Source organism: Melospiza melodia, chromosome 2, assembly GCF_035770615.1.
Source record: "Melospiza melodia melodia isolate bMelMel2 chromosome 2, bMelMel2.pri, whole genome shotgun sequence".
Classification (NCBI taxonomy): domain Eukaryota; kingdom Metazoa; phylum Chordata; class Aves; order Passeriformes; family Passerellidae; genus Melospiza; species Melospiza melodia.
In genome coordinates this window covers 73,082,906-73,227,084 of record NC_086195.1, presented here as the reverse complement: position 1 = coordinate 73,227,084, position 144,179 = coordinate 73,082,906, and the positions used below count along the sequence as shown (strand labels likewise).

Sequence of the window (144,179 nt, the reverse complement as noted above, 5' to 3'; positions counted from 1 at the left end):
GCTATCTCCAGGTAAAAAGAGTAAATATATGTAACTACATAATTTTTCTAGTGGATTAAAAAAGAAGTTGCAATTGACAGAAGTTAATTTATAATTTCAGTGGTTGGCGTAATGAGCCCTTTACGTCAAACTCTTGCTATATGTGATTGAGTGAATATAATAGATCTTAATGTCTTAAAAGGGACAGGATTAGTGTGGTTCAAGAAAAGAATGATTAATTTTTGTTAATTGGATGGGAATGATGGGACAATTCTTCTAGCATATGGAGAATCCTGCATTATTATAATTATAATTATTAATTCATTATGATAAAATGTACTCTTGAAGGGTACAGAAAAAGCATCTGTAAGTCACTTCTGAATTTCTACTCTTCAGCCTTCTTGGTCTTTTTTCTTTCCATAGTTTAAAGAACCTAGGAAGCTACTCATATTTAAAATTGAATGCTGTATTTTTTTCTGTTACCAGTAATATAAGGAATATCCTCTCTATGTCAGCTTTTTCCCTAACACATGTTCAGTGATAGGGTTTGTGAGGGACACGTTAAAGGACTATTGTAAAACCATGGCAAATTACATTTACTAAATATCTAACCTAAGTGAGCCTTCTTGCAGCTTAATCCTGTGACTCATGCTGTCCATCAGAGGAATGCAGAATGACTTAGTCTTTTCTGCTTTTTGGCAATATTTTATATAAGAGCACACAAACACGATGTCCTTTCTTTCATTTAGTCTAAACAATACCGATTCTTTCAACTTCCCCCAGCAGGTCATATTTTCTGAACCCAAGTATTAACACTTGCTGCTGCTCTCTCTTTGACTGATTCTGCTCAAATTACTCCTTTGGGGGCACTGCCAGGGATTCCAGTCTTCTTTTCAGACAAGTATACATCTCAGGAGAAAAATAAAGGGACGGCCAGTAACATAAGAAAAATTGGCTCACCAACAAAATCCTACACCCAGCCCCAAATTACATTGATTAACAAAGCCTGAATGAGGATATAATCACATAATGAGAATGTAACACCCCAAATTATGCAAGATTAGAATTTTTTTGTATTCTTAACAGTAGTTCCTAACAGCTGCTAAATCCTAGTAGTTCTAAAAAGTATGATTTGGGATAAAACCCCCCTGTAGATTTAATTGATCCTTTTGTTAGTTATTTGGTTTTTTGCCTTGGCATGCTGCTTTCTCTTTAGCTCTAGGGATTTGAAACTTCATTTAGCTTCTCATGAAGCCCAGAATTACTATATTATTACAGTATTCAAAGAATCTAGAACTATTAGAATAGCACTAAATATAAAAAAATTATGAAAATTTAGAAAATTTGTGACATTAGTAATTTCCTTCAATAATATAAATCTGACAACCATTGATTTCTTAAATGAGTCCATTTGTATATAATTGTTGGTAATCTACAGAAACATTTTAAACTCAACAAAGCTTTCTCTCAGAATTTCTGACATACAATTTCTTTGCCTTTTCTATTTTATTCAGCATTTTAACCAACTATACACCTTTCTTCAGGCTGCTGAGTTTCAGGTTGAAATAGACTATGTATACAATGCAGAAAACAAAAGATAAAACATGAAGAATGTTTATTTCTGTGTGCAGGTTTCTCTGCACATGTAATTTCATAAATCAGAAATATGTTTACAACTCTATAGGTAGTTCCATTCTATGGGTAGTTTTCCAAAAGCAGGCATTCTAAAATAATGAACAATCATTGAGATTGCTTTCTGTAGTATTTTCTATTTACTATTAATCTGTTTATGATTCTGTAAGGCTTTTTCCAAAGTCTATTAAAATACATGGCAGGCTTCCACAGGTTTTGGATCCATCCTTAAATAACTAATAACATTGAGAATGTATTTTCACTTGAAAGCATAAGGTTGGCATAGTATTTTGTTTCTCATATGGGTAAAGCTGTTGACTGAGAATTGTGGTTTGTCTGTGCCAGCTCAATTTTAATAGAAAAATTAACTTATATCTCCTCCAAGACTGGTACTTTTCCATTGCTCAGTACAGGTGAAAATCTGTCTTGATTTGCAATCTATTCATTGTCAGGAAAACACAGAGAATTTACTGTGTTTCTGTCAAGGCAGTATTTGTCTGGCTGCCCTAAAGTTTATTTATGTTATATTAAAGACCAGTTTCCATTCAGAAATAGAAATCCATACATGCAATTTTTATAAAACAGTGCTAATTTGCTCAAAGTTTGACAATAATTTTGTGTTTTGAATACCTTCTGGGCTCTAAAGCCCAATGGTAGAACATCAGTAATTCTTGTAATATAGAGAGAAATTTCTACTTTGCAGAACATGGTCTCCTGTTGCAGAGGATTTGCCACAGAGGCAATAATGATAACTTCAGAAATGTTTGTTTTCATTACACAGAATGCAAAAGCACATTTGAAATCAGTGGAATGAGATGTCTATAGGCCGTCCTGTAAAGCCTTCAAAGTACTTTAGCTGAAAATTTGCATATGTAAAAACCTTGAAAATCTTGCAGCATGGCATCAAACAAATATGAAAACTCTAGTGAGCTGTGAGATGTCTACTGAGATGTTCAGTAACATCTGTTAGTGCATGGTGTCTAGTTCATAGCTTGCTGAAAAAGCAAAGTCTGCATCTTAAAAATTAGTTTTGAGAACAGGGATTTCTCCAGTGTGGACAAATATTTTTAAGTGAACTTCATGTCAAAAATGATGAGTTAAACCAGATATTAAGCACATTTCCAGTTACCAAATAATCATGGAAATGTTGGTGAGTAACCAGTTTCAAGGTGTGTTTCCCAAAAGAAAAGAGCGCTTTGATATTATCAGGAAATGTCTGAAGTTTATGACCCTGCTGCACTTCCATCCATCCCCAAACTGATGGTGGCACGTGCATCCATCCATCTGCCACTTCATAACACCCTGAAGCTGAGAACCATAAATCATCCTATTGCTGCAGGAGTGACAGGTGCAGGATAACAGATGCAGTCTCCAATATATTAAGAGAATGCCATGATTTATTTGAATTAAGGCAGTCTGGGGTTACCAATCTGCTTGAAACTAGATAACCATATGGTGCATGGCTGCTAGATGAGAATATTTGCTGGTAATAATGTACTGTATTAAAATGCAAGCTCCAATATTTAGCCTTGGAAATTGTCTCTTGACACCTGTGTCAGCTCCTTGAGATGCCTGAAGACTGCATTATGTGAGCTAAAGTGCAGAATGTCACTAATCTTGTGACAGCAACCTTGGCAACTGGGTGCAGGTTTCCAGTAGATTGAAGTGTTTAAACATTCAAATTTTCTCAATGGCTTCTAAGTTTGGCATTTACCTAACAAGCTGACTGAGGGAGGGTCTACACAAAGTTTTCTGATGAAGCATTAACTGTTGTTGTTTACTAACAACTTCTCACTTGTTAGTAAAGATAGATGATCATGCTCAACATATGGGCAAAGGCAGGATAGCTCTGTGATTAAGAATGTAGAAGTAAAAATTACCAGAACTGAGGCACATGCAAAAATCTCAGTGAAATTGGTGAGTTCGGGTCAGGGACAGAGTGTGATCTTTACAGATTCCTCTACAAAGAAACCTGAGAATACACAAAGCTGTTGGTCTAATAGCAGCGCATCCACACAGACCTCAAGTCAGGGAAAGCATGAAAACCCAGTGATGTTATTTAGGAATGGTTCTTTGTGTAGCTCAGGCCCATTATTCTGATCCCAAAGGAATGAGAAGTTTAAGAAAATACTGTCAGGGAACAAGCAGGGCTGGCAGCTTCGGAGGAGCTGGCAGGGGTGGGTGGAGGCCTCAGGCAAGGCTGATCAGGCAATTAACTACTATGAGTGCCCTCAGGGCCCTGACACATATTTCCATGGAAAAAGGAGCCAAAGACAATGAAAAAATGGAGAATGAGATAAATTGCAGCTTGAGTTTACTGAATGTGAATTGCATTTGAATAGCCTGACATCCTTCTTTGCCAACTTATTTTCTAGACAAAAGAAATGGCATCAATGTCATCTGTCTGGCCCACCAGCCGCATGGGAAATTGGAAAAGATGCAAATTACTGGAAGAAATTTCAGGTGAATAGGAATTAGATGGAGGAGAGACAGCAATAAGTCCCCTTTGAAGGGGAATGCACTATGCAGAGGAAAGTCAGGAGTGGAGTTCTTTAAGGAGTAGTCCAGAGACGTCTTAGCTATTTTCACTCTTTTAGGATTAAATGAAAACATGCTGACAAAAATTGCTTATGACACTGTGTTATGGGACATGATTAATAAAGAAGAATTTCAGGCTATCACACAAACAATAAATAGATGATTTTCAGTTTCAAAGTACTTGAAATGGGAAAAAATCCACATATGTGGAAAAAAAAGTCAAATCATGGATTTAATTAATAGTAAAAAGAATTTCTGGAGTCACTGAACAAGACATGTCTTGAAAAACAAACTGAGAAGGGAGATTTCAGCAGACTGCTTTTTCACAAAAAGATTATGGGCAACCAAAGAAATGCAAAACTACAAAATTATACAAATAATGCCAGGGCATTGCAGTTACAGTAGGTTTATTAGAAAAACAGATGCCAGATTATGATGGCATTGTGGAGGGTAGTATCCTCACAGCTGGATGGACTGCTCATCCAGGAGTGTCTCCCTCTCAACTGTAGCAGAAAATTAGATGTCTGAATCAGATTCCTACTTTCTGTATGGATAAATCAGGTGAAATAAGTCACACTTCTAATAATTAGCTGTGAATGAGGGATTTTTCATTTGAACAGATTGTATAAAAGAACAGAAGAGGAACCTCACCAGGCACCTCTCCATGCATTTTCCAGGAGCTTCCTTTCTCCTTTTTCACCAAGTTCATAGATTTGGTGAAATGAAATAAGCTCCTCACAATGGTCTAATTTTACGACCTATTTGTTCATAAAGATTAAATTGCCAACAATCTCAAGCTAGCAAAAACACCCATACTTATCTAAGTCCCTTCTCATTTTTAGAGTCAAGGTACTTTGCAGATGACTGTCAGAACCTTGCATCAATACTCTGTTTACCACAGATAATGAATCTAAGGCCCAAAGGTGGCATAGCTTGCCAAGAAACACAGAAAAGGGAGTCATGCACAGGAGCAGACCCCAGCAGACTGAGTCTCTGTATACTGCCTTGTCTACTGCCTGTCTACTGTGCCTGCTGCCTCCCACAAATGAGCAACAAAACAGTGTTCAGAGATGACCTGCAGTACTCCTGAGACAGTAACTATCCAGCAGGAATTCTTCCAGGCTGTTAGAGGAAAGCGAGAGAGGCAGAGAGCGCAGTTCTTTGAAAGAAGTGTTTGGCTGAGAGACAAAGATACAGAACTTTGTCAACAAGAGTTTTTATATGCAGAAAGAACAGACAAGAAGAATCAAGATCTTTTAGGCTTGTTAGCTATTAATTTGCATTAATTCATAGGAAATCATTACAAAACTTCTAAATGGAAACCCTATGCACCCCAGGCAGCAGCAATAAATCACTGAAGTGATTCATTACCCAGCTGTTTAATCCAACAACATCCACATAGATGTTTTACAGAGAGTGTGTTTGTATATGACTGATGATATAAAAAAGCTGAGGGACATCAGCTCTGGCAGGAATGGCCATTTTCAAGGAAAGATTAAAAGATTCACAAAATTAAGAAAGCGAAAAGGAAATGGGAAAGAAAAAAAAAGAAAGGAGAAATGGAATATGAGAAAGAAAAAAGGGCATGGGATACAGAAAAGGGAATCTTCCATGGCAGCTAGCTGGGAGGTGAAGTGATAGTTGTGGTACTGGTGGTAGTGTGGGCACTCCCTGTGAGTTGTCTCTGGTGCTCTGTCTGGTTTTCTCTCCCAGATATTCCTTCTACAGTAACTACATGGTTTCACCCTGATGCACTCCACCTTTTTATCAATAATTCTTATTTCTTGTGCTAATCATACTGCTCAGAACATGGTTTGATTACACACACATTGCCCATGCCAATGGTCTCCTCAGTTTTTCCGAATGTATCACTGGATAATACTGGTTGGCTACCTAAATCACTGCTATCTCCTATTGGCAGCTACTAGGCAATTCATGTTCCCTAACATAATGTTATACATCAAAAGCTACAAAACAAGGGGTGAAGAGGAAGAGATGGACAAAAAGAGTGTTTCACACAGTGGCAGCAATTGCTTCTCATAAGAAATCCAATGCAACGGCCATGGCTGTGGTCCAGAGTACGGAGTGCAAAGCTGGGGGGATGACAGCATGTTGGTTAGAGGGGTACAAAACTCTGCCCCAGCACCCTTGAGTTATGAGGGTGCACAGTTGGACAGGAAGATGACTGTCAGATTGCACTGGAAAAAATGAGGGAAAAGCAGCAGAGGTGAAAACAGAAAACTCATGGCATTTCACAAGGTGCAGACTGACTCCTCTGATTGGGCTGTGGCACAGGGTGACAAAATCTCCCCTGATCTTCCAGGGAAGCAGCTGATTGCTGCAGCCAGGGAGAGACATGCAGTGCTTTCCATAAAACCAAAGCTTGAGCACCAAGAGAGGATTCCCAAGAGAGGATTACCCGCTCTGCCTGTCAACCTTCCTGATCCATCTGACTTTTGGAAAAACATTCATTCTCCCTAAGTCTCCCTAAGTCCCTAAGAGGCACTTTTATTTTCTTCCCTGGATCATGGAAGATCTTTTCAAAACTTTATGGCTCAAGAATTGTTCCACTCAAAGATGCCCTTGTCTCCTTCTGTGTCTTGTAGTGGGACTAAACCAGGGGTCACAATCTGAAGTCACTGTTGCCATTTATGTCCTGGCAGTGTTGTGAGAGCTATGAGATTTATGGGAAATCCATAGTTTGGAATGAAGAATTTGGTAAAAATAAAAGAACCAGAGACTAGTCGTATTCTCACTTTTATCACGTGCTGGTGGCAGCACAGCTGTGATTCTGTGCAGGTATCCCAAGTTCACAGCTTCCAAGCAGGTCGCACAGAGGACACCAACAAGTCAGTCTCTGGTATATGATTACAAACTCTTTTAAGATGTGCAATCAGGCAGACAGAGAAGAAGAACATTGTCCTTTTAATACTTGAGGAAACAAAGCAGATCATGGTGTGAATGATAAGCAGTTGGCTTTGCACAGGTGTCATCTGATATTCATAGATTCATGGAATTTCAGGCCAGAAAGCAGTCTTAAATCATTTTTATTGACTCACTGCCTTTTAGAGGTTAATACATTTCACCCAGTGAAGTGAGCAATTTCTTCTTTCAGGCTACAATGAATGCCATTGAAATTCCTCTGCCCACTGTAGTTTCAGGTGCTGCTGTAGCTATTTTTCTTGCTTAAGTTTCTCAAAGATCCTTCTGTTTATAATTCCTGCAGGAAACTACAAACAATAGTGAAATGTGTTTGACCTTTTGATTCTTCAGCCAGCTGGGCTTTTTTTCAGCTCTCACAAGTGTTCAATCTTCTCATGTTAGAACAATGTTTTACACTAACACAGTGTTCATTACCTTTCTGTAATTGTTTTGAATTAGACCACAGAAATATGGCTCTTCACATACCATGGGATTCTATATAACATTTGAATCTCAGTGGCATCCCATTAGCCATCAACATTTTGGCTCAGCTTAATTGTGGTCAGCTTCGGAGACAGAATATAAAAGTGATCATCAAATGTTCTCCTGTCTTCAGTCAAGCTGAGTAATGAGGCACTCCTTTGCTGTCCATTCATTTTACAGTTACTGCTGACCCCAAATGGCTCTTTCATTGTTGCACAGCAATGCACAAAGTGCCTGACTTTGGAGAGAGCCCAGTTTCCCTGAAATAATGACAAGCAGCAGAGAATTAGCATTCAGTGCCTTTTTCCTAAGGCATCTTCTTTTTTTCAACGTCTCTACTAATGACTGTTGTCTTCTTGTGTTCCTGCAGCATGTGAACCTGGATTTTTGTCTGTCTTGCAGCATTTTCACAATCATTGCATTAATAAGACTGCTTAGTGTTATTGTAAGGATGTTTATTAGGATGCAACTTCCTTTGTCTCCCAGGAGAACACAAATTCCTTTATGCCCCTTATCAACGTTCGTACCACCAGGGGATGTGGACAGGACAAAAAAAAAGCATTATTCAAGTTAGGACACTGTGAGCTGCAGGGGGGTAAAACAAAATCAGAAAACCTGATGGCATGATTTGGCTTAAAGGGTCACATTTAATGGGTCACACTCTACCTTGGAGGCCATTAACCCCTGGGACACTGCATGGGCCTGTCCTGGGACCTGTCCCATTTAGCATCTTTACCAACAGACTGGAGAATGTGCCCTCTTGTCAGATTTGCAGAGGCCACCAAACCAGGAGGAAATGACAAACATTGGAGAACATTTTTGAACAAAAATACAGGGCAGGAGAACAAAACTGAGGTTGTTTTGAAACTCTAAAATGCCCTCAGTGAGAGAGACTCAGACAAAGGGAAAGTTACAATGACAGAGGCAGGGGTGTGCATGTGTGTGTCTATTTGTAGATGTATGACTGCATATCAGAAAATTTTATATGGATTCATCAACCCTACCACTGTGTCTGTGAGCAAGCTTATGCACAAAGCTACAATGAAGCAAATAGTAATTTCAATTCCTTATGTGTTTTCTGAGATTCTAATCTCTGAAGTATTTGATAGCACCTTAGAAAAAGGATACTTTCAAAAAAGCGCATCTTACTACATGCAAAGACCTACTGGATATTTTAGAGCAATTAAGGAATGAATGCTCTGTCATTTGGTGGTCTGAGATATCTCTGATGTGATGTGATGTGCTACCCAGTCAGGAGTAAATAAATGTTATTAAAATTGCAAGGTTGGCACTGCACAATTCTACATCAGACTTCTTGTCCAGCTGCATTATTGCATGGTTTTTAATTATCACATGCATTATCAAATACTTTTTCTTTATCTGCAGGCTGTCTTTTACTATCAACTTTTCCCTCATTCAGTGAATGACCAATATTCTTTATTGCTTTAAAACTTTAAAGCCTACTCTGAAAACAAAGAGATATTAATTTCCTTTTGCAACTTTCCGTGGGTTTTTTTTATAACCAGAATATCCAGGCATCTAACAAAATCCTTTAGGGTGGAGGGGAGATAATCTCATTTTGCAGAATGAGAATTGAGAAACAGAAATGAACCTTTCCCTGGTGAAATAAGGAACCCAGGTGGGACTTCCTGAACACCCACCTAGCAGCCAGTGCTGCATCAGTACAACACTCTGCTTCAGAGAAAACCCTCAGGATCAGCCTCCCAGTTGCAAGTCCAACAGCTGAGTTAGTTTAGAACTTTTCTTCAGGCTGAGAGCAAGTCCCAGCTTCACTGGGAGATGTCCAGTCTGAGTGGCTGGCACTGTATTGGGAGCACTGGGGAAGAGGCAAGGGTAGACTACTGCAGTGCAGGGCTTCCTTCATCCTGAGCCCACCGTTTCTCTTGGCACCTTCCCTAATAACACTGGCCTCCTCTCCTTTCTCCACACCTACCTGCCTCTCATTATTCCTCCTTCAGCAGCATCTCTCTGTGGTACAAATGCTTATGGATGCACTGTTTTTCTCCACCCTCATTTTTCTTCCTCATATTCTTTCCCTTTGTGCAATTGCATGGAGAACTTGAAGAGCTGTGTCCAAGTACTTCAGCAGTGTTTTGTGTCTCACTGGGCTTATTTCCAACTGTTTGTAGCTGTAACTGGGGTCACAAATTGAAGTGAGCTCTCAATGTGACACTTCAGGTCCTGACTAATATTTAATTAACACAGTCCTTAAGCAGTGAGTCATTGCATAATGTTTCTTTTGCAACCTTACCCTGATTTTTGGTGTGTGATTCATGTAGCCCTTTGTGACATTTGTCACCCCCTTCACCATCATGAATAATAAACTCCCAGTTTCAGAATTACACTATTCCAGTAATGGAATCAGGAGCTATTGACAGACAAAATACTATTTTGACAATATTGAGTATTTGAGTTTTTTAATGTAGCTGTGAATCAGAAGATACTTGACTGAATTTTTTAAATGTGTACAAACTTCTAACATGTGATCCATGAAAGATAGCTTTGAGAACTTATTGAACTTTTAAACATAGTGTGGCATTACCATCTTTTTCTTTGAGAAGACACTTCCTATGTCTCTAAAAGTGGCAAAAACAATTACTCTTTTGAGTTGTAATTAATGGAAAAACTATTGCAGGTGGTACAAAACCAGGAATTTCCTCTCTGTAGACTGACTCTTGCAGTGAACCACACATTGGCTCTTCAACTCCACTGACAGTGATTCCAACATGCTGTTTATGAATCACAGAGCAGATTTTCAAGTAGTTTTTCAAGGCTACATATTCAAGTGAGACCAACAGCTGTCACCGTGATGCTTAAGAATGCAGTTAATGGACTGAGGCTTCAAAAAAAATTTAATCAGTTTAATTTTCTTGCTGCTCATTTCAGAAGAGAAAGCAGAGTAATGCTGACCTTTCTTTAAAGGATGGAATGAAATCTGCATTGAGTGGAGAGAGCTGGGTTTGAGGAGCTGCTTCCCCCTGCTGTGCTGTGCTAAATGTTTATGCAAAGTGAAGGGAACTATAAAGTATTGGTGTTTGATGGGCTTAAAGCTATTGAGTAAATGTCTAAATTAAATTATGTTGGTTTCCCCACTCTCCTTTTCTTGGCAGAAGACATTAGCAGATGCCTTCTGCTTATTTATTGACACTGCTGTTTTCAATATATCTGAATCTCTTCATAAGACAAAAAGAAATAAAGTAGACTGGTATGGCACAGTAAACAGTTTGATAGATCAAGCTATCATAAGCTTACCAATAGGGAAATAAAACAGATAATATCCGGGTTGTTAAAGCTTCCCAGATGGGCAGCTGCTCACTTTTCAGTAGGAACTCAGAAGAGCATTGCAGACATCAAATGTGACATTTTTAATAAGGTTTGTACCATTGAAACACAGCTGTGCTCAACAGGCAGAGCAGCCGAGCTTGGTACTTTCATTAATTCTGTTCCTTTGCGTTATTTGCGCGAAAGCACTTCAGCCCAGATGAGTGGGTCAGATCAAGGGTTTGTCTAGCTCAGTATCCTTCCTCTGAAAATGTCCAGAGGTACATCCACAGGGAACAGAGGAGGCATGCAACAATCATTTGCCAAAATGTTATTCCAGCCTTCAACAGTTTGCAGCTTGGCTTCTTTCTGAGCCTCAGGTGATGTATGTGTTTTCAGCCATCCTCTTAAACTTTCTTTTCCATAAATTCATCCCTCTCCTCCATGTAAACTTCTTAGTCTTCCTAATATTTTGTATGAAGGAACTCTGTGGTAAAAATACTTTTTTTTTTTTTTAACCTGCCATCTGCCACTACATTTGGTGTTTCTTACCTTTTCTATTTGGAGAAGCAGATAATAACTGAAACATGCTCACCCTCTACATTTCACCTGTCATTTTGCTGTTATGACCATAAACCACCTTTTTGAGAGGATGAAGAGTAAGATGAGGCAGATCCAATAGGTAGAGAGGGATCATTTTCTGTTCTGAGGATCATTAACTTTGCCAAAAATTGACATTTTATTAAAGCAAACTGTGAGGTCATATAAAATCTGATAAATAGTTAAGACTGCAGAAGAGGAGGATAAATCGGGGAAATGTCAAAACATTTCATTTTAACATTTTCAGAATGAAATATTTGGTATTGCTAAATTGTTTGTTTTGACATTATGTACCTGAAGCCTATGGAGTTCTTTTCTAGAAAAGAAAGTGGAGTGCAAGGCCTACAAAAAGACCAAATAATTAAAAAGACAACTAAATGAAACACTTAATTTAGGACTGAATAAGAGACTTCCATGTAAACCAAAACTATCTGTCTCAGTTTTCTTTGTAGAACATTTGAATATAAATGCTTTTATATTTCCATTCAGACTAAATCCCTGCTGTGGTTTCTCAGTATGGCTGTAGAACAGACATCTACCACATTCTCACCCCTTTTTACAGGGCTTTGAGTGGCCTACCCTTTTCTCCAGTATTTTTGGTTCTTACTTATAATTGCCATTCCTTTACTTGGTCATACACATTTCTGCAATGGAAGGTAAGTACAAGCCTATTTGATATTACTAATGCAGAAGAATCTGGCAAGACTTCAGCTTGTTTATCCTTCCAAATCAAAGTTATCAAGTAATACTGCTGCTCCATATAAGTATATCAGGATTGACATGTCAGGGAAAGGAGAAAATATTCACTGAGTGAAGACGATTTAAAATGTAACATTGGTGAAAATGCTCAAACAACCTCATGAAAGAATTAAGTTAGGAAAATTTTTAACTCCCTGGAAAGCAAATTTAAGGAGACTAAAGTGAATAGAAGAGCATGTTTGGGATGGAATCTGATCAGTTTATAAAAATATAAGAAGTATATAGAAGTTCTCTCATTAGCTACAAATCCAGCATTAAATGTGTCAAGGGATCACAGCATTGCTGCCCCATACACCACATAAATACTTACATGGATGAATATTTTGCTAAAAATTTCTGTATGATTAACTGAATTCTTGAATTCTTGAATCCTGGGCAAACATGAACCGGAAAAACTAAACTGAAAACAAACTACCTCTCAGTGGGCAACATTGATTCGAAACATTTGGAACTGTAGTTTGGTCTGCAGATATGGTTAAGTTGGCTTAGGGAAAGTGTCTTTGGCTCCAAGGTGAAACCTGCTGTCAGAGACAGGTTATCCTTGGAAATTATAATTGTGAGAGATAACAGCTGAACATAGACGTAACATTTTAGGGTGCTTGGATGGCTACTGTGGTTGGTGATGTGATTTGTGCTGGAGAGTTGTCCACCTTGCTCCTGATGCTGGAAGAGAAATGGGGCTGCTCCTGTGTGAAGAATTAAATGCTTGCTGTTTGCTGCTCTCCTTGCACTCTTCACTCACTGATGCCTAGAAAAGATTTCTGCACCATTTGCAGTATGCAATACATGCTAGCACAAAACCCTACAAGGCAGAAATTATTATGCTATTTTCTTTTTTAGCATATTTCCTTACATCTGTGGGTTGAATATGACTCTAAATGATGTTGTAGCACATAGAAGCCAGCCAGGTAAGTCTGCAGGCGCTGTCAGTGGCACAAACAGAGAAGTCACTCTCTGCACCAAGAGGGTGATTGTGAGGTACATGTATGCCCAGAGGGAGGGGAAGCAAAGGGGATTGTGGTGCTGGTCCAAATGCTTATGCTGCAAAGTGATGGGAAGGTGTCACTGGGACCAGCCCATATTTGTGCTGTTTGCTCAGGCTGGGGGCAGACTTGACAGACTGAGACCTGCCTGTCACCACTGGCTGGGCTACAGCTGACTCCAGTCCCTGTCCCTTTACCTACTGTGCTTTTCTGACTGGGTGCTGTGAGACATGAGAAGTTGTGGATGTCCCATCCCTGGAAGTCTTCAAGGCCAGGCTGGGCACCCTGGTCTAGTGGAAGGCATCCCTGTCCTCAGCAGGGTTTTGGAATGAGGTGATCTTTAAGGTCCATTCAACCCAAACCATTCTGTGGTTCTACGATTCTGTGGTCAGGAATGGCACTGCCCTTGCCCTCACTCTCACTCTGAGACCCCATCTCTCCTGCCCTTGCTGCACTCCTGCCTGACACTCTGAGGGACATCTCAGTCTATGCAAGACTTTGGGTATAGGTCTGTACATTAGAAATTGCCCTGCTGACCCGAACACTTCAATGAGGATGAGGAGGTGCTCCTTTGTCACAGAGCAGACTTGCATGACTACTCACTGGTTACCCTATGGCACAGTCTCCAGCAGAATATTTTGGAGGAGCCAAATTTGCTATCAGCCACCAGCTGTGGGTTATCCATCCATCCATCCATCCATCCATCCATCCATCCATCCATCCATCCATCCATCCATCCATCCATCCATCCATCCATCCATCCATCCATCCATCCATCCATCCATCCATCCATCCATCCATCCATCCATCCATCCATCCATCCATCCTTCCCTGCAGCCTCAGGCTGACTCCTGAGGCATTCATTCACCAGCACCCCCGGTTTTTGAGGTGAGGCCCCTTAGAGTTCATGCTGGTTTCCACTTGATGGCAGCAGAGCCCACAGCAACGGCAGCGGGCAGGTCTGAGAGCAGGTCTGGTTATTACTGATGCCGAATGGCAGGCAATGAGCCCTCACAGCAAAAAGGTGGCTCCTGAAAAGAATATAATATATAGCATATTTGGATAATATGGATTTGGATAATTTGGACATATAGATAATAATATGGATTGCGAATGTAGAGTGGCAGTGAGACCAGCTCTGACAAGAACTGGTGTCCTCCTGCCTATTTTCCAAGCTGGGAGGCACAAATACAGGTCTTTGGCAAGAGGTGAAATCTCCCCCACTGTAACTATGTATGAGACCAGGTGTCATCAAAATTTCTTAGAAAATTCATTGAAAATATTTCATACAGGTCAGTTTTGTCTGCTTTCAGTAGAAAAGGTTTGTTCTGAATTTTGGTGTGCTGTGCAATTAGAAGGCGGCCAGAAGTTTATAATTTATGAGGCTGAGGCATTTTTTGGCATTGAATTTACACTTCTTTTCAGGGAAGTGTCCACAGAAGAAGCAAAATGAGCAGAATTTCAGAGAATAAAAAGAGAAGTGCAACAAGGACACAGATTTACAGATAAAGCATTTTTTGCAAGGTAGGCAGCTGCTCTGTAGGCAAGTCAGGGTTTTAATTAGGTCTACATTTGCAGGTGTTTCCTAAGAGCCTAATCATCTTTGGAGGAAAACATCATTTGGAGTAAACTAGAGGAGCTTGAACTTTTCTGAGCCCTATCTCCCACATGTCACCTGACAGCTGCATAATTTACTGTGGTTTAAAACTCTGTTGGCCTACTGCAAGGTCTGAAACAGAGGCTGCTTTTTTTCATTCTCGTCTTTGTTCCAAGGTTACATTAACAGAAACAGGATATGTATTTTTCAAATCACATCAGATGCCAGTATAAAAATGAATTAAATATTATTCTCATAATCTTGGAAATGTTTTCCGTTGCTATTTAATGGCTCTCCATTTTCCTGCAAGGATAAATAATAGTTTTTAAAAGACGTAGTTTCTCATTATAAAGCTATACACTCTGTAAACTGAAGGAAAGAGCCAAAATGTCAACTCCATTGGACATCTCTTTTCTTGGATTCTGGTGGAAATGAAAGTGCCATATTATTTCTGCTGCTTGGAAAGCAGGGCAGAAAAACGTAATGGAGGAAATCAGAACTTCCCAGAAAGCCCATCTACAGCTTTCCCTGACAAGTCCATTCCTGACAATGTTTGCTCTTTTTGAAACTAAATACAATATACCACCCCACCACCTTGTGTCCCTTCAAAAGAACACAAACCCTAAAAAACCAAAGCCATGATAAAAAGCACTTTGTTGCAAAAATCAAAGAGGTGAACAGGTGGATTTATAATCCCTTGTCTCATCTTACATCTATTTATCTTTCAACTGGAATTCTGGTGTTTCACATACTGCAGGCACCATAGAAGGAGTTAAGAGGAATAGCATTGGTATTCAAGACTAAATTACTTTCAAGTTCTTCCTCAGACTGTGAGAGGTTATGGCATGTGAGGTGGGATGATGATCAAGGGAGTTGCCAGAGACAACAGAGGCACAGAGAATGATGCTCCCTTTCTTATTCTTATTCTGAACCTTTTAAAAATTACTGTTTTCAGATGTGTTTCCCTATTTTATTATTTTTAATTTAATAAAGCATATGTTTGTGGTTTAGTAACTTCTGTACATTACAGGTATCTGTCACACTAGTAGATGTTGACTCTGATTTGCCAGTTCACTACTTTGAGACAGGACTGTGTGAGAAAACGTGTTCATCATCCACATTGATATGCACTGGTTTTTGACCAAAATTAATCTGTGGCTGCAGTACACGACACATTTTTAAAATTCCAAGAATCATGATTTATTATCATCTTTTGGGAATGTGGGAAAAATGTTACAAGCCTCTGACATAACCATCACTGCCAGGAATGTCAACATTTTAAACTGGTTTAGGTCTTTAGATTCTGTTCCTCGAAGGTTTATTAAAGAATTAATACATTATTAACCTTTGCAAATATTCTACAGTTGTAAATCAAGCACAAGCACATCAAAAGAGTTTCTAACCTGCGGTCATGGATAAGCATTCACCCGCTGGAGTCACAACAGAATGCTTCTTGGTGACAATTCCTGTGAAATTTCCCCTGAAGCAATCTCCATTGCTAGCACTAGACCCCAGGATGGAGTGGTCACCCAGAAGCAGCTGCCCTGCTTCTACAGCAGCTGAGCTTTTGAGCAAACACTCCACACTATTGCCAGTGAGACAGGGTCAGATCAAGGGGAAGGCTGGTGACAGATTCCAAACAGTAGCAACTGGAAAAGACTTTTTTTCTTCTTTGCTCTACTGACAGATTAATTTGTTACCTATAAATAATTGCTTAATGTTTTTGGCTATATCTGGCTACATTCCCTCCTGAATAGTTACTGCTTCTTGGTGAATATCAAGCTATTGTTATGCATTTAACTATTCATTAAGGCATTCAGCATTTTCATAGGTACCATTTGATCCCCGTTTAAATCAAAAGAATGATATAATAAAAATTTCTTTTTCCATGTAGTATAATCTGCTTTAAATGTAATTATTGCTCCTTTTATAGCATCATAATACTTAATTTAATTAGACCTACATGTCCATTGATGCATCTATTTGATCTTTGATATTATTTAGAAGGTAACAGTTAGTGGTATGAACAGATTTCAATTGCTTTTATTCACAAAGTTTGAAATTGTGACATGAATTGGAAAGTGATTTGCAAAGGCATTTAGGTTAGATGTCACTTTTTAAATAGATATGGAAATCTAATAATAAAAATCAAAACAAACAGCTTCTTTTCCACAAATGTTCAGGTCTTTTGAACCCTTTATAGTTCTTCATGTTTTTGATATTTGTGAAAATTTGTCAAGAAATTTGGAGAGTTTTCTTTAAAATGCATCACAGAAATAGAGGTTCGGGAACTGTGAAAAGATTTGCTGGATCAGTGGGTTAAGGTTCTCATGGTACAGAAGGCCATCATGCATCATCCTCATTTTTAACCAGAAAATTGAAAAGTAGTTTTAATTCAGGCAGAGTTCAAAGACATTCCTCCAATTAGAAGATTAAAACTTATTCACAATCTGTTATAGCTACGTGTTCTTGCTCTACCTTGCATATGTTTTCTGCTCACTGTTTATCTTCTTAGCCAGCCATGTCTCAGCTCCTGTTTTGTTAGACTGAACAAGCCCATCTCTTAGCCTTCCCCTCAGACTTTCTCCTCCTCTGATTGAAATGACCATCTTTCAAAGCACCTGTTTCTGCTGAATTTATCCTTCTTGGCCTGCAGTACACAGGGGTTTAGGTGACAGTTCACTGTGATTTCTGCTGTGCCGTTACCACTTTTCCTTCCTTGCTGCCTGATTCACCTAATACTCAAGCTGAATGATACTGGAGAACAAAACCTGCCATGCTGCATTTGCCTGTGACAATCAAAGGCAAGGAATCTTGACAGGAGCTTCTTAATGAATCCACGTGAGATGGGTGTGGGTGCCTCCACTGGAGAGAAGACTAATTCTGCTCACAGAGACCCTTCCTACTGTTAAGTCATCTTTTGGAGATAGATTTTTTTCACCTTGTTTTCTGAAGCAGATATTACTGAATGTCATGATTGAGACATTTTACCTGGGAAATGAGTTTCAGATACTAATGGGCAGCTTATTTTGAGGTGTGCTATGGAGACTGGGCCACCTGCATTTTGCTTTAACTCTCTTTTGGTAGGAGATGTTCCAGGTACTCCTCATAGATAGACACAGCCTTGCCTGTGGAGAAGGGTGAGGCTGAGTGGAAGCGGGAAATAAAAGTACTTTGACACAACTTCTCAGCATCTTTTCTTGTCTCCTTGTGCCACATGCAGAAATTAAGACTTTCTGGGTACTTGTTGGTAAGTAAGCAGAGTGGCTCTTACAACTCCGTGCTACCACTCCTACAAACCATGGTATACCCTGATGTTTATTGCTCCACACACTACCTAACATCTGTATGAAACAGAATAAAAATGTGTAATCTAGGGCTTGGTGTGGTTTGGTCATTTAATTACAAAGGGTCTGAAGGTGCTGTGCATGGGGAGTTAGAAGTACTTAATAGTGGATGAAAAGGAGTGGTCTTTGATATCAGTCAGACGTGGGCTCTGAGCTCTGCTGCTGGAACAGCTCTTGAATAAAATGCCAGTAGACTTTCTACCTCCTTGGCTGCTCAGTGTGACCTGGTAAAGACAGTAATAGAAACACCACTGCTTAATGCATAATGGTTTCCAGACTCTGGATCCTTGGTATCTCAGGGGGTGACTGCTGCCGTAGAACAGGGCAAATTGAGGGTTATTCTGAAAAATGGCAACTGCTAGTTCTTACCCAGGGCTTTGTTAGGTCATTTTCTCAGAGATGGGCAGGATCTGGGTCCTGCTGTCTTACAAAATTACATATTTCATACCTTTCAAAACATTACACTTGACAATCAGCCATTCGGATCCACCCAGAAAGGCAAGCCCTATATTTGGAAGCTTTTCTTTGCCAAGTATGTAATTTTCCTGTCAGACTAGAATCTTCCTCATACACATGCATGCAGACATACACAAATAGAAATCCCTTCTTGTAAAGTTTTTCTTTCTGGAAAGAATTACTTTTATTTTCTTTTTAGGAATAGCCTAAATAGCCTAAGCATTTATTTTGTCATTTACTTACTCCTATGTGGGAGGTATTAATTATCACTGATTCCAGTTTTTAGGGGTCAAACGTTTTTGAAGTTGCTGTATAGTGACAGAGATATGAGAAACAGCTAGAAAGTTTTTGAGAATAAAGTTCCTTATTCAGCCATTAATGGACTTTTATGTCCAACACTTTCAATCATTTCTGTGTAGATTAGGTAAGAAAGTTTCAATTAAACAAAACTTATGCTCATGCAAAGTTCTGAATAGAGCAACAGGAGGAATAAAAATTATAGAAGTTATTCTGGTCAGACTGAAAAAAATACTGCAAAGGATCTCTGTATCAGCCTAATTTCCTATGGATTCAGCTGGATTCCTTCAGCTGCAGGTGGGTTATCTCTCCTCATTTAGACATCTATTGATCTCAGCAATTAAACAAAAAACACTTGTTCTTTCAACTTTTAGAAATAAAATGTGTTAGAAGTTTTCATAGTTTTGATAATATTTTATTTCTCCTCTTTTGACATTACATGCAATAGAATGAACAATCCTAACAGTTTTCAGTTTTATTTTTTGCATTTTTTAAATTGAAAAATAACAAAGCAGCTTGACAAGGGAAATGAAACTCCTCTGAATACAGAATTGATAAAGTTAGAGAAGACAAAAAGAAAAAAGGTAGAAAAATGATAAAAACTTCCTATGAAACTTTATTCCACTGAAGGTTTTAGTCAACAAACCAGAAATATGCTCTTTTCTCCCATTCCCATAGAGAACACCGCTAGATGTAAAAGCTGCAAGTCTCAATGTGCATCTCTCAGTCTCCTTTCTACCTGCTTCTTGTTTGTAATGCAGGAGTGATTTAGAGTGCCTCCAACCAATGTGCAACAAACATAACTGAGAAGGAACTTTTTTTACTTTTAGTTAGAGAACAAGAATCCCTCTACTGGTCTCTTCCACTTTCAAGGCTGGAATATCTGTCTGACCTTCAGCTGTACTTGAGTAGAGCAAGACACCCATAGGATAAGATCATTTACCATTAGAATAATAGACCTACACATGTCTAAAGATGCTCTGACAAAATTGTTCTCATGTAATTCCAATCATCTATATTTTTAGACTATTATTAGCTTTTAAGTCTTAATTGATGCCAGATGTGTCCATCATGTTACCTGTTACATCATCTGGCTGACAATTTAAAAGTAATATAATGGGACATAAAAGTTTAAATTAAAGACTGCTTAATTGTACTTAATGTATAGATCTAAAAATAGGAAATCTCGAGGAAAAATTAATACCAGTTGGACTAACTCATAAAAGACCCATACCATCAACCCTGGATATGTCTAAAGAATTGATGTACTTTTACAAAGAAACCAAACCAGCAGCAGCTGGTGTAAGTCAGTACAGGTCTGATTACTTCAGCAGAAAGAATGTAGCATTGGTGCAGAAACTTATCCTTTAAACAAGGTGTCAAAGGTGCTACTAGAAATGGTTTATATTATGTAGTTCTACTTCTGGGCTTACAGCCTGGTAGTGTAGTTGTTTTCCAAACAACTAAAACAACTGTCTTTGCTTCACCATCTAAATGAGGAATAAATTTGTAAATAAAAGTAGTTAAACAGTACAAAACTCCAAAGCTGAAGATGCAACCTTAACTTAGCAGTTTCGTCATGCTTTCTGATTCAACTGCAGGTGGTCTACAAGTTTTGGCAGTAATTGAAAGTACACTTAAATGTGTCCTCAGGCCGTGAAGAGGGCTGCATTTCTGAGAGCTACAGCTCATGAGCATCCAGACTGTGTGCTGAGGGCACAGTCTCACAATTCAATGAGTGTGGCTCTTGGCACCCTTGGCCAAGTCCACCCAGCAGAAGGCAAGTTGTCCATCAGCATCCACATTGCCTTAGACTGGGACATGGGTCTCCTGTGGATGATGTTTGGTGCCCCTGTAGCCCTGCAAAGCGGTTACTCTTCTGCATATTCACATTTTGGGGTGTCTGTAATGGAATAAGAGCTGATTCTGAGCCAACTGGTGCGGTGTCTTCAGCACTTGAAAGTGCAGTTACACGTTGCCAGCTGGACACATGGCTTGAGGGGACTCGGGAGCTGTCAGCTTTTCTCCCCTGAAGGAACAAGGCAAAAACTGGTGCAGTCTCACCCACTCTGTGTTTTGGGAGCTGTGCTGGGGGATCTTTCTCAGATCCACATGAGAATTGCCTGGCAGAGAGCTAGCTGGGATTTTTCCAAATGTCTTTGGCAGACCAGAATTTGGCAGTGCCATAATCAGAACCACACTCTTGCACACTTTAGGCTTCAGGAAAGCTGTGAAAATAAAGCTCCAAAACCACCTCAGTACTTGAAATAGACCAAAAAAATACTTGACTGCGTATTTTTTGGACCTATATGGAAGCTAAGCTATTTTGGAGGTCTGGTCTTGGGTAAGATGACATGCAAGTACAAATCTTCAAGAACATCAGTTGAGTGTATGTACCCAGTGTCACCACTGTGAAAACCTTACACATGCTTTATGGGAATTCTGAACCTCCAGTCCTCAAATCACATCTATTGACTTCCTTTACATTTTTTTATTCCAGACAAAAGTTACTGAAAAACAAAAGTTATTGATCCAGTGAGAGTCGAGTCCCACCATATTTTAAAGGAAAAATTTAAAATTACCATTAATTATGTTAACTTCCTTTAAGATTGAAATTGATATTTCTAATTCTATGGGTTCCAGACTCAAAATGAAGTTCTTTCAACAGTTTCTTAGAACAATAAATTAGGAAAAGAGAACTGTGATAATTTAAAAAGACACAATCACTGTATATCAGATGAGTCTCACCAAGTTAAGCACTAACGAGATAAGATGTTTTCATCTGGAAATATTGCAGCTATCTTTGTTGCATTTATCTTCAACTAATTACTTAGGACAGTGAGTTAAGTCTGGTTCAGGCAAATTTGCACAGAAAAATATTATTTCATCTGTTTCCTTTCACATTGCCAATTCCACAGCTAATCAGATGGGCAGTGCCTTTCCCACATATGTGGAAAGTTTTGTTTCAGAACTAGTATCAGAAGATTTTTAACAGAAATGGAAATATAAACCCCAGACTATTTGCCAGGTTAATTAGGAGAATAAACTGCCTCAACAATTTTAAAGTAAAAATATTTAAAGAATAAAACCTTTCTCCAGTACTGAAGCTCTTCACATTTTAAAACTTGGATGGATAATGTCAGCTTAACTTGTGAATACTCTTTGTTGTTTGTCTTATGCAAACACTGCAAGATTTCAAACTAAGCTGTCAAAATCCAGTGGCTGAGTGAGAAATGTCCTCTCATTACGCACAGTCAAATCGTTCCTGTCAGCTTCTGCCTCTCGACTCCTGGGTGATCTGGTGCTGAAGCAGCAGCAGAAGACTCATCTAGCCTAGTCCCAGTCAAAAAATAAACAATTTCAAAATTTCCTTCACTTTTTATGCCAAGCAGAGCTTCGCAGTTCCAGGTTCAAACAGGCTTCACTTGTTACAAATCTCAAATCTAAAACCATATTTTAAAAGATTCTTACAGGCCTGAAAAGATAAATAACTATTTGGATCTTCATTTGCTCTTAGATGCCTCATGCCTTTTTATTGCCATGATAATTTCAAACAGCAAGCTAAGATACATAAATATAAGGTACACAGTACATATTACATGCTCTATAGCATATATTATATATAATACAGCTGAAGTCCAGTCATGGCAACCAAGAAATGAAAATGTGAGTTGACTAATATCCTGGGTGCACAATCTGGCCAGCCCAGAAACTCCTTCAGGGAGTGGCTACTGCAAAATTGAAAATCTCTACATAGAAAAAATGCCTGCAAATGGTGTGAACCCTTCCTACAGAAGGGGGAATTGGTCACATAGGACCATCCTCTGTTGTCAGTTAGGATAGGGAGGGGATGTTTCCTGTGCAGTGTCAGGAGTGATGGATTTTGTGTGTGCTGTGGTGGTGGTGCAGCAGCACAGGCCAGCTGCATGTGTGAACATTATACATCTTTTACAGTTTGCTTAAAGGCCACTTTTACAGTCCTTTTCTGTGATCAGTTTGTAATTTCCTTTTAGTGGCCATATTACTCTTTCAGAAATTTATACCCCCAAAGCTCCCCCCACAGTAGCAAACTAGTACACATGCATAAATAGAACTTGGACAAACAATTTAGCTTGTGCTTGAAGACACTTTTTGGGCAGCTCACAAGGGATGCTGATTGCTGGCCAGGCTTCTCCAGCCTTTTTCCATTGACCTATGCACACTGCTGTCCCTTCTCACTGCTGTCCCACACTTTCTTTGACTGCTGCAGGCTCAAATAGGCTGTTAAGCAATTTTTGGTGCCTCAACTCCCTTGTTCAGAACTGGCTCAGGCGCCTCTTATGCTGCTGAATTATGTTTTTGAGATCAAACCAGTGAACTCCATGGGACAGGTTTGAGCAATTTTACCTGGCTGTATGTTACTGTTAGGTTGGACATGATATACACACTTGTGATCAGGGTCTAAGCAGAAAAAAAGTTTTTATTCTGTGTGCTTTCCAGCAATTAGCATTAATATAACTGGGAAACGTTTCACAGAAATTTAAAAGGGCATGTATATTTCATTCTAGTACATCCCCTCTAGAGAAGGGCTGCCCTGTTACATCTGTCTCATACTCTCTAAAATGAGGACAAAGAAAGTGACAAAAGAACATGTAAGGGTAAAAAGGTATCTCTGGAAGGCAGAGAGCAAGCAGCTCTTCTTTTTGCTATGCAAAAGCACTTCTCAGTCATCATTGGACTTCTCCTGAAAAGCTCCTCAAATTAAGATCTGACCACCAGGAATCTTCAGAAGGGAACAGTATAAACTGCTACACACTTCTCTGTGTCACAGAGTTATCAGTTCATGCATCTTTTGCTGGCAATCAAATCCTTGACTTGGGTGGGTTACTTGAACTGTAGTTAAGGGTTGTGTAACAAAGCAGTAGGAAGGATGAGAACAGATGATTCTTATGAGCATTGCATACTTGATGTACAGTGAAGCAGGCTGGAGCCCTTCCCTCGCTCCCTTTTGTGGAACACAAAAGACCCATTCACCAATATTCCCTGCCTGGCTCTTTTCACTTTGATTCTAACTTGAAGTATTACTCCCCAAGGCTGTGGGCCATGTGGTATGCTCTGGCACGGAGCACATGCTAACACTACAGATTAACTCCTGGAGGCCTCCAGCAGCCCTGCTCTCACAGATGCAGAACTCATCACTGGGGCTCTCTTCCTGGCTCTGGCTCTACCAGCTCATGCCATATGAAAGCAGCTGTGCCTTCTGGGCATCAGACTTCTCAGCGGTGTTAATTAAACCCTACAGGCTAACCTATGTCAATATCATTTCATTCTGTCCCATTCTAAACATGGTCAATAAATAGTGGGCAGGAAAGGATTTTTTTTTTCTGAAAGGGGTCAATGAGACAAATAATTTGAGCATTGCCCCAAGAACAGCTGAGAAGAAAATGACATTGCCATTATTGGCAGATTTCCACCATTCATCCGTATTAGCCATGTGTTGGCTTTTGTCAATAAGATTTTATTTTTGTCCAGTTCTTCCTTATAAATATTGGAATTCTTTACAGCCTGCTAGGCTACTGTGAGACATATTTAGAAACACAATTAGTGATCCTAAGGTTCCAGTCCTCTGTCCCCAAGGGAACTCCATTGAAAATGTTTCAGGTTTAGGACTGTGCAGCAAAATAACACGGCTTATCACATGGGGGGAAACATTTTGTGCAAATAAACAGAAATTAAAAAGTAGTCAGTGAAAACTGCATTGTCCCCGGGCACAAAGAGATACATGATTCTGTGGCCAATGTTGTAAGAAATGTGCTTTCAGAAAGGAAGCTAGAACCAAACAGAACTAAAATGCAAAAGCTGTATAAGAACTTAATTTTCATTCCATGTTAGCCTGGAAGACTGTATTTTAAAAATTATTTCTGTCCAAATAGCTTCTCACCTATTTTTTAATGGATATTTGGACTATATCTAACTTACAAGGAGTTTTAGAACATAATACAGAGGACTGAATGGCATGGCCACAGCATGACTCCTCTGTCATCAGTGCTCTGCAGCTTGTCCTCTCCGTGCCCTTCAGCTCCAGTCTGTCACAGTAAAGGGGCAAGAGCCCAGGCTGTTGTGACCTATCTACTGCAGACCTTCTGTTGGTGAAAGACCAGTTCACAAAGCATTAAATAACATAATCTGTTGTAAATCCAGGATTGAATTGGCCCACTTAATTTGTAATGACATTTCTCACTGTTTAGAGTAGAACTGGACATTTTGTCATTCATCTCTAGGAAGGGTGTGGTAGATACACCAGGGAAATATTTCTCCATGTTTCAAACTGCATACTAAACACAGTCTTTGTATTTGTAGAGGACCTGTTTTAATTTAAAAGTAGATTCCTCAACCTTTTTTTGTTGTTTATACTCCCCCATTTTTTCTTAATGAAAAACAAGGCATTTTTTCAGCACGCTTGATTGTGAAATTGAAGTGGTGCTGTTCTGTTACTGTGGATAATGTTACTTTGTCTATTTCCACTGGTTTTATTGATTTAAGGGATCAGTTCCTTTCATTGATTACGAGATCATATTTTTGAAAAGATTACTTAAGAGATATGATCCTTGGAAAAAGAGGGGGATCCTCTTCAATTCCCAAAGGAGCAGAGGACGCTTTCATTGTTGTACAATGCTCCCATGCCCTCCCATGGAGAAAGATTATCTTGGTTGATGAAGTTTTTTAAAGCACTTTCTTAAAAATAAGAAGCATGTGTGAATGACCTGAATTGCTGAATGTTACCTACCTGCCTGCTTCTTCCTGAGTTCTGTGTTTCAGGAATGGCCATGCTGACTTACCTGCACTCTGAGTTCAGGAGAATTCTGACCAAAGAAATACAGACTTGCATGTAGATGTAACTCTTCTCACTCAGCAGACTGGGACAATCCTCCAGGAGGAGGCAGCAGGGGAAGAAATCTCACTAGATTATGACTGAGCTCAATAAGTTTGCAAATGGCATTAAATGACAAGTCCATCTCACGACTGTAGGTAGCCCAAATGGCTGGCTGATCCCCTGTCCTTGTAAAAAAAAAAATAAAAGAATAAAGGGAAGAAAAAAACCCAACGTTGTTTATTGACTTGGGAACAGTTTTGTTCACCTGCACCACATTAGTACTTTGAGATAAACTTCCCCTGATGCTTACGATCCCATTGTAATTACACCAGATCACTGATGACAGAGTAGGGCCCTCACTGCTGTCACCAAATGGCACCACAGACCAATATTGCTACCAGCTGTTTTCTTCCACATTAGACATTTGCCATTTTGATGTAATTTTCAGAGTATAATTACTATAATGGGAGCCATGCCAGTATTTCATTAAGACTGTTCCTTAACCAGGAACTCCACAAGGAACACAACCTTAATAAGCAGCCATAGCAGCTAAGAGTGAAGAGTCCCATTTATTGTTTAGTTTGTCTTCATCCAGTAGGGATTAAACTCATTGAAACATTATCAAAGAAACTGGCCTAGCTATGGCTGAACGTTAATACAAGCAATTGAAAACAAAAAAAATCCCACTCTTTAAATAAAGGCAAACATTTATCTAAGCAAATATCACTTATGCAAATGCCATTGGAACTCTAACTAGTTTTCTTCCAGAAAAGTATCCAAATACATGCTTTGGAAGTACTATTGGCTTACATTAAAACATGTTCTGTTACCATCCTGTCCTGCTGTATCTAAATAGCATTTAGACATGTGCTCTCTGTCTAGGAATATTCAGGCTTTTTTCTCCCTGCTTAGAAATTCTCCTCTCTTATGAGACCAACTGGAATAGATAAAGACACTTGTGTTGATTATGAAATGGTAAACCAACCAAGTCTTACAAGCACAAGAATGGATACAGCTATTGGCATATTTATTATTGACAACTCATTGCTGAATGGAAACTAATTTCAAGATCACGCAAGGCCTGAAAAAATTTTATTTTTTTCAGGATTGCTTAAAATTATCAGGATGGTTATGTGTGGGTGTTGCAAAGGGATCTTTTTGATGGTGTAGAATACTTAGAAGGGTTACACTGACTAGTGCTGTTACTTGCCTAGTCATTTCTCCTGCTTCAACTGTCCTGAGTAGGAAAAGCTCAAGACTTAGAGATGTATAGTTCCTGTACAGAGACATTCTTTGCAGAATCTGTGCATACCTGAAGTAGTTATTAACTTTTTCAACCAGAAGAAAGGCATGGAGAAGGGCATGTACACAGCTCTTCACGCACTCCTCATTAACCCTACGTTGGCCACAACACAACTGCAAGCAGCACAGATGAGAACTGTGTTTTGATACTAACAAATAACAGCCCATCTCTAGCGTCTGCTTCCCAAACTACCCTCTGTGGACCTATGAGCATCTCGCTGTTTGCACCAGAAAAATAAAATAGTCTCCTGTGTCAACATGTCCAGGTTTAGAGCAACTTAGGGGAAGAATTCCCCAAAGGAGCTCCAGTGGGAAAAGCAGATCCAATCGGCCCCTCCCCCCCACTGGTCTGGGAGGGAAAAAAATACCTCCTTGGAGAAAGGTGGAAAAAGCCTGTTTATTAAACAATAAAACCAAAACAATATCAAAACAATGAGACCCCTTGCCACTCTAAAAGAGATGACAAACTGATAAAACCCCGGGTTGCAGCTCAGCTCACTCAGTCTCTGATCAGTCCCTCAGTGCTGGAATTGTCTCAGGCCAGGCCCGGCCCGGTGGGCCACAGCTGCAGCTGCCGGTGCTCCCCTGGGTGTTCAGGCCAGAGCAGTTTCAAGAGGTCCAAAGAAAAAGGGAAAAAAAACCGGTCCAGGGAACTTCTTTGCCTCAGCTAGCTAAAAACTAACTAAAAAGCAAAAGAAGAGCTCTCTGCCCCGCTGTCTGTCCGCAGACAACGCAGTCCAGGAGCAGGAATGTGGAGGAGGAGTGCAATGTCTGAAAACAAACTGCGCGCTTCTTCTCTCCCCCCTTCACTCTCTGGAACACTCTTAAAGGTACAAAACTTATTATTCAACATAAACAGAATGAGACGACCAGGGATAAAAGCATCATATAGTCAACCCAGGACACAACACCACCAGTGATTCCCAAGAGTGTGAATTAATTAATTATGTAACCAAGACAAAGACTAAGGTCATAATATCTTCATAGTGATAAAAGGAGTTAAAAAGACAATTGTTTAGAGGCAGCTATAAAGGTTATTAGAATGTAATATAGTGATATATTCCTCTCCTCCGCGGAATTAGCATTGCTTATCTATATTTGCACTACTGTACACATTAACACAAAGCCATGATCATCACTAGAAAGATGGATACCATTTAGACAGGCCTTAAAATGTAGCAAGTTATGTTTTGGATACAAACTCAATGGGCTTGACATGTGCAAAATAGCTTGATAACTGTATGCTATCTGTGCAGACATCACACTCAAGACCTTCATTGGCTGAAGTCTGCAAGTATCTCTTATTTTGCAATTGATCTCAAAACAAAACTACTACCTGAGAAAAGACACAGCTGGGACTTTGTTGCCTGGGAGATTTCAAACTCTATCTCAGGCACAGCACCAGTCACACCACAGCCATCACTGCAGTACGATGTCTAGAAGAATGCTGTTTCTAGAAAAACAGCTTATTTCAGTGGAAAAAGGAAAGTATATTATGATGATTTTTAACATACTTTTATTTTTTTTTTAAGTAACATCTTCTGTGACCTAGCTGTGGCCCTTGCCTGCTACAGATTTACAGATTTATGCATCCATCATTCAGCAGTGGAAACAAGGTTCAAGAACCTTTGGGTTTTAAGGATTTTTTGCATGGGGACTCTGCCTGAAGCATCATTTATTAAACAAATATGGTTAGCATTTATGATCATAGTGTGTTATTTCCCTAATCTTGCTTGATTACACTTCTGCCTTGGATCATCTATGATAATATTTATTCCAGTGGGATATCATTAGTTTCAATGCAAGAAATCATTGCTAAATTAACTGGCTCAAAGTATTATTTCTGCATGTATTTACAAAAATGGGTGTGTTTAAATAAAGATAGGATTCTTTATTAATTGATACATCCATCCATATTAGTAATTCAGGCTTTGAGATCTGCCACTATATAGGGCCTCACACTAAAATTATTTAAGTTATGGGAAGGTTACCATTATCTTTGTCTGACTTTGGATAAGACTGCCTATGGTGAAGCTCCTTTATATGATATTGGATGTAGAAGAGAATAAGGGCTGTAAAAGAGACTGAGAATCAGTCCAATCCATTTGCAAAGCTGCTATTTAACTTGTAAAGCAGAAATAGCTCAAGTGAGATTTCAAAAGTGAAAAAAGGCTGATTTTTGGAATTAAATTTAATTAGGTAATTCCTTGGGGAGTTTTAGAAATTTTAGCACATCATTTTCAGGCAGTACTTTTGTTTCTTTCAGGTTGCTTGTACTTCAGATAGTACTTTTAAAATCAGGGTACCTGGTGCATTTAAGGGCCAGTAGTTAGACAACTCTGCAAATTTCCAACCTTTTATGCATTCACTTATAATCACTCAATATTAATTCTTTACATACCAATGGCACACTGGTAACTCCTATAATTTTCTTGGTAAAACACATTTTTTTTTCTTTCTGCATGGACCTCATGATGTATACAGCCTAATAAGGACTGGTTAAAAATGCTGGACACATTCTCGGAGTTATTAGTTAGAGCTCTTTGGAACTGAAATTAACTAAATTGAGCTTATTAGTTAATATCTGTTAATATTTACTTAAAAATTGTACAAATTAGTTAATTAACTACTTAACTATTTGATTTAATTAATGGCCAGGCTGGATTGGGCTCTGAGCAACCTGGTCTATTGATTGGAAGGTGACCCTGACCATGGGAGGAGGATTTGAACTGCGTGATCTTTAAGGTCCCATTCAACCCAAATAATTCTGTGATTCTATGATTTGTTGACTTTATTGAGGAAATGCTTCCCTATCCCTCTATTTCATAAAAATCCAGAGCACAATTCTTTACTCAAGAATAGACACCACCAGGGAATATTTGTCTTTTATTTAAAGAACAGCAAGATAAGTAAGAAATTAATTCTACATTTAAATTTCAGTATTTCCTTGCATTCTTAGGAGAGCGGAGGATTTTTATAAGCAACTGCTCCAAATACTGGTAGATCTTTTGAACTCTGCAAGCTTCTTCCTGAAAAAAAGAAAAGGAAGGAAGGAAGGAAGGAAGGAAGGAAGGAAAAGAAAGAAAGAAAGAAAGAAAGAAAGAAAGAAAGAAAGAAAGAAAGAAAGAAAGAAAGAAAGAAAGAAAGAAAGAAAGAAAGAAAGAAAGAAAGAAAGAAAGAAAGAAAGAAAGAAAGAAAGAAAGAAAGAAAGAAAGAAAGAAAGAAAGAAAGAAAGAAAGAAAGAGAAAAAACCATCATGCAGCCCATGACGAGGGGAAGCTGTTTATAGAAGCTCCTGAAACTCTAGCGCTTACATATTTAGGGGAACATTGTTTAAACTTTTAGTCTGCTGCTTTTATTTCCTAGCAGCATGGATGCAGCCAAAGGCAGTGCCTCTAGCACCATATTAAATTACTTCTTTTGCACAGCGCCCAACTTTCAAGCCCTTTTCCCCTTCAAAATAGGGAGACAATTTAATTGAGAACGATGCATGGCATATGCCAAATCCTAATTATGCCTGGGAGTTGTTTAGGAAACTTTGAGCATAAAAATACCCCAGGCTCTATCCTAACAATTAAACAGTTTAAACAATCACTTGCTGTGTCTAAAGACTGCCCAGGCTTTGTTTAATTTACTGTTACTGCTAGTAGAAGTACATGCTGGTAATACAAAGTATGTCAGACTTTATCAATTCTGAGCTGTGCTTAGATGCTGAATACAATCCAGAAACAGATAGGCTCTATATTGAAACAAACTCAAAAGGAGAGTTTATTTCCCACTAAAGTACTCTGAATACCTATTGACTAGCAATACATGCCAGCGTATTCTCACTCCGTATCTCATGCCAGGATAATTCCCTGCTTTGTATTCTGCCTGCTACATTCACCAAAAAGATGGATGATTAATATTTATAGATGTCCTATAAAAGTAACAATCCCAAGTGGATGAGTTCATTATTTGCTGTCAGCTGCACCAAGGCTGGTCCTGCCCCCTAGCAACCTCTCTGCTTTTCCCTCCCTTCCCCTCATACAGTACTCTGTGCACTACAGATGCTGAGAGGCATTTTTAGCTGCTGCCTTCCTTGAGGACACACATTTGCTTTTTGGGAGCAGTGAGGAGCCAAGCTCTGCTGTTTGCATCTTTTGTGCCACCTTCTTGCTGCAGCTTCAGTGACTTCAGCTCTGTTCAGCTACAGACTCTGCCTCCTCTGGACATGGCTTGTGCAAAACAGGAGGGGTTTGGCTCATGGTCGGAGGGAGGGAATTCCTTGTTCACCAGAGGTTTTCAAGCCATGACTGGACAGGGTCCTAATCTCATGGAGGCTCAATGTCCCATGAAAGGCTGGACCAGATGATCTTTGAAAGACGCTTCCAAATTCTGTGGTTGTTGCAAAGTCAAGAGTCTGTGCTCACTTTTGGGATATTCTTCGTCTTCTTTCAGTCCCCTCGTTTTTTTTCCTTACAGGCTGCTGTTCTGTAGTTTTCCACACCAGATTTTAACTGTGCTGTTGGAGATGAGAAGTAAGTTTTCTGTTTTAACATAGGCAGGGAAAGGTTTGTGAGCACAGCTTCCTTACAGGGATCAAATTCATGGAGGTAATAGAAGAATTCCATGTTCAGATTTATTTTTTCAATCTCAGCTCTGAAGATCCTGTAGTGACTTTGAAGAAACCAACCATATTTGAGTAGCTGAGTTTACTGAAGTTACTCTGAAAAGTTATGCAAAGTTACTCAGAAAAATTCTGAGAATGTGGGTTAATTTCTTACATTATTCTACTAAGAATCTAAGACAAGATTCTTACTTGTTCAGTACCTTAATAAAAAAAAAAATCTGAATAAACTGTTTGGTGCACGGATGCAGCCACTAGATGGGAGGCAAGAGCTGGTTAGGAACTGGGAGCATCAGCTGGGGCTGCACTTAGGGAGCTCCTATCAGCTGCCACTGCCGGCTGTGACATGCCACCCTGGAGCTGCACACTAACACATCTGGGACCACTTCGACCACTGTACACAGGGACATTATGCACTGAACTGTAATTTTTTTAATTAATCGATAGCGGTGGTGATGAACTGTTGAGGAGTGGGATTAACTGTATTAATTCTTTGCCTCTAAATGGCTTTGCCATAGGAAATTCTCCTCTTTAATCTGCAGTGCTGATGGAAATGAACACTGTCCACATTAACTGACCTACATGAGGTCTGTTACAAATAAAACTGCCAAAGGCTTTTATGGGGCAGGAGTGGTATTAACCTATTTGTTAGGAAGATGGAATTCAAGTCCTTCCAATGTTGCAGAATTTCTGTGTAGCTTTAGGCAAGCTGATTTTTTTTCTCTGTATTTCAGTTCTTCCTCAGCTTCTCTTTTTTTCCCCATTGAAATGGCATATAATGGAATTTCATGTCTTTCCCAGTGGAGATTAATACTGTGTTAATAATAAGACTCTGCCATCATTATACTACACAATACAGAAGTGTCTTCAAGCAATTTGTAGATACATTTTTTAATAAGAAAAAGTCACAATTTTTCAAAGCTTTGTTTGGCTTCTTATATTTAACTTAGCCAGGATAACAGGAATCTGATCCGGCCAGTTACCTAAAACTATTTGTAGAAGCTAAAATATTTTGACAAAGTAAAATATTAAGAAATTGAATAATTTGAAACAAAGAGACATACTAATATTAGCCAAAAAGAGGGTGGTTTGAGTAACCAGAGGCCTAGGCTTGTAAGGTAAGATATTAAGAGCTCAGATGAAGAAAGTAGGAAAAAACTCGGTTTAACCCTAGACCCTTTGCTGAAGCTTTTAATATAGTGACAGAAACAGTAAAATTTGGACCTGTGACAAATGATTTCTGTAACATCCTGGTAGGATGTGGAGTGCAATCCGGTATGAGTGCACTGGCACATCCTATTTTGGGAGTTAGCATAACTTTCCTGAGACAGACAGAGGGAACCAAAAGACGCCTCATCTCCACCTTTACCAGCTTTGGCAGTGTCTTAATGTTAGATCTGGAGCTCCTTTTGCCTCTTCCTCCCTCTCTTATACCTTTTTTGTATCTTTTATTATTTTCTTACTTTTTTTCCTCCTTTAGCCAAAAAAGTGTGTTTAGTAATGCTGCTGACAGAGTTGGCCTGTGCACAGAGCAGCTGACTGAATCATACTAGCATTCTTCAAAGGAAGAACAAATAAGAACACCAAAATGAGAACTATACACCAAGTCCTTGTTGGAGTCTGGCTGCCTGTGCTCAAGGGCAGCTCTGACGTGGCCTCATCATGCTCAGGGCCTTGCCCTTGGCTTTTTGTGGATCCTGCCCTGCTGACTTGCTGGCCCTGCTCAGCTCTTCTAGCTGGGTGCTGTGAGATGGGGCCATGTCAGGGGGACACTGTCCTGTCCCTCAGTGTCACCTGTACCTTATGTCTCACCTGCTCTTGCTGCTCCCTGACACTGTATTTTCCATCCTTGCTGCTTCCCTTGCTACTTCTTTTTTCTTTTGAAAATTTCTTGCTTTATCCTCAAGAAAACAGGACAGCAACACTAACAACTTCAGACCATCTCCCAGTGAAATAGTCTTTCATCTTCTCCCTACAAAGGATGATCTAAATGTTGGCCAAATATGGAAAGTTTCCATTAAAAAAAAAACCTCTCTTTTGCAAACAAGAAAGACATTAACTCATGTTGTTAAAATTAAAACTTAGTCAATATTGTCACTATATCTCCTTGAAGAAGTTTTAATAATGTTTACCATGAGACGAAGCAAGTCTAAATCTCAAATCTTGACTCAGCTCTTCCTACCATTTAATATTCTAATATTAGCCTCAGGCTGAGTCTTACCATTGCTTTTAACTTCTGTGCCAATTTGGTCCACCAAAAATACCATAAAACTGATTATTTATCAAAAAAAGCCCCAAGCACTAAGCACTTTTCCCTGTCTGAGGAGGTACTTTAACTTTTTCACACTGAAAAGATTGGTAATAGATCTTGCATACCTGTTGCTGAAATTGTGCTTTAAATATGCTCCATGGAGAAGGTGGATTTTGCTTTGGAGAAGTAGGAGCATATTCTGGCATACATAAACTTGAGCTTCCAAAGTTTAATCCCCTGACATGTACAGTGTAGTCCTCCACTCCAGATATTTTAACAGTTGCCCAGGTGCAGTCCAGTATTAAGAGTAAGGGTTGGCATCCCTGAGATCACCCCTGCAACCCTGCTGTTCAGTGCCATTCGTTATTTGCTGCTGCCCAAATTCAGACAGGTGTGTCTGCATCCCCAAAAGGAGTAATTGCCTTGTCTGACCCTGGAGCTCCAAATTCAAATAATGCTGTAGAGGTTAGAGCCTGATTATGGATATATGGAGATGTCCCAAAGGAGCTGCTGTCCCCTGTTGTACCTGTGATATCTAGGAAGGATGAGGCAGACACTTCTGTTACATGACCCACTGTGCTGCTAACACAGGAGCATCAGCCTGTGTTAAAAACCCTTCTGTGTCCTCAACACAGAGTTCTTAAATCTTCATGGAGGACTAAATGGCATTTAAAGCCCATGTACCCTTTGATTAAGCATTCAGATATCCTTTCTCTCTCCTTCCAGATTCTTAAACCTGCTTTATTATACAGTGAAGAGAGGATTTGTCCAGGATAGTTTCCTATCCCAGCAATATCTGGTCTCCTCCTCTGCTTCTGCCTCCCCTTTCCTACATTAACAGCCTTTCATTAGCAAAATGTTAGAATCATAGAGTGGTTTGGGCTGAAAGAGACTTTAAAGATCATCCAGTTTCAATCCTACTTCTGGCTAAAATTTGACAAACTACCACATAACATGAATAGACATTGCTCATTTGCTTCTCTCCCCTCTGCTCTGCAAAAAGTGATAGTCTTTCTCCATGGAGTCTCAGGATGTTCCTTGGCCTGGATTATCCCGTAAGAGGAGAAGTGTTGTGCTGAATAGAGGAACAATTTACACAACACTTTAATTTGTGAAATGCAATTGAACTGCTACTAATTATAGTGCTGTAGTGTACAGAGGGGAAGTTGACTCAGACTGAATGAACTGAGCAGAAATCATATCCAAACTTTCCTTCAAGCATCCCACTGCAGTGCCACCAGAACCAGCTGGTAAATGTCAGCAGTTAATATTTCTGTTTTCATACTGTCTTAATTTGTCTGAATAAGCCAAGGAAAAAATAACTATGTCCCATTTTCATTACTGGGTCTGGTGCTCTGGAGCAAGCTGTGACTGAAAAAGGACATTGCAGGCATTTTTACTCAGAGTGGAAGAGAGAACTGGACTCAGAAGATTCTGGCATTCATTTCTGTGCCCATTGACTACACCAGACATGGTTGATTCACAACATTGCTTTACACAGGAAAGAAGCACCTTGCACAGCAAACATCTGCTTTCTCTCTCCCCCTTGCCCATGCTCTGCCCTTGTTCCAGCTACAGACAAGGGAGATTCTGCAACTTCTTGGCTCCAGCAGGAACCACGTGCTTGTTGACCCCCTCTTCAATGCATCTATACCAGAGAATAAATTCTGTACTTGTAACCAAAACAGGGCACGATCCTTTTTTTTTTTGGGCATGAGGTAGGATCCCATATACTTAAGGTTTACCACCCTCCAAAATGAGATTGCCCCATCCAACCTTGTTGGGAATAGTATGTGTGCCAGTTATGCCTGGGAAAGTGCAAGCTCAGCTCTGAATCATACCAGGTTTTGGATTATAATTTAATATAGATTACCACAGAACATTGATTTTACTCACCATCTAACAAGCTTACTGGTATAGTCAGTCTACATGCCTATTTTTTGGGATATGCAGCTTACTCACAAACCAGGACTGGCACACATGCACCAGGATATCACCTATTGAATTTTGAAGTCATGCTTGCCCTTTACTAATCAATAGCAGTCTCCACCAAAATTTTCCTATTTAGAATATGATTTGGTGATGTGAATTGGTGGATTTCCAAATATATATATATATATATATATATATATATATATGAAGCAGCTCTTTGTCCTTTCAGTCCCTCTTTGTAGTCACACCTTTATTCAACTGTTAAATGCTTTGCTATTTTTGCTGCTGACATCATGCTTATCTCAGAGTTTTCAGCTGAGAAAGGAAGAAAAAGGAATAATGAAAAGGGTTAGCAAAAAGGAAAACAGGGATAAAGTTAATGGCGTAATTTCTTTTTATGCTACATACAGAACTGTAGCTGTAAATGGGTACCAGTACCCATTCTATTGTTAGAAGTCCACAACCAAGTATAATACTCAATATTAAATTAATATGAATTATTATTTACCTCAATATAAACGTGCAGCACTTGTAAAAGATGGATATGCTGATTATTTTGAAAATGTCTTTGTGAAATAAAGAGCAGAATGAACTTCTGTATAGAAGGGGAGGTGTTCACTGTATTGATAAATACCATTCAAAGTAGTACTCCAGAAAAAGACAACATTGTCAGTGAATCCTTTAGTTTTGGTAAGTGCTTTATTTATGAGGTTTGGGATGAAGTTTTATGCAACTGACAATTCAAAAGCAAACATGACATTCAACAAAGAGTTAGATCTTTAAGGAGAAAAATGGTTTTTGTCAGGTTGTATTACAATTAGCTTCTAATTACAGCGTAGCAGAACTTCTCCATGAATGGAAGACACCATTCATTGTGTTTAAACAGAAAGATGAAACAATGGCTGATAATTTGTGACACTGACACTCCATGAATGGAAGTAAGCGAATTTTTTACTTCTCTCCTTTACCCTTATCCTGGGAGTTAAGTGCAGGAAGAAAGGAAGGCTGGGAGAGAGGTGGTTTTAGATTTTTTTTTTCTTATTTCTCATTATTCTGCTCTGTTTCATTTGCATAAATAAAATTAATTTCCCCAAGTTGAGTCTCTTTAATATGTGATGGCATAAGTTAAGTGATCTATTCCCATCCTTATCTCAACTCACAGACCTTTCATCATATTTTCCCTCCCCTGTCCAGGTGAGAAGGGTAGTGATAAAGTGGCTTTGGTGGGCCTCTGGTGGACAGCAAAGGTCAACCACCCACAGTGGGCAGAGCATTACGTCCAACACATGAAGTAGAGCAGCTCGGAAGAGGGGCAGAAGCTGCAACCATGCTTATGCAGCTCCAGTGGGCAGGAGGCTGCACGCAGCGGGGGAATGGTGCTGTTCTCAAGCAGCCCAAGGGCAGCTGTCCAGACAGATGATTGCTCACTTGCACATTGAATACATTATACAGACAGAAACAGCCCATCAGTTATTTTCTAAACTACTCACATTGGGTCTGGCTATAAAGAGAGTGTGTGTCATTGATTTTATGCTGCTCTACAGTGTGGCTCTTGTGGATGAAAGGACAGCTTCTAAATGCTTCCTGAATATGAGTGGCTGACCTGAGTTTCTAAGATAAATGCCAAATGGTACATTTTTGTTTTCACAGACATTAAATAAAGCTCAGAGCAGATGAGAAAGAGCTTGATTACCATGTTTACTGAATAAATTATTACCAATGTAGGTACTTGTATGTATACAGCAGTTGCAAATTTCAGAGTAAGAAACTGATCCTAGGAAAACCCTACAGATGTCCTTACTCCTGTGCTCAATTGTCTGAATGATCATAGATTTTCTAACATCTTGTGCTTTCTAACCCTTTCCAGGAGGCTTCTTTTTTTTTATTGGATGTGATTCATCCTCTGAAGTAAATTGAAATTACCTAGGCAGCTATTTTTAAATTCCTATAGTTAATATTACCTGCAGCTATAAAAAGTACTTGCAGTATCACCTTTTAATCACAAACTGGCTATGGATTTATGGTGTTCTACAACTTCTTTTACCTCAGGAAGCTCAAGCAGGCAGATGATCATCCTCCTCTTCACACTCCTCTTTGAACACTGCTTCACTGGAATACAAGGGCTGTACAAGCATGTTGCAATGTGGATTTTCAGTGCTCTGAGCTGTATTTCTCTGGAGGTTTCTCCTGAATTAGAGCAGACTTGGGAGTAATGCTTTGTGCCATGGGCTGTACTAGTTTCCAAAGCAGATGTGAATCATAGGAGTGGGAGGGTGGCTGCCAGCTACCTTAGGGCTCTGCTGGTGGGCCATGACTTTTGTGATATTACAGCTATGGGCACCAAGAGACCTATGCCAATGGATTATATCCAGCTGTGAAAAACTATGAATGGTAGAATTTTTAAAACAGGAATGGTTTGTCTTACACCATCAAAGTTCTTCTCCCCTCTTCTGTCATTTGTTTTCAGTTCTTGGGCTATACTAAATGCCCTAGAAATGTTACATGAGGATACATGAGCTGTTTGAAGGTGTAAAGCCTGCTGGAATACTGTGGGGGGACTGTGGAAATGGAGGAAGACAGATTTTATACATTCTTGTCCACAGTGCTTTCTGGGAGCTGATTGAAGAGGCCTGTTCCCTGACAGTCCTGGGACATAGCCTTGGAGAAATCTGATAAGAAGTCCAGAACAGGGCCATGACTAAGATCTCCCTGATCCTTTCATTTGTGAATACTCCAGGACAAGACACAGCTGACCATAAGCTGGAGCGGGATGTCAAGATTTGACAGCGTTTCTGGTCATGAGCAGAACTACAGACATCTACCTAATTTCACAAGCATCAGGGTAGGTCTATGCAGATGCTTAAGAGCATATGGAAGTTGTATTTCTTGGACACCCTCAGAATTCAAGCACTATTTTTCAGATTGTAGGACTCGTGAAGTTAGGAGGACAATATGGCAAAGTGTTGTGAATCTGAGGCACTGCCCAAAATTATCATATGATCTCCTTTAGTGCAACTTGGTATGTTTACCATGCAGTACATCTGTTTTTTTATTTAAAGATAAATAAGAGCTGACAAAGATTCACAAATATCTGAACATTTGTGACATTTTCACAAGTGACCTACTTATTGAGGGGATGCTGTACTTTGACTTTGAAGTGTACTGTAAGAAAGTTGACACTGGCAGCCCACCAAATTAAACAACAAAAGCAAACCTTGATGTTGGCAATGCTTGAATGATAAGTCCCAGTACATGCAGATCTATATGCAAATAAAGATATTTTATTTTCATTAAGTGACAGATAAAATATTTTACTTTACTGACATGATGATGATTCATGTTGGGAAAAATCCTGGCGGCTTTCTCAAATGTTTCTGGTATTTTAAATGTGCTGATAATTTCTATTTGAAGTATGAACCACCACTAGCACTTTTGACAGCTGCAGTATCTTTTATAATCATATTTATTCTCCATCAAAGCTTAGGGAGAGTCAACACACCCCAAGCTTTTAACATTTTGTTACTAAACAGCTATGTTTTATGGATTCCAGTGGGGGCCATCCAACATTTCTGTTACAGCTGTAGCAATCAAACTTCTGAGCGGCAATTTTGGAGTTTGAAGCATATTTTTTGAACACAAGGGGCCTTTTGTGATCTGTGTTCTTAACTGGTGACATTGACAACATGCCTGCCATCTTCAGCCACACACCTCCTGAAAAACTACAGGCACCAGGGGATGCTGGGGGCCCCCCAGCTGGAAATCAGCTTGGCAAGAGAGGAGTGGGGACCCAAGTGGACACCAGGCTGAATGGGAGCCAGCAGGGAATTCTCGATGCAAAGAAGGCCGGTGGCATCCTGGGCTGTACTGGCAAAGTACTGACACCACGGCAAGGGGGTGACCAGTCTTTCCCTCTGCTCAGCACCGGTGTGGCCTCACCTGCAGTGCTGTGTTCAGTGCTGGGCTCCTCAGAGCAAGAGAGAAGTACAGACTGGAGGGAGTCCAACCAAGGGCCACAAGAATGAGTGAATGGAGCATCTCTTCCATGAGAAAAGACTGAAAGAGCTGGGACTGCTCAGCTGGAAGAAGACTCAGACAGATCCCATCAGTGTCTACAAATAACTGAAGGGAAGTTGCAAAGACAATGGAGCCAGGCCTTCTTAAGTGGCATTCAGTGCCAGGACCAGAGGCAATGGGCACAAACTGAAACACAGGAGATTTTCTCTGAATATCAGGAAACACTTTTCTGTTGTGAGGGTCACCAGGAACTGGCATAGGCTCTCCAGAGGCACCTTTGTGAAAATATTTAAAAGCTGCCTGGATGGATACATGTGGCCATGCTTTGCCGGGGTGGTGGGACCAGATAATTTTCAAAGAACCCTTCCAATCTCAGCCATTCTGTGATTCTAGGAAATACAATGGAAATCAACATCTGGACCTCCTTCCAAAATTTTTTCATGGCAAAAAAAGGCAAACATTGCATGAAACTTCATATCAAAATATTACAAAAGAGTTCCCCAGTTGATATACATCAAACCAAGTCCTTCTAAACGCTTGAGTCTCCTTCTATCAATGGCAATTCTTTAAAACAGCATTACAACACTGAGTTTTTAACCACAGTTTAAGATTTTCAGTGCTTAATTTTTGTACCAAGAAAAAGAACGAAAATAAGAACCCTTGGAAATGGGCTGTTACAGACCAGCATATGGATCATAAGGAACTGCTGTGAAAGGAAGCACACACTTGTAAGTAAGGAAAAGAGATAAAGAAATATATACATGTTTTCAGGTTGCATAATCATAGACTCATAGAATGGTTTGGGTTGGAAGGGACCTCAAAGTTCCAAGCTGGCATGATGCTGAGTCAAGGGAGGTTTAGGTTGGATATCAGGAAAAGGTCCTTCACCCAGAGGATGGTCGGGCACTGAAACAGGTTCCTCAGGGAAGTGGTCACAGCACCAGCCTGACAGAGTTCAAGGAGCATTTGGACAATGCTCTCAGGCACCTGGTGTGACTCTTGGGGTGTCCTGTGCAGAGCCAGGAGCTGCACTTGATGATCCTGACTGGTCCGTTTCATCACAGAATATTCTATGATTCTGTGAATTCCCCTGCCATGTGCAGGAAGGCATTCATTGGACCAGATTACTCAAAAACCACATCCCAACTCTCCCTGAATGCTACCAAGGATGGGGCATCCACAGTTTCTCTGGGCAGTCTGTTCCAGTGCCTTATCACCCTGCCAGTAAAGAATTTCTTCTGTATATCTAGCCTAAACATCCCTCTTTCAGTTTGATCCCATGATGTTCAGTGTGAATTAACAGGAGGAGGTATTGCTTTTTGATACACAGGTGAGCAATTTGCTATCCAGGATCTCATGAAATGTAGATGCCATATTGATATTCAAGGTGATTTTGAAATGTGCTCTTAGATATAAAGCAGTGATACAAATCTTAGAGGAATGTCAATCATTTGCCAATCAGATAGAATCATAGTCTACAGGCAGTTGGATGGCAACATAATTGAGGACTACCAATGGCTCATTAAAATGTCGTGCAGAGTGATCACCTTGCAAGGTAGTACCTGAGAAAAAGTTAAAATACAAATGTTTACAAAAAGCAGGAGTGAAAACCCCTCAGACGTAGGCAGAGGGGTTTTAGTGGCATCCTCAACTGCAGCTGAACATGGGGATCTGGAACTCACAGAAGAAGGGAACAGGAATTAAGGAAAGATGGAATGGCATCTCTATGAAGGGAGATTTAAATAAATTAGGACTCTTCAGCCTGGAAAAGAGACAGGAGAAAGTTTGGCAGTGATCTGTCAAGAATAACATGAGAGGGTAAATGCAATAATTATTTTTATGTTGCAAGACTAGAGATTATCACGTAGCAGGCTCAAAAGGCACATTTTTTTGTACCATGCATGAGCAAATTATGGACTCACTGCCAATGGAGGGTCTGGAAGCCAAACATATAGCATCACAAAAGGAAGATTCCATGAAGAAACGGAATTCCCTCAAGACTTGAGCAGCCCCAAAGCTAAAGCCAGCCAGCATCTGTGTAGATGGATTGTATATTGAAACAGTATTTCTGTATATTTGATTGATTTTGTATTTTTTTTCCCTAAAAAAGTGTGTAAATTTAGCTAGAGTATAATTTGTAGTCAGATAGACCTAGCAGAGCATCTATTCTAACAAGGGGGATTTAAGCAGACCAAAATAAATTTACTGAAAATGGCCCTTAAAGATTTCAGTGTTAGCTTTTAATTAAAAAATTTAAAAATGGAAGAAGCTGGGTGTTGTACCCCATCTGGCCTTGCTCTGAACCAACAGAAACAACATGAGTTGAATTCATGACTTTCATCTAAGAGAGATGCTGTGAATGCTATTCAGAAAAGGAAGCCAATGGTAAACAAGTGTTTGGTGTCTGCAATATTCTCATCATGAAGTCATTTTGCTTTGATGGATGGATGGCTAGAATTTAACCAGATGCACACATTAAAGCAAATCCTTCTATTCTTACCAAAGAGAAACAAAATGCAGATTACAAAATCACTAATTTCTATCACATTACAGTATCTCCCATGTGTTTTTGAATATTCATTGGTCACCACTGGTTACTCACACGCTAGATGTAACTTTTGGAGCATATTAGAAATATCTCTCTAAGCACATAACAAACCTGCTCCCAGAAAAAAGAATTTTTATGGAAGTAGCAGCAAGTAGTTGAAACAAAGTTCTCCATTGGGTAGGATGTGAAATAAACACGTATCATGTCCTTAACATCTCTTCAATGTCTACACAGAATTTAGTCAGTCAAGTCCTGAGATGCAATGACAAGGTAGAAAGAATGAACACTCAACTCAATACAACTTTAAAGATCTGTTAATTTTATATTTTCTCGAACAAAGTTTGGCATTGTTACAAACAAAGTAGAATATTGCATAAATGCTTGACACAAATATTGTAATTAGTGAGTCAGTTCCTTAAATCAATAACTTGCAGTCATGGATAGCCTACTGGGAACCCTTTTCTGAAATAAATTTGATGATAATAGCTCATGCACATGGCTCATTTTTTAAATGAAACTTTGGAGGAGTATTTGGAATACACATAAATTTGATAATTGAAAATGGATGTTTTCCCACTGGAAATTCTTCGTAGTAGATAAATTAATTAATGATGTATGTCTAAAGATGACTGAAGTTTATGAGAGGCTTCAGAAGACTTCATTTCTCTTGTGTAGAAAAAAAAAATCAAATTACTTTATCCAACATTCTCCATGAAAAAAAAAAGAAGTTGTAGGAAAGCAGCAGCTGGAAACGTTATTACTTAAGTCAAGTCAGTCACAGATATAGGTTAGTTCTGCTGAAGAAATACTGGCAGGAAAGAAGAAATACTGGAAAGCAACTAGCACAACAGGTTAAGGTGGGGAGGTTAGTGGTTAATCTCCAAGCGTTCCAGCTGCCCAGCTCTGCTGAACTCTTCACACTCATCCCTGTTTGCCGTCTTTGCCGATTAATTCTGGCTCGAAGCTTGCAGTGCCCATCCAAAGCCGGGCTCCCCAGCCCTGCCAGGGCACCGCTTTGTGGGGCCAGCGCAGCTGGGGCTACAGCAAAGCCAAAGCGCATCCCTAAGGATGGCAATGATGTCACGGTTAGGGAGCGTCTGGACAGCGCTCTTAGTGACACGGCTTGGCTTTAGGTGCTCCTACATGGAGCAGGGCGTTGAAGATCCTGATGGGTCCCTCCCAAGTGGAGAAACTCCACGATTCCATGGGCGGGTGCTGCCGCGGGACAGGAGGCCGAGGCAGGCGGCGGCCCCGCACCGGGAGCGGCACCGCCTCCCTCAGCCCGCGCAGGGCCCGCCGGCCCGCCCGCCGCCCTCCATGGTCCGCTCCCGCCGGGCGCATGCGCCGCGCCGGCCGGCTCCACATCGGCGGAAGGGCGAGCGGAGCCCGGTGGGGCGATGGCCGGCGCGGGCAGGGAGGAGCTGGGTGAGGCGACCCGAGCCGTGCTGCCCGGCGGCGGCGGGAGGGCGGCTGGCTGCGGGGCGGGAAGGAGGGGGCTTGAGCGCCGGGACCGGCCGGCCGGTCCCAACCCCCCTCCGCTTCATGAGAGATGGTTCGGCCCACCGGGGATGCGCTGCGGCGCTCAGCGCACCGAGGCGGGCGGGATGAACCATCCCACCTGGAGCGGGGGTGGGCGCTGCGGTGCGGTGTCTCCGCCTCGCCGGGGCCGCGGCGGCGAGGGCTGAGTTGCCGGGGCCGGACCACCGGCACCGGGACCGGGGCCGGGCGGCCTGAGGGCAGCGCAGCCCTCAGGGGCTCTGCGCGGCGGCAGGGGCCGCTCCCCGGCCCGTCAGTCGCACCTGGCTGGCGCTCGGTTTCTTGGTGAAGTCACGGCCTCCGTAGAAGTTCATGGAAATATGTTCTTTTTGCATCGGTGATGCATTTATCTGCCCTGCAAGGCTGGGTGGGGGTTTCCCGGGGCATATGTGTGTTTATGTGTTAGTGGTATTGTATTTATTGCATTTACAGTGTATTACTCTTACCACCTTTAAATCTAATTGATGGAGGACACCTAGATGTTCATCTCTTGATTTTTCTGCCCATGGCTGGACAAGTTAGCTCGTAGTAGGTTTAAAGTGCCGTTGTGGCTGGACTAGACTCATGGAAGATCGCATCTCAGAGCGGTATTTCCAGAATCACAGAGTGGGTCTGGTTGGAAGGGACCACAGTGGGTTTATGTGGTCTGAGCTCCCTGCTCGAGCAGGGCCATCCTAGAGCTCATGGCACAGGATTGCATCCAAATCGGTTTTGAGTATCTCCAGAGAGGGACAATCCACAGCCTCTCTGGGTTACCTGTTCCAGTGCACAGTCACCCACACTGTAAGAAGTTCTTCCTCGTGTTCAGGGGGATCTTCCTGTGCATCAGTGTCTGCCCGTTGCCTCGTGTCCTAGTGGTTGGCACCACTGAGCAGAGCCTGGCTCCATCCTCCTGGCACCCTTCTTTAAATACTTAAATATATTGGTGAGGTCTCCTCTAAGCTGCTGCTTCTTGAGGCTGATCGAGCCCAGCTCCCTCAGCCTTTCTTCATAAGAGAGATGCTTCATTGCCCCAGTCATCCTTGTTCCCCCAGCTGGGAATCTGAGGATTACAGTTCCACTGTAACCTGCAGATTTTGCCTTGTCCCATGGCAATGATAGGACTTGGAAGACATGCTTCAAATTTTGTTGTCCCCAAGGCTGATCCGTCTTGCATCGAGAGTTTGTCACTTTGGAGGAAAGGTTGCTGAAAGAAACTTTAGAGCTTTTTTCTTTTTTCCCCCCCTGAAGTTCACCCATTGGACAGTTTTTCCTGTCAGAAGCCCTAGAAACTGGATTTTCTATGTTATTAACTATTTATAAATGCAGTTCCATACCTGATAAGAATTCCAAAACCTTTTGCATGGTTCAGTGCTATTGAATACTTAATAAAACTGAAGTCTTGCCAATGCGTTGTCACTTAAGAGCGTGTTAATTGTAGAAATGTGTGGCTTGGTCTAGACAGGATAGTGGATTATTTAAGACTAGTATCTGTCAGAATAAATGATCCATTGTGGGTTGGGGTAAAATTGCTCCTCTGTAAGTGTGCAATAGCTATGCAGACCTGTGTGCACTTTGGTTTAATAACTGCAAGTGTGCCCATTTTATGAGCCGTCTGGATCCAACAGTTATGATGCAAAAGCAAACACTTCCTCCTGCTTATTGTGAGGCGTTACTGACTTTCAACATTTGCTTAGAAATAACCATTCTCTAGATTAATACAGTCTACCACAAAGCTGAATAAATCTACTTTATTAAGTTACAGTCTGTAATGGAGAGAAATAAATGATCCGAGATTTATTTTCCAAAGAGAAATAAAAAGGGATGCAAATAACTGCATGAGGCATAGCTTGGAGTTCTTGACAAACACAACAAAAGCTGATACTCACTTTTACTGTTTTGGAAAATGTAATTACTAGTATTTAATAGTAATTTTTAAACCAGATGAGATTTTCAATATTCAAACTGAATATTTTATTTTGAGCGTTTTGTTTGTTTATTTTTATGTCTCATATTCAACAGGAGTAGCTGTAGTGGAAAATAAAAAGGGACCTGGCTTGTGTGTTGTTTAATGGTGTTGTCTGTTACTTCCCCCTTGAGCTAGGAAAATTTACCAAGGTTGATCCGTCTGGGCCAGCGTGCCTCTGGCAGTACCATTCAGAGTCACTTTGTCTTGCTCTGTAATTTCTTTGGAGGTGGTGGAGGCATGTGACTTAGGTGATCATGTGTGCTTTGTGGACAAAGCTGTACTGTGCAGAGAGATGTCTTCTGGAGAAGTGCTGGGAGGGTTGTTTGTAGGCTAAAGTACCTAAATACCTAAACAGCTATTTCCTTCTGTGGTTGAGGGAGTAACTGAGCATTACCATGAAAAAAATTAGTCACAATGTTTCCTTTGTAATTAAATTTGTCTTGAGAGGCCTGGTTCTCAATGCTGAATTGAAAAGCCTCTCCACAGGACAGAGGTAATACACGGATCATCTGGCAACTGAATGCACTTGCTGGGAACAGTGAGCCTCTCCTGTTGTCACAGGTGTGGCTGCTGCCAGATATAAATGTTTATTCTGCGTTAACACTGCAGTGAAGGCTCCTTGAATGTGTCTGCTTGTTCATAATTCAGTCACTAACTTTGTCCCATTAGAGCAGCCAGCCCTGGTTGGTGACAGAAGCTCTGGGTATGTCCCCAGGATCATGAATATGACTTTTCATAGCCTGTGGGAAAACATTAGCATAAACCTGCATTTTAGGCTAGTGTAAAGATGATGTGGTGCTGATTTTCTCTTTTATGGAACATGCTGGCCCAGTCAAAATAGCTGCTTGCTAAATTGAATCTTTATCCCAATTACAGAGGCACTGGGTCACCCTCTTTTTAATAAACACAGTTCACAGTTTGTGAATCTTGGGCAGTGTTTCTGGCCCTGTGGGCATGTTCTTGTGTAGAAGCTGACTGAGCAGTGAAGTGTGTGCAGGACCTCCTCTGCCTACTGCTTTTTGCTGAGCATTTAATATACTTGTGAAGCGTTGCTCCAACAAGACCTGCGTGTTCCCTCTCCCATAAATGAGTCAAACCAGCTGATGCAAACAATGTTATGCTGTGTCCTGTCCCCCAGATCTTTATATGCTTGTATGTCAAATCCAGTTCATTCACTTTGCTGACACTGACTTCAAAAACCTGAAGGGTAAAAAACCCCAAGCAAATGAAAACCAGACCATATTGCTAGATTGGATTTGGAAAAGGGGTTTTAGACATGAATTTGTCTGGGGCGTGACCTTCTCCAAAGGAACATTAGAGGATCGTACTTGGTTTTTATTTTTAATATCTCCTTTAGCTTGCTATGCCTGCCTGGCAAACTCCTTCATTCTTTTGTCACTGTCTCTTCCACAAAATGAAAATTATGGGGATCAGTTTTATCTCCTGTGGTACTGAGTGGTTCAGTTAAATTTGGAAGTGTTAATTGCTTGAGCAATAGAGAAAAATTACCTAAAGTTCTTGGTGAAAATAATTTATTTGGTGAACTTTTGAACTAGAGGGTTTCTTCAGTGTGCTCAAAAAGCCTCAGAATTAAGTAAAGTTAGTAACAGTTCAAAGGTTTCTTTGGCAGTACATCCATAAGTGTTGGCAAGATGCTGGCAAATTCTAGGGGATAGCAAAGTACACAAAATTGGGAGTAATAGTTGTAACAATTTTAATACTATGGATTTAATCTCTCTGTGTTACTGGGGGCTGATTAATGATTGAAATTTGGGTCTTTGAGGATACAGTGTTGACATTTATGCATGATTATAGTGTGATGTGCAGCTGTAATGAATCAGAGATTTATCTCTCCAGTGGCTTAAGGAATTAGTTTCAAGATTGCTGTGATAAGGCTGGGAGAAGATGAAATTCACTTTGTGTTGCCTTGGTTGATAGCAGTAGATGCAGAGCTTTTTGGCCCCCTGCTTGCATGGGTGTTAACAGAAGAAAGCAGAAACAATGTCAGTTTAATAAACTGTTAAAGACAATCAGAAGACAGCATTTGATCTGAAAAGATTTTTGTGGTGGAACAAGGAGGAAAGAAATTCATATTGGGTGATGGAAGGACAGGTCTGAAAATTGTCTTGTTCTTCGTCTAAGTGAAAACAAAAGGGTGTGCAGAAATTAATTTCCTTATTTTTAGTTATGCTGAATGATGATAATGTAAAATTTTCAGTGGCTTCTGTGGCTGATCACTGGATTGGATTATTCATAGTGTGTTTGAGTGCAGCCAGGACAGTTTGGTGGAGCATGGGTCTAATGTTGGCTGAGGTGTTCTCTGTACCATGTCCTTTGTGAGAGCAGCAAGACAACTTCATCTCTGATTCAGGTCTCACATGCATATGCTGTGCTTGTGCTGCAGTTTGAGATTGTGTTTAAATTGCACATATTGGACCTTTGTAGGAAGGGATCAAAGTAAATGTGGGGGTATTCAGTGCCAGATTTCTGGCAATGACTGCGGATGGTCCAGAATAATTTATTTCAAGCGAGATCCAAGTATGGAAAGCTCAGGCTTTTTTGCCTCATGTGCTTTAGACTACAAGTTTGGACCCATTAAATGTGGATGTTACACAAACCTGGATGTCACTGTGGGTATGGACTGTGGGACACAGCCACACTATTCCAACAGTAGAGATCTGTTATCAAATGAAAACCTGTGCTTAGAAAGTTGCATGATCCACACCTCCCATTAATGTCTCAGTACCATTACTGTCAATGGGTTCACATATTTAGGCCAAAACTGTACAGCAGTCATGGGATGAAGGAGGAGTGATGAAGAAAAGAAGCAATTCAAGAGCATTTTTATGGCTAGGATAGAGACCAGATAGCATTCTTGGAATGTTTTCTATAATGCACTATTTCAGAGGAACATGTACTAAGGCAACCTGTATAGTTATGACAGTGTGAGTTGATGATGTTGCTGTAGCCTGTGTTTTAAAACTTCTGATGGAACTTATTCTCAAATGCATTGTTACATTAGAATAGGAACAGTGAATTCCAAGCCTTAGTGTGCATATTAGAAATGGATATTCTTGGGTCTAATTTAAGCCATTTCTGAGAAGGGGGGTGAATGGGGCAGTGGGACAGTGATAACAATAACCCTGAGATGACTCGATGGCTTTAAGCATGGGGACATGACTTTTCAGAAGAAAAATAGATTGTGTTATGAAAAATTTAATTACTTGAAAGATGAGGGGAGTGCTTGAGTATATCTAAATCTATTCTTAAAGGACTACCTTTGTGATCATAAGATGGGTCAGGAAGTTGGGAGAGAAAGTAAAATGGGATGTCTAAATAAAGTTCAGAGTCTTTTGTGTGTCATCTGGCTGCATGGTAAACAGTGTAGGTGTATGTATATGCCAAACGTTCCAGTCTCAGGTTGCAATGAAAGAAGAAAATTTTACTTTTCTCCCTTGACTGAGCAGTTGCTGATACTCACCAAAGCATGGTCCTGTGGGTCGTGCTGGTCCTGTGCTACTGCTAAATAAGAACCTGACTTGCTGCATCTTGTCATTATTGTTTGGCATTATGAAGAGTATCCTACAAAATGTGATGGAGAAAAAACTGGAAGATTAATTTAAGTATTATTTCTTTTATATGTTGTTGAATTTCATGTGGTCAGAGACTTGCACACTTGTAGTTTGGCTTATTCCTTCAGATTGTTAGTTTAGAATCAATACCTTAAAGAATGAAAATCAGCCTAATCAGTTGCTCACTGGGTGAAACTTCCTGCTCCCTCTGATCCCTGAGGAGGCAAACTTTTATTCCAGAACTAGAGTGTGCAGGTCTTTGTGAGCATCAAATGTGCCCAGCAGGGACTCAGAGCTGAGGGGGAGGATGGTGGTGGCATCCTCAAGAACCAGTCAGCACAATGCTGTGGGAGCAGAGGGAGGGAACTCTGGTGATCCTTCTGTTGATCAATTCAAAGACTGTGTGCCATGTACAGAAATGTGGTGAAGTCCATCCTGATTTGTATAATTAGAATATCTGTGAGTATAAATTTGCTTTACAGTGTACTTTCTGGTTGAGTCTCTGACCTCTGATTTTTGCTCTTGACTGGGCATCTTTGTTTCTGTCAAGTGCTTTCATTACTGCCTTTCAGCTTTTCAGACATGAAATTTTGACAACCTTTTGGTGTTTTCAGGAGAGTTTGAACTATATGATTTAATGTTAATGACTTGGATAAGCTGCTTTCTGCTTTGTGGGGTTTTTGCAGTTGTTCTGCAGTTTTTCTCTAGAAGTTGTTAGCACTGGCTTAAGTGCTCTGCTGGTGGGTTAAATATCTCCAAGACTTCATATAAACCTTAATCATTTGTTTAATGGCTGTGGTGGGTTGACTCTGGCTGGATTCTGGGTTTCCACAAAAGCTACTCTATCACTCCCCTCCTTAGCTGGAGAAAATACAACAAAATGCCTGTGTGTGGGTTGAGAAAAGGACAGGGACAGATCACTTGCCATTTGCAGTCATGGGCAAAACAGACTCGACTTGGGTAAATTAGTTAAACTTCTTATCAGTCAAATCAGAACAGGGTAATGAGAAATAAGAATAAATCTTAAGAAACCTTCTATCCATCTCTCCATTCTTCCCCGGTTCAACTTCGCTCAGAATTTCTCTACTTCCTCCCCTCCAGTGGTGCAGGGAGATGGGGCATGGGGGCTGTGGTCAGTTCACCCACATTGTTTCTTCTGCTTCTTTCTCCTCAGTGGGAGAACTCCTCACACTCTTTCCATGTTCCAGTGCGGAACATGTTTCCATGTTCCTCTCCCATGGGAGAAAGTCTTCTGAAAAATGCACCAGTGTGGGTCTCCATGGGGTCACAAACATGCCAGCAAACCTGCTCCAGACTTAGACTCTTCTCTCCATGGGGCCACAGGTCCTCTGCCAGGAAGTCTGCTCCAGTGTGGGCTTCCCTTGAGGTCACAGCCTCCTTTGGACATCCACCTGCTCCACTGTGGGGTCCTCCGTGGGCTGCAGGTGGATCTCTGCTCCACCATGGACCTCCATGGGCTGCAGGGACACAGCTGCCTCACCATGGGCTGCACCAGGGGCTGCAGGGGCATCTCAGCTCCAGAGCCTGGAGCACCTCCTGCCCCTCCTTCTGCACTGAAGCCACTCCTGTAGCCCCATTACCAGCAAAACCCTGACACACAATGCCTGCTTTGTAACATAAATGTAAATTTTGTTGGTTTGTTTGGTTGTTTTTTTTAAATACAAAATGTTAACATTACGGGGAACTTGAGACTTATTCAACAAATTTTATGAATGGATACTGTGGTAGGCAAGTGTAGGGTAAATAATCTTTTTGCTCTTGGCAGGATTTACTTTGCTTAACTGTAGTAATTTAGAATGGTTATAATTTCCTCAACATTAAACTGGCATAAGATGTTAGTTTTGCCTGAAAGGCAATTTTGTTCACTACTGACTGCTTGCTGTTACTTGGTGCTGTTACTTAGCTGGAATTTTATGCCAGTTTAAAAGGTTCAGGAAATTGCAGCTTTCAAAGCATGCAACCTGATTCCTGTATTTTGGTTCTTTCTTCAATGAATGGAGATGCTTTCTGTGGTATCTGTCTTGCCTCTCTGAGTGCAAACTTAGTGTTTAATTCTGAAGTAGCTACCAGTGTTTAAGATTAATCTCACCCTTTTGTAATGATGGATAACTTTTCTGTTTTGCTTTATGTTGCATTAGCTTGCAAAGTGATTTAAACTAGTGACATTTTCATGATAGAGATTTGCTTTTCTTAATGAAAAACTGTAGTGTTTGGCAATAATAATAATAACAACAACAATAATAATAACAATAATAATAATAATAATAATAATGAGATGGTGTGCCACTTTAAAGAGAGAGACTATCCTGTGCAAACTTGTGCTCTATATGTCTGCTTAAATCATCTTTGTGTTTAGGAACATGTTAAAACCTCATTGCATGGGAAGTTTGGATCATGTCTTGCTTCTGAACTGTTAACTTGTTTCTAATGCTAATGTAGTGTTACCTCTGTTGTACAGGCATGGAAGTAATGAAGCCTTTAATTGAAGAAGAAGACTCAGATGGCATCTCAGATGAAGAGCATGAAAATACTTTCCTGCCAGTTAAGACACACTACCAGCTTGATAATGAAGAAGGCATTACGTATGTGTTAATCTTAAGCTTGTTCAGATTTCTTGCCTCTGTCTTGTTTCCTATGAGCAGTTTTCTAAACTCTGGAAGGGTCTTCTTGGACCTGCAGTTTTGTGGTTATACATAAGGACTTTGCATAATTCTCCCCAAAAACAGCTCATTTTGAGTAGGTTCTCACTTCTTTTGAAGCTAACAATGTACTGGCTGTAAAATAGTTCAAGGTTCCTATTTGTAAAGTGATTAGAACTATGAAAAGAACTGTGAAATGGCTGAGAAATTAACATTTCACAAGCTGGAGTAAAGAATTGAAGATCAGACTTGTGTGTTCTATTTGAGGGTGCTCACATGTAAGGATGAATAAAAGCATTATTTGAATGTGTTGCACTATTTTTAAAATAGCTGGACCGCTGTAAATTTTAAGTTGAAACTTGAAATTTATCGTTTTATTATAGAGAAAGGGTGAGGCTTTGTTTTTGCCCTCTACCCCATCAGTGTGTACTTCTAATGTAACGTTTTATCCTCAGGTTTATACAAACACTGACTCACCTCCTCAAGGGAAACATCGGAACTGGGCTCCTTGGTCTTCCCCTTGCAATAAAAAATGCTGGCATTGTGGTAAGAGTTCTTTTTTCATAGACTAGAAAAATCATCTAGAAAGATTTTCAGATATATGTCCTGAAAAACTAAAATCTCAATGCTTCTTATTTGTCACTGCCTTATTGATAGAGTTGTGTCATTTCTTCTCTATATTTTGGGGAAATCAGTAGTGAAGATTAAGATTTTTTTGTTTTATAGGAAGTTATACCTATAAATGCAATGAAGACTTCATTGCATGAGTTGCATTTTTGCTTAGCCAAAGTATTTTTCTGGTCCAAACAAAAATTTGTCAGAAAAAAAGAAATATTTTGATTTACTCAGACTCCTGTGATGTCTCATGGGAATTGTTTCTAGGGGTTGTCTTATCTTTGTACAGACTTCTCTAGAGACAGATTGTATGTCTTAGGATGATGCATCAGTTTGTTAAATCAATGTAGTGTTTCTGCAAAAATAGGATATAACCCAGCTTGTTTATACCTGGTAACAAACAATGCATTTCCTAGGGCAGGGTAAATTTAATCAAATGAAATTTTCACCTTATGACTAAATAATCGTGTAATTCCATAGTACATGTTGTTCAGTTTGAGAGTGAAAATTACATGGGTGTAAGGCAAGTTCCTTCTGTGAAAACTTATGGTCAAGCTTCTATTCTGAAGCAAATGATTTAATTTCATAGTTGTCTGGAGCTTTTAACTTTTGCTGTCATTGCCATTCAAGTGGCTCAAACTACTGAATTGTGCAGTCTGTGCAGTCTTCTTTCTTGAAGAAGTTTTTTGGCAAGGGAAACAGAGGAGTGAAGTACTCATTTCGTACTTGTGGCTTGATCACTCCTGAATAGCCTTCTCTTAAGTAGTGAACTGAAAGTAAGGGATGACATGAAACATCAGCAGCAGCACCCTGGTGAGAGTGAAAAATTTTTAATTATTACTTTGTTTGCTACAATGTGAAATTTTTTCATGTAGATATTTTTCCCCAGCATACTTCCATGAAAGTGTCTGTATTTCCTGTGTCATCCCTTTTTTTTTTTTTCCATACCAGGTTGGACCAATCAGCCTTGTGTTCATAGGAGTTATATCTGTTCACTGTATGCACATCTTGGTACGTTGCAGCCACTCTCTATGTCAGAGGTAAATGTGGAACTATTCATTCAGTTGCTGAGTTTGAAGTAATTTTTTTAATTCTTCTTTTCTTTTTGTGATTTTTGGTCTACAAAATACTCTGGTACTGTAGCAGTTTCTTCTGTCAGTTTAGAATCTTCTTCTCAAATTCTTAGTGTGCACCTAGTAATGATAGCTATGCTTTGTGCAACACATTAAAAAAACATATTTGTTTTCTGCTCAAATGCAAAATGAGTTTGGTTTAACTTGTTTTTTCCAGTACCTTTTTCCCTGCTGGCAAATTAACAAGTCTTTCTCCTGACCGTTTTAATTGCTTATTTTAAGTCCTTCTTTATATTCATAGAGCTTCTGAGTCTTCATAGTTTTGAAAAATGTAAATAATCTATGAATTCCCAGTTTATAAGTATTTTATAGGAGTAAAAGATAAATACTGGTAATGTCTTTCATGATTACATGTGAGCTCTGTCTCTGAATTGTGGCAACTTGATTCTTTGAATATGTAGTGCTGAAGGAATGTGTTAAAATTATGCTATTGAGCAGATAAGTATTAAATATTCCTCCAAGTGACATGTGCAGTACTGTGGGCAAGCAGTTACTCAGGTTTGACTGACAGAGAATTTTGATTAATAGTGACTTTCATTAAATATTTTTATTGTACTGTCAGGTGTTAAAGAGAAGCAGTGGGAGGGTCTCATGTTTCAGAGTGCAATGAACTTTTGAACTGAGTAGAATCACAAAACTATTAATGTCCCTATAGCTGGAAAATCTATTTTACCAGGTTTATATGATATTGTACTGTGAACAGACCCTTTCATTCCTGAATTTTTCCTGTGTAGTTTTGAATGGTCTTTAAAGTTGATGACTGAAATAAGATCATTGAATCAATTGTGATTAACTGCTTGTGCATAAAGAGTTGAACTCTGTTTAAGTTCTTTGTAACTTTTAGATTTGAGATTAATTTCTTAAGGTCATGTAAGAAGAATATGATTTTGGAGTAGTTTATCAGAAAAACCCCTTGTTTTGTAAGAAACTCATCTAGTACTGTTGAACTGGGGGGAAGCAGCTCTGTTTCACATGCTTGCAGAGTGCTAAATAGCCCTTGCTGGGGTAAAGAAGCCCAAACCATACCTCTGAAATTCAGCAGCAGAGTGTTGCCACAGGTAACAAAGTGGTATAGTCATGGAAGACCAACAGCATTTTCAAAGTAGGGTTCTGGGTCGTCATAGTTTCTGGTAACTCTGTTTTTTCTTCACTTTTTGGTATCAGGATGAGGAAGTCCTCCCTGGGATACAGTGATACAGTCAGCTGTGCCATGGAAGCGGGGCCCCTGAGTGCTCTTCAGAAACGAGCTTCTTGGGGCCGGTGAGCTTGAGCTAGAATTGAATTGAGTACATTCATTTTTAAAAGTTAATGGCTACACTTGGAATGATTAGGAGATGTCTATTTTACTAAGATTTTACCTTCCTTAAAAATGCTCTTATCCAGTGTTATTTCCTCCTGCCAGCTGGTAGTGGTGAGATGGGAGGACATCTGACTTTATTAGCCATATCAATTTTCAGTTCTGCAAGAGCTCTGAAGAAAATGAATTCTGTTTAGTAATATAGGAAGAGATGTGTTATAACCAGAAATGCATTCTGTGTTGTCTAATGCAATGAAGTAGTTTAAGTTTTCATTCTCTTTTCCCAGCATTTCTCTGCATTGCAGGTTTACCCTGCAAATGTTAATTACTTTGATATATTTATTCTGAGACAAAGCAAAACAATTCTTTGGTTCCTGTTTAAATACAACATACAAATAATGGAGAAATATTTACTGTTTTTGCAATAATGACATGAAGATATAAATGGCTTGTTGTGTCTGTTAAATATTTTATCTCTCTTTTACCAAAAAAACACATTGTTTTTTCTTTGCCATCTGTTGCTGTTTGTAGAGTTTATGGTATGACTGCACAGTAGTGAAATTGTGAATCTGAAACAGACACATTGCTCAGAGTTAATTTAAAATGGTTTTTACCTCACTTGTGGAAGAATTTTTTAAATTCCTGTTACTTTCTAGGATGCAGCATCTTGCTAGTGAGCTGTTTAAAGGTATGTTGTGATGACTTCATAGGGATGAAGTAGAGCTCAATTAAAGGGAAATTTTGTTAGTTCTGATATATAATTCTGATAGATTTTTTAATATTCTGAGATATAATTTTCTATTGCACCAAAGAATTACAAGCCTCAAATGGGCCCTGGGGTCTCCAGAGACCTATGCTGCAGCAAATACATTCTCTGGGACAGATCTCTGCTCTGTGCTTGACTCTAGCAGAGTTTCATTGCAGTCTGTCTTCAGGCCACCATTGTGTATCACTTTTTTCTAAAGCAGTCTGAGCCACAGTGTTCTTGCAATGATCACCACCCTGTTTTGACAGAGGAGTAACCTGCACTGCACTGCTTGTGAGATTAATGTGGCATTTGAGTCTAGCATTTTGACTACTCTTAAAAGGGGCAGTAATTGCATATTAGGGAGCAATGGGATAATTGTTTGATTCTTAAGTATAATGTATGTTTGTTTTTTCTTCCTCAGGTATATTGTGGACTTTTTCCTAGTGATAACACAGCTGGGATTTTGTGGTGTTTATGTTGTGTTCTTGGCAGAAAATGTGAAACAAGTGAGTAATGCTGCGATATGAAAGCAGTTAAGGGTTTAAATTCATTTTCCCTCACTTTTATTTCCTATAAAGCTTTTGGTTAAAAGGGGCGCAGTGGGCAAGGTGAACTAAATTCAGCTCTGGTGAAAGTGTGTATTTCCTTCTGACTTGTTTGTTGAGTTTAAAAATTAATTGTGGAAATGATGGAAGATAACGCATAAAATGGCGTAGGAGCCAGTGTCCCAGATTTATTTTTTTCTAGGCTTTCTGCTGACTTCCTTTTTTCTCTCCAAACTCCTGGGCATATTTTATCCTTTTCACATAACTGGAATTTTTTTTTATGTTCTTGTTTAGTCCCTTCTATTCACAGAATCCACTGTATCTAAATGAATCCTGATTTTTGTTCCAAAAAATGCCTGACATTGACATTTCTACAGCTTCCTCAGTAGTCAGTTCCAATGCTTTCTTTATCTGTTAGACAGCTGCTTCTTTATAGAAGCCTCAGATTTCTTACTGATATTGTAAGTTCTTTTTTTTCATGTTCTAGCTATAAGTAATTTATTCTTTTCTATTTGTGGACATCTTTTATATTTTTGAATATTTTTATTCTGTCTGCCCTCTATCTAATAGAGGGGAGACATGATATAATCTTAAAATTGTTCTTGCTCTTCTGTGAATGCTTTGCATTTGGTCACATCTCTTTCTTTCAAGTTTTATGCCTGAAGTTGCTGAAGTTGACTAAACATTGCAAATGGATCCCCACAACCACAAACACCTTTACACATTGCAAGCAACCCCAAACCTTACAATAAAACCCAGCTACTCCTTTTCTTCCCTGCTGCCATCCATCACTGACAAAAGCAAACAAAACCATGCCGGGCACTTTTGTGACGCTGCTCCTGCTTTCATTTACCTGCTTTGTCTCTTGCTCTCCAGTCCTTCCAAGCTCTTTCTCATAGGGGGATTCTCTTGATGGGGTCCTGGTGAGTGTTGGTTCTTCCTCAGGGCACACTTGGCAGTTGCAGTCAGCAGTTTGGTGTCTGAGCACGTGGTCCATGGAGGGTCAGCCAGCACAGGATGGATGCTCAAACAGGCGCGTTGAGCTTGTGGTGCCCTCTCTTCTTTTCACAATTCCAGGACACTACCAATGTGCTCTGCTGTGTTTTCTGCTCAGGGAACTATGGTTAGTCAGTTGTCATAAAGCTTGACGAGTCTGAATCTCCTTGGACCTGTATCCATACAAGCACTGTTGAGGCAGCACCTCAAGTTCTGTGTCCAGGTCTGGGCCCCTCACTTCAGGAAAGACACTGAGATGCTGGAGTGAGTCCTGGCAGGGGCAGTGAAGCTGGGGAAGAGACTAGAGAGGAAGTGATATGAAGAGTGACTGAGGGAGCTGGGGGTGTTAAACATGGAGAAAAGGAGGCTCAGGAATGACCTCATCACTCACTGCAGCTGTCTGACAGGAGGCTGTAGCCAGATGGGGATTGTTGTTTTCTCTGAGGCAGCCAGTGACAGGTTGAAAGGACATAGTCTGAAGTTATGCCAGGGAAGGTCCAGGTTGGACATCAGGAAGAATTTCTTCATGGGATGGTTTGTTAAGCATTGGAACAGACTATGTGGGGAGGTGGTGAAGTCCTGGAGGTGTTCAAGAAACAACTGGATGATGCACACAGTGCCATGGTGTAGTTGACAAGGTGATGATTGGTCAAAGGTTGGACTTGGTGATCCTGGGGATCTTTTCCAACCCAAACATTTCTGTGACTCTCTGATTCTGTGTATACTCCTGTGAGTAGTGAAGTGTGGAGTAAGTTGTTGTAGGTTGCTGATCATTAATTGTCCGTATGGATTCTTATTCTACCCATAAGGTAGGCAACAGGTGTCTTGGCATAGCAGCTTACCTTAATTTAATTGGGAAGAAGAGTGTCCCCTTGGGCAGTTAGCACATAGAAGATAGTTTGGGTTTTTCATCCCCTTGTGGATGAGTATTTGTATAGTGTTTAAGAAGTTTTCCAAATCTGTGGATGAAGATCTATCAGAATTAGGCAAATCTGTGTATTTGGAAGCTGGGTACTCTGTAATTTGTATGTTGTGCGGGAGAAAAAAAAAAAGCCTTTGAAACTGCACTCCTGCCTTAAGAATCTGTCTCTAAAGCTAAAAATACTATCTGATGTCATTTTGCTGGCCTTCTGAAATGAGATCTTTAATGCATGCCTTGTAATGCAAGTTTAAATTAAAGCCTTTCTTATCAAATGCTTACCTGATCAGCTAGTAGTTATGTTTATGCTGTGGCCTTAGGCAAAAGATGAGACTGAACATTTGCTGACCTTGGCTTTTGTAGGATGGGGGAAAAAAAACCCTAAAATGTTTTTCAGGAAACTTTTTGCTTTCTTGAGGAAATATTGAAAGCTCTTACAGGAAGGCAACTGCTGCAAAAGCAGTAGCTGCAGAGACCTGTAACATGGACCCTATGGATGGGTGGATTAAAGTCATAAGCAATTCAGAAGTTCCACTTCCAAATGTACTTGATTTGGACTGCTCTGTGCTTGCTCTTCTCTGAGGGAGAACTCTGGTTTGTTTCTTCCTGGCAACTTTTATTGCAGAAATCAGTCCCGTAGAGGGCAGCAAAGAATGAAAATTGGTACAGCCTAAATCTCTAATAGTGAAAGGATGGAGAAAGTGGACAGAGGGAGTGGGGAGGCAGGAAGGGGAGAACTGAGATAAAGGAAAAGCATAGTAAAATTACTACTGATAGCACACCTGATACATCTGCATTATAATCTGTACTTTGCTGATCATATTTGCATGTTGGTGTGTGCAAATTAAACCCATTGAAACTGGTGGAAACTTATACTGAGATTTTTCTGCATTACATTATGGTTTCCCAGACACGGTGATGCAAGATCCTATCTTCAGTTATGTTGAATAGCAAGTCAAGCTTTTCCTAAGGAAAAATATTTTCTGGGAGCACCAAATAAACTTAGACTGGTGACAAAAGTTCTGGTTAACTCTGTCAGGATGTAATACGAGACTTATGGGTGAAAGTGTCTCAGACTGGAGAAGAACAGTAAAGCTGGAAAATCTTGAGGGCTGACTACAGCAAGGCTAGGGAAGGAACACACAGGGATAGAAAAAAAAAGCTGTGCTCAAAAAAACATGGTCCCTTTCATGCCATAGTTGCTTTGCATTTCCTGCTTGGACAGCAGAGGACCCTGTGTCAAGAGACCTGGCATTTCATAGAGTCATGGAAATGTGAAGGTTGGTTTTGCAAAGATTTTTATCAAGATCAACAGATACTGCCATGTTCATCAGTAAGCCATGCTCCCAATTGCCACATCCACAAATTTCTTGAACGCTTAAAAGGGTGGTGATTCCAAGACTTTCCTGGAAAACTTCTTCCAATGCCTCACCACTCTTTTTAGTGAAGGAAAATTTATTCCTTTCTTTTGCATGTTTGCTGAGTTCTCTGCATGTTTGCTGAGTTCTCTCTATGTTTGCTGAGTTCTCTGCAAGTGTCCTCTTTCATTGTTTGCTGATAAAGCTAAGAAATGAAAACATGTTCTTGCTTTTTGTGAGCATTTTTTTAGATCTTTAGCACCCTGAAGATGACCCATCAGTAGCATACTATGTAGTGGAATTCTGATTTTTTTTCCCAATTTTTTAGGGAAAAACCTCACAAAACTTTGGGAATTGTGCTTAGTCATAAAACTGGATGTGTTAAAAATGCTGCAAAGTACAGTATTAAGTTTCAGGGAAGTGCCAGAACTAAATGAGCTGTGAAACATTTATTTGGCCTGTTCATGCAAAATTGCAGGGTTATAATATAGTCTTTATCTCTCTGATAACGTACTGATTTTATCCCAGACCTGGCCTTGTGTGTTGAACTGGCTGTTCCTCTGAGCTAAGTAAGGAAGAAATTTAGAGGATCAAGTGAGTTCAAGGACTGCTGCTTTGAGTTCACTAGATGTTGAAAAGTCCATAAAACTGCATGACAGAAAGAGTGTGGTTTGGGACACAGGCGAGGAAACAGTGGTCTCAGTTAAAGAGACTAAGGACATGGAATTATTTCATGCTTCTGAGATAGGTCCTGTAAAAAGGAAGTGTTTTGTTGTTTCAATTGGATTTTTTTCAGCCTCTAATTTTGCATTAGTTTTCTGAGTGGAGAAGGTACTTGATATCTAGATTTGCACAATGTTTGATGTTCTTGTATTCAGCTGAATGCTATGCTTGGGTTGTGTAAATGAGTGAAAAAAACTTTTCCAGACATCACACCAGCATGGTAAATTAATGCTTGAGTAACTGAAGTAACTCCTGATGAAATCTTTTGTCTGGGGGCATCACTTTGCTTAGTGACTTCAGTGTCTATGTGCTTCCTTTCTAAAACCATAATGATATTTCTCATGTGGTTTGGGGAAATGTTTGACACCAGGTCATGTTGCTTTGTTCAGGACAAAGGCAGTTACATGGAGCGTTGGCTGCTCTTGGCTCAGCATGACTGCCACATGCAGTAATGCACTAGCAGAGAGCAGCAGAGCAAGATTGAAAGTGATTATTGTCCACAATAGAAATCTGAGGTAATATTAATTCTAATATTTAGGACACTACGTTAGATAGAAAGTGCATCATAGTCCGTCCTAACAGTCAGCAGTAGATCTGCACAGAACTAAACAGCACATGAAAATGTTTAAAAATCCAAAATTCTTCCTGCTCTTTTGTATTTTGGTACTTTTGGAACAGTTTTAAGTGTTGTCTGATCAATTTTTCAAAGCAAAATGTAGGAAAACACTTTAAAGTCATGATGATGTTAGCCTGAAAAAGTCATTATAATCTCATCTTCATTAGAGTTTTCCATTGCTACTCTACTGTCAGATCTCCCACAGCCATTGTTTCATTTGAAGAGAGAGAGTAGTGAGCCTTACTTTCCATAACTTTTGCATCTTACTTTCCAACTCAGCTTTCTTCTGCCTGTCAGTAACTGGTGCCTGTTTAGTTCTGCCACAAGATTAACCCTTGCTGGATCTTATCTGGTGTGCCTCTTCTGAGCTAATGTACAGGATCCCACATTTTGTCACATCTCAAAATCCAGCTTTGCAGGATATTTTCTCTGGTCTTGTCTTAGCCTGTAAGCGGTACTGCTCTGACTGGTGGTGTTAAAGCTGCTCTCTTGATACAAAGTTGATTTAAAGGTGTATATGTATTCACAAAAGGGAATAAACTGTGTCCTCCTGTGCATTTTTATCAGTATAACTGTGTCCATGAATCTGAATTTGTACATGATGAGAAAGCACTAGATGTCACTTAGAATTTAGCAAGTTTTTCCATGCTGTCACTGACAGTAATTATCCTTGTATCCAAGAAAGGTTATTATGGGATGGATGGATGGATGGACGGATGGATGGATGGATGGATGGATGGATGGATGGATGGATGGATGGATGGATGGATGGATGGATGGATGGATGGATGGACGGACAACTAGCTAAAGAGGGGATAATAAAGCTGTTTGTGTCATCAGATTCAGAGGGTAGTGGTCATGATCAAGAGCCAGCAATGTGCCCTAAAAGCAGCAGCATCCTGGGTTGTATGAACAGAAGAATTGCTGGTAGATGGAGAAAAGTGATTGTCATCCTTACTACCCATTTGTTAGACCATATCTGCTGAGTTCTGATATCCTCAATACTGGAATGCCATTGACTGACTGAAGTGAGCTTAGGGGAGCCTGCTGAAATCATTGGGGCTGAGGCACCTGTCCTTTGAGGGCTGCAGAAACTGGGCTTTTTCAGCTTGGAGAAGTGGCTTTTGGAGGCCTTAGGGGCAGCCAGGACTGCAAAGAGTTTAGAAAATAAAGTCAAGTTTTGTACTTGGTGAGGTCAAAGGGGAGGACAAGGGAAAGTTGTAAAAAAACATACAAGTAGATGCTGTTCCTATCTCAGACTAAAGACAGCTGTGACTGCAAATCTGGTTAATGCAGAATAGTAATCTGTACTGAGCGGGTTAAGAATTTCATCATTTGTATATTTTTTATTTTTTCTCCCCTTACAGCTAGAATGTTTTTGATGCCCTGACTTCTTTCTTTAAACTATATTTCAAGGAATGGGACCTGCTACAGGCTCCTGCAAGTCATGAAGTTTTTGAGAATCTGTTTGGCCTCCATTTCCTTCTCCAGGGAGTTCTGGAGCAGGGAACAATGTAGGGAGAAGGGTTACCACATTTACTGTATTGTAAAGCAGGTTATAGTGTTGTGATTTTTTGCAGGAATATAACTCATTCTGAAAGTGCAAATGGGAGGTGGGAAGCTAGGGCCAGGGAGGCACTGTCTGAGAATTTTAGTCAGCTGTGTTTTGCTGATTGTGCATCAGTATCCATTCACCTGATGAAGGTTGGGGAGGGTTTGTGGTTAGGTGTAGTATGTTCTTTCTCTGTGCTTCCCTCAGTACTCTTGTGAAAAAGTAAAAGGCAGATAATTATAAAGGCTATTTCGTATGACCACACTTACCTAACAGAATGTGGAGATGTGATCTTATCACACCCATCATCAGGGCAGCTGATCACAGTAGGCCAAAATTTGGATATGATTTTATAGACTGTTGTGTACTGCATTTTCCAACAGTATTAGCCAGTAAACTCCAGTTGAATGGAATTTGTGGTGGTAATAGGAAAAAAATATTTCTGACTTCAGGCACTTTCTAATGGGGTTTATGTGTACTAAGGGAATGCCTCTGTCTTTAAGGGAAGACTGAAGTGTTTGAATACTTGAAATTATTTGAGTAGAAGCTGGTTTATACTGTGGTATTGTAAAAATGTATTTTAGAACCTGAACTGTATCTTGCCTGCTAGTTTTTTGTTTGGTTTGGGTATTTATTTTTTTCTAATAGCTCGTCAGGCTACAGATATTTGTATAAATTGAAGACTATGCTGGGCTAAATGTTTATTGTAGCAGAGAGTTTCTGTGCTCAAATCACTTTGTGATTCTTCGAAGCTCTTTTACATGTCCTTGTGTGCAGAGCAGCTCTGGCTACCTGCAAGTGCCTGCAAGCAAGTAAACACACAAGACCTGTTAAAGTGAAAGGCCTAAAGTGCTTGTTCTGCATTTCTGTTTTAAGTGTAGTGGGAAAGCAGGAAGCTTCCACAGAGAGCTTTACTTCATGTGGCATTAGGGAAGTAATTTGGTTAAGTGTTTGACTTACAACTTGGCAAAGTCAAGTTATTGTAGCTGTGTGAATTAAATTCTAAATGTAATTAGAACTTCTTTGTAGCTTTGTAAAAATGGTATCTTAATGAAAACTACCAGATGTTAAATGTCTTGCAAGACACTTTAGATTCTTGCAAGGTAGAAACCATCAGTGTTTCCATAATGACCAGCGATGTTTTCATATAATTGAGATTTCTGGAAAGCATGCAGTTGCAGAATTATATAATTTGGCTTTTTCTTTTTCATTGTGGAAAAAAGAGTACAGTGCTTTTGGTTACAGAATGAATAGTTTTAAGTTAATTGACTCTTTCTGAATTTGTGGATTGTTTGAAACAATGCAAATCAAGCAAGTTATTTCGGTTATATATCAGTTTAGCATTTTTGTTTGTCTCTGTGCTATAAGGATTTTTTTTTCGCTGTTTAGGTATGTTTTTGTAGCCATCAAGCCAAAGGCTTTATACAGCATGAGCAGATTAAGTACAGTCATAGGCTCATTTGGAAGATGCTGAATGCAATGGTAGAGAAGAAAAGGATACCTAAGGGAAACAGCATGAGGAGATCTAAAACAAATAAAACAGTTCTTGTTTTGCAGCAAGCAGAATCACCAGTAGCTCTGAATGTTTTGATTGTGGTGTGCATAGCACAGATGGCTGTGTAAATTTCCACAAAACAAATTTTGGCAGTTGCAGCCACGCTGACTTTTTCCAAAAAGAAGCAGTGAGAGTCATAAAGAGTTCCAAACTCAATCTTCTGATTTGCACTACATGCAGCTAGAGTAATGTTATGTACAAAAAAACCTAATGCACTTTCACACTGTGTACTACTTTTAATTTATAGGCATTAATTTGTATCAGTTTATTAGATACAGAACTCTCAATACTGTCATGGTTTTAAAAGTTGAGTTAATACTCATTAATAAAAAAGTGAAGAGTGAAAAAAAAATCATTTGAATTAAAGGAAAGGCAGGCATGTTCATATTCTAACATTATTTTGTATGTATGCTGCTGTGATGTGTATGGTGAAGGCATAAGGTTGTTAGGCACTGAACTCAAGTGCAATAGCATTTTATTATCTAACCCACTTCCTCTCCCCAGGAAAATTCTAACTCTTAAGTTTTAGGCCCAAATCTGTCTGGCTTGCTTCCAGTTTACCAAACTCCCTTTCTGAAAGGACTCTGATCTAAACTGCATGTGTGAATTTCCTCAGTGGTGGGATAACGATGCTTTCAAGCCCTCATTTCATCATTTGCCTTAAGTATGAAATACTTGCTAGAAGTGCCTTGTCTTCCCCTCTGCACTGAGTACACATACAGAGATCTCAAAATTCCTGTCCCTCACCAAGTGGAGCAGAGAGACAAACTTCCCTGTAGGAAAACAGCAATGTGACCATATACTCACTTCTACCACTGTTTAACATGTTGGTTTTGTTTGTTTTAATAAAGGTCCATGAAGGATTCTTGGAAAGTAAGATTGCTCCCATGAATGTTAGTGCCACTGGCAGCTCCTCTGAGAAAAGGAATACTGATTTACGAATATACATGCTGTGCTTCCTGCCATTCCTGGTCCTCCTGGTCTTCATTCGTGACCTTAAGACCCTGTCCTTGCTTTCATTGCTTGCCAATCTGTCCATGGCTGTCAGCCTGGTGATTATTTACCAGTATATTGTTAGAGTGAGTATAAAAAAGTTTATTATCTGTTCTTTTCAGTGTGGCAAGTTATGTTTGTTGAATGTGGCAGTTGGTTTCTGATAGATATATACTGACTGACAATTTCTGAAAGGCAACATTAACTTTATTTAAGGCATCTTAATTTAAGATAATAAAAATATTTATTTTCATGAGTGGGAAGTGGAGCACGGGGAGAGAGGCAATGAGAATATGGACTGAGCAAGGAGGCAGGAGAAATTATGAAAAAAATTTGATAATTAATAGTAATAGTAATTAATCATTCTGCAGAACTTTGTCTTGTGTTAAAGAGATGTTCTTTTAGTGTCCCTTATGGTTTTAAAGAATATCTGTGCAGTATGAAAGCAGGTTAGAAAGAGCAGTACACTAAGAAGTTTGCAGAAGATAAGACTTGAGATGTGCACTTTCCCTTCTGTTTTAATTGATGCTCCTTTATGCACGCTGATGTGTTACATTAAATGTGAAAATTTCTAGTGACAGTGACGGAATCTAGAATAAATACATCTGCAAGTTTCCATGTGGGAAGGTGGTATAAATGTGTATAGAGGACTAGGTTTGGGAGGAAAACCAGGGATTGTAAATAGCAACATATATACCACTATCAACATGTACTGAATTTTCTTTTGTATAACATAATGCATCAGTCAAAATTGTAGGAAGAGCTAATGCACTGTTTTGCTTTGTTTTCTTCAGGATCTAGCAGATCCTCGAAAACTGCCACCTGTGGTTGGCTGGAAGAAATACCCACTGTTTTTTGGGACTGCAGTATTTGCTTTTGAAGGAATTGGTGTGGTAAGTGCTTTTCACTGACTCTTCAAAATCACTGGTTTTGTGCTGGGGATACAGGCAGTTTTACTCCTGTTGTTATTTTTTTGGTTTTGTGAAGCACTAATCTCCTGTGTTCATGTGAAAAGGATTAATTTGTCTGGTCAAATAAGGTGAAAGTTGTGGACACAACATCCCCATGGCTTGGATGCTTAGCCCTGTCCCAAATTGCAAAAATGCATTTAGTCCCAAATAGTTAATGCCAGGAAAATCCACAAACACCTGAAGTTTATGTCCAAAAAGGAGACAGAGGAGTCCTGCAACTTTATGTAACCAAAGGCAGAGTCCTCTGGGGCACAAACCTGTGGGGTTTTCTCTCTCAAGGTTTCAGAGGGTGCAGCCTCCTTTTGTCCCAGACTCCCTGCTGCATGTTGCCCTCTTCCTTTCCCCAGTGCTGAGGTACTCAGAGGGTCCAGCCTTCCTGAACTGCCTACCACATATTCCCCCCTTGAACCTACTGTTTTACCCCAAAGTTCAGAAGTTCAGGATTGTGCAGGCCCACTTGGCTGTTTCAGGAGCCAGACTGTTGGGGCTCTGTAATGAACCTGCTGCCCAAAGCCAGTAGAGATATTAAGACCCATTTCAAAGATGTTAACACCCGTCCTTTCATCCATCAAATTATTTGCAAAGACATTAGCTTTCCTCTCATTAGTTAACCACTTTTGTTCCATGTGGTATATTTTAAAAGGTAGCTCAAGAGGCCTCTTGGAATGGTAGGTCATAAATTGTTGGGGAAATTAGTGTACATACTTTATTTGTTATATATTTACATATTTAAGCAAGTGTTATGCTTAAAGTGTATGTTTAAAATTAAAAACCAGCCAACCAACCCTCCTTCTGTCCCTACCCCATCCCCCCAAAAAAACTCTGAACAAACCCAAACTAAAACAACTCCAAAGCAGCATGCAGTTAAGCTGAAATTATTGTCTGTCACTCATATAACACAGAAGATTTTCAAGTCTGTTTTCTTTTTTAGATTTGTCAATTCTGACTTAAACCAGATTATTTTACTTTGTTGTTGTGTTGTCAGTGGCAGAATAGCTGAATAGGAAAACCTTTTTACTTAGTTTGAAAACATACTTTGTAACATATTTTCCACTGTTTCTCACATATGAACTGATGGATTCAGAGGTTTACCTACCATAAATCTCTGTGTATCTGAACATCTTTTGTCATGTGGAAATTTCATTATAGGAAATCAGCTGTTTGTCTGAGATTATTTGATACCTACAGGTCTTGGGCAAAAAAACCTCCACAGGCTCAGAGAATCAGACTGGACTACACTAAGCTTGTTACTTTTTGGTTATATAGTCTACCTGGGACAGACTACACTTGCTGTGTGTGTCATGCATAGTACATCTGATGCATGCCCCTGTTTTGTCAGGTTTGCTCATGTACTGCATTGCACACAGGGAATCCCAAGTGAGAGCTCTGTAAGCCTCAGGAAGGTGGTGAAGGCTTATCATTTGGTAGCAGTAGTTTATTAAATTATAGGTAGGGAATTGGTTTATTGTAATTATTTGCTGGCACATTGGATCCCAAATTAGACAGCTCCTTAAGTTCACATCAGTAGTGGCAGCATTGACTTCTGATGTAAACCACTTAAAGAACTGCCCAGAGCATTTGCTTGTTTGACTCCCTGGTTGTTACTAAGGACATCTTCAAGAAAATTAATTTTTTATCTCTCTTTTATTCAAGAGCTTAATGATGTAGGGTTTATTCTATGTGTACCTTTAAAATGTAAAAATGCTACTTTATATTATTACATATTAGTGTTACGTATGTATTGCATGTATTTCTGCATAGGCTGTCTCTGTTTTTTACTTGGTGATAATTTACTCCCTCTTCAAAGCAAATTGAAAGTATGGTTAAGTTTTCACCTTGTTATTAGTGTTTACAAACTAATTAAATGTTTATGTTTATTATGGTTCAATACACTTTGTGTGTGTGCTTACATTACAAAAAACCATTAATATAACATGGCTACCTTCATAAACTGAAATGAAAGTGAAAATCTATAGCTTAATGTCTGTTCATTATATGCAGCATGGTATTAAGATGTCCCTGCCTCTCAGGGATATTTTAGGCATGCAGCATGTTTGCCGTGCATGCTTATGCTGTATTTGCCTTCACTATAGAGAAGATCTGAAGGAGAGATTATTTCATATATTTGAATAATCAGAACTAAACAAAGTTGTTGAAGCATGAAATAAAAAAAAAGATAAGTGAAGCAAAGCAAGACATTTCCTCTTTACATAATTAGTATTTCATATAATTCTTGGTGAATAATTTAATTGATAACTAGTTATTATAGCTCAGGAAGTTGCCATCATAAACCTGTTGTGTAGCTGGTGTGTGGTAACTTTGTTACCTCCTGTCTTACCATTCCTAGATCCATGTGGTTGAGTTGTTCTGGTAAGGAAAAAAAAAGGCTCCATTTAATTCAATTGGCTCCTTAGTCTACTCTTGTCTGACTGCAGGCACATAAAATGGATTTATGTAATCTTGGTCTCGTTTTTAGATACTTGATTTTAAGTTCTGTTCTGGAATGTCTTGCAAATATCTAATATTACTGTGAAGCTGTCTGAACATGGCATTATAAACAGATGCCTTAAGGTCTTAATTCTCAGAAAAGTTGATTTTGATTGCTTAATTTTATACAATAAGTTGGCATACCAGTTATGGTATGTTATGAGGTCTCATTTTTCCTTTTCCTTGAATCTGAATGTGTGTTATGCCAATTCTCATCTTGAGAGCTGCCAGATTACTGGTGTTATGAAAAGGGACAATGAAATTCTGAGGTTTTGGGCTAGTGAAGTCATCTTAAGCAGAACCTGACAAGAGAGGAAAACTGCCCTTAGTGTGTTTGCTTGGGTTTTTTTTCATCCCATTGCTCCAAAATACATATATCTTATTTTTTTTTTTCTTTTGGTTTAGCACTTGTCATCACTTAAAATATGACTATAGTTCATTAGTAACTAATAAAAATTAGTGACACTAATAAAACAGAGGACCTGTTCGCTAAATTGAACATGTTTCAGAGAGCTGCAATGATTCAGCAGATTGCCACTAGAACTTTCCTCTTGGTCTTGAGAGATCATGTTTGCCTCACAGATGATGAGTGTATGAACATGGGTTTTGGTTAAAATCTATTGTTAGATTAGGACTGATTAGCTGTCATAGTGCTGTAAGAAAGTCAGCAGTATGGATTTTGGAATATTGTTGCTTTGGGTATAGTCGATCCCTAAATAAATATACTTGAAGAACCTCAATTTTACTGATTTGAGTCTGTAATAACGAAAACGTGGACTATTTATATTTGAAATATAGGATCTCAAAGAAGCCAAGGTAGTGCCTAGAAAGTAGCATTTGGGTGGTACTAAGAGCTAGTTTAAACATTTCATCAGCCAGTATTATAAACTATTTTGAGATATATTTCGTTAAAATGAAAACAATTAATATGATGAATTGATGATATTAATGTGATGAATTGATTCATATTTGCCTGTGATCCATCTAGACTCTTACTTGATAGCAGGTTTGAGCAATTTTGGTAATTTGCTGAAGTCTAGGCAAGTTGTTTTTTGTTGCAATTGCTGTAGCAGGAATAAGGTTAGAGCTGTTGGAGAGCTGATTAATGTTAATTCATGCTACACTCTGCGTGATGCTTGTAACAGGATTAAGAAGTGCTGCAGTCAGTTGCTTGTGCTGTTCATTTAGTTGCTGCCACTTAGAGATGTCTGTAAAAATGGGGTTACTCCAGATTGGTCTAAGGTTGCTGCTGCAAATGGTGGCTGTCTTGACAGCTGGGTGGGATTGATCATTACTGTGTGGGAGCAGGAGAAGTTGGCAGCAGGGGCACCCAGTGACCCCGAGGTAGCAAACAGCAGCTGAGAGCTCAGTACTGTCAGTCTCGGGGTTACCGTTCGTAGCGTTGAGAGTTGTTATGGGGTTTCATCACTTGTAAGTTTAGACTTTACCATGATCAGGGTGGCCTTGTGAAAATCCTACTAACTGGTGACATCAGTTCAGTTTGTGGAACAGCAGTGGCAACAGAAATGCAGTACTCCCAAGTGGATGTGTTAAGAAAATAAATCCACAAACACCAGAGGTTTATGTCCAAAAAGGAGACAGAGGAGTCCTTTCTGTCTTTTTTCGAATAAAGGGAGAGACCATGGGGCATTCTGGGATCTCTCAAATTTTTGGAGGATGCAGCCTCCTTTTTATCCTGATTTCCCAGCTGCATTTCCCTTCTCTCTTTCTCCACTGGCTGAGGTACTTGAGATGTACAGACTCCCCGATACACCTGATAAAAGAGATTTCCCTCTAATGTATAACCCTCCCTTTTAATTTTTAATTGATATGTAATTTAGAGGGTTTTCTTCCCCATTATTTCGTTCATCTCTCAATGTCTAATTTTGTTTATCAGCAAACATAAAGTTTATTTGTAAAAGCAAGTATCTTTTTCCATTCATCAGTCAGTGGAATCCTTCCCATTGTTTCTTTTATCTCCCAGTGCTAGTTTTATCTACCAGCAGACCCACAGCTTGTTTGTAAAGACAAATCTGCTATTCCTCTCAGATGTAACAAACCACATAAGATGTTTGGTTTTGTTTAAACCTTCAAGTGAAGATTTTGGCTCAGGGACAGAATGTGGATTTCAAAGTGGAGAAAATGTATCTTCAGCCCTCAGTGAACCTTTTTGAGTACAGGACTCTGTTGGGGCTGGGAGATGTGGCAGCTGCTGCTTTCCCTCTGTAGTTTGGTTCTCTGTGGCTGTGGGTTCCCTGTGCCAGATGATGCTGCCTGGCAAAGCACGGGGCTGGTGTTCAGGCCACAGAACAGAAGAGAGAACCAATGCTACTCCTTGAATGCAGGAACTGTGGGTGATGTAGTAGAGTGAAGATGTCTTTCACAGAACATGAAACATTATTTTGTAAGAACCATGTTAGAATGCTCCTTTCATATTCCAGAGGTGAGTAGGCCTGATTTTAAAATTAATGTGAGATTTTGTTACTGAATTAAAAATAACTTCAGACTGAGTTTGTCCAAAATGAAATTAAGAGTGTTGAACACCCTTTTTAAAAGGGTGTAAAGCAGCGCCTTCAGGCTTGGCTCTGTCTGCAGCATTGCCATGTGCAGGTAAAGGCTTTGCATAATGTTCAGTTTATGTAATAGCAGTTACACTTAATGAATATTTTGCGTCAAAAGTCTGCTTGGGTTTCTTGTTCTAGATGTAAAAAACCAAATCCAAATGTGAAAGTGATACTTTATAATAAGCTTCAGGAGGAAGAAGGATGGAATAGAATCATAATATTTAAACAAGAAATATAATTTTCCTTCTCCATTACATATAAATATGCTACATTAACTGCAGTTTTTACAATTGAGTGTGATTTTTCTCCTCCTGTTGAGTGCTGCAGACAGATTAGCTTAGTGAAGAGAAAAACATTACTTTCCAACATTAATTTCAGGTTTGGAAAATAAGACTTCTTATATTTTGGCCTATTACTTGAAGATGTCTATTCAAACTGCTTTTGAACTTGGATATCACAGCTTTGCAGCTGAAGATAGGGTGGTATTTGTATACCAGAAGACAGGCTCTGGAATCACATTAGGCAGCAGCTAACCAATTCCAGAAGATTTAAAAAGAGAAAACTAAGTGGATTATCATTTTAAAATGTCATTATTTGGATTTGGGAAGTAATGCAGATGAGCTCGTTAGGCCTGTGGCTTTGAGATAAAAGCCTCTCATTATCAAAAACTCTTTTGACAGATTAGTATTGTCCTTAAAAAAAAAAAAAAAAGAAACCCAGTGTCATGCTTCCCTTGTCCTTAAGACCAGACTGTATTTATCAGAAGCAGACATTTAACAGGTAACCTGACATCATCTGAATCTACTTGAGGCATCAGCTCTTTGGACCAAGGTATATCAATTCCATTGGTGTTCTTTTTGATGATGCAAAGGCTTGTATCCTCAAAATGTGAAAGGTAGGAATTCTCTGAGAATGGTTTTGTGTTTGGACAAGCATGTCTTTGCATTTGGACCGGGTTTGATGACTGTGGACATGACCTACTACTAAATGTACATGGTAAGTGTGGACTTCAGATGTTGTGTTAGCAAGAGGTGTGTTGTAGCTACTGTGCAAAATCAGGAAATGGTGATGAGCAAATGTGTTAGAAACAGAGAATGTTGTTAGGTGCAGCAGATAGAAAGATGTTGTATCAGAAACTGTTAAAAATATACATCTCCCCAATTCAGATGAATGTTGATAAAGTATCAGACAACTTGATATCACCTCTTTATCAAGTTAAATATTCCTTAGCAGTAATCTGCACTTCCTGAGAATGGAGGAACTTGCTTTCACCCTGGAGAACCATTGTTTTTTACATATTGTACTTTTATTACTTCTTATTTTAAAGGCAATTCTTAATAACACAAACAGAAAGTCCCTAGGATAACATTCTTTCAGGCAGCATCCCACACACATGCTTGCAGCATTCAGATGTTTCTTTTTCTTTAGAAAACCTAAGATATACATGCATTTACGCAATCGTAGAACAAAGGCATTTTAAGTTTACTGCTTACTTGCCTGAAACTTTTCTTAATCATTATGTGGTTGGTGACAAGTGAGCAAGTGTCAGAGTGCCAAATTGTCGTGCTCTGCCTTGCCAGCTTATGGCAGGTGGGTTTTGGGGTGTGAGACACAGCTTCAGTGAGGTACAAAAGCTAATTTTCCTTTTAGATGTGACCCTGTCTTAGATGGAAGATGTGTCTGCCTTAATTATACATGCAGTAGAGGCAGAGTGATGCACAAACTACTTATGATGATGTTATATATAATTAGAAACATAGTTAAATAATTTCAGGCAGGAATATTCATCCAAATTATTTTGCTTTTTTGGAGCCAGATTTTTTGTTCCCCTGGCCCACCATTCTGTAAGTCCTCTAAACTGCAGCTTTTTTGAACTTAGTTGTGACATTTGGAAAAGATTTCCTTTCTGTTATGTTCTGAGTGAGCACTTACCTGCAGTGTATGGAATTCCCAAGTTGTATTTAAATGTAAGTCTTCATGATGTGAGAAAGATCTTGAATATAACCCTGAAGATGCAGAAATGTTAATAACTTTTCCTGGAGAGAGCAGCTAGCTAGAATAAATACTTGCATCCTTGGTTTTAGACTTTCATGTCTGTCATTTAATCAGCAGCATCTTAACTTTACCATCTATAATAGCCTCTGTGCAGGCTTTTCATTGATGAAAGTAGCATTGCAGTGTTCAATGCTTGTGTCTATATGTAACAATAAATAAAGTTTAAGTTCTAGTTTGCCTCTTAAATATTTTGCCAACATGTTTATTTTTTAAGTTAAATCTGTTGTAAATCATGAATCATTTGCATTTATTGAATAAGGGATGATGGAGACAGCAGCTGGAAAAAAAGTGATTTTATTATATGGCTGAAAATACTAGGTATTAATAAACCTATCATTTTGTCAAAAGAATTTTTAACTCAGTAATGTTCTTGAATGTTCACTGAAGAATACCTTTCCTAAACCTAAAATTTTGTATTAATACATGTTCTCCCAGAGTTGAGAGCCCTAGTAATGTACTGCTGAACACTTTTGCAGGCATCAGTGATGGCTCCCTAATAAACGTTGTGGTTGAAAAATTATACTGATTTCTCAGGAGCAGCAGAAGAAAGAATCCTAAAAGAAATGGGAGAGGTGGAAAGGGAAAATATTGTAATGGGGAAGTTATTTGGAGTGAGAAGATTATAGCAGGAAGTGATGTGGTGTGTGTCCTTCAACTTGTCTTGGTGTATTCTTGGTGTTGTGCTTGAGCTGTGTGAGTGTGTCATGGGAAGGGTGATGGGTAGTGTAGCTGTCAAAGCATGGCATGCTCTCAGGGCAAGCTGAATTGTATGGAACTGTTCTAAAGAAAGTGAAATTGTCAGTGCCTTCTCTTCCTTCTGTTTGGATTGGTTGGGGTTTCTTTTCAGAATTGGGTGGTTATTTCTTTCAATGATGGCCTTGTAAAATGTAAGATGTGACATGCAAAACACTTTCTGTTTTGGGGTCCTGTTGTTTTTTTAGCTGTTGATCCAGGAGTGTATATGTCTGTATTTTCAAGGCTCCTTATCCCAGGGCAGAGAAATTTCTGTATTTAAAGTTAAAAAATTTTGTAGGTCTCTAATCCCATTTATTTCCTGTCATACTCATTAGTTCTCAGTGGAAACCATTGTAATTTATTTTTTCACTTCTGCAGTTATGAAATTTGCACAGCCCCATGCAGGACCTTGCAATATGTGTATACTTTGTTCTGTGTCCCCTTAGAAAATAAAGCAACGTATGGGTGGAGGAGCATTTCACATAAAAGACAAAAGACCTTTTGGGAAAACGTTTTATTTTAAACCTTTCCATTGCAACAGATTGAAGTTTGTAAATTTTTTCTCTTGCTTACAAAGGAACAGGTCGGGATAGGTGAGAACTTAGTAATCATTGTCACTTATTTTGAGGGGACTTAAATTCAGTGTGGGTTTGATCATTGGCTGGCATAAAAATTTAAGTGCCATTACAGCTTTGGGAAATTTCATTTTTACCTCCTGAGCCAGAAAGAGTCCAGAAATACACAATCATATACTACATCTTTATGTATTATTGCAGTAGATTGAAATATACCCTTCAGCAACACTTGCATTTCTAATTAGTTTTTTCTTTTATCACCTACCTTGTGGAAATTTTGAGAGTGGCATAACTTATTCAGAACGTGTTAGACCATAGTGCTGTATAGTCTGTAGGCTGCAGTCCAAGTGGCTGGGGGCTGGAACTGTCTGATAAATTAGAAACGTAATTTTCTATTAGCATTTATCTTTTGCTGGATAAAACCACATACTATTGTAAAGGCCAGCAAAGCATATAACACTTCAGTGATTTTGACAGGACAGATATTTAAAAATATTTTAAAATATTGATGACTGAACTAAAATGCTGCTTTATCATTTCCAGTTTTCATTGGAGACAAATTTTTTGGATTTGGTTCACAAAGTCACATAGGACATGATAATACACAAACTTGCAGAACTTCTGTTAAATTTCAGAGCAAGGTAAAGATTAAATAAATGTAATAATAAAGTGATAAATAAATTCTTGAATATAATAAAAGCAAAAAAAGAACCCCTGGAGAGTGCAAAGTTTGGATGGCAAGCTAGGTAAGATTTACACAATTCCTTCAAGCATTGTTAAATCAAGGCCATCAGAATAGGGTGGTAGATTGAGTTTGGTTTTTTTGTGTAGGTGAGTAATTCTTTTTCCTGGTGAAACAAGTTGAAAGGAGCTTTACTGGAGTCTGAGGAGATTGGTTTTTGGAGTGATTGGAATTGCTCAGCAGGTTTCAGAAGGCACTGTGTTCTGTAGTGAGAACTTGTCTTCTGGGTTTATTTATTTCATATAAAACTTTTACTATAAAAATTGATATACAGTCACCATTTGGCTTGCATTTTTCCTTAGGTAATAGTAGCTGCCCTTTTGTTTGCAGTCATGAGGGATCTGTTAAGGAAAATTGGATTGTTTATTCTACGTGTTCTAAATAGTGATGTTCTGTAGCTTAGTAAAGAGAAATAATGATATACGTTGTTACTATTATTTTACTTGAGGTAACTGTACTTTTTCTGCAGCTCCCCCATAGGCTGTGTGGTTGTAAATCCACCTTTCAGTGAGCAGATGAATTCATTGGTATCTTCTGCAGACAAAAAGGAATGGGCCAGGCTTGCACTGCATTTGTCTGCTGAGGATTTAATATTTGTCTTTGGAGGTTAGGTAATAGAATTTAGGTTTACGTATCTTGAATACCTTTGATATCAGATTTTTTTGCTTTGAACAGGGCTTTATTTTGCTGCTGTAGAGCATTATTAGATACTTTTCTTCCCTGAGTAAATTGATAAATATATTGGTTTTAATTTTCCAAAATTCTTGAGTTGTCTTTAGCTTAAGCCAATCAAAACTTCTATATAGCTGTCTGCCTGATATACTTACTTTAAAAGTGCAGGGGATAAAGGATGGTCATTTTAATGGGATTTCCTGAGAAATGGAAAGGTGACTTTATGTATTTAAACATTAAGCACATCTGCTCTTAAGCTATCCATTCCAAGATTAGCTTTCAGTGGCTATGAAAATTAAATAAAAGTTTATCTGATTGTCTGCAGGTCAAATTCTCTAGTAGGGTTTTTTTTTTTTAGTGCAGTTATATGAAAAGTACAGTAGAGATTTCTGATTAAAATTAGGCAGTCCCCTGCAGCTTATTTGCAGGAAGACTGTGAGTGTAGCAGGATATTCAAGGCAAGGGATGAGGAGGCAATGGTATTACTGGGAATATTTATACCTACTTCAGGCAGCTTGAAATGAAGGGGAAAGCACTTTGCATAATGGATGGTATCAGATTAGCCAGGTTATTTCAAACATTCAGTTATGATTCTTTGCCAGTTAATTATGGCTAGTTTTGAATTTATTTGGTGGATGAAAGGAAGATGTACTGTGCTTGTTTTGCAATTTTAAGAAGCCAAAGGTTGATTGTAACTAAAAGAATCTAGTATTAAGTTTCAAGGAGTATAATAGTAGTGATGTGTGCAAATGTCTCAAAAATTGTAGGAAAAACTCTGTGAAGCAGCTGACAGAGAAAAATTAGATAGAGAGTTTACTCAGTGAGGAGGAAAAAAAGGATGGAAATTGAGAAATTAGGAAAAGAATAAGCTTAGTCTAAAATATCTGATTTCGTAGGTGTTTAAGGCTATGACAGGGACTAGCGTGAAGGGGAAAGAGCTTGAAGGAAGCACAGCATGGAAATCAGAAGCACAGAAGAGAGTCATCAAATAAAAAGGTTAAAAATGTATATATGAAACTGAATCTTATCTCACTTCCTGGTTCCAGGAAGGAAGCAGTAAAACTAGGACTAAAAAGCATTTGTGAAAAGAACCTTGTCTCTTGCATTCAGATGAAATGCTAGGTTTTCTGAAGTCATTGCAAGAGGGGCTGTGCAGGGTCTGGAAAGAAATTTTACAGTGAAGATCTATCCAGTAGCTGCCCACCAGTGACCCAGTGTCAGAACAAGCACTGGCTCACATCATATCTCCTGGCAGCCTCTGTCTCCTTGTGGATGCTGCAGTGATCCTTTGGATCCTGAGGGGCTTCAACAGCTTAGGGAGCCGGGTGAGTTTGGTAATATACATGTAATTGGTTGTTACTCAGTGTCATGCTAATCCCATGAGTTACAGAACTTTTTAGCTCGTCTGGAGTGGGTGATATTAGGTACTCTCTAAAACCTGGCTCAAGTTCTTTGCATGATTTCTTTGGGGATCAGTTTTAGTGAGGGAAGCATCTCCTGCAATGACGACTGTCTTGAGATTGCTGCTGCTCAGAGAGGGAACTTGAACCTGGGAAAGCTCGTGCTGAGCTGGGCAGGGACACTCTCACCTGGTCTGAGTGATGCACAAAAGGCTGCATTAGCATTCTCATCTGCTCAGCCTGGAGGCACATGTAGTCCTGATACTAACTCGAGGATAAGCTGGGAGGAATTAGTGTTTTTAAATATGACTTCATGGTCTACGTATGCTAATGTGTCTATCACCACCAATCTTATTATCCTGTATTTCTTTTAGTGTCTCATTTCCTTACACTGAGCAAAAATGAAAGTTGTAATGTTAAAGAGGGGATGTTCATAGGAGAACATGAGTTTAAATGGATATGTTTTACTCTGATTTACTCATAAGTATACAGGAAATGATATCATTGCATTTAATGAGTAAACTTGGTTTTGTGGATAGTTAAAAAGCAGAGTGTGTATGCTTAAGAGCATTGTCCTATAATGGTTTTAAATTGCTTTTAATTTTTTTATGCTTTTGTTTTCTTGGAGAAACACAGGTCTTCTGGTTTAAATGCTAAACTGTTTAGGTTTAAATACTAAAGATAAAAAATGTCTGCATAGTTAAAAATTTAAAAAGAAAATTTCAGTGCTTCCTTACGGAATCAAGAACATTGAATGTAGTGTGTGCCACTAGATCTTTACTTAATTTATGAACTAATTTTCAGAGATACAATTCTATGATAATCTTGTCTGCCTGTGAAAAGAACTTTGTTAAAATATAAAAAGATTTAAAAGGCAGATACCCTGGTTAGAGTCTGTTATGGACGTGTCTCTTTTTGCATTCTTCCTGCTGCTCGACACTCATTTAAAAATTGATTTAATTTCTGAAACTCTTTGTTGTTTAAATTCTGCATTCCCCACCAGATCAAGTTACAGTCTAAGTTATGGTTCTTTTCTGGTGGAGCAACATCAGCAGTGAAGGCTCTGAAATATATAAAGAAGTTAACATGTATAATGCATTTTAATTGAATAGGAATAAAAATTGCCTCTAAATGTGTACCTTTTTAGGGACGTCTTGGTTCCCAAGTGTAAAATTACTTTTTGGGATTTGAAATGCAGGAGAAGTAGGGCCATGTGGTATAGACTGGCAGTGGTGTTATGCTACTACAAGTGAGGAAGTAAATTTCAGTGGGTGACTAGGAGGAAAGGAGTAATTGCCATGTAGAAAATAATATGCCAGAAATTCAGATATATCAATTTGTTAGTTAATTAGTGGATGAAATCTGTTTTTTTTCATAACTCATATTGCTTAAATAGTAAATATTCAGTCAATTAAAAAGCAATTTTATATGATGAACACTAGCTTTTACAGGGCAACCTTATTGCACTGGGGCTGTTTGTCTGTATTAGATATGACATAAGTGCTAACCAGGGGTGACAAGCTTCTTTAATTAACTGTGCCGTCATCAAATATAACCTGCATGTCTACTGAAAGATAAGCTGAACTGTGAACTTTATTCTACTGTCTGTATTGCCTAGATCTCCATTAGCTGATTTCATCCTAGTGATGCCTTTTTGGGACTACCTAAAAACAAAGGCCAGAAAAAATTAAGATAATAAAAAGTGGTTATATTTATTAAAGGCCTTCAGGTACTTTTAGGGCAGATGAAGCCCCCCACAGGGGCAACATCCAAAAATGGATGATGGGTCATGGATTTCCATACTTTTATAAGTTTGATCCATTTGCATATTGGGGATTAATCTTCCAATTTCAGCTTCAGGTAATGAAGTCATTTTACCCCAAGTTTGCTGCCCTCCAAATCACTTTTGTTTACATCTCTTGGGGCTGAGACAGTAAGATGTCCTTGATTCCCAGGCCTAGAGAGGACTTGTTTTGTCTGACTAAAATAGAAAAACAGTTGCTAACACTCTGTATGGAGTTTAGAGTTATACTCTAAAGAATTGCAGGATTATAAATATATGAAAAATAGAAAAGCTAAAATCCTAAGGCATCAATGGAGCTTGGATGTTTCACTTAGATGTAGACATACAGTATTATGTGTCTTAATCTTGGACTATATCCCATATTCAGTGTTTGAGATGACTGTACAGTTCTCCTGAAAGAGGTGGGGGAAGTGCTTGTCTAGGAGAATCCATGTGCCATCAGCTGATGTTTTAATGATCTGTTCGCTGGTGAAATGGAAGGTAGGAAGAGCAATATGTGAGCTTGTCACTGGGTTTTACTGTCTTGCCTGGAAGTTTTGTCTGGGTGTCTAAAAACTTAAATTGGAACTTACTGGGAGTGTTTTTCTGAATGCTGTAGAGTAGTAAAAGTAAAAGGCAATTCCCAGCAAACTTCGTGCAGTAATGGTTGAAACGCCTGTGTCTTCACTTCGCACTGATGGCAGGCCCGGTGAGATGGCTTGACTAAGTGAGGCTCAAAGCACTATAGCTGGGAAAAGCAGGGCCTGGTGTACCTGGCCCTGTATCTGTTAGAGAGATGAAGGAGAGCGTGGGACTGCATTCTGGTAGTCATGGACTGTGATGGCGATCACGGGGGTTCTTGGATGAGGGAAGAGACGAGGATCTGAGTCCATGTTTCAGAAGGTTTGATTTATTATTTTATGATATATATTACGTTAAAACTATACTAAAAGAATAGAAGAAAAGGTTTCATCAGAAGGCTAGCTAAGCTAAGGATAGAAAAGAATGATAACAAAGGTTTGTGACTCGGACAGAGAGCCCGAGCCAGCTGGGCTATGATTGGCCATTAATTGCAAACAACTCTATGAGACCAATCACAGATCCACATGTTGCATTCCACAGCAGCAGATAATCATTGTTTACATTTTGTTCCTGAGGCCTCTTAGCTTCTCAGGAGGAAAAATCCTAAGGAAAGGATTTTTTTATAAAAGTTTTCTGTGACAATGGACTCCAGAGTATTTGCTGGGAGGGCTGAGGCTGTGTGCTGAGGCTGAGCTTGTGTGTCAGTAGCTTTATCTGTGATGGAGGCTGACAGTGCAGGCATACCTGACAGGAATTGGAGAAATGTCCTTGGATTCTGAAAAATTTTGTTGCCAAAAAAAATTTCATGTTACTATCATTGCTTATATACATAAGCAATGATATTTCATCTCCACACCATAAGTTTCTCTTGGCAGTTTTTCTAACCTATAAATGTTGCTTTATGATACAACACTGATGCTTTTTTCCAACCAAAATATGTGCTTTTCAATCTCCAATTTTTCTATTGGGTACAGAAGACATTGTGACCAACTGGGTGGTAAAACATTATTGTAGAATAATCTTACTTATTTATAAAATAACCTGAATTTTGGAAGTTGGCATTGAAAGAGGCGAGACAAGTAGTTTTACTCTGAGAACATCAGCTGTGATTGATTCTCCCTGTATTTCCAGGTGTTGCCATTGGAAAACAGAATGAAGGACAGCTCCCGTTTCCCCCAGGCACTGAACATTGGGATGGCAATAGTCATGGCACTGTACATCTCGCTGGCCACCCTGGGCTATATGCGCTTCGGGGATGAAGTCAAAGGCAGCATAACTTTAAACCTGCCGCAGGATAAGTGGTAAGTGCCTCTGTGATTGAAAAGCAGTAACCTAGAAGGCAGAAGTGTTAGAAAGGTTGTCCCATGCCCCAGTGCCCTCAGGGTGCTCAGACTTTTAATGTATCCACAATAGAGCTGTGGTCCTCGCCAGTCATTTCTTCCATATTAAAAGGACTTGCATAGGGAGGGTGATCAATGATATTATAAATGCTGATCAATGATGTTATAAATCATTCCATCTCTAGAAGGAGCTAGTTCCAGGACTGTTGAGGGAGGGAATACACAGTTTGCAAGAAACTGTCACACAGTTCTGGAACAAGCAACTTTTACCTTGGATATCCTGGTAATATGGTGCCCTTTCTTAGTGTAATCACTGAGTTTAGCAAGTGGCCAAATGGAATAGAAGACATCAAAGATGAATAGGTTTGTAGTTCAAGTGCAAGTCCAGGGATAGTGCATATGATGACTTCCTATCAGGAGAATGAAGCTTATGTTTGCTAGTGTCTCGAGGATTCTACAATTTTTATTTAGCTATTTTTTTTAATGTTATGAATGTCACATGCTGAAGATGCACTGAAGATGATTTGAACCACTGTATAGTTAGTTTTACATCTGTCTGTGGATGGACATACTCTAACTATTCTCTAATATAATTTATTTTTTAATAGTTTTGTCTAATAGGCCTAAAATTAGGTATATCTGCAGTGCAAAAGGGCTAAAACTGAAAAGTATTTTAATATTTTCATTCTGATCAAGTAATGTTTTACAGGTTATATACTTGCATCTACTTCTTCAATCTCTATTGTAGTAGTTTATTAAAGTAGTGAAATCTCAAATTACTGGCAAAATAACCCCTGCATAGATGAAATGAATGCTGATTTTTTATGTTTTGAAAAAGGGGAGAACACATGTAATGAATGTTCTCAATTTTTAAATGTTACTTTTTCACTTTCTTTTCTTCCTTTTCATTCCTTGGAGTCAATGTGATCTATGCATTTTTAATACTCTTAAGAAGTTTTGTTTAATTGCCAGACTGATTCCAATGTTTAATATATGAGAGTATAAAAAATGTGTCTTGAAGGATGAATGATTTTTCCTTGCTAGAACCTTCATCTATTTTTTCCTGCTTGTTTGCTTGCTTTGTTTTTATACTGCTGTCGTAACAACTGAGATTTGGGCCTTCCCTTCCCTTCCCTTCCCTTCCCTTCCCTTCCCTTCCCTTCCCTTCCCTTCCCTTCCCTTCCCTTCCCTTCCCTTCCCTTCCCTTCCCTTCCCTTCCCTTCCCTTCCCTTCCCTTCCCTTCCCTTCCCTTCCCTTCCCTTCCCTTCCCTTCCCTTCCCTTCCCTTCCCTTCCCTTCCCTTCCCTTCCCTTCCCTTCCCTTCCCTTCCCTTCCCTTCCCCCTTAAGTTAAAGGAGGGCAAGTTTCAATTAGAAATTAGAAAAAAATTCTGTAGTGTGAGGGTGGTGAGGCACTGGAACAGGTTGCCCAGAGAGGTTGTGGACTCCCCATCCCTGGAAGTGTTAAGGACTGAGCTGAATGGGGTTCTGGGCTACCTTATCTAGTGAAAGGCACTACCCATGGCAGGAGAGTTGGAACTGGATAATCTTTGAGGTGTCTTTAAACCCAAACCATTCTGTGATTGTCCAAAAAACCAGAAATCTGTAAATGTTTAATGTATCTTCTCTGTGTGATGCAGCTGAAAGGAAAAATACTTCTATTTCTAATAAACCACGGCAGTCCTTGTTGTTTATAAGATTGGTGAAAAGCTTGTTTTAAATGGTAGCTTTGGGTTTATTTGTGCCTTAAGAGAGGTGTTATTAAAAAACAGGGAGTGAGAGGAATGTGGAATAAGCTAAGGTTGCTACTCACTGTTGCTTTTTATTGTGCTCATGCAAGCAACAGAATGAACTTTATTCTGCATCCCTGCTGTCTAACAGAGCCGTTCACATAGGAGTTTTCAAATAGCTCTTGGCTACAGTGCAGATGTGATGATGATGATATTTGTGCTGATGGCTTTGCAGGCCTAATGCAAGGAAACAGATAATAAAAGAGATGGAAACTGGTGCTCTATAGGGTTGGAAATTGGCATTATAAGTGTAATAACCTCAAAGCTACTCAGGGCACATATCCACAGTTAACAAAGTCATCTGTTTTTGTCTTACCCTGGAGAGTACCCCAGAGCACCAAACAAAATTAGGAGAAGCAGCTCGGTGGTGCACGCAGGGATTGTGATGTACGATGCCAGTGCTGTGCAGGACTTGGGTCTGCCTGATACAGTACTGAGGGACAAATGGTTGCAATTAACTGGGCTAGCAAAACAAATTTCCAGTGAACTGTAGGACACTATTTTGCTATTTGGTCCTCACATAAAAAGCCAGTAAGTTGCCAGTTTGAACCAGAGAAATTGCAAGGAGCAGAGGAATTTTTTCATAAGATGAAAGACAGGTGAAAGACCTGGAGTGTATCTAAGCAGTGAGACTTGGCTTATGTGTTTAATTCCAGCTGGACAACCTCTGTCTTAAAAATAAGCTTTTCCTGATAAAGAAAATGAAATTAAAATTCTGCTGCTTTCTGAGTTTTATTTGATGTTCTCACAGATGAATTGACTGGAAGGCATACACAGGCCCTAGACTAGTTATGTTCTTAAGTTTAATTTAAATAGACACTACTTGTATTAAAAATATCCTGCTAGATTGGTGCTTTTGGATAAATGGCTTGATGCTGTTCTATTTAGATGGTGTTTGGGACTACAAATTGTCATTCAGCATAATATATTATTTAGAATATGTTGAAAATTGACTTAAAGAGTAGTTTTCAGTATTTGCAGATGTAAATTACAGAAAATTCTGCTTTAGTATTTGTTAGTGTCTTTGGTTTGGGTCTTGTTGATTCATAAAATGGTTTCAGTTGGAGAGGACCTTTAAAGATCATCTGTTCTGATCCCAGTGCCATGAGCAGAGAAATCCGTCATGAGACCAGGTTGTTCCAAACTCCATCCAACCTGGCCGTGAGCACTTCCAGGGATGGGGCACCCACAGCTTCACTATCCTCATTGTCAAAAATTTCTTCTTTGTTCTTGTTTGGGTTCTTGTCTTCTTAAGGCTGAATGTGAAGGTTCTTTCCACCACCTGTTCTTTGTTAGATATAAGTGAGTCTTTGTGCAACAGTTCCCTTATTGTGAATCCCAAAGGTTAATGACCATACAAACATTCATGTATTGAAGTTCGACAAGACTTCACATGCAGCTTAGTTCAAGTGAAAGCTTCACATAATTATTGCTCTGTTTGGTCTAGCTGTGTTGTTCTGCAAATTTTGTTGCACTGCTTGGCAGTGTTTCTACTCTTCAGATGAGTATAATGAAATCTAAAAAAACGAATTGAAAAGTGGTGTAGCACATATGAATGATTTAGATTTTTATTAAAAGGTAGCCTAAGGAGTCGTCTTTTTCTGATTGGAATATAATATTAAATTACTAGTAAAATCACCTGAGTAATATAAAAAATATTTTTTTAATTTGGAAAGTTTTAATTGTCATAGAGCTGTAGAAAAAATAGTGTAATGGAGATGCTTACCAATCCTGTTTTTGAATATATTTTAGAAATTACTTTTGTAAAGGCTTGAGGTAGTCTGAAGCCTGAGAGTAGAGGTGAATTCTGGGTATCTGCTCAGCTAAAATTTAACCAGCTAAAATCTATCTATATCTTAATCTGAAATCTAATCTATATCTTCTGGCATAAGGACAGTCTTGCAGAACTCTTGTTCCCTCTAAATTTCTAAAAGCTACTCACCAGTCAAAAAGATGTGTGTCACGAAAGCAGTAGCTTCTAAACTAGCTACACCATTATGTCAGCATGTAAATTGATGCAATAACTTTTCTGTCCATTTGAATGTGGCTTTGGAGATTCCTTGACCTGTGTAAAGTGATGGTCAAAGCTTTGATACTGATATTTTCAAACCTATTAGTCAAAATGTAATTTTAGTTGAAGCTTATTTTTCTTTTCTTCCTCATATCATAGAATCATAGAAAGTATCGTGGAAAAGAGCTGAGCTGTACAGATAAAAGTTTTGCCATGCCATTTGGTCACAGGATAAAGGGCCAAAAGCAGTCCTGCCTGGATTTTATTTACTAATGCAGATACAGACTGTGATACTCAAAGAGAGAATGTTCAAGTGACCCCTGCCAGGCTTTGAGAGATACAGAGATCCAGGTCCTATTTGTTCTTTCCCTACTCTTGCTGGTGGTTTTTGTTTTCTTACTTATGCATTCACAGAATCACTAGGCTGGAAGAGACCTTCAAGATCACTGAGTCCAACCCATGCCCTAACACCTCAGCTAAACTATGGCACTGAGTGCCACATCCAGTCTTTTCTTAAACACCTCCAGGGATGGTGACTTTACCACCTCCCAAGGCCGGCCATTCCAGAATTTTATCACCCTTTCTGTAAGACACTTTTTCCTCATATCCAATCCATATTTCCCTTGACACAGTTTGAGGCTGTGTCCTCTCATTCTGTCAGTTGCTGCCTGGAGAAAGAGACCAATCCCGCCAGGCTACAGCCACCTTGCAGGGAGTTGTAGAGAGTGATAAGGTCACCCCTGAGTCTCCCTTTCTCCAGGCTAAACACCCCCAGCTGCCTCAGCCGTTCCTCACAGGGTTTGTGTTCCCAGCCCCTCTCCAGCCTCGTTGCCTCCTCTGGATGTGCTCGAGTGTCTCAATGTCCTTCCCAAACTGAGGGCCCAGAGCTGGACACAGCACTCAAGGTGTGCCCTCACCAGTGCCGAGTACAGGGGAGAATGACCTCCCTGCTCCTGCTGGCCACACTGCTCCTGACACAGCCAGGATGCCCTTGGCCTTCTTGGCCCCCAGGGCACACTGCTGGCTCATGTTCAGCTGGCTGTCACCAGTGCCCCCAGGTCCCTTTCTGCCTGGGCACTGTCCAGCCACACCGTCCCCAGCCTGTAGTGCTGCAGGGAGTTATTGTGGCCAAAATGCAGGACTTGGCACTTGGATTTATTAAACTTCATCCTGTTGGACTCTGCCCATCCATCCAACAATTCCAAGTTTGTCTGCAGAGCCCTCCTACCTTCCAACAGATCAACACATGCTCCCAGCCTAGTGTTGTCTGCAAATTTGCTAATGAAGAACTCAATCACCTCATCCATGTCATCAATAAGGATGTTTGCTTTGCTTCAGATGAACATCTTTTTAAGGACTGAAGCAATGAATCAAGCCCTCACCCAAGATTTTTATAATGTCCATAGAAAGAAAATCATACAAAGACTCAATTTCTGTTAGTTCACTGGAAGTAATGACAAATGCTTGTAATTAATGCAGCACGAATTAAAAATATATGTAAATTTAAACCTGTTGGAGGCATGGATAGCTCTTTATCATTTGTTTACTCAGCCACAAGTAACAGTGGTAAGAATGTCTGCCCTTTCTTGGAAGATTTACTCTAGTTGGCTTATCTTCTGCAATTTCTTAGGCAGTTAAAATATATTCATGTTTACTGGGGAAAAAAAAATTCATATATACATATAGATGTATCTTCTTACGGCCATTATCAAGCGAATTTTTTATGAAGAATTTCCAACTTACATACTTACATGACTGTAAATGTTTTCAACAGGTTGTATCAGTCTGTAAAAATTCTGTACTCCTTTGGGATTTTTGTGACATACTCGATTCAGTTCTACGTCCCTGCAGAGATTCTGGCTCCAGTTGTCACCTCCAGAGTGAGGCAGAAGTGGAAGTTACTCAGTGAGCTTGTGGTGAGAGCACTACTAGTCTGCTCAACCTGTAAGTATGTGCAGAACATCCATTAAAAAACTTGCTATTACATTTTTTGGGACCTGCTTATTTAAATATATGTTTTGTTGTTTAGTTTTCTTGAGGCTAGCAAACCTGACATTTTGACTTTTACAAACAAATGAAACTAATGTTGTATTTGTATTTTAACCACATTTGTTCTAGTAGGTTTGACCGATTATTTGACGACAATATATTTTGCTGGTAATACCCTAAAGCTGCCAACTGGAAAATAAACCTTTCTCAAATAAATTTTTTTAAGTGAGATGCACATTGCTGAGATTTGTCAGCATTTATCTATGTGATCTTCAGTACATGCTTGTCGTGGAGAAATCGTTTCTGTTTTGTTGATCTGAGGATTAAGCCTAAAGATATGCTGGGTCTGTAGGCAAAAAGTAGCATTGGCAAACATGGATGCCTGGTCATGGAGTTCATGAAGTGCCACTTATTTTAGAATAATGCTCCAAAGTAGTTTTTGGAGGCAGGCATCTCTACCTTCACTGCCTGTTACTCTTGTGGTTTTTCTTGCTTGTCCCCTAATCTTCCCTCCTGCTGTGTCCCTGCTTTCTCACAGCTGCTTGAGATGTGCTAGTAGGAGTCAGCAGAGCTGGCATTGGATGGTGAGTGTGGTCTCATCCAGGAATCAATACTCCTGAAGATAATGAACTGTGGGGGAAGTTCAGCTTTGCCTTCGCAGCTCCCAGCCAAAGTGTGCAATAACATAGCGACCTTTTCTCAAAGACATTGTTAAAAAAATTGTTTCTAGTACAAAGCTGGCTTCTTGACTTGACCAATTGTATTGAAATAAGCTGTTAATATCTTAAAAGCAATCAAAACTGATAAATAAGCAAAAAAATGCTAAACTTTGTCTTTTAGGGGAAAGTACTGATGAAAGAGAAGATATTAAGTTTTTTGTCTCCATTCCCTTGATGAATGCAGTAGATAATGTACTGGATGACACCTAAAGATTATTGTAAAAGAAGACTTTGACATCTAGTAAGACCTTCTAAAGGTCAAGTCTGTTGATAAAAACAGTTTAATGCCAGTGCAATTTAATTACTACAGTAAGCAAAGGGAAATACCATTAATCTAATAACTTGCAGCTCTGAAAAGAATCTGCTTTGTGAAACTAAAAAAATAAAAAGAAAACCCAAATTTTTCTTGAATGATGAAGTACATGTCTCCTGAAGCATCATATAGCCTGTGTTCTATTTCAGGTGATCAAGGCATTAAGATTTTAAGATTGAGGACAGATGCATAGCTCTTGTAATACTTGAGAGACATCTAGATCAGAAAGCTTCAAGGTTCGAAACACTTTTTAGTATCTCTCCAGGACACTAAAAGGTCACCAGTTAGATCTCCAGTCCTAACCACACCTTGCTGTCATGACACCCTTGACTTCTCAATCTCTGATGCCCTTTATGTGCTCCTTATCACCTGCCCTGGTAATGATATCACAATAGATTTGAAAAGCTAAAAATCTTGTATATCCAAACTGTTGCTTACAGCCAAAGGCTTCAAGGGTTTTTAGGTGAAAGATAGTTCCATGTATGTGTCTGATGAGAATAGCCAGTGGTGAACAGGCTTAAAGGCACACTTCTCTAGTTGACTTGGGAAAATTATAAATTACTTCATAGGTTTTTTCCTTAATTTTATCATTAACTTTTGTAATTTCTGGGTAGTCCGAAAAGGGAAAACTGGGAAACAATGTCCAAGAAAAGAAAGTAGAAAAAGAAAGGAAATTAGCCATATATATGTAAAGATACATATATACAAAAGATGTAGCTATATATATAAAGATGTAGTATTAGAATGCTCTGCCTTTATGTCTTTGAAAAAAATGTGTATAGTAAAATTGTACCTAGTGTATGCCATTGCAACTTACCTGTGATATGAATCTCTGAAATGGAGCTGCTGAAGTGTTATGGGTCTTACTGGGATATTTGAGGATATTAAATTGTTTGCTGCAAGGCACAAAACAGTAACATTAAAAGTTTGCTCTTAGAGGTTTGATATTTGCCAAGCTGTTGTGTGATGTGTTGTATTAACCTAATGGCATTTCAGGTTTTTCCCAAGTGGTTTCTAAAACTTGTATGCATGCAGTAGCTGTAATACTTTTTCACCAACAATTGTGTAAGCTCCGATGCTTACATTCATCTTCATTTTTCATTGAAGCACTGTTTTTAAACAGAATTAATTTAAATAGCATCACTTTTCACTTAGCTGCACTTTGTCTGACTGCAGAACATTCTTCCTAAAATGATTCAGAAAGTGTTTTTCTTTAATAGAAAGTAAAAATCCAAAACCTTTTAAATTGAATTTTAGAAATTAAATGGTTTTGATATCAGTGACGGAGTATGTTGTAATGTCTGGACCATTCAGAGGTCATACACTGATTAAAGGAAATCTCCTTGCTTGAAAGTAGCTCTTTGAGAAGAGGAACTTCAGCTGTGGTGCTAGTAGCACATTAGCTTTTTAAGAGCAGACATGAAAAATCACTTATTACTAATTCTTGGGAATTTTGCATTACTCAAAAGTTATGTCATTGTTTTATTGTTGGAGTGAGAGAGTTTTTGGAAGAAGCAGACCAGGAGTCTATTTTTTTGTCATTTTTTTCTTGTCTGATAAGGTTTGTTTTAAGTAAGGATTTGACTGGGGATATAACACACATCCAAGAGCCATTTGTGTTGCTTAGAGTTTTTCATTACTTACTTGCTCACTTTTGGACACTTAGGATTGCAGGAGAATGATCACAAGAATCTTCTGCATTTTTAGATTTCCCTGTTCTTCTTCAGCTATTTCTATTTTGTTTGCAAGAGACAAGCATCTCTTCATCTTTGCTTGGATTTCACTGTAGATGGTGTAGCAAGTTGGAAGATCCCACCATACTTCATAAATCCTGACATAAACAATCATTTTATAAACTAGGTGAGCACCTGGTGCACTGAGTGGAGCAGTGAGCTAAGCTTGTGCTGAAAGTCCAGCCTAGAGCTGGAGCCTGGGTTTGGTGGATGATGAAAGCATGTGGGAGCTGGATGTCTTAATAGCTAGGCAGAAATAGGATTGAAAGTTGGACTAAGCATCACTGTGGTGGGCTAAGTTAGAAATTAGGAACACAGGAAAATAGAAGGAATAGGATAAAAGCCTTCATGGGATTTGGAAAATGCTAGAAGAGATACGCAGGTGCAATTTTGTGTGGGTACTGCCTTGGTATTTGTGGTATTTGTCAGATAACCTCAGTGCTTTGAAATATTTGTCAGGGTGGAATTTTTATAATGCTGAAAGTATTTACCCTGACTTTACATATTTAAAACACATGTCACAAATATAGTTAGGATCTGTGTTTGCAGCATCTACCTGGGTGAAGGTTGGGCATCATGCTCAAGGTTCAGCTCTTAGCCAAGCCTGTTACGTGATGGGATTGTATGTCCAGCACATTGGGATTACCTGTTAAAGTGTGCACCTTTCTTAGTTTGCTTCTGAAGGACCTGGACCACCCTCGATAAATTGTTAAAAGATCATTTAATATTTTTATGTAGAAAACTGTAAGTTTTATCTTTCCAGAGGTCAGCTTGTCTCAGAGAGCAAGAAAAAAACCCCTTTTTACGCAAATCAGTTCTGTTATGCCCATTGCTTGAAATAAACTGCTGTTACATCATGAGCAAGAGAGCTCTTTGCTCTCTTTTGCTCACTTTTACTGAGATCATGGTGATTCTGGGAGGGGAAAATTTGGAGAGATTTTGTTCAGCTTTAGCAATGAATTCCTCCTGTATTAAAAGCTTCAAAGTATGCTGAGAACTTGGAGATTGAGAGATGATCTGCTAAGCTTTAGTGTTGCATCAGTGTTGATGCTAAATGACATCAGACATATTCACTTTTGATGCCTCACAGTAGGAATTGTGGTCAAAAATTTCAGATGGGGCAAGACTGTAAGTTTCCTCTAGAATGAAAATGTAAATATCTCAAAGCAAAGGCCTCCTCATGTCTTCTGACTGAAGGACACTGAAATTAAATCTGCTTGCTGGATGTGTTGGAAGAAGTATGGGGAAAAAAAGGCAGTATTGAGAAAATACTTCATCTGAAAAGGTGGCAGCAAATCCATGAAATAAGGGAATAAAATAGAAAGGAACAGTTTTAGCATTACTTTCATTTTTAAAGAATAAGTTGTGTTTGATTTATTAAAGATAGTAGTGAAAGAATTTTTTTTTTTGTGAATTGGTAGCTGCTGAAGAATATCAGCAAGTATAGTGGAGAAAACTGGAGTTGAGCATTAATAGTATATTTCATCTACACAAGAAGTTTAGAATATTATTCTTTTAATAGCTTAATTTAGGGCTGTGTTCCTGCAGCCACGGTTTTCCTGTTAAAAGGTAAATTAAGAAATACTGCATTTGCATGTGGATGTGGAGATATCACTTGAATTGTCAGCTGTTTTGATTGTTATCTTGAAATGAAAGAAATTTAATTGAAGGGCTGATCCAGCTGAGCGTGAACGGAGCTGTTACTGAGCTGCTTGCCATTAAGTCTGAGCTTAGTGTGTAATTTTACCAAGAGGAGAATAAATGCATTTTTCAGTTGAGCTTATCAGTTACATTTTCTACATATTTCCCTATTTGAACTGTACCTGATTTTAGGAAAGAACAGTTCTTCATGCTGAACAATTAGACAGAAGATAAAATTATGTTTACCAGATGTCTTACACTGTTTATTGACATTGTGCCAATAAAATACTTGCTTAGAGTAGCTCCAGGAGAGGTAACATGAAGGAGTTTTAAGGTCTAATAATGCAATACTCTTAGGATAAGCTAATAATCATTTATATAGAAGAGGCTTATGTATCATTTATTAGACACAGATTTTTTTTTTAATAAGAGTTGGCTAATTAATGACAGAAAAGTGGAATAGTTAAATTAGTGATTTAGGAAAATTCCAGGTGGGATATAAAATATTTGTGTGGACTGCTAACAGGTCCATCAGAGTGGGCTTTAACACAAAACAATTGTTTATGAATTGTCAAAGGAATAAAATCAAATATTTGATTAATTCAGTTCATGTTCCCCCGCTGTGTACTGGGGTTTTACCTGAGGCTTTTTTGGATATGGGGAGCTGTGAGCATAATTCTTGTTTCCAAGCAGAAGATCTTGTACTGTGGTTTTGAGATATGATCATTGGGTGGTTTTTTGATATATGCTTGGGCATGAGAAATAGATATATGAAATCAGATTTTTTTCAACCCTTTGGACTATCTTTTCAAGAAGAATAAAGTTCTTAATTTCAGGGTTAATATATCCTGATTATGAGTCCTTTCTATTGATGTGCCATTACAAATTGTCTTATGAGTTGCTGTTGGTGTAGGCATCAATTTATAGACATACAGTAACTTAATGATCTTTTTAACAGCGCAAACATTAAAATCTTCTTTTACCCAGCTTTAGTATATGGATACCAGATATCTGTGGTTTATGATTAATGGTAAATGTTATGGTTTATTTGAATAAACCACAGAAGTGTTTCTTACTGCTCATTGTTCTAGAGACATTAATGTGTGAATACATTTTCCAAATAAAGCCGTAGAGACTAGCAGAATGGTCTAATGTTAGTATTTATCATTGCAAAATTTTATATTTTAAAAGCTGTATATAGAAAGTTCAGGTTGTAAAGTAAATTCCTGAAAAGCTAAAACAAGTTCTGCTTTATCTGTTTGGTTTTTTTTAAATTACTATGGTGTATGTTGGATTTCTTCTGTTCAGGTGTTAGTTAGGTTTCTGAATGAATTGTGATTTTGTGCTTCAGATTTTGGAGTACAGTTCTTTTCTGAAAATATTTTGTGGGAAAGAAAGAAAGGTATGAGTTTGAATATTGGGCTGTCAATATATTCAAGAGCTCTCTGGACACAATCCTGTGCCATGTGCTCTAGGATACCCCTGCTTGAGCAGGGAGGTTGGATCAGACCAACCGTGGTCCTTTCCAACCTTATTTATTCTAGGACTCTGATTCTATGATTTGTGATTGAGGTGAAAAATGGACAATTTTGAAAGATTTGTAATTAGAAAATTAAAAAGTAATTTAGGGTTTGTCATGAAATTTGCTTGATTTTTATTCTGTTACATTTGTTCCATAATTTACAAAACAAATGAAGAACAAGTAGTTTAGCAATTCATTCATGTATTTGGAAGTACTTGATCATATTCTGGAGCAATAATTATTTTAATTCTTAAATTATTTGCATTAACTTTTTCATTATTAATACTTTTTAAAATTATGATTCCTTTTTGGAGGCTCCTTTGTAAATTGTATTCAGTTATGGTGAAGTGCAAGTAGAAAATTCCTAATACTATTTTTGGTGTAAATTGACCTGTCAGTCACTGCTCTGGAGATTTGAGGTCATGCCTGGCATAACTTGCAAAGTGTTCTGTGTTTTAATACTTGTCTAATTTAGCATGGAGAACTCTGTTGTCTGCACCTCTACAGCTGCCGTAGTTTTCCAGGCTAGACTCTCTGGAAGCAAGAGAGAGGAGAAGGTGCTTGGAATGTCACAATTTGCCTGATCTGGTTTACATATTTGCTTCTGGACAGGTTGAACTGGACCACAGAAGTGCTTATTCCCTTCTTTGGCATGTTTGAAGGAATATAGGTGAGAAATATATCCAGCATTTGGTATGATGAATTCTTCTCAGGAAGAGTGAGAAGTGGTGCTGAATATCATGTTCAGTTGCCTACAGTTAAATCCCATTTTCCCTTTCTAACAATAATTTTAAAGCTAATCAAGCCTGCTTTTATTTTTTAGTTCCACTCTCTATTTTCCATCTGTGTGCTTACAAATATAGTGAAGTGGTGATGTGAAAATTCTTTGTCCAAATAACAAAAAAAATATATATTCTCTAGCTCATAGAAAGTGAACTTTATTTGTAATATTTCAATAATTCATGAATTTGTGTTTCTCCATTATTTTAGCCCATTATATTTCTATGCGTGAACTGACTTAGAAGAGAAGGTCATTTATCAGGTTTCTTCTTAAATGTCATACACGAGCCAGTGATTTTCTGTCATGCTTATTGAGTGGAGCAGCTATTTTTGTATGTACCCCTTATGCATTTTACATCTATTCAGTGCTTCATAGACTTGAAATTTCCTTTAAGATCCAGAGTTTCCTAAGGGGAAAGTAAAGGATTCAGCAGATGGAAAAACATCACTTTCTTAGTGAGCAGTTAAGAGGAAAGAGGTAACAGTGCTTGGCATTTTAAAAATCTCCCCATTTTTTCCCAGGACATTGACATATGTCTTCCTTCCAACACAGAATTGAAAAGTATTTTGAGTTCATGGACATACCAAAAGTAATAACATGTGCTTTGCTTAGTTGGATAATCTGAGTTGAGTAGTGTTGAATATTAATCTGTACATTTTCACTTGATAAGGTCCCTCAGTGTAGAAGTTGTGATTATGAGCAACATTAATTTACTGCTGCAGAAAATCTAAGGAACCTGTAGCACAAATGGCATCCCATTCACTTTTTAATCCTTTTGTTTTCAACCTCATGTTCAAAGATTCAGTAGTTTGTTCCTTCCTGTTGTATCCTGCAAACCTTATTCTATCTAGATTTGTTTTTTTTAATCTGGAAGTTTTCCTGGGGCTGACTTGCAATGTCAGGCACAAACAGAAAAGCTGTTTTCTAGAGTTCAGGGGATGGGGAGAGAAAGAGGAATACTTCAACAATATACTTTTATGGTATGTGAGGCAAATTAACATCTTACTGCTTACAAGTGTAGAGTATCTTCTCTCTTTTCTTTGGTTTTCTTTATCTCACCACAGCACATAATTCCATATTCTTCATCATGCTAGCTCTAGCATCCAGTCAGAAAAGAGCAGATTGGCTTCACTGATCAGCACAACCCCCCTGTTCTCTGTTCAACTACTTTGTGTGTTTTTTCCTTCAGCAAGAAATGGAACATACTGTGTTTTGACTTGCAGTAATGCTCACTGATAAAAGTGTTCTGTTGTCACAATAATGTTGTGATGTCAGAAATTCTATGTCTTGTTCTTTGAGGTTGAATGTTGTTCTTATTGAACATGTGGTGTTGTGGTAAGGTTATCTAAGCTAAAGTTCTTCCTTCAGTAAAAGATACCTTGGATCATGTTGCTGTCCTGATAAACTAATGTGAACCTCCTTACTAAAGACTCCTTCATTCAAAGTCAGATCTCTGAAGGAATTATGTGTTTACAATTATTCAATCAACATTTCCCCCCACAAGTGTCTTTGTCTTTGCTGGAATAAGATCAGATGCCATATTTTTGTTCTTACTGCTTTTTTATTCCCCTCAGTGGTACCTCACCATAATCTTGCTGGTTGCATCTTCTGTGACCTTTCAGATTTCAACCTCCCATTTCTGCTCTTTTTGTAAAGCCTCTCACGCTCGTATTCTGTGTTTATCTACTACTTATTCAGTAACCATAAACTTTATATTTTATAACTTTGCTGCATTTATTTTTCCATTTTTATTTCTATGCCTTTCCCTTCATTTTTTGTTTTAATTATTAGACATAATTAATCTGTGATATCAGACAAGAAGCCAGATGATTATTAGTATAAATGCATCAAATGAGCCATTACTATTATGTGACAAGTAATCAACTTGACACAATGTGTTCCAAATCTAAAGTCTAAGTGGTGAAGGAAGCTTTTATGTGGTTTATGCAATTATGTGGTTTATGTTTACTTTAATTATCCCTATTTCATAGCTACACACTATATTTCTTGCTGGAAGGCAAAATTATTGCAAATGCTTGCTGCAAAGTACACCACTGAGAATATGGTAGGAGTTTAATTTTAAGACCTGGTACTTAAGCATATAGACTAGGCTGGAAGAATTTACTGTTCAGTTTTACTGTTCAGTTAAATGTACATTCTAAGTGTGTGTGGATTGCGATTTAACATTTTGATCCTGTTTCAAGGTGGCCATCTAGAAGTTACTTACTTTGTGGAAGAGTCCAGTAGAATTAGCATGCAGCTCAGAGACATGAATAACTTTTGATTACAGAAGCACAGATTCTAGATTTATTACTTTTAGAAAAAAGAGGTAGTAATTTTGGACTTCATTGCATTAATTAAAAGTCCTGTCTGTTCAGTTAGCTAATTTTTAACAAATTCAATCAAAATAATGTTTAATGGGCTAGAAAGAAATTGCAAGATAGCTAGCTGGGGTTAAGGAAAGGTTAAAGTATCATGAATGAAAACTAAAATTACTCATTTTTGTGGCTCTGTTGAGCTGGATATCTAAGATACAATTCCTATTCATCTTTGTGCCAAATAAACTGTGGAGTAGTAATAAATTAACCTGCCTTTCGAGGATATGAGAGTGTGCTGTGGAATTAGGAGAAACTATGAATTATTTGGCAGTGTTAACATTTATTCAGTAGGAGAAAAGTAACCAGAATCCTTTATGGTTTGGGGTATCCCAGGTACATTTCCATGTGTCACTGTTTGAGAAACTACTTTATATCTTTTTTTTAATTGCTAAAAGGAACTACTGTCCCATTTAGCTCTGGTGGTGTCTACTTCAAAGCAGAGAAGATTACCTGAAGTGTTGGGCATATCCATCTTGATTGTAAAGATGAATCCAGCAAGTTACTATCCTTGCTCTTTTATCTGTGTATTTAAAATTTGCTTTTTTCTGTCTTGCATTTATCAAGCTGGAGCTTGTAGGTGCCTTTCTTTTGTCTGCTAGTTTTAGAGATCCTTTCCTACACATATTTTGTTCTACACGTTAGTACAAGCAGGCCATAATAAACTTGTAGTTGGTGTACTCTCATAAACTGGAAAGACTGATGTTAGGAGGCATTTTCCAATACTTTGAATTTAAGGTAATTTTTTTATACCTGGTATAAAAGAATGTTAGCATTCATCCAATCTCTTTACATCTGTTCAGGTTGGAAGGGACCTTAAGGATCATTCAGTTCCAATCTCCCTGTAATGAGCAGGAATACCTTACACTAGACCAGGTTTCTCAAAGCCATGTCCTGCCTGGCCTTGAGCACTTCCAGAGATGGGGCATTCACAACTTCTCTGGGCAACTTCTTCTAGTGCTTCTCTACACTCTTGAAGAAATTCTTCCTAATATCTAATCTAAATCTACCTTGTTTTAGTTGAAAACCATTGCCACTTGTTCTGTCACTCCAGACACTTGAGCAAAGTCCCTGTCCAGCTTTCTTGTAAGCCCCGTCTAGGTACTGGAAGGTGCTATGTCTCTCTTCTCTTATCCATCAAGGGGAAAGTAGTTAAAATTGTGCTTAAAATAGTGCTGGGCTTAGAAGTACACATTAAATTTGGGAAGGTATCTTGGAATCATTGTCCAGAGATTTCTGAAGCCATGAACTGAGTATCCACTGGCAACCAAAAGGACGGTGAAATTGTCAGAAAGCAAGGTAAAGGGCATCGTTTTGCTGCCATGTAAATCTTGGCTTTCTGTGGTTTACGTGTCAGTGCAGTTCTGGACTCTATTTTGACAAGGACATACTTGGGTGAGAGAGAGTATGTGGAGAAAAAGGAGTGTTCTTTGACTTCAGCCCACATTCAGCTCTGGGGGAGTCAGTTTCTTATTAACACATGCTGGTAAATGTTTATGTCTTTAAAAGCCATTCCTTGCTAAAAGAAAAGAAATCTGATATTTCCATGCAAAAATAATACAGTAGCTATTTTCCCGTGTTACTCTTACAATTTTCATTGGCAATTATCAGGGGAGTAAGAAGATAACTTACTATTTTCATTTACTTTTTCATTCTATGCATAGTTGTGTTTTGTTTTTTCATCAGTAGTTGGTTGAACCCCAAGGAAAAGAACAGCTTAGTTACTAAATGGTGCATATGCATAACATAGAGTGCTCTGCTCTTGCCGTGAGGGAACTGGAATGACAATAATCACAATAAAAATAAACACACATATTATTGTGAGCAATTGTTTTAGCTCAAATAACTGTCATTCTATATAACATAAAATTACAGGGGATAAGCACAATAGAAATAATGGCTATGATTAAATACAAAAAAAAAAGTACTTGATAGCAAAATATAAGGCAAGAATACGGTATTACTGATTTGGTTACCAAAGTGCAGGGTAACATTTTAAATTCACCAGAGATAATCAGTCTTCAGCTAGTTTGGAACAAAGGACTGTGTATAATAAAAACCATGAGAAGGTTTCTCAAAAGGATCTTAGGTCCTGTGGTTCTTGATTTTCCAGCTTAAATCTAAAAGCCATGAATGTGGAGCAAGTTCAAAATCAGTTCTCAGTGCTGAATATTGCCCCTCTCAATTGCCAGCACATGAGTCCTTAGGCAGTCAAGGTTTCATTTCTACTTGTTATTGAAAGTTCTTTCTTAGATAAAAGGGAACAAAGAGAAGTTATGGCTAAATTTTTTTGTAACTTATTTATTCAGCTCTGTCACTTGGAAGAGCTACACTTTGCAAATGAAGATCCTAGAAAAACTGGTATGGTTACTTTCAGAATAGTTCATCTAAAGATGGTTTTCTGTGTGTTGTGTTTGCAAACACTAGACATGCTGAACCTCCTTTGAAGCTTTAGAGAAGACTGGAGAAGGAGTTTTGATGTAGGATGTCATTAATATTTGCTGTTTTGTGTTTTGGAAAGGCTTAGCATTTCCATAAAGCTGCCTGCTGGTTTATGTACAGCTATAAAGTTATCCCACAAGTTGAGAATCAAAATAATTGTTTCTAATAATATCACAGAAAAAACATTTCAAAATGCATTATGCAACAAAATGGACTGTTATGTATATTCAGATATAGGCCTGTGTTTTTATTATGCAGACCACAAAACATTACGGAGAAAATTTATGAGGCTGACCCCGACTATTCTGGTGTAAAGTCAGGTTCATTGAGTCTTTCACAGCAGTAGAGAGTAGGTGAGCATTCCTATAGGCTACAATGTATGGAGTAAGATTAGAAATGACCAAAATAATAGCTGGGGTCAAAAAAACATGTATAATAGCTAAACTCCTAGTTAGCCTTTTTCCCTGAGTGGTGGTGAGTTGCACAGCAGCTTTTCAGCACTAACTTTCCTGTGACCTGTTTAAAATATCTGTTGTATTTATATCAATAAATTTCAAGAAAACCACTTGCTAGATGCCTCCAACGATATTTTTATCTGGCACTGGAGAATTTGGATGGTGTGTGTACTAATATTATGTATGTATGAAAGAGAAAAATTTTAAGTTAGATAATAGGCAGTAAATACATCAAGCATATTTGAAGTCATGAACAAAACCCCATGTAATTTCAGTTTTGTTGCTGTCATCTGAAGGAATAACCCATAGCTTTTCTTTTTTTCAACCAAAGGCAGTTTAGCATATCTCTCTCCTTCCACAAATTTCTTGTACTTGAAAATGGTATTGCATGAATGGATATTGGGCAGTGGGTGAGTACTGGACTGGATAGTGTAAGTTAGAGAAAAAATTGTAAATAGTAAAATACTGGCACAAATAAGTTAATATTGTACTTTACTAACTGAGGGGGTTATAGCTTTGTCAGTTCATTGAGAAATTCCTAGTTACTGGGGATGTAGATGATGCAGGAAATATTTTGGGGAAAATTGGCTGAGAAGTTTATGTTCTGCTTCTTCACAGTTCATAGTGCAGCTCTGCTGCAAGCCAGTGGCTGGTGACAGAACTTCTGCAAAGGTGATATTTAAAGTTAAAGTGGAATTCTAAAATTGACTTAAAAAATCTGCAAGTAACAGAGTCCTGATACTTATGCTTGTGGAGAGAGTCCATAAAATACATCCCTTGCTGGTGTCAATTCCCTGGCTGAATCAGGAAAGTCATGATACCGTGTTTCTCACTGATGCACTTCAGGTAACTATGAAATCAGAGGACCTTGAAGAGACTTTATAGAAGCCAGTGGTTGACAGCATTACCAAAGAGGGATGTGCATATTTTAGAGAGTTGGACAATGCACAAGGTGTCAGTAATTGCTTCAAGAATCACTTCGCTCTTCTTTGTTTGTTAAAGCATAAATCCTGCATGGGATACTGAACATTAGGAAAGTATTACCTGGGGTTTGATGCAATTCACTGGACCACAGGAAATGAAAAGATAAGAATTATCTATTGCTGAAAACACCTGCTCATTAAAAAAAACCTTTTATACTTTTCTTGTCCTCTATTTGGAACTCATGCTGTGATCTTCAGTATTGTCTGGGCTATTTAAAATTTCAACTGGCTACTTGTGTGTGTTGAGAGGGCCTGAGAGAGATTGTTCTTGCATGTCCTTCCAAGATCTCTTTTTGTTACTGACTTCCCAGTTTCTTTTGCCATTTTCTCATCACGAAGTTCATTTGTTTGGAATCCCTACACTGTGCAGCAGTATTAAATATTTAATTCCTTTCATGTGCATAGAACCATGGAAAATTGAAGTTTCACAGGAATGAAATAGTTTCCTAAGGTAAAATTTCGGTTTCCTAATATAAAAAATCAATGTTTTTGAAAATACTCTGTCATACTGTTAAAATAAAGCATAGGAAAAAGTAATTTTGAAGGAGAAAGACTTTTAATATTTATAAGGATTTCACTTGCAGTAATATTAACTGAGTAATTGGTAATAATAACGCATTTTGAGAGCATAAGAATTTATAAAACCAGACATAATTTTCAGCTTCTTTCAGTTCTTCCAGCCTTAGTACCAGTAGGTTTACAAAACAAAACTTAACTGTTTTTTGCTTTTCTCTATTTTGATAGACGTTCTTCTGTGCTGATTTACTCCTGCATTGGAGTACTTTTGGGCATGGTATACTGTTTAAATTTTGGAGCAAAGGAATTGAATAGAATGTTTAAGCTTTTATTTATGGATGAACGTGAACTTTTTGAAGTTGATAATTTCATTATCTTGTTAGTTACTTTTAGAACCCCAAAGTTGCACTAGAATCTTGAGACTTGTTCAAAGACCAGTGAGTTATTTAAAATGTAATTTAGTTTGACCTTAAATTGATCTAGTATGTACAATGAAGTAATTTACTACAGCTCATGATTTAGAATTGAGTTTCTTAAACGGCAGCTTTTTAAAATAACAGTATTGGGTAATTGAGTATATAATTCTAGTTCACTTAATTTCATAATTCCATAGCCTTTTCTGAAGGTTGCAATTCGGTTTTCATCACAGCTTTTTTAATCAGTGTGGAACTGTAATGGTGCAAACTATGACGCAGAGGAGCGAGATGTTATTTGCTCTCCAGTGCTGGGTGCTGGGGTTGGCCTGAAGCACCACTGCAGAGAGCTGCAGAGCAGGTGATGTGTCTGCCTGACCTCTAACTCAGTGAGGGGGATGATGGCAACGCTTAAAACAAGCCACTGGGGATATGGGAGGTCCTGGAGCTCATGCAGGAAAGGCATGTTTTGCAGGGAAGGGTTACACAATGTAGGGCCAAGCAGCTGAATGGCAGGAGAAAGATGATACAATCATTTTTTCCTGGAGACCCGTTGCCTCCAGGAATGAGAGAGTGCTGATAGTGCTGGAAATGTTTTCTTTCTGATCCCAAGAAAGTTCCAATCAACAACATTCACACAGATGGAGACACTAGAGCAGTTTGATATAGCTGTTAGTATTTTATGTGCTAAGCTGGTCAATGCATGCACTGATTATCTCGGATTGAGTTTCTTTACAGGTTCAAATAGTTGGTTGTTCTGAACAAAAATTGATTTTTGTGTGTGCTTCTACATTCCAAGTTTTAATTACATTGTCTCCTATGTTTATTTGGAAATTAAGAGACAAATTGGACAGTCTGTTTCAATGTTGTACTTATGCTTTTGGGAACGAACAAATTCGGACCTTTAATTTTCAACTGTGTATCTCATTTAGAAGTGTGGCAGTCAGGATCTGAGATTTCCATAAGTAGGAAACAAATCTTCTACAGCAGTGTAAATGGTGGGTAAACTTCTGTGATCTTTTCCAATAACTTGTTTTACAGATACAGGCAATAGCTTTTCATCCTTCTAAGAGGCAGCAGAGAATTCAAAACCAAGCAAAACTTTTCCCTTTAACAGGCATTTGAAGTGATTTTTCAATTGTTCAAGTTGGGAATGTAATTGGATTTCCTTTCCAAAGCATTTAAAGCAGAGGCTTTCTGTTATCACAGCCATCGAGTCCCATCCATTCCAGGATTTTCATGGGGTATATATGGTGGTTTTCAACCTGGATTTTGAAATGTCAGGCACTGCTGCAGTGTTGTACTAAAGACACTCCGTGTATTTCTGGGGAATGACTCCCAACTGTTATGGTCCTCCACAGTATTGTTCACATCTCCATCTTCATAGTGTGGGGATTTGCTCTCTCCTGAAGTTTGTCTGTAAGTGGTGGGGTACTCCTAGAGTCCAGGACACGGGAGAATATTTTTTTTAAATTATAAGGAGATATTTTTTTTGTAAAAAGTATATTTCAATATAAAATGCAGAATCCTGTTAAAGACAGTGCCTTCACAGCACAGAAGGAAGACAGAGACCCTAGTCAAAACCAGGCTAACACTGCACATTGCTGGGAGTGGCAGACATGCTGCAGCATCTCAGTTAAGTCTAGTTTAATTACTCTGTTATATAATCAGGTGGTAATTATGTCTTATGGATCAAATTCCAATTATTTATCCATTTCCATTTTATTCTGGTGACCTTCATGTGAGAAAGCTGAAAACTATAATGTAAGTGTAGGGATTTTTCTGTTCTCTATATGCTGATGCTTATAAATCAATATGTAGTAAAAAAAACCCTTAAATAACTGAAAATTTTAATTAGATGTTTAGTAAAAAAAAAAAAAGGCAAATCTTCCTAGCCATTGACCCAATCCCAAGCCAGTGAAGTGTCTGGGACTGAGCCTTCAAATGTGTGGTTTTTATAGATCCTGAAGGATAAGATGTGTGAACAAATCTGGGATCGGTAGCAGTTTCCTGAAAATGAATGGAAAAAGATGAATCCTTGTTTAAGAGAAGTGAAAGACATTCATGGTTATGAAGGGAGAAGAGACATAGGGTTGGTGAGATGGTGTGTCAGGAGGAAAAGTGTTTAACAGCTACAAGAGAAGGTGTGGAAGTGGATTAGTACAAATGACAAAATGCTGTGGAAGAGTATCAAATAATCTGGTGGTTTCTTCTGAAATTGACAGTATTGTTACTTTGTTAAAGAAACAGTGTATTAAGACTGAAGTTCTGTGATCAACTTTTCTTTATTGTGATACAAGAACAGAGTACATAAGAATACATATGTTTGGCTAAAATCTCAAATTACAACTTTTTCCTAAGTTTGTTGCTTAGGGTTTTTTTTACACACCCCATTTTGCTATGGGCTAAGATAGAACAGAATACACAGATGCAAGGTTTTATTAATAAAGCCTAATATTATATGAGTATAATTCAAGTACAATGCAGCTGTTAGTAGTCCAGATACAACGACACTAACACTCATAGGCCAAGTTAATTATGATAGAAAAGCTATATGCAATGTGAATTTGCTGTACAAAATAGAAGGTTGCTCAGTGGGTACATGAACTTTAGAGATTGTTAAGAGATACCTTAATCTCAGAACTAAGTCAGTTTGACTGTTTGATGGCTAAAGAGTTGGTCTCACAGTTAAAACAAGCTAAAATCAGCTCAGGCTAATACAGGTCCAGACAAATCCAGAGACCCTGCTCTCTGAGAGTGTACAAAGCCTGTGGACTTTTTCTGATTGCAGCAAAATAATATTTAATGGCTTATATGTTTAATTAAATTGCATTTTAAAATATTGCTATGGATGCTGACAAATTGCATGCATTACTGTTGGAAAAGTTTACTTGAAGTATATCAGATACTTTATTTACCATGCAATTCTGTACCGACTTTTTGTAGCAACATCATCAACCTTAAATCTAATTTTCTTTTTTTGTTGTTGTTGTTGTTTTTTGTTTTCAATGTGGACAAAGAGTTATTTCTGTTTTCCTTGTTCTACATCAACAGCATCTTTTCTGCCTGCAATAGCAATGCTAGTATGTATGTTTTGTCTTGTAGAGCTGTAAAACATGGTACTTATACTGTCTGCATTGTGCCTTATCTTCTCTGTAGAGAATGGCCACTGAGCTTGTGATGCATATACATACTAGGATAATTAGATGTTCCTTTGTTACCATCTTATATTCTTGCCACCTACTTGCTTGTCCAAGTGCTCTCAAGAGATGTCCTAATCATGAGGTACTTTGGAGTTCTGAAGAATTGGTGCCATTTAACACATATGTGACTCATTGCAATTACTTTGGTTTTGTGTGGGGTTCTCACAATGCAGTTAATGACCTTGGAAGGTTCAGGCACTAGAGAGAAAGAAACACTCTTTGGTCATTTACAAAGAATCTTAGTATGGAGATAATTAGACACAAGATATCTAGGACAGTATAAAATACAGACTTCTGTGTTGTTAAAAAAGCTGGTATTCACAGTGCCTGTCTTTGAGTATTGCACATAATTTACAGTCATACAAGCTTGGAAAGTCTTCTAGTTCTTCTTGTGTGGTGTACAATCCATTACATTAATGGATTAAATTGTTTCACTATTTATTTTATAAGTATAAAAAAATCAGATTAGTGAAAACATGCAGTCCCTTAAACCTTCATTAGCTATAATGTCACACTGAAAAAGGTAAATGCTTTTATTACCAAGTTTGTGCAAGTACTTATTCAGTTTAGACTTTATGAAGTCAATCTTTATTCTGTCTTACTTTATGCTCAGTATTGCCACTTAAATTAGTCATGTTCTTCTAATCTGTCTGTGCAACTCTACGTCCTTTATGTGGTCAAATTTTATTTATTTATACAGTTTATCAGCTGCAAATAAAAACACATGAAAACATATTTATGTTTTTATTTGAGACTGATATGGGTTTCTTTTACTTTTGAAAAATACTGAACTTTTGAATTGTTCATATATCTGTTTGTGTATACAGTATGTGTGTTACTTTATTCACCTTTCCAGGCAGTACTTCCAACAGCCACAAAAAAAGAAAAAAAAAACTGGAAAAAATTAGATAAATAGTACCTGCATATAAGCAGTTCCATTATACAAATAAACAACAAAACAGTCTTTTCGTGAAGACATGAAAGCAAATCTAGAGTCATAGGACAGTGGAGGTAGGAAGGAAGGCACCCCGGAGGAGCTTGAGAGCCCTGTTGTCCTGCTCAGGTGGTTTTTGAGTTCTCCAAGGATGGAGAGTACACAGCCCCTCTGGGTGACTAGCTCTGGTGTTGACCACTGTCACAGTGATGTTGTTTCTCACATTCAGGAAGAGATTCTTGTATTTCAGTTTGTGCCTGCTGCCTCTTGTCCTGTGACTGGGCAGCACTGTGAAGATTCTGAGGCTGTATTCTTTGCTTACTCCTATGAGGTAAGTGTACACAATGACAAGGTCTTCCTGAGACATCTCTTCTCCAGGCTGAACAGTCCCTGCTCTCTCAGCTCTCTCATGAATAATACTCAATTTTTGAATCATCTTTGTGGCTCTTAGCCAAATATGCACCAACTAGTATGTTCGTGAGCTATGCAGGTGTAGATCCTTTGAGTTTAAAAAGACAATTTTAAAATGTATTTAAGCATTTTAAGAGCAAATTTTCTTTAGATCTCAGTTCTCCTTGTTTTTAAAGCTAATGCAATACTTTAAAAATTCAGCTTAACTCTTGGAGACATTTGAAATAAAGAAGAGGATATGTTCAGAAGAGTAAATGTGAGATTTAGTTGAAAAAGCAGTACATTTTAAAATCCTGTATTTTAAAATCTTTATACAGTATTTCCTGTATAAGATTATGAGTCACAACTCCGTGGAGCATTTGATAGATAGAGTGACATCATTAAAACATTGTTATTAGTGAAAGAGGTGTAGGACACAAGATAGCCAGTTCCTTAAAACTCCTCATATAAACATAAAAGGTTTTATATTTATGGCCAGTCAAATAGTAAGGTATATATGGTAGAATGTGACTAAATTATAAATTCTCCTTATTTATTGCCCAGGTTTGTAAGATGACAGCATTTTAAGGAATGAAAGCCTGCAATTAATATAGCCTAGATCTAGACATTTATCTCATTTTCTGAAGTGCTGAGCCACACAACAAATGTAACTGAAGAAAAGTGGTGATTGCAAGTGGTGATTGACGTTTCTGACATCCAGTAGATGTTTGAATATTGTTTTCACAGTTTAATTCCTGATACCTGTCAGCGAGGAGCATTACCAGTGTGAGGTTATTCAGCAAATTTGGAGCATCCACCCATAGCTAACAAGATAGATTTGATCCTTCAGCTTTGCAGTAATTTGGAAATGTTTTCAAAATCAATACATGACTGAACAGCAGAGATAATTAAAGGATTTAGCTCTCACAGAGTGCTTGCAGGTGTTGGATCATGTCTATCATGCTTTATAAGTGCTTGTAGTTTCTGAGTGGTTCCTGCTAGTGAAGAGTGGGTACACACTGCTTGTATGTTCCTGTGCCATTAGATCTGGAGCTCCATAGCACTGGTCTGCTCTAGGCTGCTCTTTCTCTTTCTCCCAGCCTCTTAAAGAGGGTAATGCTTTGTCCTTTCCATAGCATATTTTTCCTTTAACTGCTGGTTCCTGTTGCCTTGAGGCCTCCATAGGCAAAAATGAATTCTGGAGCTGAATCCATTAGTTGCCATTTATGTAGGCAGTAGAGATGCTGTTGCAAGAGTGAACTAGGAATATTTTGCTACCAGAAAATGTTACAACTTCCTGATGAGTTGCTTGTTATCTCTCAGAAAAGACTCAAAATTGCATACATAAAAACTTTTAAAATTTGCTGGTTTGGTATATGTTAGAACTCCATAGCATTTTAGCTTAATTTTTTCTGAGTCACACAGATCTACCCTATCTAGCTTAAATCACAAGACCAGACGCATTCAGTTCAACACTAGATACTTCCGTGTTATGCTAAAATTAGGAGCATCTCTGCCATCAGCATTCTTTGGAGGGGACAAATGCAATTTCAAATCTGCTTTGAGGGATGTGACCTCTACAGCAGAAAGTTGGAGAAACAAGATAATAAGTGCCAAACTGAAATACATGACTGCAGATAGAAAAATACGCAAACATTTCATTTAAAAATACACCTAAAACATGCTCAAGGTTGTTTTGTTTACATAAGCATATTTCATGAAATATCTGACGCAAATGGTATATAGAGGTGCTTCTTGTGAGTGAATCAGTCTTCCAAATTCAGCCCACTTAAACTTGGTACAGGAATGTACTCTCAGGCATATGAAAACTCCTTTCATTTTCTAGTGGTGTAACTAGATCTTAATGTGGTCTGCTTTTCATTGCATGAAGAGTCAATACTGCTATTTTCTCTTTTCTGGTGAAGTGTCTGGATTTTAATTCTTTTGACAGTTACAGGGTTTTGTCAGATGGTCATGACAAACAACAAAGAGGATAGTTGGTCTTGTTAAAATGGTGAGGGTTGAAGTGCCTCAGTCACAGATTACTGAGTTCTCTCTACTTTTGCAATACTGTGATGAAATTACATTACAATCGCAATTTTCCAAAGGCAATTCCAGTACGGTAAATTGATGCTGGTACTTCACATGCAGTGTGATTGTAGAGCACCTTGCAAACATGAGTTAGGTAAACATCACTTTTACAATAGATAAAAGATTTCTAAAATACTATTGGGTTTGCAAATTAGCCTGCTCTCAGAAAATAGCAGCAACAAATTTCTTTAACCCAAAATAATTTACAGTACATTGTTTAGTAGTTAGGAGAACAAAACGTGATGCAAAAATTGAAGGATGGTGATGATTTACATCTGATTGCTCAATTTGTAGGAACACAAAGAGGAGAAGAAACCACAGAAGCGAGGTGTCCCATAGTGTGCTGAAGCAGAGCTGTATTGTGAGTTTTAGGAGCAGAATGAACTATCAATAGAAGTTCTCTGGGGAGAGATTTTCAGCAATTCTGTGAAACTGTTCATTTCAAACCCTTGTTCTCCAAATGGTTCTGTAGTATTTCATACTGTGATTTTTTTTAATGTCGTAAAAGTCTTCATTGGCCTCACGCCATAAACAAGTTAGAAAAGACATTTATTAGAGATTATTTGTGAGATCTTTGATTTCACTCAAGTTAGGAGTTATTATGCTTCAAGAAACATGTTATGTACTGAGATCTATGGCATCATTACTGCATTTTTTAATTCAGGCTTTTTAAACCAATAAATGAAACTGAAAATCTTCCAAGGGATTTCTTACTCATAATCAATCATGATTTCAAAGCATATCTACTTTAGCTGATAAAGGATACCTTGGACATTGAAATAATCATGAACAGACCTTTCCTGCACAAAAAGAAATAAACTATAATCAAAACAAAATAATTTTCTTACCTTATCCTATTCCAGAGGAGCTAAAAAGCTGATTTGGTGAAGTTCTGTGTCTTGGTAGATGAAATGAGCAAATAAAGGGATGAGAGAGAAACAGGTGATATGTATCTACCCCAGTCCTTACTAACTATAATGCTTCTAAAAGCAGAGACGTTTCTTGAGTTGCTTTGGTGAAAAAACTTAATAATAAACATAAATAGATTTAGTATTTAGTACCCATCACATTCCTATTGAGAGAAAACCCCAGAATTGTGGCATCCTGAGGGAACAGGTGTGTATCATTTGTGTATTAATTATCACTGCATTGATTTAAATTGAGTTAATCGGGAGGCTTCCATTTACATTGGAAAATGTGGTGGAAACTTCATTCTTCTCATACTCAGATGGGAAGGAAATCCATGATAGCCCTTAGCACTGGCTTTTTAAGGTACCTGTGGAAGGCAGAACTTAGTGCAAATACCTGTGGAGGACTCAACTTCCTGAGGTTGATAAAGAAGTTATTTAAAGCTAGTCTGAGTAGTGTGATGATGGGAGCTGTCAGTATAGATGCTTACTCAAGTTGGAAATGGGGCATGAGATTTTAGTTTTTTTTGATTGAAGCAAAGGGGAAGGAAAATGATAAATATGCTACACTTCAGTGTTTTACATTTTAATCAAATCCTGCAGCTAGAAAATGAGCATTTACCAAATCGCCCTCAAATAAAACTTAGGAATCATGATTTTTCTTAGTGTTTCTTTCAGCTTTTTATTCCTGTTGATTAAATAAATTTTTGTCAATATGCTCGTGTGAATGCTGAAAAATTGCATGGATTTTGACCTGGAAAATTTGGTATTATTTGAAAACAGTCAAGCACATTCAAAATGCAGCATGCAATTTTGTATTCAAATCTGGTCTCAAATTGTGTTATTTTGTATTCTGTAGTTTTGCTATGAAGGTTTGACATTATGAAATCATAAAACCAAGATTTTCTGTACAGTCTTGATCCTTCCTGTTATCAAAAGAGCAAATGATATTCTATATATACAAATATATACCTTGCCTACATACTCTTCTGGTTGTCAAAGATTTGTGAAAAGCACTTACATTAAAGATTTAACATAAGAGCTCCCACTCTCACAAATAGACCACTAAGGCAGTGAAAAGCATGAGTTTGTCCATATTATGATTTCAAGACCAGGCCCTTTAACATTCATCTATACAATAAGGATGCCTAATGCATTCCTTACTTTATTTTGAACTTCTGCAGTTTGGAGTCCTTTCATCTGTCCCTGTTACAGCTAACATAGGAAGGGGGGGGGGTTGTCTTCTTATAAAATATTGCACATTTATTGAAATACCTTTCATGGAATGGGACTAATACCTTAGCCCAAGTCAAAATCACAAAAGTCTATTGGAGTAAGAAGTAATATTCTTTCATTTTAAGCAAATGCTTATGAGCCAAAATAAATAGGCTTATCAAGCTTTATTTTTCATTTCCTGCCCAATTCTGTCAGGATTTTAGTCATTGAATTTTTGAAACATCATCCTCCAGAAAATCTAACTGTATTTCTACATTTTCTTTTCTCCCAGTGCAGACTAATCACTTTTCATAATGTTCTCATCACCTGTCTGATCTGCATGTTAATTAACTCTGTTGTTTAAATGTTCACTATCTCTCTACTTCAGCATTTCAAGTTTTGACTTCATTACTGCTGAATGGAGTGTTCCAGTTCCTTCATTTGTCTACACAGCCAAAGATTCAACTCTCTAGAATTGGGAAAATATACCTTTGAATTTGATCTCCATTAGTAGGCTAAATATAAAAATTTCAAATATTAAACATACAATTGAGAACGTTTAGATGTGTATGAGACAGGTTTTTTCCAGTGCTTTTCTCTTGCTATCCTTTGATATTGCAGATCTTGGAGGATTTACTTTTGTTCTTCAAGTCACGCTGCTGTGTGTCTGACACTTATGTTAAATGCTGTCATTCAGACACTTGTCGTGAATTATCCTTGTGCTGATACATGTAAGTCATCTTTAATTTCAGTTTATCCACAGGAAGCAATTTAGGGTTTGATGAGGTGCCTAAGGAGTACTTAGCTTTGACTGTATGAAAACACAGGGATGTTCAGATTTACACAGCCTGATACTTTGGTGCAGCATGCCAGTGAGGCTTATCTCATTAGTTTGGCCTGTACAACTGCAGGTGGTCAGGCTGAGAGGAAAGAAGTCAGATAATTTAGATGCTATAACACACAGATACAATATTGGGGAGGTTTAATACTGCCTATTTCTGAAGACCTGTGTTGGAAAAATTTGGCCACAGCAAATCAGTTGGGTAAAATTGTTTTGCACTGATTTCAGTCTTTCTGCAGTTGAGGATACATCTAGGCCAACTGTGAAGTAACTTTAATCAAATTTCTTTGGAAGTTTCTAGAATTTCAAATTTTTTATTTAAATGATCCATTAAAACAATTATCAGTGCAAACTGCTGTGTTCTAAGGTCATACTATAATGCTTTTGATTTTGTCCCACACTCTGGGGTTTTTTGTTAGCAAAACTGAATAAGGTCAACCATAAATATTCCAATCTGCACAGTAATGTGGTAACATGAAACTAGGTAAGGTTTAGACTATTTAATATCCAGTACCATAAAGTATTTGGTTAGTTACAGAACATCCACAGAGCATAATGAATATACATCATTATGAAGGGCCACGGCCTCTAAGTTTATTTGAATTATTTTTATTTGTTTATTTGAAATAGATGAAAGTATTTGATAAAAACAGCTACAAAGCGTTTATAACTTTTGAATATGAACCTGTTGAGAAAACAAATGAATTGTGTCCCTTAATATGCAGAAAGACTTCTCTGTTGAATGTGTGTGACAGCATTAGGGCTATTGGCAGTTTTGCTTCTTTTAAGGTACAGACTAGATAGTTACTTGAGTTGAAATTTAGAGTGCTCTATAAGGGAACAGAAAAAACAGGATCAGTCTCATCTCTAAAGTAATTCTCAAGCTGATGCCTAAATATCGAATTAGATTTTGGAAGAAAATTAAACAACCTCATTGAGCTTTACCTTTTTTTCTGTCTTTAACATGGTAAAAGCTTGAAAGATGACCAGAACTTCCAAGTTCTATTCCACTAGTTCTATAAAGAGTTACTGTGTCAACCCTTAGGATGTAAGAAGTGTGTTTATTTGGAGAGTGTTTGACTGTGAGAGTTCTGCAGCTGCTACATCATACATTGCATAGTCAAGCCTCAACTAAGCAGTGCTACAAAGTTGATTGCAGCTTGTCAAGCATTGCAGGATGCTCCTCTGTACTTATTGAAGTAGATATTTTCTAAATGTATGGGTTTCCAGCAACACCACTAGATTTCAGAAGTTTCTATTTTATACAGTTTTAAACTGTATTATTATACAGGAAAAGCCTTTCTTTAAACTGAATTTTGTTTTATTGAATGGAGAAGTGAAATAATTTTGGATCCTTTTCAATGTCATCTCTGAAAGGCTTCATTTTTAGTGTACAATTTTACAGGCAGTTGAACAGTAATGTAGAGTAGGCTGCCTTTTAATTTCTGACACTATATTTTCTTAGACTTGTACTATAAAAACAGTTCATGTTGAAGTAGGCAGCCATTTTTGTCCCTCTTATATGTAGCTTTTTATTTGATTATAAATTCTGCATGGCAGAGACTACTGGTATAAAGGAGCCTGTGCAAAATAACACAGTTCTGCATCAATTTTATTATATGGTAGAATTAAAAATAAAATTATGTCCTTCTCACAGTATGTCCATGTTTCTCTGTTGATACCTATTTACAACAAAATTGTCTGAAGTCAAAAGTGAGATTTTTGTTCACTGAAGGCATGAGAAGTTTTCTGTAAGGAAATAGACCTGTGTGAAATAAAATTGAAAGTTTTTTTTTGGCATTTATCACAATAAACTCTTTCCACAGCTGTATTATAGATGTCCAAATATTTATCATCACAGTGTCTTACCTTATTACATTTATCATCACTCTGGCATTTGCCTTCCTTGAGAATCATTACTTTTCCTTTTGTTTCTCCTCTTTCCATCTCCATTTCTTTTAGTGTAGCTAATTCAGGGTTTTCAGAAGAGCATTAGTATGGCAACAGCCGAATCAGCTGATGTGCTGTTTTCAACTACTCATCCTGATGCAGCTTTGTAACTGTTTGACACTCATTGAATTGAAAGTGACAAGCCTGCCAGTAATAAAAGTTGAGATCAAAAAGTGTGCTACGTTTCTCTCAGGAAGCCATTTAAACTGCAGTAGGACTACATGATCCAGTGCTCTTGATGGCCTCCATCTGGGTACACACACTTGAATGGTTTGGGTTGGAAGGGACCTTAAAGACCATCTAGTTCCAATCCCCTGCCATGGGCAGAGACACTTTCCACTAGAACAGGTTGCTCAGAGCCCCATCCAGCCTGGCCTTAAACACTTCCAGGGGTGGAGCCTGTGCCAGTCTCATCACTATCACATTAAAGAATTTATTCTTGGCATCTATTGTAAGCCCATCCTCATTCCATTTAAAACTATTACTGCTTGTTCTTGTCCTTGTTCACTGTGTGCCATTGTGAAAAGTCCCTCTCCAGCTCTTTTGTAAGCCCCTTTCAGGTACTGGAAGGTGCTAGAAGGTGTTCTCAGAGCCTTCTCTTCTCCAGGCTGAACAATCCCACCTCTCTCACCAGTGTCTTGGCTTTTCATTGTAGGAGAGGTGTTCCATCCTTCTGATCATCTCTGTGGCCTTTGCTTGGACTTGTTCAAGCAGGCCCACATCCTTCATGTGTTGGGGGTTCCAGAGCTGGGCACAGCCCTGCAGGTGGGGTCTCAGCAGAGCAGAGCAGAGGGGCAGAATCCCCTCCCTGGCCCTGCTGCCCACGGGGCTTTGGATGCAGCCCAGGACAGGATTGGCTGCCTGGACTGGGAGTGCCCACGGCTGGGCCGTGTCCAGCCTCTCAGCCACCAGCACCCCCAAGTCCTTCTGGGCAGGGCTGCTCTGACCTGTTCATCCCCAGCCTGAGCTGATGCAAGGGGTTGCCCCACCCCAGGTGCAGCACCCTTAACAAGACCTCCTGAGACCCATGGACCCATTTCTTGAGCTTGTCCAGGTCCCTCTGGATGGCATCCCATCTTTCAGGAGCATCAGCTGTACCACTCAGCTTGGTGTCATCTGTAGACTTCCTGAGCATGTGTTCAATCCCTTTGTCAATGTTGTCATCAATTAACGAAAACATCTTAAACATTGTAGCAAATATTGAAGCTATTCTGGGACAAAGCTTTTTTTGTGGTGTTTAGCAGAGCTAAAGCACAAAGCTCAGGAATAAGTTGTGCTGAACTGATTTTGGTATGGAAGTTAAAGAGCAAAAAACTTCAGTTTTCTGATGGAGAGTTTTGATGCAAATTGAACTAATATATTTGAACTAGAATTAAGTATAAAATGACCATAACAACAGAGGTAAAACCTATGAAAGAAAAAAAATAACTGTTTTCTAAAGATAAGGCTATCATAGTTGTAGCATAATTTGCACAGTGATCTTTTAGTGGTCTCTTACTGGAGCAGCCAGCTAAAATTATTGCTTTTATCATGGCCAAAGCCCTCCTGTAGGTTGGGTTTGGATTTGCATTGTTACTAATTCTCAGTGTATTGGTATTTCATTGTCCTTTCAGTGGTAGGTTGCAGCTTGCACTTCAGAAATTCTTTAAAAATCATTTACTCTTCCTGATCTCTTGCTTTTCTAGCTTAATCCTAGCCTACACAGCCCAGGATAAACTCTAATCAACAGTGAATTAGTAACATAAAAATGAAACTGAACTACTTTCAGGGCAGGGGTGAGTCAGCAGAGAGAAAACAAACTTCTGAAAGTGTTGTGCAGGCAGTGTCTGATGGCCTAGGGAAATGAAGTCTCCCTAACATTTGAAAACCAGCTTAGATGGCTTCTGTGAAGATCAGGAAGTTGGGACTTGGTGATCCATATGGATCCTTTCCAACTTGACATATTTTGTGATTCTCTAGCTCAAAACAGATTTTCACAGAATGTGCTTGTCTTTTTGTGGAAGCCACTTTAGAGCAAAAGAACAAATGGGTCCATTAACCAGGGGATGACTTCTCTGGTTTGCACTGAATAAATAAGCTTACTTGTGTGAGCCATCTCATTAAAGAAAACATACAGTTCTGAAGTTTATATTTATTTCTTTATATTTCTCTGCATAGCAGAAAATGAAGTCTGAAGAATTTACTCAATAAAATCTTGGGAATTTTAGGCATTAGAACTCTGTCTCTGGCTGTCATGTCTTGTAATCTTTACTCTGTCCCATGGTTGTGTTGCTGAATTGATCTTTATTTCTTACAAGTATGGGTTAAGGAAAGGCATTATATATAGGCAAATGTTCATACAACTGCCTAATTTTATTGTTTAGCACAAATTGTTTTCCCTTTCTTATAAAGCTCTGTCTGTATCTTAGTGGTATCAATCAGCCCAGAGTGATGTGAGTGTTTGGTCAAGTGGTCTTCCCTGTGGCTGTGGCTTAAAAGAAGAATGGGATAGTCAGTTAATCCCTTTATTGATTTTCCTCTTTGCAGACAGGATATTTATGTTGCCAGTAAAGATAAGCAGGCTCATTAGTAAGTTGGGAGATGCTGAACACTGTCCTCTCCAGAGGAGCCAGCTCAGTAAATATTTTAGTTAGGGAGTGGTGCAGCTTTGAGGAAGAATAGATACAAAAATGTTGAGCAAAACCAGCTAAGCACTATTTGCTCAATGATATCCTCTGACTGATTGACAGTGAAGTCTGAGTACTTAATGGGGAGACTTAAAATCTTACTTAGGATACTTTTGAAAGTCATTTAGATACAATTCCAAGCCATTTTCAGATACACACTATAATTAAGACCTATCAAACATTCTACTTAGCAAGGAAGTGAATATGACTGGGGAGCTAGGTAATTCTATGAGAAAAGGAAGATGAAAGTTATTGTCAAATTCCCTTCAGGAACATATGTAAAATATGGAGCAAAATGCTAAGAGATGTTGCTACTAGTCAAGTTGTTACCAATCTTTGCAACGTAGACACAGAAGCTATTTCTCCCTTGGAGTATGACTTCCTAACTCAAACTAGAAAACCAGACAAAAACTCTGGCTCAGCCATGGCCTATGGGATTCCATTTCTCTTTGGAAATGTGTGCTCACAATAAGCTGGTAGAAGAAAATGGTCTTACTAGTTCAGCTAACTGATCAGGGACCTGTTTAAAGCAATGATGTGCACACTTTCATGTTTTAGCCACAAATGCAGCACACAGAAAGATTTGACTGCTGAGCAAGAAGGAAATAATTCCTCTAAACATCTCCAGGTACGTTTTACATTTACACATTGCAGACATTTTGTTTTGATTTTCTTGTGGTAATTATTTTTAACACCTCTAAGTAGACCAGCAACATACTGGCTCTAGTGACAAACTGTGGTGCAGTGAATTCCTTGCTAAGGACTCTCTCCAGTGGAGAATTCACTGGAGAACTGGCACGTACTTCTGTGTGCTATGGTTGTGGCATTCTGGAGATCACTCAATTGACAGAGGGCATTTAGGTAGGATTTTACGTTAATTTAAGAGTGACGGGAAGTCTGATTATGTTTCTGTAGCAGCACTTGTTGAAGAGCAACCTCTGCTTTCTCAGGGGAGGCAGGGAAAGTGCAGTCAACATCACACAAAAGGTATGAGCTCATGTAAAAATGAGAAAACTGATCTTAATTTGTATTTCTAGGTTAGGATGAGAGGGCATTTGAAATTTGAATAGCTAAATACCATATTTAATGTTCACTGAGTGAAAAAGAAAATCAAAAATTGATTGTAAGTCTCTTAAAATGAGATCCAGCAGAACAGTGCTGCAAAGTTGGGTTGCAACTTACTTTCAAAATACTTTCCTAATTTATTGATGAGGAAATGCATTTTTCCTCAAGCGTAGATAGATTGCTGTGCAGAGAGCCAAATGTGCAGAGTTTTTCAAAATACCACAAATGATAAGCAGGTTCCAAGTAAGTGTTTTGAAAATTGCAAAGTAGCAAAAGTATTCCTTGAAAATGTTTGAGAGGTTTCCACTGCATATTGAAAACAGAAATAAATCAAATACTCAGGGCCATCAAAGTATAACTTTTGTGCTGGTTTGTATACCTGCATCCTAGTGCCTCTTTTTCTTTTCAATAAGGGTGAAACATTGCTTTGCTTTCAGTTGTCTCTTAAAAATTACTTCATAGCTGGAATTAGTCACTCCAGGCATTTTCTTTGCTAGTGCTTCAAATAAGCATAAAAGCTAGAATATTAATGATGCCTCTGTGTTACTCATGATTTGTGGCTTGATAAGCTGATCTCACAAAGGTTTTCAAATTTCTGCCTTGGTTTCTGAGTGGTAGCAGCTTGTTGTGCTTTCTGAACTGCATTAGGTCAAAATTAGCAATTTTTAATCGTTGTTTCGGTTCATCCACCCTTACCATGTGTAATAAGCAGCAAACTCTTAGTCTTGAGACACCAAGGGAACTATGTGAAAATTAAGTCCTCTGTGGATTGATTATAATGACTGCACCAGACTGCAGAGCTAGTACTTCAAAGATTGCTTGTCATAATAAAGGCAGCTTTAAAGTGATAGAGCAAAAATAAGGAAAAATTTATAGCCCATTTAAATTAATTAAATCCTTGTAGTGTTATGGTTTTGGCATTATTGCTTTATTTTGGTTTTTTATGTGTTTTTCCTTCCCCTGGCTTACTGAAATACTGCAACTCACTCCAAAGAGGAGGATGCTTAGAAATGGCTGGATGACCTGATTGTAGTATATACTTGTAAACTCATGCCATGAAAAGGAGGGATGGATAAAAAAAACATTGTCATTTTCTTTTTCTTCTTGTTGAAGGACTTTCTTTTTTACACTGTAATTATTGAGTGATTTGTGTCATCCAAAAAGAATCCCTTTTCTTGACAATGTATGAAATACCTTGAGATAACAAAGGCAAGGGATAAAATCAGAATGTTCCTTAGCACAAAAACTGTTTTTCATTTCATTTGTAGTAGATCCTTCAAGGTCTTTGGGAAGGTATCTCATAGACCTGTTCCTAATCTGTCAACACTTGGTGCTGTTAAATACAGAATTTCTTCCTTTATCTTTTGGTTTTTCATACAGTATCTGAAGTATTAATTTTATAATGAACTGTAATCAATATTATGTAATGCATGCAAATAAATAGCCACATTTTATAAAATTAAACTATTAAAATTATTTTGCTAATTAAGTATAATTACCCAGTAAATATACTGAGTATTTCCTTCCATGGGGTAAAACACTAAGCTTGCATTAAAACAAATACAGAGCATTACCACTGAGGTGTGGATATTTGTTCATGACACTGATAGCAAAATTTTGACCTGCTGTGTTGTCTGACTGTATTAGACATTCAAGATGATCCAGCCATCAGTTTTTGTTTATGCCCAGAAACCAGCAGTCAGCACTGATCTATCTTATCATGAGCCCCATTTTACTCAAATACAGATCTACTATAGTTTTTTGTCCTTTTATTTATGTTGGAAATCCTCCCAGTCCATTCTGATACCATTTGATGATACCATTCTCTTGTGAGTATTTTCATTGTTCCCTTTTCTTGTTTCTTTCATCACTTTTTCCAGAGGGAAACTAATTAAATTCTTGCTCATCTGATTTATAAACAGCAGTATTATCTCTCCTAATTGAAAAAAATCGTGGCAATTTTGTGTTTCACTTGTTTTCTAAATTGATTCTTACACTGAAAATGGGTAGATCAATATTCTAACTCCATGGTTATAATCACATCCTTAAATCAATATTTACAAAGTTCTTAGCAATGAATAAAGTGGTTTAGGTTCAGGTCTGTTTAGGTTGAGTGTAAAATATTGCTCCAACATTCAGATCAGTGTTTTGGGAACAGCAAAGTAATGTAAGATCTTGCCTATACTTAACCCTCAAGGTGAATTTTGTTTTACGAAATTACTCTAGATTTGAATATTATATTCTGAATAACAGTGTGGTCCACAGCTAACAATGAAATAATTATAGGAATTTTTTGGACAGTAAAAAGTTAGGGGATTGGTGAATTTCAAACATACTGGAATTTACCTTTTTTCTTTGCTAGTTTACAAGTAATTTTTTTAAACTAGTTTGCAACTAATTGCAAATCATTTTTTAGTAATATGAGGACCACAGACAGCAAATATACATAATAATTTCCACAAGAATGTTCCAATAAATTTTAATTAAGGCCAGTATTTGTATCAAAGTATGAAGGTAGTATACTACTATGTGATTTTTTTTTTGGTTGGCTTTATTAGTTGATATGGTGGCTGTAATATCTGCTACTTAAAAATAACATTATTACAAAGTAATATCTTATGCTTGATATTTAGTATTGTCTTTTATTCTGCAGGAGTTCATACTGCTTTATGTAGTATATTCACATATAATAATTTCATTCTCCACTTAAAAGCATTACCAAAGGTAGAGTTGGTATGGGGAAAAAAAACACCCCTGAAACAGAATGCAAAGCATTTGAGGATAGCCAGGAAAAAAGTTTCTGCTCACATAAGACAAGCCCTGTTCCTTATTTAGAAAAAAAAAATAATTGAATGGTAATTTTGTACGTGAAAACCCACTATTTGGGACTTAAGCCTTAGTCCTTGGAGGAACATGTCCAACCTGAATTCCCCTATTCTGCTGTAAGCACTAGGTCATTTTTTCACCATCAAGGTGAAAAGCTGATGGTGAGCTCTTTGTAAATTACAGATAAAGGATAATATGTGTTGGTACAGGCTTCTGATATGCAATCACATATTTTTGTTGGGTATTGATTCACTTGGGTCAAAAAAAAACTAAGAAAGAATGCCTAGGAGGGTGCCTCTTCCCTTGGGTGTGCTTAGCATGCAGTGAGTGTTCCCAGACAGTGGCAAAGTGTGATCCCTGCTCGGCTGATGGGATGCTGGGAGAGGACAGGAGCTGTGCCTGAATTTCCCTGTGCTGGGCCGGAGGTGAGTTCACCCATGTGATTGAAGCAAGCTGCTTCTCTTTGAACTTCATTTTGTGAGGTGAAATACCAACAAATTAAGACTGAAAACATCTGCAGATGACTGCATTTTTTGATGGATTTGGACTGCAGGCCATAATTCAGTACTGTCAACACCGGGAGCTGAACCTCAACCACATGATCCTCCCCAGGAAGCCAAGGCTCTTGGCAGCTTCTTGTTTCTGTATGATCAATCACCACAGCAGGCTTTAACTAGCCCGTGCCTCTGACACCAGCTGTTGCAAAGCATTGTTATGGAAATGCACTGGTCATCCCACTGCGGTGTGGTTGGTGGTGATTGTTATCTTTTTAAGGGCATTATTTTTTAATTTACTTTTGATACGTTGCAGCAAGCTCACAAGTTATTTATTACTATGTCAGTAATAATAGAGTAAGTGCCATATGCTACAGCTGCTAATCATACCGAAAACCTCTGCTTTTCGCAGCCCAAAATAAGTAGGCCAATTCAGATACTTAAAAACAGCATGAGAATCCAGGTATTTGCTTTTTAGGAAAACCTTTTAACATTGTGTGACATCAGAGTGTGGCTTCCCATTTGAAAATGGCTAAAATTTCTCTGTGGAATAAATAATTTTGTGTAGTAAAGTACTTAGCTGTTACTTAAATAATCTGATGTGTAATCTGAAGTTATCAATAAGCAGGAAATAATATGTTTTTAAGCCATTTTCATAAAAGTACTATGAAATATCACTGTTAAAATATCAAATTTGATCCAGTTTTGAATCAGGATTAAAAATTAATGATGTAAATTAATGTGAATGAATTACTTAAATGTGATGTCAGCTCACTTTCAACACTGGTACTTTGTGATACAGGGACATATTTAGATATTAGTGTTGTGGTGAGCACATTATCATTTTCTAGGTTTAAAGAACATAATTCATGTCATCTTAAGTGATCATTTAGCATTTTTATCAGTTACAGGAAGCTTTTACTTTCCCTACTAGCTGTAGGATTTCTACCAGCCTCCAGGTAGAGCACAACCCATTAACAGCTATTGTTTGATCCATTAAGGTTCTTTGCTTCTCTGTTTTCCCTCCATTCAGACAAGAATATTGTGGCAGACAGTGTCAGAGACCTCCCTAAAATTGAGGTAAATAACATCTACTGCTCTCCTCTCATCCATAAATCCAGACATTGTATCAAAGAATGCTATCAGGATGGTCAGACATGATTTCTCCTACATAAATCCATTAATTTTCTGTCCCCAGATACTCTTTTCTCCTTCATGAGCCCTGCAATATGCTCCAAGATGACTTTGCTCCATGATTTTTCCAAGGACCAAAGTAATTATGACTTGCCTGTATTTCCCTCTGTTACTCTTTTGGCCTCTCTTGACAACATTTAATTTCCCTTGTCACCAGGGATTTCCCCCAGATTCCATGACTTGTAAAAGACAATACAGAGTGATATTAGAAGGACGTTGGCCAGTTCTCTTCAACATTCTTGAATTCAACTCTTCATGTTCTGTAGATTGTTATGGTCTGAGTTGTCTCAAATAATCCCTGATTCAATCTTCATCTCCCAAAGGAAATTTTTCTTACTGAGGTCTTGCACTGACACTAGGGACTGGGAGGCTGACTGAGGCCAAGGCAGCACTGGATACCTCAGCCTTTGCTGGGTGTGCTGTCCCTAAATCCCACACTCCATCCAGGAGCAGGCTCACTTTCCTCCTTCCAGCCTTTTGTTGTCAGTGTGGTTGTAAAAGCTTTTCTTATTACCTGTAGTATCCCTTAAATGTGTCTGTTTAGTAGAATTTTCTGAACATCCAGACTTCTCCATGTGATGTTTCTAAATTTCTCTTTTATGGTATGTCCTCGCTTAAATCTCCTCTTTGTGGTTTTTCTTACTACAGAGCTCTGTGATGAATTCTCGGATTAATCAAACTGGTCTGGTACACTTCCTTGTTTGGAAATTCTACAAATTAATCTGTTGCTGCTGGTGGAAGCTGTAGCACATATAAACAATACCTGCTCCCCAAAAACACGGGTTAGAGACTTAGAAGTTTCTTAAAGGCTATTTAGAGCATAATCTCCTTGTTATGTTAATTTTTTTAATACTTGGTGAGAGAGGGCTAACTTATTCTATTACTTAATATATTGTTTAGTCCTTAGGTGGTGATTAGAGAAGATAATTTACCTGACATGATTGTTACAATTTATGGCACCCTGATGGATTCTATTACTACAAAAGGATTCCAAAATAACAGATGCTTCTTGTCATCTTAATCATCTGTTTCTTCAATTATCTTTATTAAAGAAATGTAAAATTGTATTATGAAATGGGAAAAGAAGCCTGAAGGATAAAGATAAGTAGTTTTTACTATTCCTAAAGGTGTCTTTGGTGATGTTTCTCCTTCATATTTATGTGTTTATGGAGCAAAGTATATTAGCTTGAGATTAAAGTTAAGTGTGTTCAATTTCATCTTCACCACATTATTTCTTGCTTTATGTAGTAATCAAAAGGCATATAATGAAAATTTTATTTTCAAGGGTAATGGCAAGACAAACTTTTTAATATAAAATTTAATACAAAATTATTTGAATTTATTATTGCTTTTGTTATGAAACTACAAAGTAGCAGCCATGTATCCCCACCTCCTTTCCTGTGGGATAGCTTGATATATGCAGTGCATCCAAGAGAAAGATTGGGAAGTATGGAGTGGTGATGGTGAATATTGGAAAATACCATTCTTTAGCATCATTGGAAGCAGTATGGCTGGCTCTTCAAGGCTTAACCACGCGTCCTGACTCTTTTTTTCACCTCTGCTCTCTGTAGCAAAAACAGTCTTGTCCTTGGATAAGCAAACATTATTTTTTGCTTACGTGTTTCAAAACCTTTCAGCTGTCTCAGAGCCACAAATTATTTTGAGAGAGTGAGACAAAGAGGACAAAAGTTCAATTGTGGACTCATTTCTGGTGAGCCTGTAGAATCAGAAGGAGACTGCCAGTGGGAAGTGCCAGTACTTTTATGGTCTAGGATCATCCATTTGTAGCTTAGTATTACTGAGTTTTGCTGTATGCTTTGCATTCATTCCTTGAATCCAGAAATGCATGTTAACAGCTGGCTGCATTATTTCACTGGAGAATGTCTTAAATATTTTTTTTATGATAAAGTATCAGCAGCAAAGCTCAAATAAATTTACTGCAGAGACAAATGAATAAATAAAATGCTTCACATCTGACAGCCTGAAACAGGAGGCATTTCTGACCACATGGTTTGTAGTTAACTAAATGGTCAAATACATTTCCACCTAATCTGGTGTGTGCTGTGCCAAGCATGTCTGCTTACTGATTTTGTGAAGACCACTTGGTACTGCAGTTCTGGACAAACTGCAGCGTGAGGACGTTCCTTGGCCTCTCACAGCCTGGTTTTCTTGGTTTGCTGCCATCTAAGGGGGGTGCTTAGTAAAAATACATTAATTTTGAAGATCTGATGGGGACAGGCAGAACAGGATGAAGAGGCCAAGCTACCATTGACTTCCACTTGGACATTTGGCTCAGAGAGAGAAGTCAGTCTGGGTGGTCCCAAGGAGGAGAGTAGAGGGAAGAATTGCGTTGTAGCTGTGTCACTGCTGCTTCATCCCTGTCCCTGTGAAGCCACACCTGCTCACACAGCCTCCTCCTCCACTAGATTATTGTGACACTGGATTTTGCTTAAAATGGGTGCAGGTTGTGGAAGCTGTAATCTGAAATAATTGCACTGCCTGAATTTTGGGGTTATCTAGAACACAGACAGCTTAAGGGGAGTGTTTTTATTAGTGGAGCAAGGAGGGAATGCTGCCTTGAAACAGGTGTCTCATAGCAGTGGTATGGGCCAGTCCTTTGCCCTGGCTGGAGGTATTTTAAGTAGCCTGGTAAGAAGAGTGGACTCAATAGTGCTGTTAAATTGCTCTTTGGTCTGGTGTCATTCTTCATGTGTCTTTCTGCTTAAGGAATAAAAATAATAAAAACCCTTCTAATAACAGTTTTGACATCTTGGATGCAAATGCTGTAAAACCTGAATTTATTTACATGTTTGAGAAAGGTGGGGGGCTCTGGGGAAGGAATGGATCTGCCCATTCCCTGCTGTGTGTCAGGGCAGGGACCTGTATCACCTCTGCTTGTGAAAGATTACGATATTGAAACCATCTTCTCCTATGTGAGTCTGGTCTTTCCTTCTAGCACAGAACAAAGCAATAAAAAATGTGGTGGTGTAGTGTGAGGGCAAGTGATGTGAAGTACTTTATGTTTCTCTCATACTGTGTGTTGCAGGAAGATAATGATGAAGGAGTTTTTCATTCCAAAGGGAACAAAGCCAAACTAGATGATGTGCGTGGTTGTCCTGTGTGCAAGCTGTCCCTCCTTCTCTCCAATGTGCAAGTAGAATTTGTCACCTCATATATAACTGCAACATGTCTTCTGCTTTGTTCCTTTTCACATTTAGTTTTGGTTTGAGATTGAGCAAATTTAAAAGTCTGCCTTTTAGAAAATTGGATTAAAAAAATTACTTTTTGTGAAGACAATCTAAATATATTTTTAAAAAATTACCTTCTATATGTATCTTAGAGTCTTAATGTCTCAACAGCTGAGACAAACACCACCTAAACCCCTATGTTAATTATCATTTTTAGCAAAAAATAAAGTAAAATTATGCCAGAATCTTTAACTAAAATCCTTCTTTTAAACTGCAGGTATCAACATGTAAATTATTCACAAATGTTCTTAAGTTATTATTTGCGTTGGTTTATCTGCAGATAGATAACAGTTTTTACTTGGTCTCATATTCCTTTGTACATATGTATCAAAACAGTTTGGTGTCCACTGTGAAAGGCATTCTTTTTTATTAATTTACACAAGCAACTTCTCACGGAAACATTAGATTTTGTTAGACTTTGACATTTATTTTTAAAAGGTGAATAGTTTTAATTGTGATGTAGGACTGGGGAGGTGATGTTATCTTGACTTGCCAGTTGTCCAGCCTGCATGTGTTTGCTCCTTGCAGCCAAACTGGCTGAGCCTTCTGGGGCAGTCCATATCAGAGAAATGTTCTTCCATTCTCACAAAAGATAAAGGAAAAAAACCTTGGGCAGTGTGGAGGGAAGTGTTGCAGAAAAGGAGGAGGGAGTTGGAAGGAAATATGCAGGTGCTGCATTAAGGAAGGGGATCCAGGAAACACTGCAGTAGGGGGAGGGAAGAAAAGGATGGCAGACTGAGTGGGTGAGCACTACTGCAGTAAAGGAAGATGGACAGAGGGGGCAGCCTGGGATATTGGATAGGAAAGAGCATTCAGGCTGAAATTGTGAATTGCTGTTTTACCTACAGGCAGAATTCTTGGCAGTTTTAACTCCTGGAAGGGATCCATTCCTTACCATATCATAGACATCTGTATGCTAAGAATACAATTTTGTTTTGTGTTTTTGGAAGGTCATGTGGATGTCAGACACCCGTCAGTGTTGTAGTCTGCTCTCTGGTCCTGGAAAAGTGGTACAAATAGAAAGTTTGGTGTATGCTGGCTTCCTGCAGGACAGGGGCTTCCCCAGCACTGTCACTTCCCTTTGAAGAGAACTGGTTGTATATCACTTGAGACAATTACTTTACTTTTCAATTGTATGAACTTACCACTCCCTAGTAATATCCAACATTTTTGGTACTTAAGAAGCCCCCAGTCTTTTTGACTATGCCTGTTTATAAAACCTGTTGTTAGGACAAGTTTTTTTGTGCCATACTACTGATCTGGTAGTGTATGTACTACTTATTTTTTTCAGATGCAACATTTGAATACCACTAACCTGGTTTTCTTTGTCAGAATTATGTTTGAGTACCTAGATAAAATCTAAAATCTGCTGTTATCAGAAAAATGATTTCTTTTAATGATTTTAGTGAAGAAGTATTAAATAACTTTATTATTGAGGAAAAGAAAAATATAGTAGAAATTATTATTATTATTAGCATTTTAAATTTCAGAATTGGTTTCTGAGGTCCTAAAGATGCTTATAAATTAATTAAGTTCTACTAGAAGTATGGGAATAAAGGCTTTTTAAGTAAGTTCTGTGATTAAAGTGTCCTGATGAAGTCATAATATGCTTTGCTTTTCAACTATCTATGTATAGGACCAAAGTTATATTCAATCTTTACTTACATCCATGAATCTTGATTACAGCTGTGCCCGTCCTGCTCAAGGATTTAGCATGGAATATGCATTACTTTCTGATATAAGTAAGGTAGCTCAATATTTGATTATTGGAGGAAGTATTGGAATATGGTAATCACCTATTTGACTTCATCAGGAGGTATAATGAATTTAGGTTGGGTGGAAATGGCAAAACTTTGTTCCTCCCCAGCAATCTCACTGGAAGTGCCTCCCAAGAAGCAAGTCTGGCAACTAATACCCTGATTCTGTAACAAAAAGTTGTAAAAGAAGCAGCACTACAAAATAAAGATAATAAAATTAAGAGTATCATCCCACTGGGGTGTTATGTCCCTTAAGAAAATCTAAACATTGCAGTATAGCATTCCTCTCCTTAAAAAGTCTCAGCTGACCCAAGTGTGGAGCTACATAGCTGAGAGAGGCTGGAGAAACCATGAGTTGTAGATTTTGAGATTAGACTGCAGAGTTTAAGGTAGAATCAATATGATTATACCTTTTGTTATCTCTGCAGAATGTTTTGTTCATATGGCCCACACTCTTTTATTCAAGCCTAAAGACAATTTAACTGTTGACCAAAAAAAAAGTGTCTTATTACTAATACAGAACTTACTTCTTCAGCTGAGCTTCCAAACCAGAAGGTTTCATAACTGCTGATGAAGGATCAGAATTTCTTCTTTACATTGTATTTTTGAAACCTACAAATGGCTGGGAAAATTAGGCTTCCTACCTGTAGGAATGCCCCTTATTTGCTTCTGGAAAAAGAAGCCCTTTCTTAACTCTTGAATACATTCTTTGGTAGGTAATAAACATGCATTGTATTTCTCTTGGCTTGTTAGGGAATAAATAAGACACTAATTAAAACCTTGAAAGACTTTACCAAACTTCCTCCCACAGCAATATCCAGATTAATACAAATTTGTATGAGTCAGACAAACGTTTGATGAGATTCAAATCAACACACTGCATTTTGTTTTTCTGTAACTTGAAGCAATTACAAACTTGAGTTGGATTTTTTTCCAATTAAAAAATATGAAACATAGTCTCATTATTTTAATAAGTGCTGGAATCAAAACTATGAACCATAAATTAATGAGTGCCTTCTAAACTCTGGACACATGTGGAACTGAAAGAGGTCTATTACAGAAGTTGAAAATCTATATTTAATGAATACACCCACTACATCTATTGAATTGGCAAGATAATAAGTGTGCAGCCCTCTCTTTTACTTTAGAACAACACATTCAACATAGTCATTAGCTGGGAGTTTTACCAGACACTGCAATACACTTCAGCTGCACTTTTCAGTTACTTTTGGACTCTGTATGGCTGTGTAAGTATCACACATAGCAATCTGGTCTGAGTGCTCATCTTGTATTGTTTGTACGTTTATGGTGCCTACTCTTGTGGCTTGAACATTTCTGGCTGCAAAAGTTACAGTGGTGGGTATTTAGTGACTTTTATTAACTTTGGCATAATTCCTTTTGCCTTTCATTCAGCTTTGTCCTGGATAATGCATAAGCATGTGACATTTCCAGTCTTCAAATGTCACATCATGAAATGGAAGAATATGTTTGGCATTGAGTAGGTCCATCCTAACAGTGGGATAAAAAAACCTGTCTTACCTATTTTTGAGTGCCAGGATGTTTTTAAGGTTTCCACTTCTGTCTCTGCCCAGTTTTTCTTTGACTAAACAGTGCCTCTCATATCTCTGTAGAATCCCAGTGTTAATAAACTACAGTCATCTCAAGCAGGAACAAGTTAATAGATTTTTTTTTCTGGCAGATCTGTGTGTGATATGTTCCTTTCAAATAGGATGAGCTAGTGAATCCACTCTCCCTCTGCAGTTTTATACATTTTATTCTTAGCTTCTTTTTATGTGAGAACTCTATAGTTACAAGTTTCATTAAGATGTGTAGCAAAGTTGCCAGGCAGCAGTGGACGGCTCTTGTGTTCCGTAAGTGAATTTTGAGTGTATTTTCCAGTGCAGTTTTCCCAAAGTTGTCCTCAATGGAGAACATCAACAGGAACATCATTTGAGTATGCTGCCTTTCATAATCACAATGTGTCAGAATTGATGCAGCTGGTGCCATTCAGCCCACAGCAAAGACACTCTACAAATAGAAAGCACAACTTCATGGTTATGCATTATAAAGCTAATACACACCTTTTGGTTTTCATCCTCGCGTATTTTGTGGAGATCTCCTTCCTGCTTGTTCCATTTGTTCATTACCATAAACACTGAATAACATATGGTCAGTGAAATTGCTCTAAAACCAAACATGCTTTTATTTTGGCTTCAGAGTGAAAAAGGGAGTTAGAGAAAAACCAAAACATATTACATGGTATTTTTATGTGTATTAATGCATGGTATTAATGCTGGTGGCATTTGCACCTCTTTTCTGCTTCCCCTTTCTTTATGATTGCTTCTTTGTCTCAATGAGATGTGGTGGAAGGGTGCAAACAGTCTGATGCTCTTTACACTAGTGTCAGATAGTTAAAAGGCAGTATATTTGTGGAAGGGAAAAAAGACATTTCTGCCACATACAGGGGTCATATAGAGGCTTTTGAAAGCTGTTTTCTAGTCCAGGACTGAAAAGATGACACAACTGATATATCTGAGTTAATACTAGGGGACCTTGCCAGCCAAAGCAGTTAAAACCAGAAGTGTTTCTGGTCCAACATGACGGATTCTGTTTCTGTAACTGTTGTAGTTTCAGGAGGTGACACTGGCCAAGCTTAAAAGGATTACTGGGCCTTGTGTTCAGACTCCTCTTGGCAGGGCCAAGTTTTCATTTAGTTAACTGGGCAACTATTACAGCGACATTTTACAGACTGAAAGCAGTTGTACAAACCAAGATTGTTCAAGTGTGTAGGTAAAAGTCACTTAAATGACTGTGTGACTGCCAAGCCACACAGGTTTGTTCATTTTGAATAATTTTATGTGATTTTTAGATTAATAATTATGCAAATTAATAGACAGTATATTTTTGCCCCCTGTCTCCTGAGCAGCATGCAACAGCCCCTTCTACTCTTCCTCAGCTTTTTTTCCTTCATCCTAAAAATCTATTGACAACCAAAAACTAAAACATTTCCTTGCAATTCCATATCCTTCATTTCTCTGTGATTTGCAGGCCAAATCTCTTTACCCTGTAAGTACAAGAATACTTTAACTTGATGCTCTGCCAGCTCATGCAGAAATTCAGAATTGAAGCTGGGTCTCTCGGATGAGCATGAAGATGTGGGTTACTGACAAATATGTGCATTAATCTATAGTTCTCACACACTCTATATAGTGCTGTATAGGAGCTGGAAAAATACAGAATGATGGAACTTTGTAAAAAGCCTGACCCACTCGATGATGTGTTTGTTGCACTTTTGTTTCTCATGAGGACATTGAATCTGAAGCCACCATTTCTCCTGTTGTGCTTTAGGTGCTGTAGCAGTTCTGATCCCTCGCCTAGACCTGGTGATTTCTTTCGTCGGAGCTGTCAGCAGCAGCACTCTGGGACTGATTCTGCCACCTCTGATTGAAATCCTCACTTTCTACAAGGAAAACCTAAGTTTATTGACAATATTTAAAGATGTTTTTATAGCTGTGGTTGGATTTGTTGGATTTTTAACAGGGACATACGTGACGGTTGAAGAAATCATTTATCCAGCATCCACAGTTCTTGCTAATGCAACAGGGAGCTTTCCTGCAGATGTAAATGCTACAGACTTGGTGGTTGGGTTAAAGTAATTAACCAGGCACTGTGAACTATTTCATTCCTTAACAAGAAATTCTTGACTCAGGACCTGCTTTCAACTACTGGTACTGTGTAAAGAGGTACAGTTTGTAAGATATAGGACATACATGTGGAAATGCATTATTTTTTTAGAAAGTAATTATATATCTCTTCTGGACTTTGAATGAAAAGTTACAAGATTTTGTTTTGTTAATCAAAGCAATATTATTTTCATGCAAAAACATTCAACATCACACATGATAAGCAGTTTATTTTTGTACATTTCGGTAACTGTTACCCTGACCCATTTTTTACACAATTTCTTTATCCTTGATTTCAACTATACAAAAGTATAAAATGCTGTATTTTTTATTGCCTGTGGCTTGAAGTCTGTAGACTACATATCTATATTTCTATTGGAACATATAATAATTATTTTTTCATTTTTATTTTCTGCCTTAAGTAGTATCTAACATGCTCTTTACGTATTTTTGCTTCTTTTGTCTTTTTTGAAAAAAAAATAGTAGGTTCATAAGTTGGTATCTGGGTAGAAATTAGTTTTGTTTAGCAAGCCTGCTGGCTGAGTTCCTATGAACAATCCTGATTTTCAGGGTTCATATTTGACTTTCTGTCTCACACTTCATAGATGACTTTCACTCCAAATGTTGAAGCACTGTTTTTGGTCTTGTTTTCTAAAAACCCTATAGTTTGTGCAATAACATAACTATTTATCATTCTCATTCCTGTTATGAAGAAACAATTTTTTCTACAGAATATTTTTAATCATAACATTCCCCCAAGAAATATGTTATGCCAAAACCTCTCCACCTTAGTTATACAAATTAAGATAGAAATATATGTAATATTTTGCCTGCCTTCAGTATATTCCTCAGAAATTTACCATTTGGTAATCTACCATTTGGCATTACAGTGCTAGAGTAATATACTACTAAATATATCTATATTTATATTTTCTCTTAAGAATTCTTCCACTGTCATCTACCAACTGGTGACTGTAATGTGCACTTCTATCTCCATGTGGATGAGGGCATTTCTGATAGGGATTTGTTACAGCATGTAGTTTAAACTGCATGTATTTGTTCAAGCAATAGTTCTGAGTAATCCTCTAATTTTGATTTTAGCATGGACAAAATTAGATACTTGGCAGGCACTTGGAAGGGATGAGTCTGCTTGTGTGATACCACAGATTAACCTTTCTTATGGAAGTGCCACAGCGGAGCAAACACAGGTAGTTAGCAGAGAAGAAAAAGGTAACTTCAGCTTTTCATCTTGAAGGATTTTTAGTCTTTAAGCTGTTTTAAAAGACATTAAATCTCAGTGTTTCCATCTGTTTCATAGTGAATCTGTTACTTACCTTACCCATACACCTATAGAATATATTTCTGTACAGCATATTTTACTTGACATGAAATACTTCTGCAAGGAACATCTTTAGTAGGACTGAGAGGATTTAAATGCGAGTTACTTTTCCTCTTGTTTTTTCATCCTTCTACTTGTGTGTTGGGAGAATAAAGGGCTTTGAAGTCCATTCATATCTGTTCTACTTCAGTTGTGTCCAGGTGAGCAGCTCTGAGAAGGTGCTTCTACCAGGGTGCAGAAGGACTGGTCCAGTTCAGAGTTTGGTGGTGATTTTGTCAGGTGCAAGTGAATACTGCCACGCTTCTATCAATGAATATTTGCTGAGCTGGATACCTACAGCCTACAGAGGTGGCCCCAGTACCCAGTGAATGTAACATATCCTTGTGAAACTCAGATAACTTGTTCAGAAGCTTGATGGGTTTGAGGGTTCTGATCTTAGCCATCAGACCTTGGAAAGGCTGGCCCAGAGACAGAGCCATGCACATCTTCCTGCTCTGACTGCAGTGCAGCCTGTCAAGGCACAGGTTTCCAGAGCAGTGAATGGCCACCGACTGACCAGGTATGAAGTAGTGCTTTTATGCAGTTGGCCAGTGTAGCCAAGTCTAACAATGTTATATCTTTTGAATCTTTAAAATGTTTATTGATGTATTTTGCACAATGTCAATTTTCTCCTACAGTGTAGGATTTTTATAATTTTAACACTCATACATTTGCATGGCCTGCTCTTTCAGACAGAAGGAGTCAGGATCCAGAGTGTCCTGCTTTTGGATAAGATTAAAATGTCATGTGGTAAAAAACTAAGTCTGACTAATGAGAATGTCCTGTAAAGCATTGCCAAAGATTTAAGAGAGAGGAAATTCTGACAGAAACCTCTTCTGAATAAGAGTGTTCATTCAGCTTTTAAAGTGCTGTAATATTAGTTGCAAGTTAAGAGGCGGGGAATGAAACTGAGAGATTTCATAGGTATGGTTTACATTAAGGTATATATTTAAGATGGAAATGTACTTTAGCACAAGCTAAATTAAACTGCAAAATGTGTGATTAGCTTATGTTCCTGACAAGGAGCAGAAAGCCTTTGTATTTATATACTGTATATGAACTTATATTTTACAATATAATATTGTTAACAGTTTTAATGTAATTTAATCATTAGCTGCACTACAGGTAACTGGATAATTTTCTTGTCTGTAACTGTTCATCCTCAAGTATTGGGCAAATAAGAGGATGGGTTTGCCTGATGTTCTGTAAAACTTTAATCTTCTGTATCAATAAAACTACAAATTACCCTGCAAACTCAGTGTTATCCTGCCTGTTTCCAATACTGGATCACTAGAAGAAATAGCTGTCCTACTGCAGAATTTACCTTTGAAGTTGTCCAAGGAATGGTGACTGACGTGAGACTCACATGCAAGCTCTCGAACTGATTTTTCATTGATAAAAAAATCTCATTTTAAAGTCACATAGGCAGTAATGAAAAATCCCACCCTCACTCCAAGGGTTTTCATGTGGGCACAGTTAAAGTTAGGCTTCTGCATCTTTTTAGAGGTGCTGTAGGAAGTTAATTTTTAAATGCAAAAAGAGATGCAGGTGTTCCCACTGAAATTCCAGTTCCTGTTTAGAAAACCAAAAAGAAAAATCCAGCCATTTTAAAATGGGACAAGCTTATATAGATTTGCTGTGGACTTGGCCTTATCTGTAAGGATGGAATGCTGTCTCAACATGTTGACAGAGAAGGGAAAGTGTTAACTTGGAAAACTCCTGACTAGAAGTGAGGAATGAGATTAGTTGATGGACAGACTAAGAGATTGCACTCAGTTCATCTCAGGGAGAGTAAAAGGCAAGAGGGACATAATAGAAAAGTGATTATTTTATTAATTATATATTAAAATGTTTCCTGATGAAGGACTAGAGAAGCTGTATACATCACTCACTACCATTCTATAATTGTTGGAATGTATTATGAGCCTTGTCAGACCTCCCATTCTTCTGCTTTAATTTATTTGGTTCTGTAATGATTAATCAGTATTTCTGCTGCTGATTTCTCAATTTAATAATTCTGATTTCTCAAGTGACCAAGTGTTCTCTAGCAGAAAACAAGCAATACAGCTTCAACACCAACTGAAGTTCATTTTTCACATGCTGTCCATGGAAGAAATGACTGCAACATCTTGGTGGAGTTTCAGGAAGGGAGGAGAACCTTCTCCATGATTTTGTGTGTTATCTACAGATGTTTTGGTCATCCTGGACCTTCTTAACATGACATAAGAAGTCTGAATCTTGCCCACAGTTACTGAGTTATTCTCCAGACTCCTGCATAGTTCTGATTGGTGTAATGTAGGTCTGTGAGCTGACAGCATGCCTGGACGTACATACTGAGACTGAGACATATTAGTTTGTACTCAATATTAGTAGCTCAGTGGTTTCATCTCCAAGTTCTAGAATGCTTGGATGAGTAGCATCTGATAACAGTAATTTTTTTTTATTCTTGGTTTAATTTGTTTTTTCTTGAAATGCTTTTATTAACAATTACGAATTGATCCCAATTTGCAGTTCCATAGATTCACTCCAGGCAGGCAGTAGCTGGGGTGTAGAAAGCAGCATCTAAGTAGACATTCAGATTGAGTTGAGAAAAAGTTTCTCTGCATCCAAAAGGAGGTGCTTCTCAAATTGCAGAAAAAGAATCTGCAAGGTTATGTGGCAAAGCACTCATCTGCACAGACGCAAAGAAGCACAGAGGCTCAACTGTGAGTGGATGAACCCCACTTCAAATAAATTCACCTTGTTTTCTGTTCTTACAGAATAAGGGTTAATTTCAAAAGAGCATGTTTCACAGGTTGCACCAAATGATTAGGAGCTTGTCTCGTAGCACAGCAAAGAAAGGGAAGAGGGGCCACTGGTGTGCCTAAAGACCAGTCTCTGTCAATGCAAAGAAATGGGGGAACCAAAATACCTTCATCAGAGAAATGGAGCCCTAACCTGGCTTCTTCTAGTGTTTTCACAGCACAGCAATCAGTCCATGGTCCAGGTAAGAAAATCACCAAAGAGGTTGACTGGGGAGCATCTCTCAGGATAACTCTATAAACTGAGAGCGTTACTGCTTAGAGGGGCAAGGGAACACCCTGTAGGATCTATGGGAAGAGTATTTGGGGCATGTACAGGACTTGTAATGGAAATTTGGAGTAGCAACCAAAGGTGGGAGAAGTGATGAATCAAAGTGTATTGGGAAAAACGGAATTTTATGATTCAGTGAATGTAGAGATAAAAGGGTCCAGTCAATCCCATGTGAGCGGGGAATGGTCAGTACAGGTGTCGGTCTGTCCATGCCCTGTGCCTGACCAGTGCAGTCTCTCTTGCCTTCTCACTAAACTAGGACTGAATCCAGCTGTGCCTGGGCTCCTCTCTCTGAAAAGGAGTTTGGAAAGCAAGGGGGTCCTTTCTGCACCTTGTGACTCAATGGTAGGGCTTCTTTAGTAAACATTTTCTGAAGCTTCTCTCCCACCCATGACAATGTCCCAGTACCTGCCCTGGAGGGCAGTTTCCACACCTGAGCCAGTTGGCATGGTAAAAAGCCTTATCCCACCTTGCAGGATCCACTTCTTATTGGCCTCTTCCCTTACCTGGCTCACACCTGCTTGGCATGTGTAAACACATGGTCATGTGCTTATCAGGAATATGTGCTCAGCATCACTGTGTGCTGGACATGGAGCTGTGGCAACCTCACTTCCTTCCTGCTACCAGCTTTGGCAGCTCCAACACTGCCCCCACCTCGTATTTCCTGGAAAAACTGGTTTCTCTGGGGCTCAGCAGCATCGCCTCGTCCTGCTGAGCTTTGGGCTTTCTGTCATCTTGCAGCTAAAAGGTACGTGTGCCCCCCGCAGCACTCCTTTTCCTCAGGTAATAGTTTCTTTAGTGGTTTTTAAACAGCTCAATTGCTTCTTGGAATTTGTGGATGTGGCATTTTGTGAGTTGTTTTTCATGATGTCTCTGGACAATTTGTGCTGTACAGTATTTGTCTCTTGACCTGATGGATTTACTTGACTTTGAATGAGTGAGCTCAAACTATTGAAGCCAGTGAAGTCCTTTCTGTTTTGCTCTTACATATGCACTCAGAAACAAAGTTTTATTTTGGGAGCATTTCCATTTGTATCTTAGATACTTAGTGAGAATTGATTGTTCTATATTTTTGTTTTCAGCAACTTTCCAAAATTTAAATAACCTTTAATGTATCCAGCCCTCTAAATGTTGACATATAAATGCCATTGGAAGTTTCAGAGTTTATTGATTTTTTGGACCATCTTCATATCTAATATAATCTCTTTGTAGAACACGACCTTTTTTTTCTTGGTTTCAGTTGCCAGTCCAGAGACCAAAGTCCTGGGAAACCAAGCCCAGTGCTCTTTTTTCATACTTCCCCAAGGTTAATAAAATCATTGTGAGGATTTGTTAGTCTTTCAGCATAATTTGTGCTACAGCATCTCCTCCAAAGCCTAGGACATTGTTACTGTTAATGGATTCATATTGAATAATAAATTATTGGAGCAATTCTCGCCCACAAGATAGAGAATCCATTTGTTCCTACTGCTGAGTAGGCTCCAGAGGGTGTCAGCCTAAGGCTCAGCAAACTTATTATTACTAAATATGACCCAACTATATACAGGAATAAATCTGTCAATGGGAACTTAACTCTTTTACCTGGTCAGCCTTACAAGCTACCCTTCAAAGAGTACACAGCTTTTACAACACAGGTACTGCTTTAATCTCCAAAACTTTGCTGAGAATATTTGCATGGATAGTTGGATCAGATTCATCTCCTTGCTTTCCCCTCACTTGGCAACTCCGCTGTTTCAAGTTTCTGTTAGAACCCATGGTGCATATGCTACCTCTGCAGGGTAATTGCATCTGAGTTCTCTCTCTCCTGAGTCTCATCAGTCCATGGATAATTTTGTGTCTTCCCAACCTGATGTTTCACCTTATCTGTCACTGGGGGATTCCTAACTTTTCTATTTTTTAGTGAATTGTCTGCCATCTTAAGTTCTATACTTTTATTTAAATTGCTGAACTCGTGTCAGCTTGGTTGAAAGGATCTTTTTATATATAAAAATAAATACATTTCATATACATGTTTATTAAAATTACCCATTCTCTTCCTACCTAAGCTATTTTTGTGGAAGTCACTGCTATGCCTTGCATCCAATGATCTTCTCTGGCTCAGAATGCAAGGCTAGCTCTGTCCCTGACTATCAATTTTAGACAAAGTCATGCTACTCATCATCGTTCTGTGAACTGTTGTTTATGCTCTGCCTTGTTCATTCAAAACACTGTATATCATAAATGCATATCTGAATTATATTTATTGTGAATCTCAAATTTCTGCTTTTTTTATTGAACCCAGGTGTCACAGCTAATTTTAAAAGGTGAGAATATGGGAAGTTCAAGGGTTCAGTTGACAATGATTCTAATAAGCAAATGTGTCTTATGTGTCCAGTGGAGTTATCCAAGAAACAAAATGAGGTCTATTCAGTTCAATTCAACTCCATGAAAAAAGCCTCTCAGGTCTGCCCTTGATAAAATTTTCTTAAAATAGCCATGGTCTTGTGACTGCAGCAGAGACCCTCAGGTAAGCCCCAGAGGTTGTTCACGGGGCACTCGGGCTGTATCTCAAATAGCTGGAGGTGCTCTCCAGTCCCTCAGTTCAAAGACCTGGCCAGGGTGGGCCTTGGCTCTCTTGTGGAAAACACACCATTTGGGCTGGGGTGGTGGGATGAGAGCAGCACTGGTGAGGACCATGTCTGAGCAGAAATGCAGCTGAAAAAGCTGAGATGAAGGTCCAGGCTGGAAGCTGGGGCACCCTCCTGGATATAGTCCATGTGCATGGGGACAACCCAGGGAGATGGTAGCTAACAATACCTGATCCACTGTTGAGAAAACCACCAGCAGCAAGCAGTGGCCTCAGCTCTTTCCTCAGGCCTTTACAGGCTACTTTGGGACTCACCATCAGTCCTGCCTACCTTCCACAGCCTCAGACTACACACTGAGGGTGTGCTTTGTTCGCAAAAATCTGCACCAGTCAAGCTTTGTTCTTCCAGATATTTCCTTCCCCCTCTATTCATCAGACAGTTTCTATTTCCATCAGATTCAGCCAGCTCAGCTGATCATCTCTCCTCTCTGCAATCACATTTCTGCCATGTTACATTTTATTTCAGTAACATGCCTTGCCTGGCACTGTCAAATGCAGTGCCAGTTATCACAGTTTCTGTGGTTTTGTCCTGTAAATGTTGGCATCTTCTTCTGGAGGCAAAGCTAGAGTTCCTAAGAAGCTTGTCAAACATTTTATAAGAGAACTTTTTCCTTTGTTAAATCGTAAGTGCTACATTTCTTAATTAAAATGGAGCAGAGTGACCCTTCTCAATGTCCTAAATTATAATGCTCTCTTTTTATATAGAACAGGGCTATGGATCTTGTGACTGCCAGAGGCCAAGTTGGCATCACAATTCTCCTACAACAGTCATGTTGTTCAATTCAATGACAAATGATCCCTTACAGACGCTGCAATGCCAGCAAAATTTGCTGCAACTACGTTATTTTCCCAGTGTAGTTTGATTCTTTTGGGGCTTAGGGGAAGAAATGTGCAGTTTGTCCTGCAGTGAGGTCAGCTACCCTGTGGCAGCAAACAAGTGTCTGACTTGCCTGGAGACTTTAACTCTAAACTGTGTAACTTCTGGCTTTGCAGTGGTTGTTGAGTGCCATTTTTCAGCCCTTCCTCTCACATCTCTGTATTTGTGAGAGAAATTGGGGGGTTTAATATTTTTTTTTTATTGGGACTGTGTGGTTTATCTCTCTTTTTCCATGTTATTTTAGAGTTAGCTGAAGTGATATGGCAAGAGCAGTAGTGATATTCAACAAAAAAAGTATGAATCAAAAGAGAGAAATGCATAAAGCATCACAATATTCTGAAATCAAACAGAAAATAAAGTTCTTACTAGCACTGAAGACAGGGTGCTGGGCTTGACAAGCAAACATAGCAAATAAGTCTGTTTCCCTCAAGAATGTACCTGCCATAAAGTCTGCAGTGTTCTCACTTTCAGACAGCCCTAGCTCACTGTGAATTGCCTTGGAAGCATCTCTGTAAAATAATCTCCAGGGTGCTGTGCTTTGAGGAAACCAGTCAGATTTGTATCAGCATCAGCAAGGGTTTAGCTCGCCATAGTAATTAAGCAGGTGAGAATAACTGATTCCTGTGTTCTTTCTTGTTTCCCTTCTTCTTTGCTGCTGAAGGATGACACTTCAAGAGCAATAATACAATGCATTCCTATCAAAAGATCAGAACTGTAGGGCAGTTACCCAGAACTGTCTGCAATACAAGTTATTTTTTTTGCAATATCTCAAGTCAGGCATGCAGGTGAGATCCCCATGTCTGATAGCTACTTCAGAGAATCTTGGCTTATATAATTCATACTTAGGAAGGCACCATCCATCAGGGAGTTATGGCAGATGTTCAGTGCTCTGCACAGAACACAGATATGAATACGGATGGCTCACTTTGGGCAATGTTTGCTGAAAGTTACAGGTATTTATTTCTGCCATTACAGGTATTTATTAGATGTTGCCTTAGCCGTGCAACACACGTGCTCCCCTATAGAATAGTATATAAGAAGTTATGAGGATATTGTCATCTCATGTTCAATTACCTCCATCAAAGTTTGGCGCAAACCAGGATTTTCTTTTTGATTGATCCAAGTCATGAGCAAATGCCATTTCTCTGCATTATGAAGCACCTCTCCCTAGCATTTATTTTTATCTTCCTCTTTAGTTGTTTTGTGGGGTTTGTTTGTTTATTTTGGTTTGGGTTTTGTTTTGGTTGTTGTTTTGGTTTGTTGTTTTTTTTTTTTGTTTGTTTGGCTCTTTTATTAGAATATTACATCATAGAAACTTTTGTTAAGACTCTCCTAATTTTTTCCTGAACTCTGTTACTAATATGGGGTCACTCTGCCATTAGGAGTCTGGAGGATTTATAAATGAACAGTGTGCATCTCAAACCTCTCTGTCTCTTTTTCTACATCATCTACAAGTGTATTTTCACTCTTCCTTTGCTGAATTAATGAATAATTGCTACTCTCTGCAGCCATGTAAGGAGCTGGGAGTAACTGATTTGAGATTTCTAAGAATGCTTCAACTTGTGCAGCAAAACCAGTGCCATGCAACAAAAAGGGCTCCATGCACAGCCCTCAGCTCTGTTGGGCAAACACCTACAGCTCTTGTCCTGTCATTTCCTCTTTCTTCATTGCCAAAATAGCATGGCAGGCACACATACATGCATTAGGAAATGAATCCTGCTGCCAGAGCATCTCGAGGAGCCGTCACCTCATGCTTGCTTTTCTCAAACATCCCATTCCAGTGGCTCTGTTGTTTTTTATAACCCAGCCATGAGTCTCAGAATTTTCATTCTTGTTTTATTGCACTGAATGAAGATAATAGAAGAAGCCATCTATTTGTTTCTGGCTATGGGTAGATGAATAAGTAGGTACCATCTTTATATGACACAGGCTTCAAAACATTTTAATTTAAAGAATTTCTCCTTTCACACATTGCAGGACACTCCACACCCTGATGTACTGGCCAAATGGTGAAACACTTTAAAATGTAGACTTTGTAATGTCTTATTTCTTGGTCTTTCTGTTCTAGAGAGACATGGGGATAAGACTCTGAAACTGAAAGGTGAGGTCTAATGATAGAAAAGACTAAATTTCACAGTCAGTTGTAGTGTCTATTCAACACACAAAGGAACAAATTATGACTTCTATCTGACTTTTTTAATATTTTCTTCCTCCTTTCTCATAAATATTTACAGTCTTCCTGGCTATTAATTTTGAGGAAGGTAAATTTATTACCTTGGGGGGAGTTTAATTTTCATTTACTTTGCAGTTATCTATGAGTAATACCTGTGTAAATGCACTCACCAGGTTCTCAAAGGCTGGCTTTCCATGAGGTTGCTCCTGGCGAGCCACAAACACCTTTACACTTTTCCCTACATCATCAAGTGCCTCCAACAAAATCTTCACAGCTCTTCACAGCTCTGCTCCCGAGATGCTGGACCCACAGCCTCTCTGGGCACCTGTGCCACCAGTGCCTCACCACCCTCATAGTGAACAGGGCCCTGTTTCTGGTTAAAGCCATCCCCCCTTGTTCTATCACTAGATCCTGCTAAAAAAAGTTTGTTCCCAACCTATGGGTCCCCTTTAGATACTGGGAGGTGCTATGAGGTCTCCCTGGAGCCTTCTCTTCTCCAGGCTTGGGAGTTGCTGCCCAGTCCAATACCTCTTTCTGCCAGCAGATCCTGATTAAGGGTGGTTAATTGTTCATGGGAAAAATATTTCTCTTTTGAGCTGAACTTTCTTTGCTCCTTCTCATCTTGTGAATCTCCTGCAGCTTCACTGAACACTGCAGTTATCATGTGCCTTTTAAATGGTGTTTTAATTAGACCCTGATAAAGGTAAATGAGTTCCAACTTTCCTGTAATAACTGCATTGCCTAAAGCTCACAAATCTGAGAATTTAAAGTTTTTTTCCTATTCAATCGATTTTTATTGGACCCATAATATATATAGAGGCAAATATCTACAAGAAACCATGCCATTTGGGATAATGGCATGCTGCTGAAAAGCCTCACAGGCAACAGAAGAAGAAACTAGCAGAATATATTTTGCAAAATGCTGTATAAATACACAAAAAAATACTTCTACATTGCTGGTTTCACTTCATACTTCACAGTGCTTAACTGGCATTTGGAAAAAAAATATGAAAACATGTATAGCCCAGGAGTATAAGTCTGGGACTTAGGCCTTCTTCAGCTTCCTCTTCTCTTCCAGCTGTTGGAACAGAAATGGATATGTATTAATAAAACATGGACTGATTCTAGTTAGGCTAAGCAAAAGATTTTATATTCCTTCTCTATTTGGCTAGAAACTGAAACAAAAAAAGGAACAGCTGTGGAAGTGCAAAGTCAATATTTACAGATATTCATAGATTTTACAAATGAAAAAGAGCATCAGGAGATCACCAAACCTGAGTCAAATGCATTGCAGACAGTTACTTTGCATCCAGAATCTCAGCCCTGACACAAAAAGTCATCAGGTCATTATGCAACATCAAGAGGCTGAAAATCCAACATTTTCTCTGTTGTTTTGCTCAGGACTTTAGTCTCTTTCACTGCTAGAATTTTGTCTGTAGTTTCCAATTTAGATTTCCTTTTTGCTTCTAGACATCTTGTTAAATTTTTTTGTTTTATTCCCCACCAGATTAGAACCCCATTCAAGATGTAGGACATTGTGCTTTCTCCCACAGAAGTATTCCAGCATTTGAATGACATAATTGATTATCTTTGAAAACTAATTCAACTTAATTCTCTCTCTGAAATATAATCTTTTGTCATCTTTTTCTAGTCTTTCCTGACAGTTCTGCAGTGTGTGCTCACTGCCCAAGATAACCCGTATTTTACTGTTGATAAAACCCCTTGATGCATAAATATTGGATTTCTTTTCCCCAGGAATATGAATTTTCACTTATTTCGATGAAATAATTTCCTCAACACCAGCCAGCTCTTAATAATGTTCTGTCTCTGGTACTATTTTTCTCTTCACTCTTTTTTACATCATCAGCTCTACAAATCTTATACAGTGGTTTTATATTTACTCCTAGTTCATTGATGAAAATGTTAAACAGTGTCAGGTCTTGCATTTATCTCATTGGTCTCAGCTCCAACAGCTAAAACATTTTCAAGCTGACAAGGCAGTGAGCTCTGAAGGTCCAGGCCAGGAGAATTTTGGGGTGCACGTGAAGATGCTGGTGGGAGACAGCCTGGGGCAGTGTTACCGGGCAATACTGCTACCAGAAAAGTATCTTTGTAACAGTACTTATTAGTGTTTCAAAGCTTATTTAGGGACTTCACCTTCTCAGCACCTCATCTACTCTGATTGCTCCATCAGTTGCTGGTTTTAAGTTGCTCCTCACCTCTTAAAAACGTCATTTTGTTTCCAGTCTTATAGACCTGGATCTAGTCTACAATTTTTGTGCCTTTTTATGGCATTTCTCTATTACAGAGGGAATCCTTTTGTGCCACTCCTCAAGGAGATGTGAAACAATCATACCTGAATTATCACTTTATTTTCTCTTTGGTAGAAAAACATGTCAAGTTTCTGTTCTCTCCCTGCAGAGCAGATTGCATATGGATCTCACTGTTTTCTCCTTGGTAATATTTTGTTCTGGGAAATTTGAGATTTTTAGCCTGATATGCCAAGGCAGTGAATTATATAATTGCACATTAGGATCTTTGCCTGTCATATCACCTTTTAATGACTTTGACACATTCAGGGCTATTCATCAGTCTGGCAGAGGGCATAGATATCACCTTGAAAATGTTGTCAAAGATACTCTTTAAAGTTTCCTCAAAACTGTGACTTGGGGAAATGCATTCAAATGAACCCTGTGGAGCTGTCAGCTCCTCTGATTATCACACTTACTCATGGAGCTGCTGCTCCAGCAGCAGAGCTCCCAACCTTTGCAAGCAACCACAGCTTGCTCCAGCTTTTAGCCCTCCAGCTTTTAGCCCTTCAGCTCCTGGGAGATGGATGGGGAGTTTTGCTACAGAAGGAAAGGAAACAAGAGGCTGTAAGCGTCATTAAGCAGAGATCTGTGTGATTCATTAGATTTATTCTTCATGGAGGAACATATTTACACAGGGGACACGCTGTATTTTATTTGATTTGAGTTTGGAAGACTTCTTTGTAGTTTTGAAGTCTAAGAGCCGTTCACAATTGAGGAGGGGGATTCAGAAGACCTGTGATGGCTCGTTGAAATGGAAGAAAAAGCACCAGATATGATATCAACTTCTGATCCCATTGAGTATAAACTAACAATCACAGCTGTTACTGGGTATATTTTGCCCTTCTACATGACCTACATGGCACCAAAGTGTATTTCATGTTTTGGGTCAGCTTTGTATTGCAGAAACCTGATCTTGCTCATGTTCCTCATTTCTGTGATTTCCCCTGGGACAACAACTCATCCTGAGTCTGTGAAGGACAAAGTACAGAAGGATAAAAAATGCTATTTTATGTGTTAGTACAAGTAATATAACCACAGCTGAGGTGTAGAACTTTTCAATAATGTAAGGTGAAGGAAGAAAGAATTAGTTCATGGCTATGGAGCTGTTTACCTGTATTTGCTTCATTATTTGCTGTTTTCCTTATTTGCTCACAGTATCTGAGATCTTAGGTTACAGTGACACATTTTTCCTCATAATATGCCTGCAAGATAGAGAAACTATCTCTTGCATTTCATGGACAGTGGGAATGAAGAAATGTGGTTTTAAATTTGCTAATACTTCTGGGTGTCTAACAAACAAAGGTGTCTGTGCGATTTCAAATGAGATCCAAGAAATCTCAAAATGAGCAGGCAGCTCCAAACCAAGAAAAAGTCTATATGACCTTTTTGAAAATTTTAGTTAAGGTCAGTATCCAGAACTCCTTGCCTCTAAAGAAAAGAAATGAACTCTGATAAAAAGCCTAGTATGAAGCTGGCATAACGTTATTTACTTTTATGGAGTTTTTCCAGCTTAGCAGAGAGATAGATAACCAGCCTACTGGTGAAAAGGATTTGGTCTTCAGAAGCATGAGGAAAAGAAATTACTATGTCTATATAGAATAAATCTTGCCAGATTTTTCTTTTTTTTTTTTTTTCTTAGAGTAGCTAAGACAGTCACTGAAAGCAAAGCAGTTGATCTAGTTTATTATGCTTTTGTATTAGAACACATAATTTCCTTAAGCAGGGAGCAGGAACTGCAGTGGTTGAAAAACTCACACTCAGAAAGAATTCAGATGAGCCTGAATACAAGCTCTCCTGGGACTGAAAATGAAATTAGGAACATATAAGGTTAGCACTAAGGGTAATATTTTTGGCAGAGTGAGGTGGCAAACCAGGGATCTTTGTAATTACTGTTGTCAAGTAGCTCCTTCAGTAATGATGCAGAAGAAAAGAAGGTTCTGTGTTAATGCAGTTGAATGCCCTACTCTGAGAGGAGTCAGGCAAAGACAGAGATGTTGGGGGTGGGAGTAGAGCAGAAGGAAAACTAGGGACAAATTGTGGAGGAGGAGGAAAGGGAGAAAAAGTAACCCTGGAAATAAAGACTACTCAATGTTAAAGATCCAGTGTGAGGTGGTTTGGGTCCCTGACATCCAAGTCTAACTGCTAAAATATAAAGAAACATAAAAAATGGAACTAGAGAGACTAAAAAAGCAATATTTGACTTAAATTTGCTAGCTACAGAGGTCATCTGCCAGTCTGGAGAAGTTCTTGGCTATCCTTGAGGCATAAAGTAGCAAGTTTTGGTGTTTTGGGAAAATCCATTGGGAAAATAAGCATTTAGGAGTACTGGATTAAATTATCTGGAATTTACAGGTGTGAAGTATCCAGTAAAAATGCAGGTATTAACAGTGGATATCTCAAAAAGACAACTCTAGTGAAGATGTGTAATGATACAGTGTAAAACTTTAAAAATGGTGTTCATATCCACAGATAATTTTATAGTAGGAACATTTCAAAAAATTTGAGTCTCTAATCAAATTATAACAGAAGTATCTAGTAAA

At 38.5% G+C, this 144,179-nt stretch overlaps 1 protein-coding gene across 1 annotated transcript; it reads left to right on the top strand.

Moving 5' to 3' along the window:
• Nucleotides 1-43,701: 43,701 nt before the first annotated feature.
• SLC36A4 (solute carrier family 36 member 4) lies at nt 43,702-131,833 on the top strand. The gene is given in 12 exon segments (XM_063148847.1): nt 43,702-43,723; nt 43,726-43,809; nt 51,920-52,043; nt 52,556-52,646; nt 53,667-53,755; nt 55,013-55,108; nt 56,315-56,399; nt 65,009-65,236; nt 65,945-66,043; nt 80,848-81,017; nt 86,629-86,798; nt 128,867-131,833. Coding segments are annotated over 12 exon segments (1,566 nt in total). The 3' UTR covers nt 129,175-131,833.
• Nucleotides 131,834-144,179: the final 12,346 nt, after the last annotated feature.